Source organism: Tiliqua scincoides, chromosome 1 (genome assembly GCF_035046505.1).
Source record: "Tiliqua scincoides isolate rTilSci1 chromosome 1, rTilSci1.hap2, whole genome shotgun sequence".
NCBI classification, from domain to species: domain Eukaryota; kingdom Metazoa; phylum Chordata; class Lepidosauria; order Squamata; family Scincidae; genus Tiliqua; species Tiliqua scincoides.
The window spans coordinates 138,506,268-138,612,751 of record NC_089821.1 but is presented as its reverse complement, the minus strand read 5'-3'; the positions used below and the strand labels follow the sequence as shown (position 1 = coordinate 138,612,751).

The 106,484-nt window shown below is 45.0% G+C and overlaps 1 protein-coding gene and 1 pseudogene across 2 annotated transcripts; both read left to right on the top strand.

Moving 5' to 3' along the window:
• Positions 1-24,235: 24,235 nt before the first annotated feature.
• TFAP2B (transcription factor AP-2 beta) lies at positions 24,236-81,853 on the top strand. Of its 2 annotated transcripts, XM_066638013.1 has the most exons (8): positions 24,269-24,316; positions 27,641-27,667; positions 28,826-29,284; positions 37,626-37,686; positions 57,296-57,515; positions 59,354-59,472; positions 69,126-69,267; positions 81,553-81,853. In XM_066638013.1, the coding sequence occupies exons 1-8, from the start codon at positions 24,269-24,271 to the stop codon at positions 81,851-81,853; spliced, it is 1,377 nt and encodes a 458-aa protein (XP_066494110.1). The 2 variants fall into 2 exon arrangements, with proteins under 2 accessions (XP_066494109.1, XP_066494110.1); XM_066638012.1 differs by lacking the exon at positions 27,641-27,667 and having other exon boundaries at positions 24,236-24,316.
• Positions 66,499-66,618, top strand: LOC136637647 (5S ribosomal RNA; annotated as a pseudogene).
• Positions 81,854-106,484: the final 24,631 nt, after the last annotated feature.

The window sequence follows — 106,484 nt, the reverse complement described above, 5'->3', positions numbered from 1 at the left end:
TGATAAAGGTCAAAGTTCAGTTTCTTTAACTGATATTAATTTTTTTTAATCCTTTTTGTAAGATGGATTCTGTTCTGTACAGCAATTGTTGTGATTGTACTTAAATGTAAGTGAGCACTTGGTCACAAGCAAGGCAAACATGATCCTTTTTTCCCCTCTTCCTCTCCCTACCCATTTTAATGCGATAATTTATCCTTTGATCGTGAACCACATCTTTCTATTTCGGTTTCCTATATGACCTGTCCATTTGACATGAGTCAATGGCAGTGATGACCACATTTAATTGGACATTTCACGGCAATAAAAATCTATGTTGATTTATGCACTTGGAAATAATTTTTTGTGTCAGAAATTTCTCAATAACACTACTACTAAGTAAGTAGTATGCAGAGATAAGAGCACCACCATTCCCCAACACACCTTCACTATGATGAAACCATGGACTTTCTACAGCTGCAGCCAGAAAGTGAGGCAGTACAGCTTTTCCCATCACTGCATCCCTTTGTCATGGTAAACATCTGCTGGTCACATAGCATTAAAGGTGCATGCATGCATACACTTGCACACCAAGCAATCAGAAGCACAGAAACAACCCAGTCCTATGCTGTTCTGCCAAATTCTCAACTCCTGCCGACCACGGCAATTTGTCCCATCCAAATATCCCAACTCCCTTTTAATGCCCGCTTTTTGGCTAATTAACACCCTCCTTTTCCAAGAAGCACAGCTGTGGTGTGCAAAGGAATAAACACAGAACTTCTTATCTATAGCAGTTAACAAGAATTTATTGCTACAAACACAGACATTCCCTGTAAGTCCTCTTGTCCAGAGGCTTTCCCTCCCCAAAACTCCACTTAACTCCGGGGGTAACGTCTGAAGCCTCCAGTCCAAGTCCAATCCAGTCTCCAAAACACAGTCCAGTCTTCTGCAGTAGAGTTCCTCCTCTCCAGCAGTGTGTCTCCTCCAGCAGGGTCCTGGCAGTCCTCTCTTCCTGTAGGTCTGGGCCAGGTAGCCCTCTTGGTCAGCGTCCGGCTTCCAGCTGGGTCAGCATCCTGCTTGGCCAGCCCTTTGCTCCTTCTGAAGCTGCCTTTTATCCTGCAGCCCCTTGTTAAATCCAAATCCAGCTCAGCTGTGAGAAGTCCAAGTTAGGCTCAGCTGAGCCATCTCTTCAGTCCATTCAAAGTCTCATCAAGGTCAAATGAAGCTCAGGTGTCCATCAGAGTCTCCATTGGCCTTGATTGATTACAGCTGTGGAGCCAGCCCTGCCCTTCCCAGAGCTGTCAAACAGCTGTCAAAACATGGGATCACTGTCAACACCACATCATCCACCTGATGATCTTCTGATCTTCCATTACATATGCATGTTTATTCAAAAGTTTAGTTGGGTTCAGTGGAGCTTACTCCAAAGAAAGTGTGTGCAAGATACCTTAGGAACTCCCTGAGCTTTCTGTTAGCTTGAGTGCAAAACTAACTATGCAGACTCTTAAGGGTTTTTGAAGCTGCTGCCACTGAGGGAAACTTAATACCAAGTGCTTCTCCCATGATTCCCTAATAGGAAAAGTCACAAGAAGTAGTTAGAATGTAGTAGGAAAAGCAACAAACAACACTTGGGCTACAATCTTATACACACTGTTCTGGGAGTAAACCTCACTGAACACAATAGAACGACTGACTAGATATGCATAGGATTGTGCTGTTGATGAGTTTGGACTTGCCAGTTCTATGCAAACTGGTTGTGTTACGTGAAAATCCCCTTTTCCCTTCCAAGTTGTGTTTTTATATCTAGTTATGTATTTTGGACTATACAGACCAAGCAAGCAGGCCACTCCTCCCCCAGCACATGTTTCCAAGGGCCATGGCCAAGCTACAAACACATGAATTACACAAACCCCCAATTCCTTGCAGGTCAATGTATAACCTAATCACTGTGTCTCCTTATGCAGATTGCATCCCTCCCCCCAGAAGGTCAGCCTGGCTGGTAGGCTGACTTCCGGTTCATCACATACTCCACGTGTACCATTGTGTGTGAACTGAGCATGCCCACAGCTCTGGGATACTTCCGGTCAGTTTAGATCAACTTCCAGGTCAAAAGACAACTCTTAAGAGAGAACTCAGACCACATGCAGTCTCTCTCTCTGATTGCTCTCTTGCGAGAGTGGTCCTGCGGGACTCTTCCTCCAGCTCCCCCCCCCACAGATAAATATATTGTGCGTCTAAACTTCCCCCCTTCTTCCCTACCTATTCCTCCCTTCTCCCCCCATCTTTAGTCAGCAACTGGGTTTAGCAGATTAAGGAACCCCTAAAATACCTTCCTACACCCTAACCATTTCTGTTTCCTTTTCGGATGCACTCAAATACATAGCACATGCATCCACCATGAGTTAGGTACACCAGACAAGTATATACTTATCGATTCTCCATGTATATTATGTTATCTTTGTGTGTTTTTGCAATAAAAATATAATCCTTTGATTGAAAGTTACCTTCCTCCCAGTCTCCTCATTAAGCTAAACAAGGGATTTCTTTGCTCTACGCTGTCTTGTATCCAGCCTATGGTCCCAAAAGTTTCCAGAAGGCTAATATAAATAATTCCCCTAAACAAAACAGCCTTTTTGGTAACAGTTGCTGGTAGGCTCAATTGTCCAGAAGGGTTGACAAACTGAAAACCATCCAGAAAAAGATGTCCTGTTCTGCTCCTGTGTCTTTAATTGCAATTTGAACAGCATATTTCAACATGGGAAGCTTTTCATGGCATCAGGATAATATTACCCATTTCTCAAAACTCACACTTCTTTAGCTAAGGAGAAGCAGGTACAATGTGGGGGTGTTTACCCCTCTCTGCAATCAATATTAGGCTTGGGTGAATTTAGATCATGAAAACAACAGAATGGGGAAGGTTTACACCTTCTCTGGAAGTTCTGATCTAAATTCTCCCCCCCCCCCCCACTACTTTTTAACACTGTATTTTCATTAAAAAATAGAAAAGAAAGGCATTTTCATGAAATCTTTATAAGAAAATAGAGGAACATATAAAAATACAACATTAGTAAAGTAGGAAAAATAGAAATGCAATATAGTAATGTAATAGGATTTCATGTAAAATTCAATCACAGAACACTAACAATGTGTATTTTAATGGGCAGGAGGTCTCGTCTAGAGGGTAGAGCCTCAGTTAGCCCGAAGATAACATCAGAAGGTCACCAGTTCGAGGACACCGGCAGCTCCCTGAACGGCTGAAAATGGCAAGACCTTGAAACAGCTGACAAGCTGAGCCGAGTGATTCCACCTGCTCTTGGTGTGAGCAAGAAGCGTCTTGGCTGCCCTCCATGTGAGAGATGGGGCTGCTTGTCAGCCTGCATGGGAGAACTGGAGGCCAGAAGTGAGACCAAACCAGGAAGATCCATTCTGAAATGTTGTTGCTTCTTGCAAGAGAGAACCTCTAGGATTGTAAAAATCCCCTTGAGGGATTTAGAAACACCTGCCTATGTAAACCGCCTTGAATAAAGTCAGAGGAGTAATCCAATGGCCAGAAAGGCAGTATATAAATACCTATTATTATTATTATTATTATTATTATTATTATTTTATTAATAATAATCCATTCTGACTTAAATGACATTTGTCTTTCAATAAAGCATTTAACTAATGACTCATTATTTACAAATAAGATGAATGAATAAACAAGTGTGAATCATCTTGTTTATTATGGACATAAATTGGTTGTTATTTATTTTGTTTTTTTCAAGGGAGGGAATTAGCAAATGAAGTTCATTCCTATATAGAAGAAATGTATCTGTTGTTTTTTTTTAATAAGGGAGAGTCTTGTCTGTTCTATTTGCATACTATTTCTAACCTTAGAGCCTGAAAGATAAAGACAAGGTTTCTGAGCATAGCAGTCTGATCATGTAAAAAGGTACCCAACAAATACTAAAGAAACAAAGGGAGATCAAATCATGAATCAAGTTTGTCACATTTGATCTTGCCTTTATGACAGTTGTTACATAAGAGCTTGATGAAAAATGTAGTACTGAGAATTTGTCTTGGGGCAAACCAAGATAGATATGAAATCGCCTGGGATAAACCATACAAGCACTGAAGGTCAGTTGAGACTCCTGTTATTTGCATGACTTAATGCAAAGAAGAGCAGGATTTTTTAATAGTTTTATGGACAAAGGAATTTGGGCAGGTGGAGTTTTTGTCTCCCTTTATTATAAACTACATCTACTAAATGGAAACAAACTAGAGAACAAATATGGCATAAAAACATATTCCTTTGTACCTAGTCACCATAGCTCAGGCATGGCCAACCTTTCAACCTTAGGGCTCCTGGACCTTTAACAATTGTGCAGAAGAGGGAATTTTAGCAGGTGCAACTTGTCATATCACAGATGACAAACTGCACCTGCTGAAATTCCCTCCTCTGCACAAGTGTTAAAGGTCCAGGAGCCCTAAGGTTGAAAGGTGTTCACTCCTGCTGTAGCTGTCTCTTACTCTCAAGACAGAAGGATGAATCCTCAGATCTACTGTTGTGCAAAAGAATGGGAGCGGAAGGGCTGATTGCCCCTGTACCCCACCAGAAAATGCATGAAAAAAAGATGACTTGGAATGGAATTGGGCCAGGTTTATTGATTACAACAATCAATAACTCCAGCAGGTCCTATCTAAGACATTTCACCTCCCTAAATACTGGCACCTACCTTGGAGGAGACAGCTAAGGTGGCCTGTAATAGGGAGAGGTTGGACTAGATTACCTTGTGGGAACCTAGAAGATTTTATGATACTGTTTTACTAGAAGTTATTTGCACCAAAGTGTCATGAACTTTAATGGTGCTGCATAAATCTTCTTTCTTTCTTTCTTTCTTTCTTTCTTTCTTTCTTTCTTTATACCATAACTTGTCAATTTCTTCATTGCAGATTTTACAAATCAAAACATGAAACATGCTGGTTATAATTACCTATAGATGCAGTGCACAGAGCAACTGGATTCATTTTTGAAGCCCACTGACTGCATGTTTCCAAGTTTGCGCATTCCCAAAGCACCAAAAGAATCATTATCAACTTAATTTTCCAACACCTATTTATAAACCTTTCTGTAGCTATAGCCACCCACTTACATCATCTTGTTCATGTGCTTTTGCTCTATATAGGTAGCCCTTAAGGAGATCAGTGTGTATATTAGTGCCCTCTACTGGAAAAAATAAATCATGGCGGTTCTTCTACACTGCATTATCTGCAAGAGCAATTGCAATATGTAGAACTTTCCCATTTACCTCACTGATGAGCAAGAGTGTGCAAACTCTTTCACAGCAAATCATTTCAATAATCCTGCATATAAATGCTTAGATTTAATTATGTGTGGCCAGACAGACAGACAGACAGACAATATTTTTCAAGTTTACCCAGTCTGTAGGGCTCCAAGCAGAGGGCAGAGGGAGGACAAACTGCTTAGTCAAACTTTTTGTTGAAAAGCAACATTTGAGCCAGTGGCATAGCTAATGATCACGTAGCCCAGTGCCAAGCTCAAAATGATGCCCCAGAAGGGATGTCACAACCGGAAGTGATGTCACACCCAGGCTTTAAAAACGTGAAAACTGGAGAAAAACCAGTCACCTCCCCCCAGGAGCTTCCCACCCACTTGCTCTGCTGTGTTCCCCCAGCCAGTGGCATAGTTAAGTCATCTATCTGTACCTGGGGTCAAAGAAGATTTTGTAACCCCCCCACCCCACAACAAAATCAAAATTAATTTATTAAGTAAATAAATAAAAAGTATGCTCCTTATTGGTTAGAGACACTATGCTGGGGTGAAAAGGGCAGTTATTCTTTCCTGCTAAATATAAGAGGAGTGCCAACTGGAAGTACCTCTTTACCCAGCTAGCAGGGGCAACTGTATTATGATACATGGAAATGAGAGCTGACACATATTAATACCTTATTGGTTCCATGCTGTATTATAATAACATCTTGTTGGCTCTCAGAGCAAACAGTCTCATAGGTCAGTTTTGAGTGAAAGAAATCCACTTTTTGTTCCATAAAACAGTTGTGTTTTCTTTTTCTTGTTTATTGTCCATAACTTTTGATAGAATACAGATATTGCAATGAGGTTTGTTTTGATGCATTCTGCATTAAATTACCTTTCCAATGATATATAACATGATGGTATTATTTGTTCATACCAATTTTTCACAATTTTGGTCACTAGTCTCAAGATCAGCTTGTTGCCTCCCTAAAGCTTGTTGCCTCCCTAAAGCTTGTTGCCCCTCTAAAGCTTGTTGCCCAGTGCAGCTGCTACCCCCTGTACCCCCTGAGCTATGCCACTGATTTGAGCACTGGGAAAGTGGTATACATATCTTTTAAATAAATAATTATAAACATTGTTACAATAAACAATTTCACCACCAAAACCAACCCAAAATTGGGGTTCTGCATAACAATCTGCATTAAAAATTGCATACTGTAGGTTCAGATAAGAATTGTGATGCAATGAACAAATACACACCCAGATCTGTATAGACATGGGCTTTGTCCCCATGTGCCTGCTTCCATATACTGATCTCCTTTGCCAAATTGAAGCACTGAATTCTTATTCAATATATCTATCGCACTGTGTTTAGAAAGCAATCTCCACGCAAGAAGGTTGCCAGCATTTTTAGGATCCCACAGCTCTGCCTTTTACAGATGCCTGACACACTGAAACCAAATTAGATAAATCATATTAAGTTTTGTCAGGAAATAAGTGGTGAGTAAAGCTCAATCTATTGAATGTCTGTGTCCCAGGCTTTTTCAGCGAAAAAAAATGGAAACCTAACAAGTCCTGTATCAGATCACACAGGCCAAATTGCAATGCACAGGTATGGAGGCCTCCCCACCCCTGAACTGGATCTACGTGAAGTGCTCTTTAGTTTTACAGCTATTAGATATCTCAGCCCAGCAGATAGTGCTAGCAACTAACCAAGAAATGGCCTTCCCCTACTCCTGTTCCTTGAACACCTGCTTTAACTTCAGCAGTTGGCAGGCAAAGCATGAAAATAAATATTAGCACTATTCATATAGCAAAGAGGTGTACAGTAAACAAATACATGAGGGAGTGAGAAGTGATGGCAAGCCCTGCCACTGGTCTGTGTGCATTAACAGGACTGTCTGATGTTCCCCATACAAGAATATTACACTGTCAGACCCTATCCAGCTCAGCAGTGTAGATCCTGACTGGCAGCAGCTCTCCAGGATCTCCAGGAATCTCTCTACCTGGCCTGAAAACACTGCATCTGGAACTATGACCTTCTGCATACAAAGTCTATTCTCTACCAGTGTGCTATGGTTCTTATGTATGCAGGTATAGACTCCAAGCCCATAATAAGGGGCCCTGGTTTTTTTGCAGCTTCTAGCTTCGTAGAGCCAATACAAATAGTCTAGTGAGCACATGTAGGCGGTGGCATCACTAAGGAGGTACGGGGGATGCAGGCTGCACCAGGTGAGGCACTCAGAGGGGGACACCACTACTGGCCAAAATTGTGGAAATCTTGGTATTTTCAAGTAACACCATCATGCTGTATATCATTTGATGCGTAATTTCATGCAGAATGCAATAAAATAAATTGCATTGAAATATCTGTAAACTATCAAAAGTTATGGCAAAATAACCAGAAAAGGAAAACTTAACAACTTAACAAAAGCGGATAGTTCTGAGAGCCAATAAGGTGTTGTTATGACATAGCTGGGAACCAATAAGGTGTTACTGTGAGTCCATCTATCAGGGCTAATACTAGAACTCTTATTCAGATGTGTGAGTATTATTAAGTTGGCCACTGGTTTATTGTTGGTTACTGATTTGTCGGGTGACCTGTATTGTTATATACTAAAATATATAAAGCAATTGGGGATAATGCCAACCTGAGTGATGCCACTCCAGTGCGTATGATATTGCAATTTATTCTGTATGGTCTGGTATGGGAGGAGGTCCATCATGGGGGTAACACTATGAGCTCTTGCACTAGGTGATACAAACCCTAGTGATGCCTCTGCACATAGGTGAGGGTGGAGCTTTCTCTCCACTACATGAATACATTGCCTGCACAATTGTTTTATGAACAATATGATCCCCTGCTAAATTCCTGCACATCAATTTCCTTTCAAGTGGCAGTCCTATTACCAGAGTACCATAGAGTCAATCAAGATTGAGATTTGTCTCTACGGCAGGTTGGGTTACCATCTGACCGAAACAAAAACAGCTTTCTCTGCCCCTTGTCTCTGAGAGAAGTTCGGTGTGCAGAAACCAATCAGTTGATTTCAGCACTTACGTCTTCAAATTAAGTTGCTGAACAGACAAAGCTACAGATGTTACCTGAAAAGTTGGCAATACTAATAGCAAGGAGGAACTAATCATGGACATTGCAGCTTGTTATTTAAAAGAAAATAAAGATAGTGGAATGAATTAGTTTGAGGTATACAGACAAAATAGGCCACCCTGATTTCCTCTTTGTGTTCCTTTTTTATATTCATCACATTTCAGAAGTACAATGGTTTGCATTCAAAGGCAACTAGAGTGTAAAAAAAAAAAAATGTTTCCCCCTTTTATCTCCTTTAAAAACCAGTTCAAAAGGGAAGCAGGTTCACTTTTCTTTTTTGCTGCTTAGGGACAATGTAACCCAAAAGAAACACATTCCTTTTATTTTATCTTATGCTGTGTCATAAGCTTGTTTTAATCTTCCTGTTTTTCCTATAGGAATATCCTAAGACTGCCTCATCACTGCATTTTAAAAGTGTGTTTTACAAGACCTTAAAAGTTGCAAAAGTTCATTCTTTTAATTCCAGGGCATTTGGGAATGGAAGATAGTAGGCAGAAGGGTCTTCAATTATTATTCTGTACAACATTAGGATTAGAATCTTGTCCTAAATCAGACTATCTTGGTGATGGGCATCATTTTACCTGCTTTTGTAACAGTTGCTTGCTACTTTCTCACTGTTTCTTTGCTAAACAAATAGTACAAACAGTTTCTTCATTCTTTACCTTCCTGCATTTAAACTTAGCTAACCTTTTCTTTACTGCCTATGTTACGTGAAAAATCCCCTTTTTCCTTAGTTGTGATTTTATATCTGGTTATGTTACTAAAACATCATGCAGGCCACACCTCTCCCAGCACATGTTTCCAAAAACTCTGGTCAAGTCACAAGCTGATACAACCTCCACTTCTCTAGGAAGATACAACCTCCACCTCTCTAGGAAGAAGTCTGACATAGTAAATCATTGTTTGAGTTTCTCCTATTCATTGTATTGTTTTAACTCAATCACTGCTTAAGTACTCTATGCAAATTTGAACTGCTTTCCTGGGTTACTGTATTGTGTAAGTTCCCCCAGCTAGTAAGACAGTCATTTGACCCTATCAAATTTTGCTGATAATCCTTTCAATGTTTTACATATTCCAAGTACTCCACTGTGTGTAGTAAGCAAGTACATCCAGGTCAGCTCTAGGTCACATCTAGATCAGCTCCAGATCTGGAAAAAAAACCCTTTTAAGAGAGGGCTTCTGCCCACATGCTCTCTCTTTGGCTCTCCTTCCATGTCAGAGGGTCCCCCCCCCCATCCAACTGCTCTACAAGTCAGGTAACTATCTCGCTTCTGGGACTTTTTCCTTTCTTCCGCCCCCTTTTTTTCTCCCCTTCTCTCCCCATCTTTAGTTAGCAACTGGGTTTGGCAGACCAGGGACCCCTAAAATCCTTCCCTACAACCATTCTAATTTCCTTGGATGCACCAAATACTTTTCACATGCAACCACCATAAAGCTAGGTACACTAGATGCAAGTACAAGGACCAAGACTCATCATTTTTCATGTGCATTATGTTTACCTGTGTGTTTTTGTAATAAAAATATAATCGTTTATTAAAAGTTCTTGCTTTCAGTCTCCTCCTTAAGCTAAAAGGGAATTTCTCTGCATTACGCCTTCTTGTTATCCAGCCTATGGTCCTGAAGTTTCCAGTAAGGGCAGTGTAATTATTCCCCTATACAAATGTATTCCCCTATACAACAAAGCCTATACAAAACCCCTATACAAAACAGCCCTTTTTGGTAACACCTAGAACTCAGCCGATCTGGACGATGGCCGGATCCCAAAGGATCTCCTCTATGGAGAACTTGTGCAAGGAAAGCGCCCTACAGGTAGACCACAGCTGCGATACAAGGACATCTGCAAGAGGGATCTGAAGGCCTTAGGAGTGGACCTCAACAAGTGGGAAACCCTGGCCTCTGAGCGGCCCGCTTGGAGGCAGGCTGTGCAACATGGCCTTTCCCAGTTTGAAGAGACACTTGGCCAACAGACTAAGAGGCAAAGAAGGAAGGCCCATAGCCAGGGAGACAGACCAGGGACAGACTGCACTTGCTCCCGGTGTGGAAGGGATTGTCACTCCCGGATTGGCCTTTTCAGCCACACTAGACGCTGTTCCAGAACCACCATTCAGAGCGCGATACCATAGTCTTTCGAGACTGAAGGTTGCCAACACACACAGAACTCAGCCACCAAAATAAGTCATTACTCTCTTGATACAATCCATGCCACACTTTTCTTCAGATCTCTGAACTCCATAACACTTCCACATACATCATAAACTTCTTGTGCTTCATTTAAAGCTTTCCATGGCCTTGTCTCCATCTTTCTGCACAACATGATCTGGATGGTTTGGCAGGATAAGGTCCTCATGGAAGCTTACAATTTTACAACTTTATGCATCTACAATGTTAGCAAAAAAATTATAAAATATCTGTCTATATTAGTATCCACTCTAACTGCATTATCTAGTTATGTTGTGTTTTATATTCCACCAGTACAGGCAGTAAGAACTTTGGCAGTGAAAAGACTAACCATGTCACTCACTCTCCTTATATCCCTTCACTAGCTCCCTATCCTCTCCTGGATCCAGCACAAGCTCCATGCCCTTCTTTCAAAGCCCTACATAGCCCAAGAGGCATGCATTTCATTCAGGAAAATTGCAGTCAAAAGAACCTAATCACTTGGCTTCAGAGTCCTTTTTAGATACAGAACCCTAAATGTATGAGAGAAAGCATCCTCCAAAGCACTCTGACTTGAAACTGGTTAGTGGGCTTAGTTTCACACCTCTTTTATCTATCTCCAATTACCTGATACTTTTTTGAGGAAAGAAGCTTCCAAACCATTAATGAGACACATTGCAGCTAAATGAAAGTTGATAATTGGTACTTACAGGTATAACCTAATTAGCCATGGATTTTTCACCTGCAGTTATCTCAATGAGAAGGGCCTTTTAAATTAAAGGGGAAAAGTCATTTAACAATAGCCTAGTTAACGCGAGAGAGGGCAGCCGGCTGACAATCCATCAATCATTCTCTCTCCAGGTACTTAGAACAGCTTCACTCTAAGGCAAGCGACCCCTCCCTTCCCCAGGAGCATGTGAAAGAAAGATAATCACTTTGCATTCTTTTCTAGTGCTGCACTCTGGGTGAAGGGAGGGGTCGCTGGCTCAGAGTGAAGCCTTTCTAAGTGCCTGGAGAGAGACTGATTGATGGATTGTCAGCCTAATACCTCTGTCTTACATCACAAAGGTCAGCAAGGCTGTTTTTAAATCATCTAGCAAAGGGACATTGTTTTTTAAATAAATTTGCTTTAATGCGATTTTTGCCATCCATGTGCATTCTGAGAATGGAACCCTCGCAGAGACTAAACCTGTATTTTACTTCTAAATAGTGCGGCTCTTGGAAGGAAACTATGAAAATGCAAAAACAGAGATGTCTTTGATTCCCTATTATCTCTGCCCTGGGTGAGTTCCCTCTTGAAGAGAACTACTTCAGAAGCTTTGGGTGTGTTCTTTAAATCAATCCTTCCCATTTCATTGTTGTTCCATTATTCATTCTTCCTCCTCAACATTATTCATTTCTTGAAGGTGTCATTCATTTACATCTGACTTTCTTCCTTCTGTCCCAGGATTCAGGCCCATTCTTCCAAGATGTAGCTTAACCATTTACCCCAGACCATTCCCCATCTCTGTGCCTGAATTAGTTTTGTTTTGACTCAGAACTTACAGTGAAGTACTCTAACTCCTAGCAGTGTAAGGGCCCAATCCTATCCCATTTTCCAGTGCCAGTGCAGCCGTGCCAATGGGACATGCACTGCATCCTGTGGTGAGGAAGCAATCACAGAGGCCACCGTAAGGTATGGGAACATTTGTTCCCTTACATCGTGGCTGCATAGGTGCTGGAAAAACAGGATTAGGCACCAAGACTGCTGAACTCCAAGAGCGGATGAATAATTTCCATGACTCTAATCTGGGCACAGCTTTTAAACCCTCATGGCTATAACTAATTAAGCTAAGAAGCACTTTTTCTCCATCCTAATTAATCCTCCCTGCCCACCGCCCAGAGCATACAAGGGACCAAGCATTGAGAGTTGTGTACAGTGTTGGGGGCATAAGGCAAAGCCTTACAGTGGCCTTCCCATATCACCTTGTACCTCCTTCTGGTGCATTGGGCACTGCCACCAGCACTGAGGATTCACCTGGGCAGATGGGCCATCTGATGGCTGTGGGCTGCTTTACCCCAGATGTCACCCTGGATGCATACCTCATAGTCCCTGGCCCTAATCCCATCTTTCCAGATGCTTTAGTTTAAGCTGTGGGGGGCTTAGTCAGACCAATTGCAGGCACCCTATTTCCATTTCCTTCAGCTGATACCCTCAACAACAGGTGATTCCTGAAAGGCAACGAGCTTGCTTTGTGAGATGAAATAATTGTACAACTGTGGTTTCTGTGAAGGATTTTTCCTCCAATTCTGAGGTGCTTCAGGTTCTGGGGGAGCCAGCCAATTTGAGAGCCGGGGAGATGGGGCCAGGGAAAAGATCACCAGGCCTGAGGAGACTCTCAGCCTAATCCTCGCCACACTTTCCTGGGAGTAAGTCCCATTGACTCTAATGGGACTTACTTCTGAGCAGACGTGCATAGGATTGGGCTGTCTCTCACTCTCTCTTCTGGTGCTTCAGACTAGGAGAGCCATTCTCTGGTGATCAAGAGTGGAAGGCTGCTGGGGAGAGTCCAGGGGAAATAGAAAAAGAACCAGAAATAAGCCAGGAGTGTTATGTTTTGTTTAAGTTACTTTTGTCCCCTCCATCCTGAAGTTGGGAGCTCTTGGTTCCCTCTGCTCAGGCTGGGCCAAGTGGGATCCAGGCTCTCGGCCTAGTCTTGGCCTGCATATGGAGGCTTCCCTGCAGATCCAGCACCATTCAAGGGACGTCTATTTGTAAGAACCCAAGCCTGTTTGCATGGTTTTGTTCCTCACCTAATAATAAAACCTGTTTGTTTAAAACCCTCTACAGTGTTCTGAGATCAGGGGAATTGTCAGCCTCCCTACTCTGCAGGTATTACTGGCAGAGTGAGAGCATTGTAACAATCCAGAATAACATTCTTGGGGAGGGGTTTTGCCCAGGGAACCCTTTTGGGAACTGGATCTCTTGAGCTGGTGGCAGAGGATTAGATCCACCAAGTCTTTTCCCACCAAGCTGCATGTCCAAACTGATTGGAAGAGTGGTGGGTGGGAAGGGAGTGAGTGCTTGGCACTAGGCATCACTGGCCTGGATCAGTGGGTGGTCGATAGAAGTCCCCCTCCCCTTTCAGGACACCTTGTCAGGGCATTTTGTGGTTCCTTTCAGTTTATGAGCTGGTGGTTTTTAACCCCTGCATCCCTAAATATGCCCCCTACTGGTATGATGATGCAAGCTTGAATTCTTATGGATATCACGCCAGAGTCAGCAGCAAAAATGCAGTTCTTACATGCCTAAACAATCATGACTGTATAACTTAGGCGGTTTGTGATGAACTAGCTATGAAACTATAGCCCAGAACACAAACAGGTGTGCATCAATGTAATGAGTGTGCACAAGCATGCCATTTTTTACACCCTACTTTCATGAACAGTTGTGCCAGCAAAGAAGTTCTCATTTAAATGTGACTGTGCTGCATGAGAAGCCCTTACTCGTGTAGGCATTCCTTTTGTACACACTACATTGCAAAGGTCCTTCCTTCTGCCTACTTTGAAGGCATCCGCTGCAGTACTGACACATCAGCGGTACCTCTTCCCAGGCCACAGACTGCTGGGAACTAGGAACTTCCCAAGCCACAGACTGGTGTGCTAATGCTGTAGGTGACAACCTTCAGCACATGAAGGGACATACCTTTTAGAAGAGATAGTAGTCACATGGAATTGTAATGTTGAAACTGAGCATCAGTTTAGAGATGGAGTGCAGTTCTCTGTACCAAAAGTACCGACTTGTGGCTGGGAAATATTCTAGCCAGTTTATTTTAAAATGTGTGCCCTGTTGGAGTTGGTGCAACTCCATCTGCTGTCCAGAGAGGGCAGGATGCTGTCCAGAAGGGGTCAAGCTATGGCCCAGTGACTCTGACCTTTCTACCTGTTCTCTCTGTGATCCTTGTGGGATGTGGCCCTAACCCTTTATCCTTCCTTTCTCCTCTGAGCACTTTCTCTCTTGTCCTCTGACCACTGACCTGTTAAGATGGCGCACACCAGGGCTCTGATGCCCAGGCCATCTTGAGCACATGGCATGCAGGGCGAGGCAGCTCCAGGGCCTTGCTATCTCTAAGTAATAGCTGAACCTCTGATCCTAATCAGATGCTGTAAATATACACTCAATGGAACTGTAAGTAAATAACTTCTTTTTTGCAACTTTAACAAGCCATTGCCTCTTTTTTTTTTTTATTAAATAGCAGTCAGCCGGGTGAGGGAGGTTCCCTGGGGTAAAACCCAAAAGGGTGGGGTCTGCTGCTTAAGCTACTCTGCTTCCCCCCAAAGAGGAAACTACTTTTTTAATTTCCTCCAACATGCCCCCCCTCCCCAAGCCAGACTTTGGGATCAATTGGGCTAACAAACAGGAACAAATACCAGAGGAGTGATTGCAGCTGCATAAAAGCACCTTTTAATATGGTTTCCTAGGTCAAGCTTCATAATCCAGTCCCTGACCTGACCATAAGTCCTGTATGAATTTTGAGGTGGATAAGTTTTCTCTTCAGATCCTGTTAGGGTATGCCTAAAGGAAAGGTAAAAGATGTCTTGGGTAGACATCTGGCAATCTGGGAAGAAGGTGGTGTATTGGAATTGCAGAAGATCTGTCCAGGAGGTAGATGTGTTGTCAGCAGTGGCCCCTTTAAGGGTAAGGCCTGGGCATCCAGCAGAGTGTGCTGTACAGCTGCAGCCACTTGAAGGCAATAGGGCCCTCAGGGATATAAAGAGCACCTGAGGCAGGAAGAGGGGTGTGGGCTGGAGAAGGTGTGTAGGTTGGAGAGGAGGCTGACTTAGCTTATTGAATTTGGAATCTGACTGTGACTTGGCTTAATGACTTTGGACTTTGACTTGGATACTCTGACTGATTTGACTGACTACCTGGAATCTGACCTTGGACTGTGACTTGGCTTATTGGCTCTGGACTGTGATTTGGCAACTCTAACTGATTGGACTGACTGACTTGGAATCTGTGGACTGGGACCTGACTCTGACTTTTGCTTGCTGCACTTGTGAGTTTAACAAAGGAAACTAATCAGCCTTAAGCAGGCACAAGGCCCAGTGGGGAGGAGCTGTGGCAAGACAGGTGGAAATCCTACACCCACTGTCCTGGGACTTGTGTGTGAGTAGACATGCATAGGATTGTGGTCTAAGCTGTATAAGATGACAAATGTCTGCCTTCATGCTTGCATATAAATCCTATTTCTATATTATAATTCTGTTTTATATCACAACTATATACTATACAGTATTTCTACAATCCCCTACTACCTGGATAACAGTTATTTTTTGAAATGGTGTTCCTCTTATAATTAGCAGGGGGAGAATAACTGTCACTTTTCAGCCCAGCACAACATCTTTTCTACTGACTGTTTTCTGGTTTTCTTCTACATCTTTTTATATGGTGAGCCCTTTTGGGCTCAGGGATTGTGAGTCCCTTTTGGGACAGGGAGCCATTTAGTTTGATTTTTTCCTGTAAACCACTTTGTGAACTTTTTTGCTGAAAAGTAGAATATAAATATGTTAATAATAATATACTCCTATTATTTTCCATTTTCCTATTGTCTCTTATTGCAGTATCATTGAGGAGATCTTCTCTGGGCGAAATGCTACTGACCTCCACTGGAATTAGAATACTGGAAGTATTATTCGGGAGATCTCCAGTGACCCCTACTGGTAAAGTTGCCTACTGAATAGAATGCTATTTTAATTAGCTTTACCGAAAGTATGTAATACACCCAAGGAAGGAAGTAAAAAAATCATGGATGCTTTGGCCAGGTGTGTTTTCTATCAGTGTTTTCTGATTTGTAAACTTTTATTTTTTTCTCAGTCATGGAACCTTCAAGAACCAGTTGCTTGCTATGTATGAAAATGACTTGGAAGCTATAGCTAGCCCAGGACACAGGAAGGGCCTCTTTCAGAGTTGTGGGAGAGCAAGCATCTTTGGCTAGACTGACAGTTTCTTGTTGGCTTGTGAGTTCAAGTCAAGATGTTGCTTCTCACATCTAAAACTGTAGTCTGGGTCCAGCCTCCTGAAATCCCCCTTCCCTTCCCCATTGAGATCAGCAGGAGATACTTAACCTGCTGGTAGTTTCCTCCATTGAAAAGCAAGATTAGTGGGGCAGGGGGTGGGGGTGACATATAACAATGACCTCTATTTTATTAATGGAATTATTCAGGGAGCTGTCTTTCATGAAAGTGAGGGTACAGAAGAAAGGGCCATGTTACACCCTACCCTTCCACCAACTATTTCTCTCAAATAACAAGGTGTTCTCACTTGTTGCATTATTTTTGAAGGATGGAGGCTGAATGAGGATCAGCTTATGAAGGGAGCCCTATTTGCCTAGCAAAGGTCACCACCCAAATTGCAGTGTTTTATTTTTCAGAGGAAATGCCTACTAGGGAGTTTGGAACCTCTTGCTCTTGTCTGCAGCAGCTCTGAATTCAGCAAGCCTCTCTGGGCCCAATCCTATCTAAATTTCCAGCACCACTGTAGCTGAAATGCAGCCATGAGTTAAGGGAACAAATGTTCCCATACCTTGAGGAGGACTCTGTGACTGCCTCCCCACCGCAAGATGCAGTTCATGCCCCATTGGTGCAGCTGCACTGACACTGGAAAATTGGATAGGATTGGGTCCTCTGTCTACAGGCAAATGATTCCTGATAAGAAAACCCACTGAAAAGACATAAAACATGAGCTTGAGTTTGCACAAAATGTAGTTGAACTTGATTTTTGCATGAAAAAGGAACACCTGATGTATTGTTCAGGAACTGAAGAGCTAAACTGTACCCTGGATAAACCAGATACAAGCACTGTATCAGCATTTAAACCATCAAAAACCTGAAACTAACATTCTGGCTGGTCCTGTATGTGCTGCATTTCTAGCCACACTTACCTGGGAGTAAGCTTCATTGACTATAACGTGACTTACTTTTGAGTAGACATGCATAGGATTGGGCTCTTGGTATAGTAATTTCCATTGTCTGCAGTGCATGATAGGGTTGTGTACACTTTTGCTGGAAAGTAGTGCTGAATTTGAACCACAATTAGACCTTTCCTTAAGGTCAGATTTTAAGATATGGAACATATAATATGAAAATGAGATTGCTTCTGAACATGCATAGAATGCATTTCTATTCTCAGTGATTAGCTGCCACATTGGGATTAGGTTTAAGTAAGGTCTTCCAGGTCAAAGCCCCAAAGCCTCCTCCCATTTTAGAAACTAAGCTCTGCTTCAAAGTTAAAATAACAAAGGACCCAACTGTATCCAACTTTCCAGCCCCAATGCAGCTATGCCAACAGGGCATGTACTGCAAATGGGAGGAGAGCAATCACAGAAGCCTCCTCAAGGTAAGGGAAGGTTTGTTCTCTTACCTTGGAGTTGCATTGCAGCTGCATCAATGCTGAAGAGTAGGATAGGATTGGACCCTGAAGTCAGTAGAACTTACTTTCAAGTATACATATTTTAAGTGTCCAGCAGACCCACTAGTATTGCATCCTTCTATGAGTGTCACAAGGAATGCACACAGATTGCAAAAGAGAATATACAATGTATACATATGGGATAGAATGGTTCCCAAATTGTGGATTGGGACCCACTGGTGGGTCACTAAAGGATAATGGAAAGATTAGATAACTAACTGCCTCAAGCCCTGAGGCTATTCAAAAATCAGATACTGTAGCTGCTAATTATCCTGCAAAGAGCTCAGCATGCATAAATATAGGGAGATAAATGTTTGAGTGGACAGGCTGTGCAGCATGGCCTTTCCCAGTTTGAAGAGACACTTGCCCAACAGTCTAAGAGGCAAAGAAGGAAGGCCCATAGCCAGGGAGACAGACCAGGGACAGACTGCACTTGCTCCCAGTGTGGAAGGGATTGTCACTCCCAAATTGTCCTTTTCAGCCACACTAGACGCTGTTCCAGAACCACCTTTCAGAGCGTGATACCATAGTCTTTCGAGACTGAAGGTTGCCAACAAATGTTTGAGTCTTTTTCTGGTTATTATTACTTATAAATAAATAAAATATTATTTCTTTCTAGAAATCCTTTTTTTAAAGAAAAAAATTATAACCAACCTAGGTGGGTCCTGATAGAACAGTGATTTTCAACCTTTTTCATCACATGGCACACTGATAGGGTGCTAAAATTGTCAAGGCACACCTGTTACCAAAAAGGGCTGTTATGTTTTAAGGGGAATTATTTATTTACCCTTTTTGGAAACCTCAGGATCGCAGGCTGGATAACAAAACAGCGTAATGCAGAGAAAATCCCTTGTATAGCTTAAAGAGGAGACTGGGAGAAAGATAATGTTCAATCAAAGATTATATTTTTATTACAAAACACACAAAGGTAAACATAATACATTTCTTGGTTCTAGTACTTGAAAAATGTACCTAGCTTTTATGGTGGTTGCATGTGCTATGTATTTGGTGCATCCGAGAAGGAATCAGAAACAGATAGGTTGTAGGGAAGGATTTTAGGGGTCCCTTAATCTGCTAAACCCAGTTTGCTAACTAAAGATGGGGAAAGAAGGGAGGGATAGATGGGGAAGAAGGGAAGGAATTTCAGAAACGCAGGATAATTACCTGTCCTGGGGAGCAGTTGGGGAGGGAGAGTCCCATGGTGGACCTTTGCCTCGGAGGGGGCAGCCAGAGAGAGAGCCATCTGGCGGAGTTCTCTTTTAAAAGGGGCTTGGCTGACCTGGAAGCTGGATGTGAATGACCCGGATGTGACCTAGAGCTGTCCTATATGCGCATGCTCATTACACACAATAGGACACATGGAGCATGCAAGAACATGAAGACTGGGTATCAGCCATGACTGGGGGAGGGAGGCAGTTTGCATAAGGAGTTTAAGAGTGATAAAGCTACAACAATAGAACAATAGACTTCTTCCTCCAGAGGTGCATGCTTGTTTGGCATAACAGTGATTGAATCAGGAGACATTCCTTGACTGGAGGAGGGGATGTAATCACCATGAGCTTTGCTAAACTTGTTACTTTTACCAAGCTTTTGGAAAAGTGTACTGGGGGAGGGGTGTCCTGTATTTTGAGGTTTGACCTGCATGAGTTTTTGTCCATAATATATATATATATATTATATATATACAAAATCACAACTTGGAAGGGAAAAGGAGATTTTCATGTAACACACCATCATTGTTGTTTTTTTTTGACCAGGCACATCATGCTGCTGGTAGGGGGCTTACATTCCCCAATTGCCCTACTAATAAATGACCCTTCCCAAAGTTGCACAGCACACCTGCAGACCTTCCGTGGCACACTAGTGCCCCACGGCACAGTGGTTGAAAATCACTGTGATAGAGGGTCATTTTTAAAAGTGGGTCCTGGTGCTAAAAAGTTTGGGAACCACTGGAGTAGAATGTGATTATTCAAAACTTGCAGAGTTTGAAAATTAAATTCTTGTGTGTAATAATAAAGAGGAAATAAATCAAGAGGTATTCAGAATTTTAAACTGTGGTTCCTCAGTTTTTATGTAACTACCAGCAGAGGGCGCTGATATGAATTATACTAGAAAGATTTGTAGCCCAAAACATGCTAATTGTCCCTTATAGATACACGCTGGCTCTAACTGGATGGGAAACAGAGAGAACAAAATACTGTGCTGGAGACAATGTAGATATTTCTTCTGATCCAAAAGAAGGGAAAAGCAGACGTGGGAGGGGAGCAGATCTTTAGATGCACGTGGTTCAGCCAATCCAGGCAATCAGTACAGTGCTGTGTTTTGCCAAGACCAGTATGCTAGCTTTGTACATTCGGGGGAATAACAATTGACTAATATAGGACACAATCCTAACCAGGTCTACTCAGAAGTAAGTTCTATTTTGTTCAATGGGGCTTACTCTCAGGAAAGTGTAGTTAGGATTGCAGCCATATACAGTAATTCAAAATAAAACCAAAAATACCTTCCTAACATTGTTATGAAATCGTACAGACCTTTGCAGGTTACTTCATGTTATGGGGGCTTTGGAATGCCTTCTAAACGATACAGGGAATAGCTCGTTCTGCCGAAGTGCTTTTTTCCTAACAGATTTGTTTGTCTGAACGCTCGATTTTAATTGCATTTGTAGACTCTCTTAACACCCGTGTTGCGAGCTGCTTCGCCGCGGTTCTTGCAATATCGCTGCGCCCTACAGAGGGCGCTGTTACTCTGTAAAATGGCCCAGGTCAGCGGTTTCACTTTCAAGGCTCCCGGTTACAAGAGCGCTAGCAGCTCTCAAGTCTGTGGGCTGGGATGGTGGCAACTCCTTCGACCGTAGTTCTTTTAAAGTGCGGGGGTTTCTTGACATATTCCACCCACTTGGACAAATCACTTAAAACTACCTACTTTGACAGCCCAATCCTACGCGTGCCTGCTCAGAAGTCAGTCCCATTAAGTTCAATGGGGCTTACTCCCAGGAAAGCATGCATCGGATTGCAGCCTAACAGGCCAATCCTATCCACACTTTCCTGGGAGCAAGCCCCATTGACGTTAATGGGGCTGACTTCTGAGTAGACATGCTTAGGATTGGGCTGTCAGTTCCCAAGGTATGAAGCTCTCTTTCAGCCAGGTTGACCAGGCATCCTGTTTTTTCCAGGACAAGTCCTCTTTTTAAGCCTCGTGTCCTGGAAAAGAACTTAAATGTCCTCATTTTCCCTGTGAGTGCGCTCCTGCAGGCAGCGCATAGCTTTCTTGTAATTAATAAATTATCCAAAATAAATTATACAGAATATAGTTCTAAATTTAATAATAAGTAATATAGTGTTTAAATTAACCACATGAAATCGATTTGCAAGTGTTTTGAGCTTTTATTTTATCATGTCCTACATTTTTAGAGGATGCCTGATCCTCTTTGGGGATGCCTGATCCTCTTTTGCAGTTATAATATCTGTTCGCCCTGCTTTCACCCCAATCCTATCCGCAATACTCAGGAAGTAAGTGGCGTAGCTAGAGGGGTGCCAAGCATTAAGTTTTGCAGGGCCTCACCGCAGCGTGCAAGCGACCCCTCCCGTTCGGAGTCATTGGAGGGGGTGCAATGTAGCGCTTGCAGCTGCAGTAAGGCTCCCTGCGAAACTTAGTGCATTGCACCCCCTCTAGCTACGCCACTGGAAAGTATATGTGAGTTGGAGTTAGTTCCACCTTAGGCATGTGCTTAGGCTGGGGTCTGAAGTCATGTACTGGTATATTGGCGTTGATCTTCTCGAATCCGAACAAGGGGACAGTGAATGTTTTGGAAAAGCGCAAGGAAAGCCCGTCGTTCCCAAAAGGATCCGCGTCTTCGCATACGATGAGGGTGACCTCCTCATGCAGAATGATTCTGACCCATCCCGGACAGCCAGAACTGTGCGGTTGGGTCGCAGAGGCGTGGGTGGGAAACTCGTCACTCCTAATAGATATTTGCAGAATGATACACAATATACAGCCTGCAATATTTTGGTGGAGATTCCATCAATAGGAGACCAGTCAGTCCTATTTTTGGGTGGCGTTGCTGTGCGTGTGCTTTTGAAAAAACTCCATCTCTCGTCGTCGTCGTCCCCTACATTTAAAGGGCACGCAGACCATTTCCATCCCCTCGTGGCTCAAAGTGGCCACGCAAAGTGGGTCACCAGCGAGGGTCAAGCAGCCTTCGGAAGCCCAGGGAGCCGGGACCTGCCAAGAAGGGGAAGCGCCAGTCGCATCCGGTTGCAAATCCGGCACAGGGAATTGGCTGGCATCCAGAGCCCAAGGACGTGGGGGTCAGTGCCCCTGCGAGCCCACGGAACTCGCTTCCCAGGAAGGAGGCGGACACGCGCCCGCACGGTACCGGAGATTAAGCCCACTGGGCGCACTGGGGCTTACTTGCAAGGAAGCGTGCGTCGGATCGGGCGGGGAATCTGCAGAAGCTCTGAGAAGGGGTGTTCTCCATTCGTGTTTACCACCCCCCTCTCTGGCTTAGGGTGTGTAGGGGTGGTGGGTGATGTACAGTGGATGTGCACAGACCCCTGAACGCATTTCTTTCTACTCTGATTGCCCTTCCCAAGACTGAGCTGTGCAGGACATTCACGTCTGAATAGCTTGTGTTGGAAGACTCCTTCCGAATGCGCCAGAGATGCAGTTGCCCTTTCCTCCTCCTCCTCTCCTCCTCCTCCTCCTCACATGCCCCCCCCTCCCCAGCAAGCCATATAAGACCACCTTTGCCGGCGAGTCCCTCTCACCAGCTTTCCTAACTTCCAAGCCCAGGCAAACTTGCCTGGCTCAGCTCTTATTAGATCTACCTGCCGTTTGGGTCTTGCCCAGGAATGAGTGCGCTCCCTCCTTTGCGCCCGCTCCTGCTGGAAAGAAAGGTGGCCTCTGAGATTGTCACGGAAGGGCTGGGGTGGCAGGGGGGGGGGAAGAACTGAGGCAGAGGACCAGATTATTTTTTCCGTTTGATTCGGTGCAAAGGAAACGCAGGAACATTCCTGCCGGCCCAGTCCTCACCGCTGCCCTGGTCTAGAAGTAAAACGATGAATGTGTTGGCGAACCCGGGAAGAAGTCTCGGAAGGGAGAAAAGGGGGCGAGATAGAGATCAGGACCGGGGGGGGGGGTTGGCCAGCCGTCAGGCAGGGTCCGTGGAAACAGAGCCCCACCTTCGAATGGAGAGCTGGGGCCTCACCATCCGAAGCACTTCAGAAGTGTAGCCATTCTATTTTATCTTACTTAATTTTCCAAGGGAGGGGAGGAGGAATGAGGTCCGCTGACCACTTTGCCCCTAGGATCAAACTTGCTGCACCATTCACATGTTATCTAGAAGGGGAGAGAGGAGAAAGCTGTTGGAAAGGGCTCAAGGCGTGCAGGCAGGGGCTGAACTTAGCGCTTCTCTATCCCTGGTTGAACACATCGGGATGTCCCTTCCATTTGCCTTCGCAGATCCGAGGGGGTAGGGACCTGCTAAAAAGACTCGTGACAGTGTCCCTGCACTTCTCAGCAGATCAGGGCAGGGCGCCTGAATCCGCATCCTCCTCAGAAATAAGAAGGGGGGGAGAGAGAGAGCATCTTTTCTCCTTCCATTTAACGAATTGGTGGAGGGCTAACTTGCTGAATAGTTTGATCTTTTATCGTACTTCCATGTAAAGATCATATATGTGCAAAAGTATGTACTATGTATAGACAGGAGTTGTGTGTGTGTGTGCGCGCGCGCGTGAGGGCGTTGTGTGTCTATAACTGTCTGCAGACATGTAATAGGTGTGGGATATGTGTGAAACGCCGTATACATGTCTCCTTCGCAATACATGCGCAATGTGATCAAAAGGTCCAGATTCCCGTTTCCTCGACAAGCAGAGAGACAAGCAGACACGGTAGATTGTGTGTGGCACGTACGTGTGAACACGGGACGTGTGTATAAATGCGTGTAAGTGTTGCGATCGTGGGGGGGGGGTGAGTGCCAGCTTGTGCCTGTGTGTGTGTATGTGTGTGAGAGAGTGATAATGTCTACTTGTGCGTGCGTGTAATTATATGCCTAATCTATGTGTGTTCAATATCTGTGTGCGCAGTGCCTCAATTGCGTGGCGGGGCTCTGCTCTCGCTCCCCGGCAGAGGTTCACCTCTCCTCCCGCCTATTGTTTCAGAGGAGAGATATAAGTAGCGATGGGAGAGGAGCGTCGGGCGCGGCGCCTGTCCCCCACTTCCAATTATAGATGGATCATTACAGGCGGAGAAGTGCGGCGAATCCAGACATCTGCTCCTCACATGAATGCGCTCACCTCCTAGAGAACAGCCCGCCATCATGCTCTGGAAACTGGTCGAAAATGTCAAGTACGAAGACATCTACGAGGTGAGCGGGCAGGAGAGGGGCGTCCGGGGGGAGGAAGCCAGCCAGCCAGCCTCGCAGGACGGGGCGACAGCGCTGCGGGTTGCTCTCCAAGGCGGGCGCGCACAGCCTGGGCGCCCAGGCGGGGCACGGGCAGGGATGGATCGTGGCCAGGCAGAACTTGGGCAGGCTCGCCTCGCAGCCTGGAGGGAACTTTTCCCTGGACTGGGAGGCGAAGTTTAGACCTCAAAGCCCCCATGGGGAGGGGGTGCCAGGAAGCCCCTTCCCCACTGCGGTGCGCTGAGCTCTGGAAGTCCTTGGAATTCGATGGCATGGGTCCGAAGCCCGGACCAGGAGATCGTGCGATGGGTTTAAATCCAAAAAGGGAGTAACGTAATACGGAAGAGGCTTGGATGATCTCCGCCGCCGCCGCCTTCCTTCGGATTCTCAGTCAGAGACCACCCTGGGTCGCTCCCTTCCTCACCAGCGACCACAGATACATGAGAACAGACCGAGGGGTGCCTACCCACCAGCTCAGGCAGGCGCAGAGAGACGGACCCCGGCAGTGACTGGGCGACTCGCATTTGGAGCATCCTGGGGATGCCGTGTGGGGAAGGGACTCCCTGTCTCTCCGCTAGGAGAAAAAAAACACGGGGGTTGATATTTTGTGGTGCTTGAGAGCAGTGGCTGCTACGGAGTCCTCTTAAAATCGGTTTTCTCCTCGATTTCCTTTTCCCACCCAAGAGGGGTCTCTCCTCTAGCCCCAAAGCGGTTCTGGAGAGCGGTGGCCTCTTCTTTTCTCGGGCACTTCTTTTTTTCCTCCTGCCCGTGGAAGGGAAAGCCCTCCTTCCAGCGACCGGGCCAGTGGTTTCTGAGTGTGGGAGGAAGGCAGGGGCGACCTTTCCTGAGCGTGCCTTGAACAGCCCGGGCGAAGTCCCGGAGGGGGGGAGCCCGCGAGAGAGGGAGCCCCGTCCTTTGCTACGCTCTGCGGACTCTGAGAGTTCACTTCCGAGCGATGGCCAAGTCAGGAGGCGAGTTAATCTTTCCAGGCTGAGATCTGCGGGGGCGAGGGATGGGGAGCTCCCCTCTCCAAGGGAGGCGCGCTCCCTGCCCCGGGAAGCCTTCCCGCCCCGTTCAGCCAGGCGGACGCAGAGCTGGTCAGCGTAGGCGAGGCAGGGCAGGGCACCGGGGAGATCCCGGTGGGTAGCCGCTGTTCGGCGACAAGGAATGTCTCGAGCCTCTCAAAAGCTCCCGTCAGGGTAATTATCAACTGAGCACTCGCCTGGTGTGAGGATTTGTCGCGCCCTCCTCCTTCTGCCCCATTCCTCCCTCCAGCCCCCGAAGTTCAGTCCTCTCCCCCCGTCTCTCTCCCTCTCCAGTCCTCCCCAAACACGTTTTCACGACCGCCTTGAAACTCCTGCTGGTGCTTATGGCAGGAAGGGACAGAGAATCTGTGGCTGCAATCCTAGCCACACTTTTCTGGGAGTAAGCCCCATTGACTAGAATGGGAATTACTTCTGAGTAGGCAGGTAGAGGCTAGGTCTGTGAATCCCGCCACTCTAAAGATAAAATTGGGAGGGGAGAAAATCTAATTTTATTTGGCAAAGTCTGTATTTGTGCCCATGTTTTCGCCTCCCCAACTTCGAGTCCAATCCTCTGCATGTCTACTCAGAAGTAAGTCCCATTATAGTCAATGGGGCTTACTCCTCTGCAAGTGGGGGTAGGATTGCAGCCTTCGTTCGGCGTTTTGTCTAGAGCGGTGCTGCTAAACTCGGGTGGACAGAAATGGTTCTGGCAAATAAATGCTCCAAGGAAAGACCTGGAAGCCCTTAACAGTGGGATCCTTCGTAATCCTGCGGGTGCCTTTTGCAAAGGAGAACAGACTGGTAGGTCTAGAGATCTCCCCCCCCCCCAATTAATTTATAAGAGCCTCCTAATTTGCTCTCAGAAATATTCCCATGAGCAAGGCAGCATACACACACCCCATCAGTTCTCACACACAGCTTCCTACAAATAAAATTAAAAAAAAAAAAAAAAAAAAGAGGCTGGCGTTTCTCCTAAAACCCAAATGGGGGGGGGGAGGGAAGCTCAGGTCGGCCAAGCGACGGAGCGCCTCGGAGGGAGCGTTTAGTTGAACTTTAACTGAAATGGCAGCCTGGCCAGTCGGACGGGTTCTGGAAACATCACAAAGGTTTTCTAGTGCCCGGGGCTTGGCCTGGGTACTATACATTTGGTCTCCTTTCACAGTGATCGCAGGCACGTTACATCTAGGTGAAAATCGGGCGCTTTTTTTGGCACAACCAGGGAAAAGTGTGTGCGCCCGCGCGCCCGGTTATAATGGCAGGCTAAACAGTGCCTGCGCACCCTTTGTGTATTGCTTGGCAAAACGAGGGCAGTCTCGATTACTGGTAGGGGCTTTTTTCCTTTCTTTTTTTCCCCCTTCCCCTCCTAAGTGCTTAATTACTACTGTAAACAAACAAATCGCATTGGCTGCTTTCAGAAAAGATGGCAGGATTAGAGGAGCCCTCTTTATTATTTGCTTAAAAAATGAGAACAAAAGCACCGAGGGCAATCGATTTTCTTTCGTAGTGGGAACGTCTAATTAAATGTAAAAGAAGGAAATATGATTTTGCCCTCCCCCTCTTTCGCCCCTAGCGTGGCTCCAGCTCACTTCCTTGCTCCAAATCGGCAGCGCCTCGTTTACATGTCTTCCTCCGCTCGCTGGAGTTAATTGAAGTTCTGCCTCTTCCTCGCCCAACTTTTTTTTTTTTTTTTGTCCCTTCCCTCTCCCTCTCCCCCAACTCTGCCTCCGCCAGCCCCCTCGTCTGATTACATCTAGTAATTCTCCACTGAATGAACGTCATTTACAATACTAGGGGAGCTCTCGAGCTGCCTGCAAAGCCTTCACGCTCCATTTGGTCCTGCATTCTCCCTTTAAAGTAGTCGTGTAATATTAATAGTCATGAATATCAATTATTATGAGGCGGTGTAGGGAAGGCGAAGGAGAAAGGGGCACCAGAGCAGTCTGAACCTCGCCTTGGGTTGAAGAGGATTCCATTCGGGCGCTCAGAGGGGCAGGGAGGGGGCACCCCCCAGAGGAGGCGTTGGAAAGCAGACCTCGAGAGAGAGCCCTTTGCCACCCCGTTGGGGGGGGGGGGCACTGCCTTTTTTTTTTTTTTTTTTTGGTCTACATTTTGGTTTTGATGGATAGACTCGGAAATACCTCCAGCTGTTCTCCTGGGCACGCCACGTTCCTGTGCAGATCTCCTTGAGACATCCCCTCGCCTGATCGTTGCATCTCTGTTATTTTATTTTCAGCTGGTTTTGAGACTTTTTTTTTATTTCCAGATGTTAGTCCACACTTATTCCGCCATGGTGAGTTGGGTTCATGTCGAGATTTCAGATCCCCCTGTTCTCTCTCTCTCTCTCCCTTCTTGTTCTCGATCTCCACTCCCTCTCTCTCTTTCTTTGAACGCCTTTGGCTTGGTAATTTAGCACAATAATTGGAGAAAGCTTGCAGCTGCTTCTCCATTTTGCATTGTGTGTTCTCGGTTCGTGCAAGGGGGGGTGAGGAGGGGGAAGAGAGAGAGAGGGGGGGAAACTTTTTTTTTAAGGCATTGCTGTTAGGGATTTTGTCTACACGTTCTTAACTGGATTTTGTGTGTGATTTCAATCCCAAATTCCCTCGGAGGGAGCCCGTTATTCAGAAGCACATTTGTAGACATTTTAATTTTTTTTAATACTAAGCCATGTTTTAAAACCCTTCCATTTGATATCACCTTCCATTCAGACTTGTTATCATTTATTCTTTTCCTTTAACAGAGTAATTTTTTTTTTTTAAGAAGGTAAACTAGTTCAGAGCAGGCTCGGCTCTAGTGTTTTAATCCTGGCTTCAATTTTGCCTTTTAGATTTTCTTTTAAACTGGAAAAATATTGCTCCAGGGTCTTTGTTTTCTTTCTCCTTTACAACTTTTCCTAGCACCCAACAATTGCAGTTCTTCATTTCTGTTGGCTTGACAGTGAACAAGGAGTGGGTGGTTTGCATTTTTTGGTTCGGTGGGGCTTACTCCCAGGAAAGTGTGTATAGGATTTCAGCTGTAAGCAGTCGAGAAGTGGTTCCACGTTTTATTGTGAAGTTGTTCCGGTTAACGCAAAGAATGTGTGGAGACATTCACCCCTTAGCAGTGCAATTGAAACCAAATTCCTTTAAATCAAGCATTTTATTTTATTTTTGACCGTGGGATTCATGGGGAGACTGCACCTCAAGTAGGAATAATTCAGTTCTTCCCCCTCTTTATTTTCTACTTTTTAGGTTTGTTTTCAAACGTAACCCTCGTTTGATTTACGCACAGCCAAGATGAGAAATGAAACACGGGCTAGAATGTAAACAAACTAAGCAGAAATCGAGGGACTAATATTAGTGCGATTAACCAGAGCTCTTCGAGTAGTAGTTGTTTTAAACTTTTCGTGCACTGGGTTTTGAAACTTCCGTTCTCTCTCTCTCTCTCCCTCCCGCCCCTCTTTCCACACTAGGACCGGCACGATGGAGTTCCCAGCCACAGCTCCAGACTGTCCCAGCTGGGCTCCGTCTCCCAGGGACCTTATTCCAGCGCCCCTCCGCTGTCTCACACCCCTTCCTCGGATTTCCAGCCGCCCTACTTCCCACCACCCTACCAGCCTCTTCCTTACCACCAAAGCCAGGACCCTTACTCCCATGTCAATGACCCCTACTCCCTGAACCCCCTTCATCAGCCCCAGCAGCACCCTTGGGGGCAGAGACAGAGGCAAGAGGTGGGCTCCGAAGCCGGCTCCCTGCTACCCCAGCCTCGGGCTTCTCTGCCCCAGCTCTCGGGACTGGACCCCAGGCGGGACTACCACTCGGTCAGGCGGCCAGACGTCCTGCTCCACTCGGCTCATCATGGCCTGGACTCGGGCATGGGCGATGCGCTTTCTCTCCACGGCATCGGGCACCCAGGGATGGAGGACGTCCAGGTAAGTCACTGGGGAGGAGGCATCTCCATCTGTGTGTGTGTCTGCCTGTTCCAACACTTGAGTTTTTAGGCGTTACCAAACTTCTACCAGCCCAACCTTGGGGAATCCCTGCAAAGAATGTAATTCAGACCAACGGCCAGTTGTGCTGGTGAATATGATCGATAGCTACTCTAGATCATCTGCTCCCAGGGCTGAGATTCTTGATCCAGTCCAGCTGGTGGGTCCTTTGCATAGGGAGCTTGGGGCTTTTGAAACACACCCAGAAAAAAATGTCTTCCACTCCTTTTGGGTTGAGTAATATACAGTGCCAATTTTCGAGAGAGATCAAGGGATTTACCTACAATCCCACAGATGCTGATGAGACGATTTTGGAGTAAATTGGTGGTGGATTGCGCTCATACATTTCAACAGAACGCCCTGATCAGAGAGAATCTTCTGTTCCCAGCCTGGAGGCTGCAATCTATACCACTCTTAACTAAGATGTAAGTCCCTACTGAAATAAATGGGACTTACCTCCTCATAGATATAGTTAGGTAAGGCTGTTCTTTTGGAAAGAGGTTGCAGAGACTTTCTTGGAACTTTCAGTTTACCTGCATGGATCCACGGTTCTAACGGGTTTTGGAAAATGCCCCTCTTCCCCCCATACTCCTAATATTGAAGTCGTCCATTCCACCTTCTCCTTGCTGGAGCCGAAGACAGTTTAGATTTTGTTATAGAGGACGTTGGATATAAATCCACTCACCCAATGCATTACGATTTAGGCTGCAATTCTCTTCATACTTGCCTAGGCGTAAGCTCCATTGACTATAATGGGATTTACTTCTGAATAGACATGCATAGGGTTGGGCTCCCAATCTAGTTGGATGAAACAATTGGGTGATACACCAAATCACACTAACTAAAAAAAAGAGTATAACAGTTGAACTGGCACAGTTAATTTCCAGGTCCTTCTCTTTTCTCATTTCGAATTCAGCTGGTAGTGGTGCCATTATTTCGTTTAAGACAAAAGCCTCATGAAGACGAGTGGGGTGTAGGGTGCTCAGGGAACCTCTCTTTACCCCTCTATTGGAGATCTTGTCCTTTCGCCCTGTATTCCCTGGAGCTTGTTGACTGCATTGGAAACAGGGGGCCTCGGATAGAACGGGACCCCCTCTTTCTGTCTCCCCCATCTGTGATTTGAGTTTATTCCTAGTTGCCAGACATCTACAAGGAAAGCTTGAGCCCAACAGAAGAGAATTGAGTGGGTTGTGTGTTTTTGTTTTTTTTTAATTCCATCCCAAACAAAAAGGTGCTAAACATTCATTTAAATGGGGGAGGGGGCAGAGCTGATGGAAGCACCGGTTTCCAGAGAGGGGTCGTTGGAGGCTTCCCGATGACACACAAATATTTAGGAGCAAAGAGAGTGCAAATGTATCTCCCTCTTTATGCCGGAGTGTATTTTACTGGGCTTTATGAATTCATCGGCAATGGTGGCGTCAGATGCCAAGGAGTTCAATGTTTTGGTGTATGACGCAAGCGAGCAGCAGGACTTTGTAGGCCCGACCTTTCTGTAGAGGGACTGAGGTTACAATCCTATCCACACTTTCCTGGGAGTAAGCCTCATTGACTATAATGGGACTTACTTCTGAGTAGGCATGCATAGAATTGGGCTCTGAGGCTCCAAACCGACCCACACTTCCCTGGGAGTAAGCCCTATTGGGGCTTACTATTAAGTGGACATGCACAGGATTGCGCCGTCAGGACACTTCTAGTGAGAAACAATCGCTTGCAAAGAGTTCAGACCATGGGAGCTGGCTGAATGGAGCGGTGGTTCCCAGTTACAGAAAGACAAATGTTTAGTGTGGGGAAAAGTCTTTACTGGGTTTAAAGGCAAAGCATTTTGTAAGCAAACGTGGAACCCCTCTCCTGCAGGAATGGAGAGCTAGAACCAACCCTGTTAAAGGCGGGATCCTGTGCATGTTCACTCGGAAGTAAGAGCCCAATCCTATGCATGTCTACTCAGAAGTACATCCCATTATAGTCAAATGTACTTACTCCCAGGAAAGTGTGGATAGGATTGCAGCTTGAGGGCCAAATGCTATCCAACTTTCCAGTGCCAGTGGGGCTTGCGCTGCATCCTATGGTGGGGGGGACGGGACAGCCATGGAGGCCTCCTCCAAGGAAGGGAATGTTTGTTCCCTTTTCTCAGGGCTGCGTTGGGGCTGCAGCAGCGCTGGAAATTAGGATAGGATCGGGCCCTAAGCCTCCCTGCATTCAGTAGGGGTTTCCTTCCAGGTAAGTGTGTATAGCAGTGCAGCAGTCTCAGATTTCAGCGGCTTCACCGGGCCCCAGGGCGAGCTGGCGGAAGTCTGAGCGACAACAGTGACTCTGCCTGACAAAATCAACGATTGCTCTTTGCGAGGCAACGTTGAATCTTCGGAAGTCCGCAAAAGCCAAGTGGGAGAAACAGAGCGAGACTGGCGACCGTCCAGTGCCTTTGAGCCCAATCCTATGCATGTCTACTCAGCAGTAACTCCCACTATAGTCAAGGGGCTTACTCCCAAGTAAGTGTGGGTAGGATTGCAGCCTTTCCTATTTGCTTCCAAGGGCGTTCGCTTCACCAACGCATATACAGCCCTGCGTGTCTACTCAGACGTAAGTCCCATTATAGTCAATGGGGCTTACTCCCAGGAAAGTGTACATAGGATATTAGCCACAATCGTTTTCCATTCAAATATGTTTTTAATGGATTAGCTGACTAATCCAATATGCTGTACACCAAAAGGGGGTCTGATTTAGTTTCTTCCGAATTAGGGAGGGTGGGAGTTCAGAAAACAATGCTTCTGGGCTCGCCCCCCCCCTTCCTCCTTTTCTTTGTAATTGTTGGTCGAATAGGGGTATGTTTAACTGTGACAGAAAAAAGTCAGGTATGAAGAGGCGGAAATAAATTAAGGAGAAAATAGATAATTACAGAAATACAAATCGTCGCCATGTGGAATCCATTGTCCCTGAACAGAGTGAAGTGGTTGTAACTGGAGAGATTTGCTGTCGAGAGGAGTAGCATTTGGCACTGGGGTGCACGCGCAGCCCCATCCTGTGCGTGTTTCCTCTGAAGAAAGCCCCACAGGCTTTAGTGGGGCTCTCTTTCAATCAGGAGCAAGAGCTTAGGGTCGAAATGGGACCACACAATGGATGGAATCCCCAACCTTCTCCATTTAATCGTCCAAGTAATTAATTAAAGGTAGGGAGGAGGTGTGAGCTCAAAGTCTTTATGGGAGAATTTCCAACTTGTCCTCAAAAGTTCGCCCTGGTCATTTTATTTTTCTTGGAAGTTAAGTTTAAGCGAAGTCAGTGGGTCTTAAAAGCCCAAGGAAAGTGTTGAGCGTGAAGGTGCCACTACAGCTGCCTGCTGGGTTGCGTTCTGGCTTAGGTTGACATTTGATTCTCTCCAGGGCAGAAAAGTAAAATCGAGGCTGACCTCAGCTGAACAGATGTGAGCTCGTGCACCAGTGTCTCCGGCTGAAATCAATGGGTCTTAGAAGTGCACAGTTGTGCTTGGATCATGACTGAGGATTAAGTTGCAAAGGTTTTTAGGAGCAAGACTGTACAGTCAGCCCACTTACTTCTGAGTAATCCAATTACCATTAGCCATTCTCGAAGTACTTGATGTTCACTGTGTTGCTGAGGGTGTATTTTTGAAGAGGCTACAGTACCAGGTTGTATGCAGATTGACTTGAAATCGACACGTGCCCTGTTCGAATAAATAAGATATGGAAGACCCAGACACATGACAGCTATGCAATGTGGGTTCTGAGTTTCCTTGATAAACACCGTCATTGCAAAACGCGGGTTCTTTTTTCCCTTCTCAGAAGTGCTTTAAAAAAGAATAACAATCGTTATCTGTTGTTAGAACACATCATTAGATATGAAATTAAGCATAAATTAAGTGTATACGTGTAACATATCGCTCGGAGGGTAAGAAATCTGTTTCCTAATGTCCTTAACTTACGATTAAACAGAGAGATGGATGCAGAGGTAGTTTATGATGTATGCAAGTGTGTATATCATTAAAATGTCTGTGGTTCTGCGCTGTCTGTAATAAAGAACGAAACTCGGAGTATTCATGATAGCAAGTATGATACATTCTGGTGCTTAATTTTCTCGGTGACATATTAGGGGCTACTATCGATGTGAGGCTTCCTTGAAAGATTTCATTGTTGTGTTATTGGGGATGAGCCTTCAGTCCTTCACAACCAAGCCGAAGTATTTTGGTTTTGCGCGGCTTAACAAATAGATGATTGATTTGAGATGAGATGAGATGAATTCATTTCGAAATCAATCAATTCAGGCAAAGTCACGTGGTTCAGAACCGGGGCCTTCCCGGGAAACTGACTGTGTTGCAGTCTTTTTTTTAATTTTATGCTTCAGCTTAACCGGTTTGTGGAGCGGATTCAACGCCTTAGGATGGCGTGGAATGACAGAGAGCAGTGCTACAGGCGAGGACACCTAGACACGAGGCGTGTTTGCAAGTGCAGTCTTAAAAACCTTTACTAGGAAGCAAGCCCGAGCAACTTCCTTTGAAAGCCGTGCTCTAACTTCCGACCTGTGCCTTTAAAATCTCCATGCTGCGGGTCTGTAAGTCCCACTGAAATCCATGGGAACTCCTTCTGAGTAAATCTGTTCAGAATCGAAGTGTGACGTTCACTGTTATGCTTGCTTCTCCCCCCACCCCACGCCACCCCCCGTTTATTGCAATCTGTAAGTCAGGTGACGATTAGAAAGTGCTGGGCTCCTCTTCAGCCAAATTGGTGTGGTTGACTGTGGAGAACATCCCCAAGAACAGTCCTCCCTCCCCTTCTCCACCTCCGCACCGCCCAGCCACCAGGCGCTGGAGAGGCCAGGCTAAGCTGCAGCAAAGCAGGGCACCCCAGTCTCTTCTGCAGAAACCCCTGGTATCACTTTTAACTAAAGAAGTCTAGTAATTAAAAGTCTGGATTGTGAGTGTGAGAGAGAGGGAGAGCGTGTGCGTGTGTGTTTTTCTCTCCACGTTTCCGCACGCAGCCCTAATTAAATCTTTACGATCCTCTCTGTGACTATTAACTGCCAGCATGCTGCGCGAATATCCTGTACAAAAACCCAGCAGGCGGCCGTAATTAGATCGAAAATCAGACAAGACTCTTCTCATTAACTACAACAGCTCCGCCACGTTGTTGATGAGGAGGCGAAGGGTGCGAGGAGCGCGTCTGAACGAGTGCCACCGCACCTCCTCCTCCTCAGAGCACCAGGCAGGCGCCTCCGGAGCAGGATGGCACTCTTCTGGGGTAGTAAATTCGGATTAATTACTACCTCCCCGTCACCACCAGAGTTAAAGTGGATTAGAAGTCCCACCCCAAAAAGCCTACCTCGGAAAAAAAAAGCGTAGGTGCTTGGTCCACCTCATTCATAGCGACGTTAATCAACAGCAGCTAAATAGAGCCTCCATCTCCCGGGGCAGTCTATCTTTGGGTACAGGGGGGCAGCCAACAAGGAAGGGGGTTGTCTTCGTGCCCTGCGTATGAGGAGTATATTGCTGGCCACAATACTTGAGACGAGTTTATTCTGATTCAGAAGGGCTGGTCTTAACCCATTTTCGGCCCAGTCCATAGGTGTACACATTTGGTCCCTGTTGCGTATATGCAACGTTAGGTAGAAATGGCTTAAATTCTTAAGTCTATCCAAGAGGAAAAGTGGTTGAAGGAGGAGCGGGGAGGAAATATTTTTAAAGGAATCTCTGGCAGCTGCCTTCAGAGACAGCGTTCTTTATCCTTTTTTTTTTCCGAGGCTCAGATATATGGCAACAGACCTTGTTCAACGATTTCCCCTTTTATAGCCTGACCCTGCGAGCATTTATTCGGGGGCGAGTTTCGAGGAGTTCAATGGGGCTCACTCCCAAGGAAGCTTCTAAACGGGGGCGGTGGCAGCAAGTCCTCACCAGCAATAGCTGTTGACATGCCCTTTGGGGATTTCTGTGGTTGAGATCCTGTACACATTTGTTTGGATTCTCCATTCCCTTCCCTCCCCCCGTTTAAATCTATAGTGTTTACTTCCAAGTATAGGCAATTAGAATTGTGTGGCCAGAGTATAAGTGATGGGCATCGTCTAACCCAGTTAGGCAAAATCGCTCGAATTAAGTCAAGCGCCGCTGGATGCCATTGGAGGCAGACTGATTGGGAAACCGGTGCTCGTTTCGATCAATAATTCTCAGCACCAAGAAAATGCAGCAGCTGCCTGGCTTTAAACACGATCCCAAATCACTTCCCCAGAACAGCGATTTAAAATCGGGAACAACCCGATGAACTTTTTTTAAAAAGCAGCCTATATATATTTAAAATAATAAAATGGATTAAAATGGATTAATAAAATGGAATAAAACTGATTAAACTTCGGTTTAATCTGAGTCAGCAAGGTTGGAGGGGGGCGAGAGAAGTTAGGGGCTGCACCATATTCTGATTGCTATATTCCATACTGTATCATGGACATTTTCTTTTCTTTCCCTTTATCATGGGTCACCATGATCAATCTGTATGGTTGTTTGTTGTTGTTGTTTTTAAATGGAAGGCAGAAAATCTGGATAAGAGGTTTGTTCCAATAAACGGAAACAGAATCGGTTTGACACAGATAAAGTGAAAGAGGCAAGGAATGTATTCTACAGCAAAAGGACTGTTATAAAGAGGGAATTCCCCCACCCCCCACTTTCGTGAAAATATTTATGTTCTTTGTGATAAACCAAATTTGGATAGGCTCTAGAATCAGCTTTAAAGGGAGATGAGATGTGATGTCAATACTTAAAAGGGAGATTAATTAAGGCTTCTTACAATTTTCTTGTAATGCACTTGTACCGTGCATTTCAATAAATAAATAAATATGTGTGTGTATACACACACCACCATTATATGTATATAATGAGAGAGAGAGAGCTCGAGCATTAAAGCACTGCAGAAACTTCTCCCTGGGGAAAGGGAGCTAACCTAGCCTTCTTGCCTTGCTACTTTCCTGTGTTTAGTGAGATGGAGGAACATTCCCTTCTGCAAACCCACACCTGCAGCCCATGGTGGCAGGGTCCTAGCATGCGTTGCCCACACCATCTGCAGATTATGAAAATTAGGCCTTTGTGGGGCTTACACCAGAGTAACATTCATAAACTCGGACTGCACCAGGCCAACTGGGGTAAAGCTTCCCTCTAGAATAGTAATCTGATTGTGCTGCATCCGACCATACACGAAGGCTCCTGCGAAGGAGCCCCCTGGGTTCTGTGGGGCTGGCTACTAAGAGTCAAGTGTCATGGTTTTCCTGTTGAAAATAAACGAGCGCTCTCATAAGTGGCGTGGGGGTTCTTGCTCAGATGGGAACGTAGTTGGTGTGGGGTGACAGATGGCCTTGTGGCCTTGTCAGACCATCTCTTTAAATTGGCTATAATTGTGTCTTGCCCCATTCCACCTAAAAAGTTTCCCTTCCTCTCCCACCATGTAATCCTAAACCAGGGAAATAAATGGGAGAAGAATTATACTTCTCCTCTCTGCAGGCCAGGTGAGCGGTTCTACCCAAAGGAGAACTGGAAGCAAAGCCTTTGCCAGCCTGGGTTTGGGAAAGATGGGCCTGCCTCCTAGGCAGCGTTTGATTAAACTTACAACCAAGCACACTTCCTGTCATTGGGACCAAGCCCAGCTGGATGCAGTCGGGCTTCTATCTGATCAGGCTGCCTATAAGTCAGTATGCAAAACGTAACCTGCCAATGATGCTTAAATTGAAAAAGGTGTGACTGTGTTTGCTACCTAAAGGGGGGGAACAACCCGATGAATGCCCTCTGAATAAAACTTAGGAGGAGGCCCACGTTTTTCCAGGAAACAGGATTCTATGCATTTTTACTCGGAAGTAAATCTGGTAGTGGCCAATGAATGGCTCCTACTTTTGAGTAAACATACTCAAGCATAGTGTGAATTTATCTCCTAGATGTTCCTGTCTTCTTACCAGAATACCCAAGAACGGAATAAAAAGCGGGAAGGGAGGGGGGGAGGGGTCTCTGGGTTATCGATGGTTTGTTTGCATCTTTTAATAACAAAAGAAAAACGCCCAGATGTTTTGCACCTCTTTCTATTAGATCCTTTAATTTGGGATAGCTTCATTTCCATGTCGATTTAATAAGAATACCCTTCCTTTTCCCCCAGTGAATTAATATAAATGGAAATAACAGGGATTGTAGTTCCTGGGCAGACGTGATATATATGTGTACGTTTTTCTTCTCTAATATCCAGTCAATTTGAATAGTGATTATTTTTTTTCCCTTCTCCTCCCTGTCTTTTCTTTTCTTTTTTTTTATTTGTAGTCGGTAGAAGATGCCAATAACAGCGGCATGAACTTGTTGGACCAGTCTGTCATCAAAAAAGGTATGAAAACAATTCTATAGAGGGTGTATGAGAGAAAGAAAAAGAGGGAGTTTGGGGGAGGGCATTTAACAGCCTGATTTTATAAAGTGCCACTTGTTCCAAAGGGCTTCACTCCGAAGTGAATCTGAATGGGATTGGGCTTGAAATTGGTTCGGGAAGGGGACAAGAGATAGAGAAGAACGAAAAGAGGGAGAGAGAGAAATACAATTCTAAATGGTTAGTTCTGAAGCCAACTTCGTTTTCCACACTCCAGTATAGCTGCTCTACGTTTGTAACCCGTGGTATGTACAACTGCGTTCCTAAGGCCACGTGCTCAATGCTTTCTGAGGAGAAGGGTCACTTAGTGCAATGGGGTTTCATCCCAAGGATGTGTGGTTAGGATTTCGCCTTGGGCTGTAATCCGGTGCAGGTGAGGTTGGAAGTGGACCCCATTGTATTGGAGAGATTTGTTTCCCAGGCCTGCTGAATGGGAGTATCCTGACATGGATGGAACTAACAGCTCACTCCTAGGCATGTCTGCTCAGCAGTAAGGCCCACTGAGTTCAAAAGGACCCACTCCCAGGTAAGCACCTATAAGATCGCAGCCTTCGTTCCAGATAAATAGGACAGGAATACCCAGTGAAAAGAAGGTGCTTCCTTCTTGGAAGGTTCCTTGGAACCTGCTTCCTTGGAAGGTGGTTTTGGACACCGGACCGAAGGGGTCACCATCTTTGTTTCGTTTACCAAACTCTGCTGTGTCTTCCATTCAAAGAAGCAAGGTTGTGAACGTGGTGTCCATACTCTTCCATACACCAAAAGCTCTGCTCAAAAGAGAATTCCCCGCATTTCAGCCTGCTGGGACCCAGATCTGTTGCCCTTGGATCTGTGTCCTACATGCTGCCCTGGCCCGCGATCCTCGACTCTCAGGCCGAAATATTAGGCACACTGAACTCAGGAGTAAACTAAATGGCACTCAGTGGGACTGAATTTGCGAGGACAACATGTGAGACAGTGTAAGACTCCAGGCTGTGAGGTGTTTTCCTCGTCACTGGCGGGGAGGGCCCGCACGTCTAGGGAGAGGAGCACGGCGTGGGGAGGCTTGAGGATCACACATGCTCCATTAAAAAACAAATCTGTGCATGCACACATGATTTAGTGGAAGTGCAGCGTCGCCCCATACTGTTAAAGGGAATGTGATATTAACAAATGTTTGCAATCTCTTGTACAGCTGTAAGCAAAATAATTAACTAATTAAACTAATTAAATGTAATTACAATAACTCATTTTGGGCGGATTGCAGCTGCTTCACCCTTCTCCCACCCTCCCTTCGAATTTCTCTGACAGACTTTTGAAGACGTGGGATGATTGCTGCGTTGAGGCAATAGACATTAAAGAGACCCCACTCCACGCAGGGGGAGGGAGGGGAGGCGTCCCTTGAGCTAGCTCGAAGCAGCGGCTATATCTCGAGCCAGGTTAGGCTTGGTAGTGGTAGTGGGGGCCTTTCTCCTAACCAATTTCTATAGCTCCTATTATTTCCACGACTTGATTTACTCGGAGGAACGACCTAAAGATTTCCGGGGAGGACGTGACACCCTATTTTGGTAGAAGAAAAATGGTGTGGTGCCATCCTAATCATTGATCTGAAAATAAGTTCTACTTTAAAGGCACAGGTTTTCACGTTCTGTGTCCACGTTTCTGGTGGACTGGGTTAGGGTACTTTTCAGTTTACTGTATGGGGGGGGGGTCGTATGTTTTCAAAAGCAAGTCAAAGCAGGGGGGCTTGAGACCCGGGGAGTCTCTAGCAACATAACTTGGGTATTTCACTCCGATCCTGTCCATTCCTGACTCCACACTCAATGGGGGTAAATCAGAGTGTACCTAATTGAGGTGCACCCTGAAGCCTTAAATGCTCAGCTTTCTTGCGGGTCGTCTTCGTTGATTGCTGCCTCGAGACTGGGGAAACCGCGGGCCCTCCTTGGCACACGTCATTCACCTGGGAAACACATAGCCTCATTCCAGGCACGAGTCCCATTGAGAATAGGACTACTCCGGGCATGCCTTCGTCTAGTGGAAGTCGAAGTGAAAGGCAGAGTTTGGTGCGCATGCTTGAGAAGAGAGCCTTATGTGGAGATACCTCCTACCTTTATAGATCTATGTATACCACACAGGATCAAAGCATACGTGGGTGGAGGGTTAACCCACAGCTGCAGTCCTACAGTCCATGCTCCTCCTGGGAGGATGTGCTATTGGACATAAGGTGGGGACTTCGGAGTAAACATATTCCTTGCACTGGCAAGGAACTGAAACCCCTGGAACTTACTCCCACATTAGATGTGTTCTGACTGGTGGAGGGTGCAGAAAAATAAGGATGAATGCTGCTGTCCTGACCTCTTATAGCAGAGCCTCTGAGAGGAATTCTATCGGGGTACAAAGTTCCTTTTGGGCCCCTTTGCAAAGGGAGAAGGGTGAAACAGCGGCGAGGGGGAAGGGTGGTGACGGGCAAGCAGAATGGGGGCAGGATCAAGATAACTGGAAACGTGTTTGGTGCTCATGTCTACTCACCCATATGGCATCAGCCGCTAGATAATGGAAAACCAAAAACATTCCTAAGTCTCTCTAAAATCTTTTAAATATAGAAAATCATGTAGAAAATTAGCATGATTACATTTAGGCTCACACTAGAATGGAAAGTGTCTTGTGTGTACCACAACTTGCTTCTACAGCAGCTGTAGTCTTGCAGTTGTGTCCCTGTACTCCTATTCACTCCTACATGGTAAGCAGATCCACAAGCCAAAGAGCTATTGTAGCAGGCCAGTTTCCTCCCAGATGTGACACTGTGTTGAGGAGTGTCATATATGCATTCCTTGGCCCAGCATATAAGGCTTGCCGGTAGCTGCAACTGCACACTCATGGTAGCGTACCCAGCATCCCATGCAGGCAAGTCTGGTAGATAGGAAATTGCAAAATCCCAGGAAATTTTTGGACCCCCTCCTTTTTAACCCTGGGCCCGGGTACAAATTACCCCCTTTAGCCCCTCTCCTAGGCCCTGCCTTATAGTCCCTCCCGAAGAGGAGGCCCGCTAGACATCTTCTTGCTGTTGACGTCACACCGCGCGGTCCTCATCCTGTTCGCTTGGGTGTAAGTCTCTCTGAGTTCGGTAAGACTCGTTTCAGACGAGATACACGTAGGATTACAGCCTCACTGGAAAGAAGTTCCATTCAATTCAGTGGAATGGACTCAGAGAATATATGTCTAGGGGTCCCAGTCTTAATACACGTTTTCCTCGGAGCAAGCCCCATTGAACGTAATAGAACTTACTTCTGAGTAGACATGCATGAGCTAGTGCAGAGGGCTCCCTTCCTAGACGATCACCTCCCCTCCATATATACTACTACACATATACTACTATAGTGTATATGCTACTGCTGCATATATTTTGTATACATTTTGGTATGATACTAGCCTAAAAACGTATTAAAAAATACCCCACCTGCCCCCTTGAGGAGAGGAACTGTGGCTGCAATCCCATCCACACTTACCAGAGAGTAAACCCCATTGACTATAATGGGGCTTACATTTGAGTAGACAGACATCGGATTGGGCTCTACATCTCCCCCTGGGGGAATGTGCCTTTCCACGCCTTGGGAAGCCCCTGCAGCGGCCGCCCCGCTGGGCGTGTGGCTGGCTGGACAAAGCCAGGGGCTGCCTTCCTTCCGCGTCGGGAGGGCTGTTCGTTCTCCGGCAGGGCAGGGACCCACCGCGCCTGCCTCGCTCTGGCCCTGCAAGCGGAGGAGGCACGCGGGGTGGCTCTTCCTAGTGCAAGCGCGCTCCCCATTTCTCTGCTGCCAAAAAGACCCCAGTGACAAAGAGGCGACCGGGAGATGAATTCGTAGCACAAATAACTCATCCCTCGGCGCCAACATCTCACGATCCTGCAGGCCTGTGAAAGTAATGGCCACAATCTGTCATCTTTTATTGCCACTTTGGCCCCAGCGTGTGACACGCTCCCCACCCCCGCTGGCTTGCCTTTACTTAGCACGTCCTTTCTTTCTTTCTTTCTGCTCTCTCTCTCTCTCTCTGGCTTCTGGCCTCCATGAAGCCAAAAAAAAAATCTAATGCAAACCTGAAACAAAACCTCCCTTCCTTGGGATCTCAAGCGGCAGCAAGTGTCAATGGACTCGGGCTGAGAGCTGGTTCACACGTGCACGATGGACACGTGATAGTGACCGCATCGAAAATGCGGGCGTGTGAATGCTTCCTATCGCTCTTAGGCTGTAATCCTAGCCACACTTACAATGGAGTAAGCTCCATTGACTATAATGGGACGTACTTCCGAGTAGACGTGGGCTCTGAGGCTGCAATCCTATCCACACTTTCCTGAGAGTAAAGCCCATTGACTATAATGGAATTTATTTCTGAGTAGACAAGCATAGGGTTGGGCTCTCAGGCTGCAAGCTTAGCCACATTTTCCTGAGAGTAAGCCCCATTGACTATAATGGAATTTACTTCTGAGTAGACGTGTATAGGATTGGGCTGTTAGGCTGCAATCCTATCCACGCTTTCCTGAGAGTAAGCTCCATTGACTATAATGGGACTTGCTTCTGAGTGCACAAGCATAGGATTGGGCTCTTAAACCAAACTGGGTTTCAGGGGTGGCGGGTTACATGAACAGAGAGTAGCTACAGATTTACTAAGATTCCAGTGAATAATCACGAGTTGAACTTGCATGTCTTTTCCTGCCCAGTAAGATATTTCGGAACTGGGTGCTAAGTGCTGCTCCCTGCTTAAGAAAGAAATGTGGAAGTTTTCCACATGTATCAGTCAACGCAAGTTTGCTGGGGCAGTTCAAGGGGGCTGAAATGCCCATGAGGACTGCAGCCTTGCAACACTTAGGCTACATTTTACTGGGAGAAAGCACCGTTGACTATAATACGATTTACTTATGAGTAGAAATGTATACAGGATGATCAGATGTCCTCTTTTTTTAGCCATTAAGTTCAATGGGGCTTACTCCCAGGAAAGCATGCATAGGATTTCAGCCTAAATTCCCAAGGTATGAAGTTGTCTTTCACCCAGGGTGACCAGGCGTCCTCTTTTTTAACCTCGTGTCCTGGAAAAGAACTTATATGTCCTCCTTTTCCTTGTGAGTGGGCCCCTGTAGGTAGCGCATTGCCTTCTATATTATATGTAATATAGTTTTAAATTTAATAATAAAGAATATAATGTTTAAATTAACCACATGAAATCAACATACGAGTGTTTTTAAGCTTTTATTTTGTCATTTTTCTGGCATGTTCTAGGTTTTGGGGTGCCTGGTCCGCTTTTGCAGTTCTGGTCACCCTGCGTGTATCGGATTGGTCTCTTATTGGACAGTACCTGTCAATCCCATTAGGCTCAGCCGGGCTTACATCCTAGACCTAGTAAACCTGCTTTGGCTCAATCGAATCTGCCTCCCATCTCCAGCAGTATCGTCCATGTCTCATATTTGATCCTCCATCTCCTAATCTGTAACTGAAGTAAACAGATGGGTTGTCTATCTCTCCCCCCCTCCCCCGCAGCGGAGGCGCTTGACTCCATCGCACAAACACAATATGTTGTGAGCCTTCCTCTCTCTCTCTCTCTCCCCCTCTCTCGTTATGTTTGCGATCTGGGCTTCCTTGACATTTCTGAGGTAATTTAGTTAAGAGGAAATGAGTTGTTCCCAGTAGAGAGAGCAAACGAGTGTAGTGGAGGTAGCCAGCGTGATAAATGGCTCTTTCATTTGGAGATCTCCAGAGCTCGTTTAAGGCTAATTTTCTGTATTAGCCCCCTTTGAGCTATTAATGCAATAGGCAGGGACCGTGGCCCCTCGTCTCCGAGCTGCCCCATTAGAGCCAGCATTAAGCTTGCCAAACCGGATCTCCACTGCAACTGGGGTGGGGGCGGGGGGGGGAATAATGGAAGGTGCTTTTGGGCGGGGGGGGGGAGAAAGAGGCTCCTAATCTCAAGTGGCAGAGGGTGGTTAATACGATTTGAAGGGGGCTGGTCAATGAGCAATCAATAAAGTAATAATGAGAGGGGATGCGCTACATTAACAGGCTAAAAATCCAACGAGACATTAAAAAATCATTCGTAACTCTTATTTCCATTAAGGCAGGCGGAGGGAGGCAGGCAGGGTGTACGTGGGGACTGATGACAATCCTCGCAAAGGGGGCTGCGTGTGTCAAGGCCCCCCGAACGGAAGCCGCAGCCCTGCTGGCTACTTTCAAGCCCATTGACTTCAGGCGGCTTTCCAGTCCAAACCTCAGCAGGCTTGCTCGGAAGTAAATCCGACTGATCGCAGTGGGGCAGGCAGACTTCCCAGGAACGCCTGCCTTGGCTTCTGGGGCGCATCTTGACTGCGTCCACCGGAGCTGAGCCAGTGGGGACTCAGCTCCCTCCTAGACGGAATACACGCAGGTGGGGACCCCCCCCCCAACTCTTCTTTGCCCGTGGGAGGGCACTGAGAAGATGCCCATCCCTGACGCGGGAGCACAAGAGGGTAGCTGACATCCCTACCCTAAGCTGCTTTGCTTGATCAGAAAGCGAATCTTTTCCAAACGGAGCTTGCTCCCGAGTGGGCGAGCTGGCATTTGCAGGTGCTAAAGGGGAACTAATCCGGATTAGTGGATGGGAGCCTAGCCAAGATCCTTCCGCGTTTTACTTAACTATTCAACCACTTAGTTGGGTCATATATACACGCATACCCCACTAACCCCCAGACATCCTGCCCCTGCACGAATGTTATGCCAGTCCATACGAGCGAAGGTAAATGCAGATTAGAGGAATGTCGTGAAAGGGGCCAGCCCACCCCACCTCCTACAACTGTTCCACCACCCTCACCGTGAGTGGGCTCAGGGTGGCAAAAAGCTTCCGTCGAAGAGCCTTGGCCGCTTGAGTGGAAGGGGGTTTGCGCGCTCTCCCCCCCCCCTTTCAAGTGGTGTTTGGGTGCAGTTGGTCCGACTTCTGAGCCGGGGTTAGAGGCTGTGGGATGCTGGGTTTTGTCAAAGGTGGATGTCCTCACCCTATGTTCTCATTGCCAGCCCAATCTTATGCATGTCTACTCAGAAGTAAGCCCCATGAGAGTCATTAGGGCTTACTCCTAAGAAAGTGTGGCTAGGATTGGGCTGTGAGTCTTGCATTGTTGCGAAGATCGCCTCCGAGGCCGAAGTTATTCGCCTTTAATTATTCCTGCACAAAAGAGCTTGTTTGCCCGTCGTTATCTTGGATGGGATCGAGCTGCGAATCCTCAGCACATTTCACCACCTAGACACTGCCTGCCAGACCGCTTCGCTTGGCAACCTATAAGAAAACTCAGGGGGGATTGGGAGTTTGAAGCGAAGGCGAGGGGATTGTCAGCCCCCCCCCCCCAAATTTGGGGGAGATGGTCCATATGACAATCATATATATGCTGTTGGAACCGTTCCCATTCCCCTGGGGGCTGGGGATAAGAATAGGCCCTCAGTTTGGCTGTACTTGTCGTAAGAGGCGACTAAACAGCCACCGGGTAGATGGGACTCGTCAGCCTGGGAAGGCAGCTCATCTGAGAGAAGGAAAACTCTGATCCCAAACCTCCACTGTCTTGCGGCTACATCCAGTTATGGAAAAGGCTTCAGGAGTCAACCTCGAGGCAAAATCCGGAGCCGGAGTCCCTGAGGCAGTTCATGGCTGAACACAGTCACGTTTTGGCAACTCCTGCAACGTCGCTGGAACCAACCGTATTGGCTTCTGCCTTTCCATTGGACCATTTCAGCGACGTGGAGAGGGAGGATTTGCTGCATGGGAAACAGTCTATCCTCCATATCTACTTCACCCAGGCTTTACGCACTGGAGAGGACACTCTGTTCCAGAACCACCATTCAGAGCGCAATACCATAGTCTTCCAAGACTGAAGGAAGTTGGAACCGTGTAATGGAACGGGCACCCACATCCCCCTGAAGAAGAAACTCGAAATAATATCAGGAATTCGTGCAGGGGTGTGTGTGTTTGTGTGGGAGGGTGTCAAGCAGTAAACCCTTTTGCTTCTTCACCACATTCAAAGAGTGTCAATGATCCGTTTTTCACGAAAGAAGCCCCTGGAGGTGGCAAGAAATCCCTCGAGGGGGCAGGGAAGAAATAGCTCCCCCCCCCCGCTACTCCTCTCAGGAAAACCACTTTGTGCCTGTAGTTTTGCAGGAAGGGAGGTGTTCAGTGTTTCTCAATCTGTGCGTCGGGACCCACTTAGGTAGGTCGGGAGCCAATTTCAGATGGGTCTCCATTCATTTCAATATTTTATTTTTATTATGCTAGACTTGATGCTACTATGGTATGTGACTGCATTTGGGGAAATGTTACAGACTTTTAACAACCTACTATGTACTGTATATTCTTTTAACAATGATAGTAAATGGGACTTTCTCCTGCGTAAGTGTGAGTAGGATTACAGCCTAGGCTGTTAAAAGTTTTCCTGCTTGATGATGTCACTTCCTATCATGACATTACTTCCGGTGGGTACTGAAAGATTCTCATTCTAAAAAGTGGGTCCCATTGGTAAAAGTATGAGAACTACTTTGTTGAAAGCTGGGAGGTATTTAAGCTGGTAGGCATTATCTAAGTCCCAGCCTTTGGCGATCCGGTTGAACTCAACCCTCTCCACGTCATTTCAAGACTGACTTCGTCTTCCAGCGTGTGTGAAAGGGACAAAGAAAGAAGGTTGGCCAAGGCTGATGATGCCTCTCCTTTAAAAAGAGCTCCGTTAAAAAGAAGTGACAAGAAAACGCCCTGCCCCAGCAAGGGACAACTACCTCCAACCTGGGCCACAAACAATGATAGCGGCGCAAGGACTTGTTCAAGTCAATCCAGGAGGGTTTCCATCAGTCACTTCATCGCACAGGGACTGAAGGAATTGTGCCCGGTTCGAGTCGAGGGGCCCAGATTGGAGAGTCGAACTCTCTCTTTTTTTTTTACTCCCATCGAAGGACACTGCCGTGAGAGCCTACACGGAGTTCCCCTGCGATCAAAGACTGCAATCCTATGTACACTTACCTGGGAGTAAGCCCCACTGAATATAATGGGACTTACTTCTGAGTAGACATGCATATAATTGGGCTCCAAGGCTGCAATCCACACTTACCTGGGAGTAAGCCCCCCACTGACTAGAATATTTACTCCTGAGTAGACACAACTAGGCTTGGGATCTCAGCTTCCCGACAACTGTGTTTGGAAGGACGGACTTGGGGCCCAATCCTATCCAAATTTGCAGGATTGATGCAGCTGTGCCAGTGGGGTGTGTGCTGCAAACTGTGGTGATGGGGGCAGTCACAGAGGTAAGGGAACCTTTATTCCCTCTCCTTAGGGCTGCACTGCAGCTGCATCAGAGCTGGAAAGTGGGATAGGATCGGGCCCTAAGCCCGCTTAAATCGAAAGGAATAGCTTGAGGGTGTATAGAGTTAGTGGGGTCCCGTTATCTGAAACTGTTGCCGGACGGAGGCCTGGTCTTTTCCCCTTAACATGGCAGGCGCACACACCAGACTTTTACTCCTGGAAGATGCAAATAAGGAGAGGGGTTTTGTGGTGTTTGAGAGCCCAATTCTATGCTTGTCTATTCAGAAGTAAGTCCCATTATAGTCAATGGGGTTTACTCCCAGGAAAGCGTAGATAGGATTGTAGCCTCAGTGGATTGTGCACTGGATTGCGCTGCATATTGAACGATGCCGAGCCAACCCTCGCTTTTTCATCCAGAATCCTAGGGCCCAGGTACAAATTACCCCGTTTACCCCTTTGGATCTTGGCCAAAAGTGTTCTGAGCAGAAGAGGGTGTGCAGGATCGCACTGTGTGGAACCAGCTCGGGAGGCCACTCTGAACTCTTAACCGGGTGTAATCGAGTTCAGTTCCCATCAGTGGAGTTCCGAGCTCGAACCAAACCCTCAAAAATCCAAGAGGTGGTGTTGGGATAGCCCATCCAAAACGGTGTCCTGAGACGCCTGGCAACGGAGGGCCAAATCCTATCCAACTTCCCAGCACTGATGTAGGCATGCCAATGGGGCACTGTTGCATCTGAGTGTGGAGGGGCAGTCGTGGAGGCCTCTTCAAGGTAGGGGAATGTTTGTTCTCTTACATCGGGACTTCATTGTGCCTGCATCGGTGTTGGATAGGATTGGACCCTGAGTCCGGCTTTGAATGGAACTGCCAGCTAAACAGACTGATTTGCTCCAGAGCAGCCCAATGGATCTTGCTGGGATTCCTTTAGTGCAGTGGTTCCCAACCTTTTTTCACTTGCGTACCCTTGGGCAGCCTGTTTCCCATAAATTGTACTCCTCAGATTAGCAAAATGTTTGTAATTAATATTAATAATAGAAGTACTCCTCTCCAACCCCTACTTCATGTATTCCTCACTTCATGGATTTCACTGTGCTGGTTTTCAATCACTGATTCTTACATGAATTGATGAACAAAAACTACCTATTGGTGGGGCTTTCACAGCTAACTAGCTACCTCCCTTCCTGGCCCTGCAAGGCATTCTGGGACACTACCTGCCTTTTCCCACCATTATTCAATTCTTCTTCAAGTACCCTAAAGTTCTTGTTGAGTACCTCTGGGGGTACACGTACCCCAGGTTGGGAACCACTGCTCTAGAGTACAGAGGTCGGTGGATTGCTTCTTTGCTCCAGAAAACGTACTCATTTAAATTCATGATGAAGCTACTTCCCAATAGCGGTTCCCAAAGTACACATGTGTGCGTGTGTATATATACACGTGTGTATGTGTGTGTGTATATGTATATACACAACTAAATGCACATAGTTAGGCAATAGAGCCTCTTGGTCATACGTAAGCTCCTTGGGAGTCCCACTGATTTCAGTGTGCGTGTATATGTATATATACACACACACACAACTGAAATCAGTGGGACTCCCAAGAAGCTTACGTATGACCAAGAGGCTCTATTGCCTAACTATGTGCATCTAGTTGTGTGTATTATACAACTCGTAGGTATAAAATATATAATTGGGAGTCCCATTGATTTCAGTGGGATTTCTTTAACTTGGTGGGATGAGTGGGTGCTGATGTGTAATCACCTTTTTTGGTGGTGGTGGGGGGATTGCCTTTGCCGGATCAACCCAGTAGAAACAAGGCTTTCTTTCTTTCTTTCTTTCTTTCTTTCAAACCCAGGCTTAATGTATGCGCTGGTAAAAATGGTAAACATGTAAAGAAGCGAGAGCCTCACGCTGGGCTGCGCCATGCTCCATTTCCTTGCCGTTTCCTGCTGTCGTTCTCCAGCGATCTCGCTCCACTAAGAGCCCCCGTTCGCAGCAACAGTATTGCTCATAATTACTAACAAATCAAGCGGCTACTGTGACTCTCTCGCGCGTTTATGGATAAGCTCAAGAGAAATGGGAAGCAAGCGGGGGAGTCGGGAGTAAAGCGCGTCCCTCCGAACACGCACACTCTTCTGTGTGCAAGCCTGAAATGCGGGGCGAGGAGGAGAGGGAAGCGCTCCCAAAGAGAGGAGAGGAGAAAAGGGCTGTGATCCGAAGGAGCAACGTAAACAGAACCATTAGAAGGCAATGGGAACAAATGGGCTTGCTTTTAGAACAATGCGATACTTTCTCTAAAGAAAGAAAGGGCTGGTTGCCTCTTGGGTGGGGAGCGATGGCATTAAGTCACACCCAGCCCACTCTCCCTATTTTCGTGGGGAAGGTCCCATCGGTTTAACCCGTTTGTGCCCGGCCCACAGGTGTACACAATTGGTCCCTGTTGCTATGTAGATGCAACGTGGCTTTTAACATGAGGCTGCCTTTGGAATATAAACAAACACAGAGAAGATTAGTCGTTCAGCCTGATCTTCTACGTCTACTCGGACGTAAGACTGAGTTCATTAGAAGCTGGCCTGGAACTGTAGCTTTCGAGCAAGTTTACAGACCTTAGAAGGGGGTGGTAGTATTCTGGACTCTACCACTTCAGACTGCAGGCAGGGCCGCTTAATGTCCAGTATTTCTCGGAAGCCCTGAAAAGCTCCTTTGCTTTCATAAGCAAGCTCACCAGAGAGACAGGTTTAGCAGTGCCTTCTCCTTGATTTACTAGTTTACTGAAAGGGTGTTAAATGGGGACGAGGTCAAAAAAAAAATGCCCCCCCACCTGCAAGTTGCAGTGCTCCAGTCCAGAATTCTCACCTCATTTTGCATAATGTAGAGGACTCTTACACCAAGGAAGTAAGTCCTGATTATATCCATGGGTCCCATTCCCACATGCAAGAGAGACTGCAACCTTAGTGAGCCAGGAAGATTATTATTATTATTATTATACTCTGAGATACTTATGCACAAGTTCCGGGGTGTGAGTCCTAGCATTCAAAAATAGTTTGAACAGAACGCTAAAAATACATAATGGATACCCAGTGGAGATCAGTGATGAAATAAATGCCCCAGAATGTATGTTAAAATAATTTTTTAAACCCTGGAAAAGTGATCGCTTAAAATGCATAGTGAAGTACAGGATGCACTTTGTTTTCGATATAATATGTACGCCCCCACTCTTGTGTATACACCTAATGTGTGTGCATCCTGCGTAACTGGAATCTCCAAATTGCATTACCTCTGGCAAGAGCTTTAATATAAAAGTAATTATACAGATCTAGATAAGGCGATCTCTATCTTCCTTCCATGGGAGGCTCCCTTTTTTGTTTTGTTTTTTGAAGGGGCAATTAGGTAATTTACAGAAGATGGAATGGAGATTAGAGCACACATCTCTGAAGCTATGAAATGGCAATGGATGTGGTTGTGGAGGCTTTCAGGAGCCCCCTTGGTGTATCTGGAAGGATTTGCTGTTTCTGTTTCGAGGGGGCTGGGTAAAGAGCAGTAGGCAGGCAGTAGGAGTTGTTTAGAAAGCTGTGAAGAGAGTGTATTTGAAATAAAACTTTCTTGTACACCCAGGTCCCAAACACTCCTCTTAAGTGCCACACATTTCAATGAGGCTTCATTGAATATTTGAGAGGAATCAGAAGCGTAGTGGGTTCAGGCGCCCTTGTATCTATGTTGATTTGGAAGTAAATCCCAGTGTGTTCACTGGCACTTACTTCCAGGAAAGTGTGCACAAGAGGGTAACTTAATAGGAGGGTGGAGTTGATAAAACACTGACAGCCAGATCCATCACCCCATTGGTTGCAGTGTTCACACCCTACCTCCACAGGAAGGCTAAACCTAAGTATTGGTGTCTGTGCCAAGCTGATGCACAACCTGATTTAAGCCATACTCAGGAACCGGGGAGCTGTTGCCTTCATGCTCTGTTTGTCTCCATGTATGTGGTTGGTCACTGTGGGAAACAGTAACATTTGCAGGGCTGCTTTTATGTTCCCCAGCACATTGGGCCTCCAGCCTAAACTGCCGGGAAGTAAGTCTAACTGGGTTTGTTTCCAGGTAAGGCTGGAGTCCTGTCTATGCTGCTCTGATAGCAAACCCAAGTGAGCAAAATGAGATTGACATCCAAGTGAACTTATACAGGATTGGACTGCATGTCTGCCTAGCTTGGTTCCAAGGATGTCAGCTTTGCAGGGTAACCTTATTTCTGTGCTCTTGAGTAAACCCTATTGAATACAATGGGACTGAGTTAGAAATAATGACAGAACTGTCTTTGGCCTCTTCAAGTCCTTTGATGGAACTGGATGGCCTGGGAATCCATGGGGCTTGTTCCATGGGTGCTGAGTTTAATCTGAAAGAACTGAATTCTAAGTACATGGCTTTAATAGGGCTGAGATCCCAACTGCAAATATTTCTGCACACCCATTATAAATATCTTGGAGGAGGTGGGGCCCTGTTCCTTGGAGAACTTGAACTATTTTCAAAAACGTGCATGTGCGTGCGTGTGTGTTTCAAATATTTTAAAGAGGTTCCACTTTCTCTTTGATTGACTAACAACATGAATGTTAGTGAGACCCAGAGTGTTGGACTTCTTTTATACTTCCTGTTCAACCTGCCTACAGAGATTCAAGGGAAAGACTTTAGGAGGTTACCTCTTTTCTAGAGATTAGGATGAAGATTAGGATGCTTTGTAGAAGGAGATAGTAAAAATCTGTTCAGTTCTGAGACTAGCCAGATTGGATGGTTTTAGTATTAATGTTTCTCTAAACCACTATGTTTTTCTGTAGTCTCTTGTAAATTTCCTTATTTTATCATATAAAGGCCCAATCTTATCCAGCTTTCCAGTGCCAATGCAGCCATGCCAAAGGGGTGTGTGCTGCATCCTCGAATTGGGGGGGGGGGGGTAGTCACAGAAGCCTCCTCAAGGTAAGGGAGTGATTGTTCCCTTACTTTGGGGTTGCATTATGGCTGCATCAGCCCTGGAAAGTTGGATAGACTTGGGCCACCTCAGAAGTTCTGGTAGACAGAGTGGGGTAAAAACCAAAATCAATGAATTACTTTTAAACTGTGGAGTTTAAATGAATAATTAAAAAAAAACAAAAACATATACCCACAATTCATCCTAGTCTATGATGATTTTGTCACTTCAGTTATAAATTAACGGTCAGTTCTAATGAGATCTTAACATTCATGACCATGCCTTTCATGAGCCAAATTCAAGGCATAAATGAGCTTCTGAATTCTTCTGTAGTGGTAGGAGTAAAACCAGGCAAATATAGATTAATAGAGTCTTGAGCATGTGCAGAATACTTTCTTCTTGCCACTTGGAAGGAGTAATCTACAGTTTATCTCCACTCAAGTGAGATTAGGGGAAAGATTTCTAGCTCAGAATAAAAAAAAACTCCTGGACCAGTAAAACACTCAACAATGCCTCTTACTTGAGATAGTAAACACTGTTGCCATCTTCAGCATGCTTACTTTAGAGTAAGTGTGTGACTGGAATTGGTGAGATTCGCATTCAAGTATGGTGTTTAGGATGGAAAATAGTCTAAAACCTTACTCTCATACTTCTAGATCAGGGGTGCCCAAACCCCAGCCCTGGGGCCACATGCCCTTGAGGCTTCTCAATCTGTCCGTCAGGGAGCCCCCAGTCTCCAATGAGCCTCTGGCCCTCCGGAGATTTGTTGGAGCCCGTGCTGGCCCAACGCAACTGCTCTCAGCATGAGGGCGACTGTTTGCCCTCTCACGTGAGCTGTGGGATGAGGGCTCCCTCCACTGCTTGCTGTTTCATTTCTGTGATGCAAGAGAAGCAGCAAAGGAAAGGCCAGCCTTGCTTTGTGCAAGGCCTTTTATAGGCCTTGAGCTATTGCAAGACCTTCATTCATTCATACAAGTTCATCTTTAATATATTCATTTATGTAAACTTAAGCAAATTTATTCAAATTTTAAATGTAAATTAATTCTCCCCCCCCCCCCCGGCCCCCAACACAGTGTCAGAGAGATGATGTGGCCCTCCAGCCAAAAACTTTGGACACCCCTGTTCTAGGTCAAAACTCTCCAAATACGATGGAGAAGAGTAATAGTGAAGTGAGAAACTTTCCTCTCCCATAAGGGAAAACCACGTACATTTGTTTGTTTACATTGAAATTTCTGTCCAATCCAAGCCAGGCAGTACAAATCTATGAAATCTAATTCGGGTTTGGGGCTTCTGTTGTTGTTACAGAACTTTATTGTGGGATTCTGGTGTGGATGTAGGAAATAATTTGTAATAAAACCTGGGAAAAGCTTGTTTTGTCTATACCCAGCTTTGAGGTTACAGAATTGGCAATTTCCCAACAGTTAGTGCTTAGTAGCCTGTTGATCAAGCAGCCACTTGATCTGGTATATGGAAAGCCCAGGAGATTGTGTGTGTGCACACTCACGCTTGCTCTAATGTTTTGAGTCCCTCACTGCTAAGAAGCCTTTCATGATGCGTCTTAAAATCCTTACCCTAAGTATATTTACCTGGAAATAAAGTCCCATTGAAATAAGTAGGACTAACTTTTAAGTTCACAGCATCAGGCTGTAAATCTGGTTAGTAGAGGGTTGTAGTACTCATGTATTAGCAATCTAGCAATCAAATTTTAGTTGGAAAGTTTACCTCCTTCTCTCTTAACTATATTTATAAATGTGATCCAGCTATGAACCAGGAATCTGTTCTCTGTAACAGCAGATGAGGAGGCACTGGGATAACTAAGGCATCTGGCACCTGAGGCACAAAATTTTTTAACACCCAATAATACTCCCCGAATTTTTTAACACTCATGCCTTGAGGGGTACCATGCCTTGAGGGGGTGTCATGGAGACTTCCAAAAGGCACTTCCAATTTTTGGCGAAAAAAAACCAACTTCCAGTTTTGGCATGGAAATGCCTTTTGGAGGCCTCTAAGACATCTCCTCAAGGCATTGTACCCATGGCAATGTACCCCTCTGACCTCCCTTAGCTATGCCACTGCGAGGGGGTAAACCTCTGACTGTACTAGCCTTAGGGTGGATAATTCACATGATGGAATGCACTGCTCCTCATGGGCATTGTACAGAAAACTAGCAGAGAGTTCATTTCCTACCACAATCCTACATGTCTTGACTTGAAAGTATTTTTCGCTGTGTTCAGTGGAACCTATTCCAGTGTAAGAGCGCATAGGACTTCAGCCTCTATCATTCCAGACCATACCTACAGTCTGAAGTTGTACTGTCCAGGCACACATTTATCCCTTCACCTGCTGTTTGTAAGAACTACTATACTCTCAGAGAGTTTGGACTTACAGTTAGGGTAGCAAAGCAGCATTCAAATGTTTCCTGCTGCACACGTGTGTAAAATCCAAGTACCTCTTCTTCGGAAACATAATTAAAAATGTTGCTCGAGTTTTCAAGTCACAGATTAAAGCACATTGTAGGATCTAGTCCTACAAAGTCACATTCAACTGCTAAAAGCATCTTGAGGGGGGATACCTCTTCTCCCTTTTGGAAGTCGCAAATCCTTGGGAATTTACTTTGTCTAAAAAACTTGGGTATCTACTTTGTCTATTAAGGTAACACCAGGCTGCAGTGATCTCAAGAAAACAGCAAGGGTAGTAGCAACTGTCAGTTCTTATTAGCTCTTGCATAAAACATACCTTAAGTACGGTTTGTTATCAATTACTGGCAGCAAATGAAACGACTGGAGGGAAAAGCAGCAAGGCTCTGTATAAATTAAAGTGATTGGCTGATTGATCGGAGCACCTGCTGTAAATCATAAGTTACACACACACATAATTATGAAAGATCTATTTAAGTTCGTATGTAAACAAAATTCATGTCATGAGGAAATTGCTTCCATTTTTTTGCCCCACAGGATAACTTTTCTGTATGAGTCTACTTACCGTATGGCAAGTAAATGCTCTCATTCTCTTAAAGACAGCTATCCTTCATGGAAGATATTATTTTGAGAGGATCTTGGGGAGTAACAGAGTTTCATAAGGAGTACTATTTTACAATTTCAGATAGCGCAACTGAGGCAATCGGTTCTGCTTCATTTAGATTCTTTTTGTCTCCGTCCACATCAGCTAACAAAGAATACATCTATCAGTTCCAGGTTAGGATACTCTGTGTGTGTGTGTGTGTGTGTGTGTGTGTGTGTGTGTGTGTGTGTGTGTGTACAAATATACATTTAAAAAAAATGAAAAATGAGTCCAGTCAGACTTCAGTGCAAAAATTATCCAGCTATAAAAGGCAGAATGTCACATAAATTTAACTACACCATTTTTTTTTGCTCTTCTTTTTCTATTGGCGAAGTGCTGCTGAAGAGTCACAAATGATTATTTACTGGTAATGTGCATCATCTATTGCTACCTGTGTACATTGTGTGATGTAGCGTGTTCACAGACTGACAGCGCAGTCCTATGGACTCAGACATAAGCGCCACTGATTTCAGTGGGACTTGCTTTCAGGTCTCTGTGTGTATGCTTGCAACCTTATAAAAGCAAGCCAAAAGTCCCTGCTCATAGAAGCTTACAATCTAAATTACATTAGTAATTAAAAAGTAATAAAGACTCAGAGTATAACATTTTCCTCAGTGCCCTGATATTGTTTTTCCTTTGCACTAACTCCGTCCACTGAAATTTAAGTGTATTAAACAACGCATTGCATTCTTTACTGTGTTTTAGCATTTTTTTAAAAATGGATTTTGATTGTGGGTTTTAAAATTGCATTTTATCAATTGTTTGGTAAGGCATATTAAGCATCTTCATTCTTAGAGGATGAAGAAAGAGGAAAGGCAGGATATAATATGTTAAATGTAAACCAGAAAACTTACCTTTGTTGTGCTTAACTGCGATTTATGGATGCAATACAGAAATGTCATATAATATAGTCCTCTGCCCTTTCAGGGTCCAGCAGTTTGTGCTCTTGGTTGTATGTTTGTATCTGTTCTACTCTGCTCTGTTTTTACATGCTTATTCTTTTTGTACTGGTTTTGGTTTTATTGCAGTGTTTTAAGCTGCTTTGAGTGTTTTAGTAAAATGGAAAAGCAGGGCATGCCCATCCTTAATAAATACACTTCAATCCAAATTCTCTGGCTCAGTAGGCCACTGATGCTGATGCAAGAAGTGGGATGATACAGGGACTTTTCCAGCATTACTGAGTAGCCTGGAACAGTGATTCTCAAACTCTCATATAGAGTTTTCCATCCACTAAGTCTTCATGGGGGGAGGGCAGGGGGAGAAGTAGTAACTTGATCCCCAGGATCATGCAGCTGTGAGGGGAAGAGCCACTGTTTTTTATCTTACTTGCTGCCAAGTCTAGGGAGTGCAGGGAACCCTGTGGAGCACTCTGCAGGGCTCCCTGCAGTCTGTAGAATGTTAAAAAATTGTAACCCACTTCCCAGTTGCAGTTGCTAAACTGGAAGTGGGTTGTGATCATTTGTTAACATTCTACAAGCCACTGGGAGCCCTGTGTAGAGCGCTCCATGGGGCTCCATGCACCACCTGGACCCCAGCAGCAAATAATGTAAAAAAACAGCCCCTCTTCCCCTACAGCAGCACGATCCTGAGGATTGTGTCACTGCTTTCCCCCTGCCCAGCCCCTTAAGGGAAAAGGGCAGGGCTTCTCAGGCTGGTGGGTCGTGACCCACCAGTTTTGAGAACCACCAGCCTTGAAGAAGCCATGCTGCTCAAGATAATGTCAAATGTCACTCCATGATTATTGGGGGGGGGGACTCCTTCCTTGGCATATGCTGCCTCTTCTAAGAACTGGAAAAAAGTGGCATTGAAGGAGCTGTAGTATGATGACCTCCTTTCATGTGACCTAGATCTTCAGATATCATTGAGCATGCTGCAGCTGCTTCCGCCCTGTGAACAGTAAGGTTGGGAAGGCCCACAGGCATGAGAAGGAGCAGTGTCATGGATCTTTCTGAGTAACCTGGAGCAACCATTATAATGGAGTGGTTCAGAAAAAGGACTCAATACCAAAATTCCCCAAGCACAGAGGTGTCCGAAGGCACTTCTGTTTGGAATATGAACAAACCAACATGGGGCCTGCGCTTATGGAAGTGACAGCCATGCTGCAAAACCACTGTGACCATCAGCCCCAGTTAAGGGCTCCCTATGTGGTTCCAGCAATCTGAACCATGTCAGCAAATTGTCCAAAACAGGGCTTGTGTAGTCAATGGGACTTGCTTTGAAACAAAACTGATGAGGATTAAGCTCAGTGGGTCTCTAAAGGGTGATTTGTCTTGCACCACATTTTCTCTCTCTCCTCAGTTCCCGTCCCTCCCAAATCTGTTACTTCCTTGATGATGAACAAAGATGGCTTCCTTGGAGGTATGTCTGTGAATACAGGCGAAGTATTTTGCTCGGTCCCTGGGCGACTCTCCTTACTCAGTTCAACTTCCAAGTACAAAGTTACTGTTGGAGAAGTTCAAAGGCGCCTCTCGCCTCCAGAATGTCTGAACGCTTCACTCCTCGGAGGAGTACTTAGAAGGTAAGGCCTTGGCACAAGCATGTGTGCATGTTTGGGTAGGCTTGATATGCAGTTGCAGGGCTTATTTGAGAATGTATACTGTGACAGATTTGTAAATAAGTGTTGTGATTAATGCATGTGAGTGAACACAGGCATATGTGTATGTATACTGGTTAGCTTACCTAACAGAGTTGCAGTGAGGTTTACTAAATATGTCTGGAAAGGTTTGGAACACTTAAAAGCACTAGCTAAGTGTTTGTTGTGAATTATGAGAAAGTTGGCTGTGTATTTTTTCTATCCCCCTCACTTTCAGTTCCCACCTGTTATTGTAGGCTAACCTTCAGAAAGGATTTAGTTGACGCAGGTTCTTCGCTGAACTTCAGTTTCAGTGTCAAGGCCTAACTCAATCTGAGATGAAGTAATTGATGTCCTTGAGCATGCACAGAGTGTGTTTCTATGAACTACTAAGTAACTACATACAGCCTACTAGGTTTTCATATGTTAAGTCATTGCTTTCATGGGAATAAGATATTGGCCCCCAACTAGTTTTATTGATGGGTGATTCAAAAGTGGACATGAAAGATGGTGTAGGAATATCCCAGCTGTAAGGTCTTTAGAATTTTTTGGTACTTCCCTCCCTCCAGAAAACTAAGACAATGGGCCATTTCTAGGTGGGTTCATTGCCATGGAATGCATGCAGCAGCCTTCTACTGAGTCAGACCCTTGGTCCATCTAGGTCAGTATTGTCTGCACAGACTGGCAGCAGCTCTCCAGGGTTTCAGAAGGGGGTCTTTCCTAGCCCTACCTGGAGATGCCAGGGATTGAACTTGGGATCTTCTGCATGCAGAGCAGGTGCTCTGCCACTGAGCTACAACCCCTCTCCCTCCAATGGGGATACAAGGTAGGCTAAGGCCTAGCCAGCCAAGATGGTTGGACCTTTCACCTTCAGTGTGCTTCAATTCATGTATGCATATACCTGCATCCGGGTCAATTATTCATTACTGCTGTGACAAAGAAGCAGGGAAACCTAGTGAGGGATTCTCTGCTGTTATTGCAAAGCATCTGTTTCCACTGGGCAACTGATCAGTAGATTAATCAGCTGCAGCTTTCATTAACTGGGGGGAGATTGTGAACTGTAAGGATAGTTCTGGATTCTGGTATGTTAATGTCCAGGGGGGGGGATAGAGGTCACTCTAACAGGGAGTAATAACATACCTTAAAATGTGTCTCAAAAAGACACTCATAGGAGGTTTTGGTAAAAGGCATGCATATGTATGTATTGGTTTGATCCATTCATTGTTTCAGTGGCTGACAGAACTGATTAATAGTCAAGCACATAGACAGTACCAAACTACACATCTTGCTCCATAGAGATGCTTTCCCAGGCCATATACTTCTACCCTTTACTGGTGAAGGCTTGATCCCACCATCCCATTGTTCCACCTACTGGCCCAGGTTTACAGTCCTGTAAGTGTTTTCAAATCCTAGTCAATGTGTCTCTTCCCCAAATGTGTCTAGCTAAGCCTGCTATGTGCTTGACAATAAGCCCCTCCTTCAGAAATCAGTGAGACCTGCTGCTAAAGCAACCGCACATAGGATCAGGCAGAAACATATCTAACAAAATATTTCTCATTGGGCATAGTGTATAGGTGATAAATGAAGTCCTTCTGCCCCCAGCCCAGCCCTTTTCATTTTGTTTGGCAAAACTCCCTCAGTCAGCGTTATTTAGACACAGTCAAATGTGCTAAAGCCCCTTCAAGCTTCAGTTATCTTTAGTCTGTCTAAAACTCCCCCCCCCTCCTTTCCCAGGGCCATTCCTTGAGCTTTGAATCAGCATGTTCATTTCTTTGCCTTTCCAGAGCCAAATCGAAAAATGGGGGCAGGTCTTTGCGAGAGAGGCTAGAAAAAATCGGTTTGAATTTGCCAGCCGGCAGGCGTAAAGCAGCAAATGTCACTTTACTCACCTCCCTGGTAGAAGGTAAGCAGAATCTTTGTTTTGATTTTATTTTTCTCCCCTTCGCTCCTCATTCCCTGGCTGCTCTCAAGGCTGGGAAGAGTTTTGACATTTCACAGAGTTTCATGGATTGAGCAGAAATCATTGTCTTGGTGGTATTAAAGGTCTGTTTGTCATGCAGAAAACCTCAGGCAGGAAGGAGATGAATAAAGGTTCTAATTTTTTTTTTTAAACCCTACAGCCTGATCCATATCTTAATCTGTGGTGTGTTTAAATCCTGAGATCACAACACTTTGTTAAGGCTGAACTCTTGTGTATAGTATTTTTTGTTTTGAGCATCTTGCACTGAACCTGGTGGAACTGAGTAAAACGTGCATCTGATGAAGTGGGTCAGAATTGCTCATAGTGAGTCATTGGCTGTTTTGTGGATTTTAATGGGTATTTTGCAATTAACTGGAAGCACACTGGTCTGATTATAGAAATCCAAAAGGAACAGCAAAATGATACCTTTTGGGGGGGCAGGTATGGTTGTGAACTTCTGAGTTAGGCAGAACTGGAACTCAAAATTGTAATTGAAAAAAATGTTTTAAAAAAGTTTGAAATGGAGAAAAAGGTGATGTGAAAGAAGAAATTGCAGTAAGCCTTACCTGTGGTGTCTGTCAGCTTTAAGGTGGTAAGGAAAGCACCCTGTTGCAGATTTACTGCATGCTTACTCTCATATGGTAGTAGGGCTTGCTCCCACATGAGGCTGCACGCTTAAGTTAGACCTGTGCCTTACAGAAAACACAGGCCTACAAAATTGAGGGTCAGAAAAGTTTTTCCCAGAATTATGGTGGTTTGATATGAATTTGGGGTGCCAATTTCAAAAATGGCATCCGTTCTGCCCTATCACATCTAGTTTTGGAGACACGGTATAGCCTCATTAGTGAATGGTTCAAGCAGCTTCCTCATGAGTCACTGACTACTTTTAGAAAATACATTTTAGCAAATACATACAATTAGAAATACATTCATATGGGACTTATTGATGCCGCAGAAACCCACACATCATAGGGGAGCCAGTGCTAGGGCTGCAGTATCAGAACAGAGTTGGGGAGAGCTTGGTTCAAATGCTTATCAAGGCATGAAGCTCACTGGTGATCCTTTGCTAATCAGAATATCTCCATCTTGCAAGGTAGCTATGAGGATAAAATTAGGCAGGTAGAATGTTATGAGTTACCCCAGGGGTCGGCAACCTTGAACACTCAAAGAGCCATTTGGACCCGTTTTCCAGAGGAAAAAAACCTCGGGAGCCACAAAACCCTTTTGACATCCAAAATGAAGATAACACTGCATATATAGTTTTTTTTACCTTTATGCTCTTATCGGTCCCATTTTTATAATGTAGCCCCCTCTTGTAGCTTTTAGTTAGTTTTGTCATACATTCTTGTCCTGTGTTTTCAGACTCCTGGTCCTCTATGGTGTTTTACCTGATTCCAAGGCCATTCTCTGCCTGGAGAATTATGCCCACTTTAAGCAAATTAGCTCCCCTTCTTTCCCCCAACAAATGACCCTGGTTCTGCCCTGCAGTCCTGCTGGACCCCACCTCCAGGGTAGCTCACCTGTTCAACCTGCAGAGGTCCTCTCTCCTGCCAGCAGCCTCCTGCCACTACAGCAGACCCTTGGTCCTCAGCAGGTCTTGGGCATAGCAGCCACACTTCAAACTCCAGTGTCTCCAGCAGCCCATTAGTCACGAAGTCAGTCAGAGTATCCAGGGCAGAGTCCAAAGTCAATAAGCCAAGTCACAGTTCAAGGTCAGATTCCAAAGTCAGTCAGAGTGTCAAAGTCAATAAGCCCAGTCAGTCTCCTCTCCAACCTGCACTCCTTCTCCAACCCACACCCCTCTTCCTGCCTCAGGTGCTCCTTTTATCCCTGAGGGCCCTATTGCCTTCAAGTGGCTGCAGCTGGGCAGCACACTTTGCTGGATGCCCAGGCCTTACCCTTAAAGGGGCCACTGCTGACACCACATCTACCTCCTCACCAGATCTTCCAGGATTCCAATACATTTGGCAGTTATGACATCTGCTTATCTTACATGGATACTAAAGAACTCCCCCCACCTTCCAGAGGCACCCTGCTGGAAGGAAGGAAGGACACAGACTCCAGAGCTGGGGAAGAGAAGAAGGGGGGGGGGCAGCCACAGGCCAGCTTCTGCCCTGCCTGCCCTCCCTCACTCAGGTTGCAACTCTCTCCACACAATCCTGGGAGTAAGCCCCATTGACTACAATGGGACTTCTGAGCAGACAAGTTGGTTGGAGCTCTCAGGTTGCAGTCCTCTCCACACCTTCCTGGGAGGAAGCCCCACTGACTACAGCTTACTTGTGAGTAGACCTGCACAGGAGGAGGCTGCGGCTACAGCCCTCCACACCTTCCTGGGTGTAGCCCAGGGACTACATCGGGGCTTACTCTCAAACAGACCTGCGTGGGCTCCCACGGGCTCCAAGGCTGCCATCCCAGGCACCCTTTCCTGGAAGTAAGCTTCATCCGATGTAATGGGGCTTGCAACTGAGTAGACACACAGGATGTCTCCTCAGCTGTGGAGGAAAAGCCTCTCCTTGCACTGAGTGGGGACCTGCTCAGGGAAAGGCGGGCTGCAATGGCTGAGGAGGAGGGTGGCTCAGGATTGGCTGGTCTGTCTGCCAGTGAAGGACCCTGAGCCATTCCAACAGAAAAAGCCAGGAGCCTGCTGGATGCTGATTGGCTGAGCCTGCTGGAGAGTTGGGGAAGGGAAAAACAGGGACCTTAAGCCTGCAGAGTGGGCAAAACTGAAAAGGAAAACCAATGTGGGGCAGGTGGGGGTGAAGGGAGAGGAGGGCAGTGAGCTCAGAGGGTGGAGGGAAGCAGCCTGCCCTCCCAAACACAGGTGCCTCCTGTTACCCCCTTTGTCACTTTCACCGGGAGGAGCTGCAGCAGACGGCTGAAAGAGCCACATGCGGCTCTAGAGCCGCAGCTTGCTGACCCCTGAGTTACCCTAAGCAAGTTGGAAGTAGCATGAAATTAAAATAAAATACGTAAGAATACTATGTACTAATTAAAGTAGAATACAATTGGGTGTAGACAGATGAACTACAAAGGGATGCTTTCTCATGAAGTAATAGTCAGATGTCCACAGTACTTGAGGAAAAGCATAGTGCCAGATGGCCTTTGCTCATGGCTTGGCAAGGTTCTGACTTTAGTAATTTGCCGGGATCTGTAGGACCTCACATAATGTCCTGGTTCTGAAGTGTGGGTTTTTTGTGGGTCTTTTGTTGTTTGCTTTGAATGAGGACAGTGCTGTTGGTTTCATGTTTAATGAAAACTGGTGATATTTTGGAATGTGGTTTCAAAAAGAAAGGAAATGAAAGGAAGACTGCCATTGCAAATTATCTGTGGCTGTCCTTGTTGGCGGAGGTTTTAAAAAATAGCAGTCTTGCCTTGGCAGCTGCTAAGTGGCAGATTGAAAGGATGGGTTTGTGGTCAGGCAATGAGGAGCATGTCAAGTCGGCTGTTTGGGCCAAAAGGAAACAGAAAGACTTGTCAACCTGCCCCCCCCCCCAACTCAGCTTGAATTCCTCATGGCACCAACTCATCCTTCCTGGAAGGCAGTGACAAGTAGGAAAGTTTCCCCACTAAACTCACATTGGCTTTGAGGCAGTAGCTTTCCCTTCCCCCACCAAGGAGTTGGTCTGCACTGTTGGTCAAGGAGCAGTATAAATAACCAGCGGTGCTCTTGAATAGGTCCCCTTACCCATTTTAGTGACAACTGGCAGAGACAGTGCAGGCAATGACATCAGTAAAGGAGGTTTGGTAAGCATCCTAGAATCAAATAAAAGGTGGAGGGGCATTCCTCAGACTAGTTTCAGAGGGTGCTCAGTACACCCTTAGGGGCCCCTTTGACACATCTACTCAGAGCTTGCTGGTTTGGGGGTTGGAACTCAGGTTTGGCTTCCCTCCTCACAGGATTTAGGTGTAAGGCAAGGGAGAAATAGGAGCAGTGGTTAATTGCTTCTGGCTTGGAGCCAGGGTGAATCTTGTTCAGAAAGGGTAAGGGGAGAACATGCTCCATGATCCTTTACCCCAGAGCACCTGCACTGTAAGTTATGTTTGGCAGGAGGATGTAAACTGTTGGAGATCCACTTAAATAGTTAATAGAATGGTGACCCAGTTTCATTCCAATGTTGCTGTCTCATCTCTTTATTCAGTCCTACATCCATAAAGATGAGTTGGTTGTGGAGGAAGATGGAGACCGAAAGCCCTTTATGATGAAGATGAATATAATTGTTTTTCAGTTATTGATATTGTGTTGAGGGTTAACATTACAAGTGCATTAGAGAAGTATGTCAGTTGAAACACTGAGATTTATTTCCAGCAACAGATGGTTGTTGGCATCCTTCAGTCTCGGAAGACTATGGTGTCACGCTCTGAATGGTAGTTCTGGAACAGAGTGTCCTCTCCAGTGCACAAAGCCTGGGTAAAGTAGATATGGAGGATAGACCCATCCTCCATATCTGGAGGTTACCCATGCAGCAAATCCCCCCTCTCCACATCGCTGAAATGGCCCAATGGAAAGGCAGAAGCCAATATGGTTGGTTCCAGCGGCATCGCAGGAGTTGCCAGAACGTGACTGTGTTCAGCCATGAACTGCCTCAGGGACTCCGGCTCCGGATTTTGCCTCGAGGTTGACTCCTGAAGCCTTTTCCCTAACTGGATGTAGCCACAAGGCAGTGGAGGTTTGGGGTCAGAGTTTTCCTTCTCTCAGATGAGCTGCCTTCCCAGGCTGACGAGTCCCATCTACCCGGTGGCTGTTTAGTCGCCTCTCACGACAAGTACAGCCAAACTGAGGGCCTATTCTTATCCCTAGCCCCCAAGGGTAACAGCAACAGATGGAGATGTAAGAATGCAACTCTAAGCCTTTAAAATCATTGAAATTTTGCTGCTGACTTTAGCTGTGGGCTGTTATCTAAATCTACAGAACTTCAGAGGTTACAGGGAAACACAATTGTCTTACTGACATTAATGGAAATGTATATATTGTAGTACATGTTAAAATCCTATCTGTGCAAATCTCCATTTAGCTTTTAAATAACTAAATTTGAACTTATCTGATAGGAATTGCATCCTGCTTCAGCTCCATCTAGAATACCATGCAGTACAATAGACAAGATCCCTCCCCCATTACCTGCCAATGGCAAAACATGTTTCATTCATAATTGTCTAAGATTCTCAAAGGTTAGGTAGGCTGGTATCTCTTCTTATAAGTAACTTAAGGGAAACGAAACCTCCATGGTGTAGGTGTCATTCTGTCCCATTTCTCTTCCCTTTCAAAATGAGACATTAGAATCATGAGCCGTGTTTGTTTTGGGAGGTTAAAAAAGTTCCACCCACCCTCTTCAAAGTTCCTCCAGTGTGGCTTATAAGGGTTTAGTGCTACATTGTGGATGACTGAGACAGACGGAATCTCTAGAGCACTGGGTTGACTTTGTTTCTCCTCCTCTGGGTTTAAACACCAGTGTGTTATCAGTAGATTGACACTGAAGGGAAGAAACCTGAAAAGGGGCAGGCATTTGAAAGTTAGGATAGCTGTCTTCCCTTAAATCCCATAACTCTCAAGGAAGGCCTCTGAGGCACAGCATGACTTGCTCTTCTCAAGTAAGGGTGTACAAGATTGAAGCCTTCATGTCACATTTTTTTGAAGTAGTTATACAAATGTCAGGCATCTTATTTTCAGTGACATAGGGTGCCTAATGGGATTGACTTCAGTGCAATTTATTTGTGGTTAGATATGGTACTATTGAGGTATGTGATAATTTTCCAGTGTAACACAAGCAAAGAAAGATGGGTCTGATTCAGATTACAATGTAAATGTTGACAGTGGAGGAAGGCAACAGAAACAGGGAAGAGAGCGGTAAGGTAACACGTAGCAGAAAGGGAAGGAATGGAAAAACTGAGGACGATAAGGGAGAAATGTAAGCAAATGTAGGAACTACCCATGCTAAAATGAAGTCTAGTTGTGTGCAGGGTTACAGCCTGAATCTCTGTGTTGAATTCACTACAGTCAATGGAGTGGGAAAAAATCCCTTCTCTGTCATGCAAAAATATTCAACTTGCATAACCAATAAAATGGCACTCCCTCCTGGTTCTTAAGGATTGTACATATTATAATCAAATATGCCCATGTGTGATATTCGAACATTGCCTTTATCTGGTCAATTGTTGCAGAACATTGAGCTGTTAGGGACTCAAGCCTGCTTGGGAAGCTCAGCCTGTCACTTGGAAACTTGCCCTCTTAAAACCTGAAGTGTAGAACTGGGCAGTGATAACACAAGGTGGTTTTAGACTTCTGCTGCAAAGAAATGGAAACTTTGCATTACTACGTTGCAACAGAAATTGAGCCATTGCTTCTCCTCCGGTTAGGACATGCACAAGCTCCTGATATAAAGACATTTGCAGAGCAGGAGAGTGGCAAATGTTGAAAAGACAACTGCAGAGGGACTGGAAGTGTGGAAAATGCATTCATTTCTGCATAGTAGCAAGATGTCCAAAACCACTTCTAATGCAAAAAGGGACATGTATATGCTTTTTCTGTGTATGTTTAGAGATGCTCTCTTGTTTGTGCTTCGTATTGTTCAACACTGAGGGTTCAAATGTGTTATGAGGCTCACAATGAAGCCTTGTCTTGCTATATGCTGCTGAACTTTGGCTATGTGAAGATTCCAGGATCCTAATTCTCACTACCTGCATCTCATCATGTAACTTGATGCAATGGGATCCTGCTCCAGTTGCTGAGAAGCAGGGGAGAGCACCAGGATGCAGGTCTCTTGTTGTCTTGTATGCTCCCTGGGGCATTTGGTGGGCCGCTGTGAAATACAGGAAGCTGGACTAGATGGGCCTGATCCAGCGGGGCTGTTCTTATGTTCTTAACTGGTCATGGTGGGTCCCAACAGATTCTCATTCTGAAAAGTGGGTCCGGTGCTAAAAAGTTTGAGAACCACCGCTATAGTATGTTTAAGATAGCAATTAATACAACCCTAGAATTGCAGCAACTGTTACCCTGCACATGCCCGATCTCATCTGATCTTGGAAGCTAAGCAGGGTCAGGCCTGGTTAGTACTTGGATGGGAGACCGCTTGGGAATACCAGGTGCTGTAGGCTTATACCGTAGTCTTTTGAGACTGAAGGTTGCCAACCAACCAAATGTGAATTAAAAACTTCTGCTCTTTGATTAAATTTTGCACTGGTAGCTGACATTCATAACATTTTCATCCAGATAGCCAGGCTTCACACTTTTGGATCCTGCCAGGAGCCATGTTATGCCTGACACTTACAGGGCCATGTTGAATGTGTCTGGAACAAAATGGCACCCATTTCTTTTCCACAGGAGACAGAATTGGAGAATGTTAACGGTGTGAAGACCGGAATGAAAGGAAGAGGTGGGAATTGGCTGAGTCACTCACCCTTCTTTTCACCCTCCCCAAGACTGGCTCCATTAAAGTTCAATTCAAAATGGGATCAGAGTTATTTTGGCACATTGCATAGGACCTGGGGCTTTTGCCCCATTTGCCCCATAGCCAGGCCCGCCAGTGATGGGCAGGGCCCATGAGTGGCGGTGCAGGGGGTAATTTGTACCTGGGCCCAGGGTCAAAAAGTGGGCCCAGGAGCCAAAGGAGGAGGCCCAGAAATTTCCTGGGATCTTATATTTCCCAATCTCACTTGGACTTGCTGCCTGTACAGGATGCTGGGGTCACAACCGTGGGCATGTGTGGCTTGCTGCTGCAAGCCGTATACGCTGGGCTGAGTAATGCATGATACTCCTTAACACAGTGTTAAATCTGGGAGGAAACAGCCCTGCTACAGTAGCCTTTTGGCTTGTGTTTCTACTTGATCATGGAGGAGTGAACAGGAGCTCAGGGACCCTGCTGCGGGACTACAGCTGCTGCAGAAGTACATTTTGATGTGCACAGGGCACTTTCTATTCTAGAATGAGCCTAAATATGACGATGTTAATTTTTTGCAACAATTTTCTATATTTAAAAGATTTTAGAGAGGCTTCGGAGTGTGTTTGGTTTTTCATATTACTATCTAGCTGCTGATGCTGCATGGGTGGGTAGATCTGGGTTCTACATTGGGAAGCCCAGTAGACCTGGGTTCCAAAAACTTTTCCAGCTGTTGCCACCTTCTCCCTGCCTCCACTCTGACCCGTTTTGCCCATCCCATCACCACCCTCTGATAATTATTGTTCCCTTTATGTCACAATTGGAAGAGATCACAACAGTGTAGGTAAAGCAAGAACTTTGAGGCATTTACCAAAAACTAAAGAGGTGTGCGTGTTTCTCAGACCAACCTTTTGGGTTGTTTAGGTTTGAGAAATGGGACAAGATTTCTCTTGGGGCATTCCAGGTTTGCCCATTCAGAGTTAGCTGACTAGTGCAAAGGATGGATGAAATTAGCCATGGTCTTCCTCATTACACTGTGAGGTGTGGGGCAATTGATGATGAAGTGAGAGCAGTAGGTTAACTGCTTTCAGTTTGGAATGAGAATTGACCATGCCCAAATATGAGGAAAAAGGGATTTCACCATATTTTCATTGTGAAATTTAGGGTAGGTAGACAGTGTTGTTTTATCATAGCTGCAGTGTAATAAAATGGTGGTCCATTTAATTCCAATGCTTGCATCTCATCTTTTTATTCCCTAGTCTGTTTCCAATAACACTCAAATTCCTTTATGTTTCTGATGAACGGGATGTTTTGCATTTCTTCAAAGTTGTTTATGTTAAACCTGCTGAGGACCAGTGATAAAAAAAAAAGAATGTGGTTTTTGTGAAATCTTTCTCATGGGACCTCAACTCAGATTTATGCCTCCAGAAATGAAAAGAAAAAAAAACTTGCAGGTATTTCCATATACCTGAAATAAGATGTTGCTTTTAGTATACTTTGGGACTTACAAGGGTCAGAAATCCCATTGACTTGCTTTATAGCTGTTACAGAATGTTACTGTGACTTACTTTGGAACATTTGCACAAAAGAGGATTTTGCACACTCCTATGCATGGCTACCCAGAAGGAGGTCCCGTTGGTCAACAGGGCTTACTCCCAGAAAAGTCTATAGGATTGCAGCCTCCTTGGCTACAACAAGAATGAATAGGCCAAAATAATCACACACAAGACAGATCCAACAGCAACCAGTTGCCCATCTCTCTTCTCAATCTCTCCTCCTCAGTCCCATCCTCGAAGGGGCAAGAGATTCTTCATCCACACCACAGCCAGCCAGAAAGATGCATACCTTCCACCTTCCCATATTCCCTTCCCTTGGGGATGTGGTTCATGAGCTTTAAGGCAACATTCATGACTCTCATAGAGAGCCTAATACAACATTTAAGAGGAAGCCACTTTGGGCATTTCCCTTTCGATAGACAAGGTGGGGTATACATCTTTTAAATAAATAAGATGTAGGACATCTGCAAATGACAGAACACCCCTGAATTAATGAGACATTGTTCAAGTACATCTGGAGATGGTGAATGGGAGCTCCCATACAGAAGAGTTAGTTATTGACATGAAAAATCTGTCCATAAGTCAATCTCAATTAATGCCTGTACTAACTTTGACTGAGATGGATTGTGCTAACCTACAATGCTGATAAAAGTTGTTCATTTTTCCCCAGGAGAAGCTGTTCATTTAGCTCGAGATTTTGGATACATCTGTGAAACTGAGTTCCCAGCAAAAGCTGTTTCTGAGTACCTGAACAGACAGCACACAGACCCCACTGATCTCCACTCAAGGAAGAATATGCTGCTTGCCACAAAGTGAGTAGTAAAAATCTTAAATTAAGGGAGCAATCCTAACCCCTTATGTCAGTGCTTTCCAGCACTGACATAAGGGCAATGAAGCTCCGAGGTAAGGAAACAAAGATTCCCTTACTTTGAGGAGGCCTCCGTGAGTGACACCCAACTGCAGGATGCAGCACACGGCCCATTGGCACCGCTATGCCAGAGCTGGAAAGCACTGTTAGGGTTAGGATTGCGCCCTAAATTGTGCTTATAGTATGCTGGCCCTGAAGTGTGGTGATGTTGCAGAACGTTGACATATTAGCAGGTTTCGTTTTGCAGGCACAGAAGAGTAGCCTATGTTGTCACAACTTATTTTTCTTTTTACTGTGGATTCCATCCTCTTGGCATAGTTTTAAGATTAACAGATTCACATCTTTAGTCTTCAAATGGCTGGGGCAGATTGAACTAGTGCTGGATTATTTCTTTAGACATAGCTTCTCTTCAAAGAGCTCAAAATTTACATACCGTAGATACTCAGGTATAGTACATGAAATTTTTGCCAAGTAATCAAGCTCCAATTCTCACTTCACCTTATCTCCAGGTCAATCAGTGGGGCTTTCAATTTGGTGGGGCTTTCAATTTGGTGGGGCTTTCAAAGCCAACTAGCTACCTCCCTTCGTGCCTTGCTGGTCCTTGCAAGGCATTCTGGAGCATGACCTGCCTTTTTCTACCATTATTCCATTCTTTTTCAAGTACCCCTAAAGGTCCTGTTGAGTGTCCTTGGGAGTACATGAATACCAGGTTGGGAACCACTGATTTACTGATATGTTGTTTACAGTGCACTTACTCTGATAGTGTTTACAAAAAGGTGGTGAAGACCAGAATTTAAAAAGAATAAAAATGTATCTTATGATCTTTTACTATGTTTTTAAAAAATTAGAGGCTACAGTTCTTAGTTAACAATTAGTGGTAGGTTATTTTTCAGGATCTGGCCTGGGGTAAAATCAGACAAAACTATAGTCAGACAACCCTCTAAGTTTAACCCCCGACTTATCCGAGGGTCATAGAAAATTCCATGATTGTTGGCTCAAAACCTGCCCTCGACTTATCTGTGGGGTCGACTTATAGGTGAATATCTGCGGTAGCTTGTGTATGGTTCTCTAGAGATTTTCTGTCCAGAAGTTTACAAGCCAGATCTACTTAGCCTCAGAACTAGAACTTTGTCATGTGCTTTCAAATGGTGCTTTGGGAATATCCACAATGCACTCCTTATACTGGGGGAAAAAAGTGATTGCTATCCTATATTGACTTTGCAATGAGCTGAAGGAGTTTGAAGAATAAAGCATTTCAGAACTGTAGTACCTGGGAGGCTAGGAGTCATTCTTCAACTGTTGTGGCTGAGTCTCTGTGCACTAAAGGACTGGTGAAATGTAGGGGCCTAAACATGTTAATTCCAGAACTAAACTTGTACCAGCATGAGGGCAAATCTAGGCTTTGTTCAGGGCTCTACATTGTTAGGTCCAGAAGAAGTTAATGCGTATATGTTATGTAGTGAGTTTCAAGGTTTTCTGTAACAATGTAGATACACTTTGGTATTCTGATTCCTTATAGACCAGAGGCCCCCAAACTATGGTCTGCGGCCGCATCTAGCCCACCAATTCATTTGGACCAACCTGCTGAGTCCCGTAGTAGTATAATTTCATGTCAGCTCTTTTGCTCCTTTCTTTCTCCCATCCATCCATCTCTGCCTGCCACCACACACCTTGTTCCCCCCTGTTGGATAAATTGAGCAAAGTCAGCATTTGCAGAGAGAGGCAGAGAGAGAAAGAGAGAACAAGCAGTCCTTCAGCTGCAAATATTGTGACTGCTTTGCAGATATTTTTCTCCTATTCTGAGCATTCTAGCTGAAATACAAAATGTTTGCAGTGGCTCCTCTTTATCCACAGGCTCCGCATCCTTAGATTTGAATATCTGTGGATGCTGAGCCTATTGCTAGAGGGCCTCAGAGACCTCCTGGACGCAACCAGAAGTGCTTCCCAGAGGCTTCTGAAAAGCACCCTTTGTTTTTTGGGCAAACCAGAAGTGCCTTTCAGAAACAGCCAGGAGGCCTTCTGAGATGCAGGGAGGCTGCGCGTGGGTTTGTCGATGCAATCCCTCCCTCCTGCAGATTTCATTATCTGCAGAATTCAGTATGTGGAGGGTTCCTGAGTGGATACCGCTGTGCCCACTGTATATTCTTTTCCAAAACAGATCCACTCCAGTCAACCATAAGAGCAAGCCTGGGCAGTATGGGCCTGGCACCTGAGAGTTTTCAATTTTTTTTTTTTTGCTTTTCTTTGTGGATTTTCAGAAAACCAGAAGTACCTTTCAGAAGTGTCTGGAAGGCCTTCTGAGAGGTGGGGAGGTTGCATGTGGAGCCATGGTGTAGGCTTCCTCATGAGGAAGCTGCTTGAACCATTCACTAAAGAGGCTATACTGTATCTCCAAAACTAGACGTGATAGGGCAAAACGGATGCCGTTTTTGGAATTGGCACCCCAAATATACACAGGAATTGGTGTAACGTTTAAGGAAGCAAAATGTGTGTTGGCCTGTGTTATTAAAGCCAGAAACTGTTTTATACAAAGTCAGACTTTTGATCCATCTAATTGGGTATCAAGAACAGCAATTGGTACCAGCTCTCCACAGTGATGGCATTACTATTATTATTATTAAATCATCATCGTAGTAGTAGTAGTAGTAATAGTAGTAGTAGTATACCACTTTTCAAGAGGAGTAGTTCACACAGTGGTTTACATAGTAAAATAAATCGAATGGTTCCCTGTCTCCAAAGGGCTCACAAGCTAAAAGAAATAATAATACAGAAGAGACATCAGCAACAGTCACTGGATAAGATGCCAGTGTTTCTTAGATGTCATCCTGACATTAGCTAATGGAATTACTTTGGCCTGTGTGCAGGTTTCTGTTTCCCTCATTGTCTTTGCATTGTGTGGCATCTCTGGCCAAAGAATACAGTAATTCTTTGTGATGTTGTGTATTCCTGCTTTTCCCCCCTTTCTATTTGATGGTGTAAGTTCACCCACAGTTTAAGCTGGTGGGTGGTTTGCTACATGCACGAATCCATTTGTACAACCAAAGTGGAATTGTGAAAATGTGAATAAAGTAGATCTGGACTGTTGAGTGTCACAGCCACAGTCAAGGGATTATAAGTAAGTTTGCCTTGGCCTTTTCAACACTGGAGGCAAAAAGACAATTGCCTGATGGAGTTTCCACAATAGTTTGCAGCTAGATGCTTCACCATGGCTGTTGTTCTTACTTACATCTGTGGGGAAGGCCAATGACAGCTGAATGTGACTGATCTATCTGGCTGATGTGCTTGAAAGAAACTCACAATTAGCCCTGCCCACATACTTCCTGCATCAAAACTTTGCCAGAGCTATGAATAGATGAAGTGTATACAGCACAAAATGGTGCCAAATGTCAGCATTAAGCATAAGTTTCCTAGTTTATGTAGTATGGCATTTTGATAACATGGCACATCTACAGCAACTGCTTTAGAAAGCCCACAGGCAATAAGCACCCCTGGTGCTGTCGGGGGCATTTCTTGACACTGCAAGAGGCTAAGCCTGGATGCTAAGTTTTGGTGCAGTATGCTTGGGACAAAATGTGTCCCAAACTTGTGGTTGTGATGGATTAATTGCAAAATTGTCATACCATGCTATAACTTGGATGTGCTCTGTCACATTAATGTTATGCCAAACTGGTTGTATCACTTGGTGTAACATGACTGCCCGCTCTGACTGCGTGCCCGCCTTTGTGAAGGGTGACCTTGGCTCCAGCTCCCTGTCACTGGGAAAGGCGGAGTGGATAGCAGGATTCTTGGCTATCCATCCAAGATGACAAAAAATAAATTTCATCCCATGCCTTCCAATGTTTACTGTTAATCATCCATAGATCTGACACTTTTACAGCAGCAGCTGGGGGGCAGCAGGCGGGAATATTAAATCTGCTGCTATATTTAGATGTCTCTCTAGCTCATTGAAACTTTTTACAATAGCTTTTCTATTTGTTTGATTTATGCCTCCCTTTGGCTCCTGTGCCATACTGTTTGGTGTTTTATGGCAGGCTTAGGCCTTTGGTAGTGTAGGCTGCCTGTTTTCCCACACGTTCTATCTCACAGGCAAGCCCCAAACAGATCTCATTTATTTCGTGCCCTAGGATGTGGCTGGCTCCGTTGACAGCGTAATTTAAAGAAATATATGGATGGCTGAAAAATCATTTGCTCAAATTTGTCCAGATGTTTTTTAGACGTGATTGGAATTTGATTGCCCTTTTCCGCAGGGTCAAAAGATATTAATGTACCAGAACATTAATTGCTCACAGACCCCCTCCTTTGCTTTTCGAAGATGAAAACATTTAACTCATCATTAGGCCTTCAAATTCAAAGTTTCCATTTCTTCAGACTTTCTAATGGTTAATACACACGGACAAGACTTTAAACTTCATCATCTAAAACATTTAACCTGTCTTCAGTTTCAGGACATTGTCACTGGACAACCATATTGTAATATGACTATGTACCTAACATCATTTTTGGGCTGATCTTGCTACAATTTATATTGATTTCCTTGTTGTGAACTCTGGACAAAAATGCCTTTCTCTCTAGTCTGTGGAGTGCCTCTATTAGTCTGCTATAATCAATGGTCTTTAGGAAGCATATTTTGGTAGAATGTACTGTATTTAAAAAATTAGAATAATTTCTCCTACTTGTTTTCAACTTTGCCCCACTGCAGCTATTAAACAGTGGTCCTTATCATATGCAAGTGACTAAGGCTGAAATCCTATGCACACTTTCCTAGGAGTAAACCTTATTGACTAAAGCGGGACTTACTTCTGAGTAGACATGAATAGGATTGTGCTGTGAATCTTTGCTTGCTGACTAGCAAGAATGTTTAGTGTTCCTTTTTCATTCCCCCAAGGTGGCCAAATAGTGGTGTCTATGAAGGGTAGGATTAAAACACACCAGTACCACCACCATGTGCCTCTCTAGCCTCTGGAGCCTAAAAGGCTAGGCTTGGCAGCTAAGTTTGCTTCAGAAAGCGGGAAACAGACTTGTCCTTCTCATGATGCCAAAATTTTGCAAAACAATTTGCACCCCTGTATAATGGGTGTATAATGGTTTGGGAGATTATAATCCTGAATTCAGTCTTTGTTGAATGCTGACTCTCCTAGTTTTGCAAAAACAGACTGACATTTGAAAGGTTTCTTGCCATGGCAAAAGCTCAAAAGCTTACAGGCTGATTAGATCAGGAAGCCTTTAGGCTACGTGGTACTCACTTTTGCTCCTGCCATATCTTGATAGGGCCACTCCCTATCATTACATTCTAGAGGTCAGACCTTGCTGCTTGATTCTAAAAGTTTATTATCACTCAGGCTTAATTGTTTTCCCAGATTTGTGTGACTCAGAGATGGTGAAAATATCCCTATGGCTTGAAACCATAGGAGGAGGTTGCCTTGCTTCAATCCAGTGTATTTTCTCCCCTTCTTATAGCATTGGTCTTCATTGTTAACATCTGGAGCCATAACTGGGTGATATACTTGCCTGAGGGCCCAATCCTATCCCATTTACCAGCGCCAGTCCATCTGTGCCAATGGGGCGTGCACTGCATCCTGTGGTGGGGAGGCAGTCACAGAGGCCTCCTCTGTGCATAGGAACATTTACCTCCTCTAAGGTATAGGAACATTTGTTCCCTTACCTTGGGGCTGCATTGCGGCAGCACTAGGGCTGGCAAATTGGATAGGATTGGGTCCTGAGATGGCTATGGTTGGCACCAGTATTGGCAAAACCATTCAATTTTCTGTTTAGTTTTCTGAGAAAATAGAGAAAAGGGGGGGAGGGAGGGAGAAAAAGAGAGGAAGGAAAGACAGATCTATATACACCTATGCAGAAATGGCTCCTTTGTTGTGCATTATGCCTGGAGGTGAACCCAAGAACCTAAAGGCTGTTTACATAGACAATGTCCTTGCAACTATCTTTTGGGAGAAAATGATCTGCCCAAGGCCACGCCAAAGGCTTTATGGCTAAGGATTTGGGATTTCCACATGCAAAACCAATACCTTCTACTACACCACATTATCATGTGCAATGTTGCAGTGTTGCATGTGCAATGTTGCAGTGCACCCTAGAGTACAACTCTAGCATCCTAGAGTACAACTCTGGCATCATAATTGTGCAGAATAATTACTGCCCCAAGCCAGTGCGTGGGGTGCCTGTGTGGCAGGGTCAGACTTGGTTTTATGCCTTCTAAATGAGAGGTTTGAGCATAGATTATTCCTTCATTTGATAGTGTCCTGAAGGAAGTGATTATTCCTTCATTTGATTCCTTCATTTGATAGTATTCCTTCATTTGATAGGGCACATGCATTTTGAGGTGTGCCCAAAGTTTGGCAGTGACTCTGAACATCTCACTTTCTGTATGTAGATTGTCTGGGCCACAGGTTGCAAAAATTATAATAAAAAATAAATGCAACAATAAAAACTTCAGATTTTTTTTTTTTAGCATATATATCTGGTGTATCAGATTGCATGAGCCAGAATTGTATGTGTTCTTCCTTCATTCAAAAAGAAAAAAAAAGCGCTAAATTATTAAAGTTAAGGATTTGGGCAGCCCAATCATAAGCCGCCCCAGCACCACACTGAACATCAACACCAAAATGGCCGCCACTGTATCCTGCGGGATCAGGGCACTCACCGAAGGGTGAGGGGAAAAATGTTAGCCCATGTTGAGCTCTGTTAGTGTCAGTGGGTCTCCTCGGATCTGCACCTGCTGTTTAGAGGAGGCAGAACTGAGGAGGCCCATGTTGGGCTTTCAGTTGTGGGAGGAGACAGAATTCACAGGATGAGGTCTCTTGTGATCTGGTGTGCTCCCTGGGGCATTTGGTGGGCCGCTGTGAGATACAGGAAGCTGGACTAGATGGGCCTATGGCCTGATCCAGTGGGGCTGTTCTTATGTTCACAGCAGACTCTGCCACCATTCCTCCCTGCCCAATCCTCCCCTAGGTCCACCCTCCCTCCACTCAGCTCCGCCTTCTCCCGCTCTCCCCCTGCCCCCCAAAGCCTCACTGTTGGTCAGCAGGAGCCCTTACCGATGGCTGCTTCTGCAAAACACCTTCCTGGTGCTGAGGCCCAGCACAGCGGGCTCCCCGCCAGTGCCAGAGCGTGTTACGGCAATTTTATGATGCCTGGAGCCAGTGGAGAAGCTGCAGTGCTGGTGGTACACCTGATAGGATCAGTGTCTACAAGTTCTCAATTTTCGGTGGCATGGAAAACTTGAGAGAACTCTGTGTGTGCATCAGTGCGCCACCTGCCCTTTTTTTCACTGTCATGACAGCACACGTAATGGGGAAACTACTGAGCTAGGCCGCATCTAAAGGATTTGTAAGACAACATGAATGCCCTGGGTTAGTCTTTCTACTGTTCTGAAGGCTGCTTCCTCTTGTGTTTCTTTGATCCCAGGTCTGGAATGCTGCACTTAGAGGCATGTCTGTTACAACTTCCTGCCTCCATTGTAATTTTTTTTAGAAATCTCATGGTACTGCTGAATAATATTTAGTGTAAAGAACCCCATACTGCCTTGCTTATGCAATTATTTCTGGATAGAGAATACTACCTTTCATCCTCTATAACTGCCACCAGTGAGAGAGAACAACATGTGGACAAACCTGAGGCTTAAGTTCAGTTCTCACAGACAATAATTCTGTCTGGACTGTCCCACACGACACAGCTTGCAAAACGTTCCTATTAGCATGTCAGAGGAGGCTGTGTTGAACACCTTCTTCCTGATATCCAAATTTGTACATGAAGAATTTGGGAGAGGGAAGTATGGAGGAACATTAAACTGTCCTGGAGCCACACCTGCAGCTGTAGGTGGTACAATCCAGATACATGCTTTCTGCCTCACTTGTTGTTTGTGCTAGGTCTAGGAGCTACTCTGCAGAAATGCATCTATTGACCCAATCCTATCTAACAGTAATGCTAGTACCAGCGTTCTGCTACCACAGACTGCTGCAAAACAACTGTACAAAGCTTTGTGGCAACACAAGCAGCCGACAGGAAGGTCAGAGCCTTCCCTGCACATGTTGGGAGTCTTGTTGGAGAATGTAAGCCTGGTGCAGGGGGTGAAACACGGCAGGGAGGGATGGAACATAATGGGGAGGAGATGGGACAGGGGATGGGTGAATCTCTGTCCCCTAGGAGGGGGGCGGGATCAGCAGTGACATGCAATCCAAATCCCCTTCCTGGACCTGATCCGCCTGCATGAAGCAATACACACTTGTGCCAGTGATTGAACTAGCCCCAAGTCTGACTTGCTCCATAGTGGTTGCTGGGGCTTACCCTGAGGAAAGGGGACTGATGTCCAGCAGCCGAAAATGTCCCACAGGGTGCAGAGGAAGCTGCACTGGTGCCACTGCATTGCATGCAAGAATTTAGGTAAGACTGGGTGGTTAGTAGAATTCTTCAGACTGCAGGTGGGAGATTTAGGGCGCAATCCTAACCCCTTATATCAGTGCTTTCCAGCACTGACATAAGAACAACATAACCCTGAGGTAAGGGAACAAACATTCCCTTACTTTGAGGAGGCCTCCATGAGTGACACCCAACTGCAGGACGCAGCACATGTTCCTTTTGCGATGCTATGCCAGTGCTGGGAAGCACTGACATAAGGGGTTAGGATTGCGCCCTTAGTTATTTAAATACTCTTCACTAGGGAAAAATATAATAGTTCCTTTAATTGGGTAGTTGAGTACCTATCATTTTGGAAGTGAAACAAAGCAACTTTCACTTTCACAGGGTTGTAGTTTCTGGTTACTTGACAGATTCCTTTGGCAAAAGTATTTGTCTCTAAATTAAAAAGTAACAAATTTACACCCTCCTAGGTGCCCTGATGTGAACCTGTGAGCTTACAGGACCTACAGAACTTTGAGAGCAACTGAGCCACAGAATGTTGAGGGTACAAACGGAGCAGGGATGTGTTAGACAAAAAACCCCACCACCCTTCCAACCAGACCTGTGTAGGCACATATCCTTTCTGTAAGAACAGAACATTAGAGCATGAAAGCAAGAAGGAACAGGTAACTTTCTGCTCTGTAGGGCCAAGATCTCCCCTCCCTTTCCACAAGAGAAGAAAAGAAGTTTATTTGATGGTGCAGGAAGGAGAAGTAAACTGGTTGGCTGAGGAATGTGCCACCTTGAACACCCATTTCCCCCCCCCCCGACCCACAGTGCTTAAGTTCTGTGTTGGAACCCAGCTATACCTTCCCAGTAGCAAGTTGGCCTACAACAGCCTGGTAGTAACCCTATCCAATTTGAAGTAACTGTTGAGTATGTTGGCTCCAGAGCTGGCCCAAGATCTCCCAACACCTGAAGTGGCCTGTGACATGTTGCCCCCCACCTTTCCTGGCTAAGTGCCAGCATGGATTGGAAAAGGAAGACAGGGACGGAGTGGCAGAGGAAGTGTGAAACGGAGAAGAGCTGGTTCACAGCTCTCCCCTCCTTCCCACTTCCACTCCGTTTGCCCTCTTTCTTTTCCAGCTCAGAAAGTTGAGACAATAGGGGCAAAGTGGGGAAAAGGAGGTGAGTGGCCCCTTGCCAGTGTGCTGCCTGAAGCAACAGTTTCAGCAAGCCTCATGGATGAGCCAGGCCTGTTTGCCTCTCCCTTTCTCTCCATGTCTTGACACTTGAATGAGAGCCCTCAGTCACGTCTTTGCTGCTTGAGTTCGTTACATTTAAATGAATGGCTTGCCGAAGACTATTGCAAAGAGACATATTTTTGGGTATTTGGAAGTGTTTCTTAGCTTTATATGTATAGTCAGTGGCGTAGCTAATGATCGTGTAGCCCAGTGCCAAGCTCAAAATGTTGCCCCAGAAGTGCTGTCGCAACAGAAAGTGACATCACACCAGGGTTTTTTAAAAAGTGAAAATTGGGAGGAACCCACCACCTCCCTTCAGCAGCTCGCCACCCACTTGTTTTGCTGCCTCCCCTCAGTCAGTGCCATAGCTAAGGCATCTATCTGCTACCTGCAGTCAAAAAAGATTTGTAGCCCCCCTCCCCCAGACAAAATCAAATTTAATTAAGTGAATAAATAAAAAGTATGCCCCTTATCAGTCAGAGTCGCTATGCTGGGGTGAAAAGGGATGGTTATTCTCTCCTTGCTAAATATAAGAGAGGCATCACTTGAAAAAGTGCCTTTTTATCCAGTTAGCAGGGGTAAATGTATTATGATATATGGAAATGAGAGCTGACTGATATTAACACCTTAGTGGTTTCATGCTGTATCATGATAACATGTCATTGCAACATGTCAATAACATAATAACATTTCATTGCCTCTCAGAACAATCAGTTTCATAGGTCAGTTTTGAGAAGAAATCCACTTTTTGTTCCATAAGGCAGTTGTGTTTTCAATTTATGGTTAACTGGCCATAACTTCAGATAGAATAAAGATATTCCAATGCAGTTTGTTTCATTGCATTCAGCATAAAATTACCTTTCCATTGATATATAACATGATGGTATTACTCATACATGCCAAGATTTTCACAGTTTTGGTCACTAGTGTCAAACTCAACTTGTTGCCCCCCTAAAGCTTGATGCTCAGTGCAACTGCTACCCCCTGCGCCCCCTTAGCTATGCCACTGTGTATAATATATGTGTGGTTTATGGAGTACGGTTTATATACTATAGCAGGCTAGAATAATATAGATTGCTGGGAATTTTTGTAGTTTCATATATCACGTATATATACTTTACTTCCTTCTCTCTTTTGTTGCTGTTTTGTTTGTGCATGTGTTACCTTGTTTCAATGTATTTTCTCTCCTTTGTCACTTGAAAAAAAAAATCAACATTATATTTGCTTGATTTGGTTGCGCTTGAGGAATTCTAAGCCATGCTTTTCTTGAATGAGGGAAGTTCACTATGGTAGAATTTGAGAAAACTTGACCCAGGTAAGGCAGTGGCCTACAGCTAGAATCAAAATGCCTTCCTGGGTTATGGATGTCTTAGGTAACTTTGGGTAATTTTATGTCTTAGAATTTGAAAATGAAAACTATAGTGGCATGGTCCCCTGATGGCATGTAGCAGATTTTGATCAACTGCCCCAAAAAACTTTTTTCTTTTGGTGAAACAATTACATGAGACTATATTAACTCCACTGTAGTTCAGTAACCATCGCTGGCAATGTAATAGACTCCCAAACATACTTCCTCCCCCCCCCCCCCAATTTTTTTTTCTTGGTTAGACTCTTCAGTAAGTTAGAATCCTACAAATATCTTATATAGTTCAACTCAGTATGCATAAGAAACATAGTGATTTCAAAATATAGCTAGGTTTTTCTTGAGTTATCTTTAGAAGCATTTACTGCACTGTCCTTCTACTTGTGGCACACTGCAGTGCAGATTGAACAGGTTGATGAAGGAGGAGGTGGAGGAGAGGACTGTTGTGTGGGTGATTGGTGATATTTGAAGAAAACTATTTGACTATATGTATTTACTTCTTTTTTTCTGGATGTTCGGTTCCTTCTAATTGTAGCAAGGCTTCTGTGTATAGTACACACATGGTTCCCAAGGGTCATGCACCTAAATATGCTTCCTTCATAGATGTGAATGTGGAACCTCACTCAGGCATAAGCTGTGTTGGGTCCATTGGAGTTCACAGGAAGCTCTGGAAAATGCTCAAATGTAAAAGTTTAAGTTCATGAGGAAAATGGCAGTAACATATACAATAACAATGTGATCACATCAAAAACCAAAAAAAATGTTATACAAACATGTAAATCCTTCTGGGTTTATCAAAGGGGTATATCGTAATACATAGGTGTCTTCATAGCTTCTGCATCTGGGAAGTTCAGTTCACCAATAGCCCTTGGTGGGGCTGTTCTAGTGGAGAAGAGGTAATCTATTGTAGTAGACAATGTGTTGGACTGGAGATATCTTAGTTCACATCCCTGCTCTGCCATGAAGCTCATTTGGGCAAGTTTCGGAGAGTGTGACTAATCCATCTCACAGGATTATTGTGGGGATCAACTAGAATAATCTCAATACCCTGAGCTCTTTAGACTGGTAAGGAAGGAAGCAAATGAGGTAAGTAATATAATTCTAAGGACAAATCTCATAAGTGCTGGAAGTATTACTACCAGTAGTAATGTTTAAAACATGATACATACTTGTATAGTTAATAATGTTAATAGTTTTGATCACGCTTGATCTGTTTGATCCTGACCAACCTCTGCTCTTGTCATCTGCTTTGTGTCATCCTTTTCTATAGGCAACTTTGTAAAGAATTTACAGATCTGTTGGCCCAGGACAGGACACCCATTGGCAATAGCAGGCCCAGCCCCATTTTGGAACCAGGGATTCAGAGCTGCTTGACTCACTTCAGTCTCATCACCCACGGCTTTGGGTCTCCAGCCATATGCGCTGCCCTGACTGCTCTCCAGAACTACCTGACAGAAGCTCTCAAAGGCATGGACAAGATGTTCTTGAACAACAACTCTGCCAACAGGCACACTTCTGGGGAAGGACCAGGTAGTAAAACTGGAGACAAAGAAGAGAAGCACAGAAAATGAAAAAAAAAAGGAAGCTAATGAAATTAGGAAGAAAAGAAAGCAGAGAGAGAAAGAGAGAGAGAGAAATCTTTTAAAAAAACATTTTAAGTTTAGCTTTAAAAATATTGGATTGGGCTTTGGAAGAATTATACTAGGTAGGTCACAAAGATGTTGTTTAAAAAAGAAAATAAGGTCAGAGGCGCACAATGGAACAGGAACAGTGGCTCAATGGCTTTGACAATGGAACTTTTGAAGACAACTTCCAGGAGTTGCCACTTCTGTCCTCCCACAGTCTCTTTTTTTGATTTGGGGGGAGGGGATTGAAAAGCTACTTTAATAATAGGTGAAAGCAATCAATAACGTATTGGAGGAGAATCATTTTGATAACGTTGACATGTTGGTCGAGATACGTAGTCTGCTTTTGTTTGTTTTTCTGTTTTTTTTATGTCTCGAAAGTAAAAATAAGCAAAAGCCTTGTAAGGGGTTTATTTGATATCAGACTGTCCAGTTCAGAGCACTGTTTTCTGCTTTTGACTCCGATCAACTGTAGATCCTTAATTTGTATGACATCATCTTGCCACTGCCGCTCCTGTTATGGGAAAAGCCAGGTCCAAACTCTGCCCATAGTCTCTGGCCTGTAGATTTCTTCTTATCAGTGGTGGGAAACAGGAGAAACCAAGCTTACTCTCTGGGTCTTTCCAGACTAGGAGCCCGTAAAGAGAAACACAAACCACCATTATATACAGCGCATGGTCTCAGGCTGTGAAGGAGTTAACCTATATACCTACAAGCAAGTGTGTTTCACATAATGTTGGCTAACTAGACTGTTATTGAGTGTTCCTAGTCAATATGGATTATTTGCTTACATTTCCTGAAAATTAGAAACTTAGCCTATTTGGTCCTTAAATTCTGAGGCTGTCATGTGCAACTTCCACTAACTGTAAGAGAATGCAGAGTGTGCTTATAAGGTCCAATGAGATGTTAAAAAATACTATCTTAAGACTGTGATCGAACTTAGAATCTACCTTTACTGTTCAGTATATTGTCTGGAATATGACCCTGCAATCTCTTCCATGGAGAAATACATGTGAAAAATGTTACACAGGTATGAAAACTGTAAACAGGAAAGGGGAAGGGTCTATCTTGTCCGGCTTTTGGATTTATCTAAAACAAACAAACAAAAAATCTGCATCTATTTGGCATTCAGGTGTAACTCTTTCATGTGCATTTCTTCCCTGGAGGCCAAATGTGGCAGCAAAACTGGTCCTATGTTTGAAATTGGTTTGCTCTATTTCCAAGTCTTTAGCCCAGTCTTAGAATTCCTTGTGGGTGCAGGGCTTCCCACAAAGGATGTACAGATGGAGCTCTGCTACTTGCCTGAGCTCACAATGAGCTCACAAGAGCTCACAATGCACCAAGACAGATGCATGTGGAAGTGTTTCACTGAAGTGAAATAGTGTATAGAAGCTTTGTATGTGCATTGGAGTGCATATGGGTCTCCAGGACTGCTGCCACTCTGCTTATTCTTACTCTGAATCAGTGTTATCTAAACTTTCAACAATGCTGGTCTTTCTTTTTAATATATTCCAGATCCTTCACACTCACATTCACATGTGCACACATACCCTTTTTCTTTTTTAAAGTGTTAGTAACAAGAATGTCTTGATGAGTATGTAATTTCCTTCTCAGGAATACGCACCCTTTTTATTTTCTTCTGTTTCCCAAAGCTTTGCCCGCTTGGCTTATGAGCTTCTTCAAAGAGGACTAGAACTCCCTACACATTTCATCAGGTACAGAGATGAAAATCCACAATTCTGACACTTTTGCTTTTCAAATCAAAGCCAGTTGTTTTGGAATTCTGCAAGTGTACTTCTTTAAAGAAGCTCAAAGGGAATAGATTAAACAAGGCAAAGGTTTGACTGGGGGGTGTAATATTGAGAGGCAAATGCTGTTTTCTCCAATATATAGCAATGCTTTGGGGAGGGAGGGGTAATATTATTTAATACACAGAGTAAAGCAGATTCGCTAAGCATTTAGCGGGGAAGGGCAGGAAAGAGAATCATTGTGCATTTCTAAGTTAGGGTCTCATTTTAAGGAAATTGTGTTTTCCGGGTTATTTATGGAGTTTTACAATTCTTGACTTAGGAGACAAACAGCAAGTTGCAGGTGGGGAAATCAACCAACATCCAGGCATTTGCAGAAAATAAGTGCATTACAGTATATTTTATAGATGAAGTTTTAAAATGTCTTATCTCCTTATTTGGAATCATGCTTAAGAGCAAGAAGATGAATTTCACCATGCATGTTATCAGCTTGGAAAGAGTTTGTTAATATTGTCAATGGGTATACAGTAGAGTTTCATGCATTTAAAAAAAAATCATTTCCCTTTTGTCACAACAGCTTATGTCTATGCATCATTTAGTACTAACATACTGAGCTCATTCTGGAAGATGAGAATAGGATAAAGATGTCTTAAGCCTGCCACCTTGATCCTAAGCACATACGCAGTTGTAAGTTCCATTGATTTTTGGTGGAACTTAGTTCCACTTAAGGGCACCTGATGACTGAAGTTTGATGCTAACTGTCCATTCATTTCACTGGGGTAAACTTTGTAGCAGGAATTTAGTTTTCAAAGGCCATTTGAGTTCTTGCAGCTTTCGATAAGAACTTAGTATTGCTTCATACAGCCAGACAAAGAACAAATACAATGCATGCTGTCATGGGTAAAGCAGCTGTACATAACTATTTCAGCACATGGCAGAAAGTTGTAACCAACTACAGTTTCTCAATGCATATACAGTACAAAGAGTGAAATATACATGTTCTGATACATTCTTAAGTAGCAGCCAGTTTATCATTACTGTGTTCCATGTAGTACACTACTGTAGGTTTCCCTAAGGTTGAAATCCTATACACAATTACATCAGAATAAGCTTCACTGGACATGGTGGAACTTAATTCTGAGTAAACATAGGATTGTGCTGTAAGATTTCTCACTGCCAAAACAACCAATTCAAAAGCTAAAGACATGCTTCAAATTAAGTCAGTTTTCACATAAAACATTTTCGCCTGTACTGTGAATTGAGCTGTGATGATGATGATTTTTAACAAGACCTATTCATAAGCTGATTAACCTGGAGCATACACAATTCTGAGGCTCTTGTCAAAAGTAAGTTTCATAGGAATTGGTGGAACTTGTCCCAAATTTGGTAGCTGGGAATTCCTGTTTTACTCACCTTAGTGGAACTTGATTGAAATTCAATTATCTCAGTTCAGTTGGGTGTGGGGATGTGACTAAGATCCTAAATGAACACGTATGTGTGCCTATTCTACTGTGAAGCTATGGTGCCAGTTTGCAAGCCACTAATTCTAGAATGTCACTGCAGCAGATCATGAAGGAGAGACAGAGCACAGCTCTCTACAGCAAGGTTGGCGCTATTCCCAAGCACCACCACTTTATTAGTGAAGGCCCTAGGTTAGTACATAGCTTCAAAACAATAGGTACATCCTTTCCAATTTAGTCCCATTTATTTTGCTCTAGGGAATTTAAAACGTGCCATGTGAAAACTGACTTAAAACAGACTTGAATGTGTTTAGCCTGGGCATGTTTATAGCCCACATTTTTTGTTCTGTCACTTTTCAAACCTGTATTCTGTTTATGGCTCTTGTTCAGTCTAAAATCCATAAAGAGAAAAATTGCTCCTTTTTTTTCTATACAGCTTCCAAAAAGCACTTCTTGGGGTTGAAAAGAGCTGGAATGTTTTATTAATCCCTTTCTCCCTTCCTATAATTGTTGAGGTCAGAATCTAGACTTTTATCAACATAGCAAGATCACCCCACTATTCCAACCACTTTCAAACCACTGATCAGGGGATGCACAGCTCAATAAAACAAGACTGGCTAGCCTTAACATTAAAAAGTCCTTCAGAAAAAAATATATATATTCTAGCATCTAAATCAAAATGTTTAGACCTAAAATGAATAGTACTGAATGAAGGAAAACATGGAGGCTCAAATGAAAAGCTACTAGGACCAAACTAATCTGGATATAGCTGCAGATTAACGCTTTCCAAAAGCAACTTTGCTTAACTGCTATAGAAAATGACCCAAGGGACTGCACTGCAAGAGAAGGCTAACAGGTCTTGACTCTCCCAAAATTATAATGGACAATTTTGGGAGGGGGGAGGATATGATGGTTTAACTTGCTTTAAAAAAAATTAGAATGTTAGTGTGCATTATCCCTGGACAGATAAGAAACAAGTGCCACTTTCAACCCATTAACCCCAGAATGGTTCTTGCTGCCATCTTACCATTGTGCTGCTATGATCCAAATGCAAATGGTCAGGTATCCTTGAAAGGATGAAGAGTCTTGCCCCTGGACCCACTTTTTAGAATGAGAATCTTGTCAGGACCCACAAGAAGTGATGTCATGACTGGAAGTGACATCATCAAGCAGGAAAATTTTTCACAATCCTATCCACACTTCCCCAGGAGTAAATCCCATTGACTATCATTGTTCAAAGCATATACGTAATAGCCTTTTAAAAGTACAGAGCTGTTACATTTCCCCAAATGCAGTCACATACCATGGTAGCATCAAGTCTAATATATTAAAAATAGATATTGAAATGAATGGGGACCCACTTGAAATTGGCTCGCTACCCACCTAGTGGGTCCCAACCCACAGTTTGAGAAACACTGGTATAGGGTATTTCTAGTAGGTTAATTCCCTATCTCAGTTAATCAAAGTTGTGTTGCTGAAGCTACACGCTTCACCTGTTGACATACTACCTGCCATTCTTGTCATGCATTTGTTAATGGCCCAGGAGTCCAGCTAGAAGATAAATTGACCGCAGGATATCTCTAAAATGCCTTATTTAGAGTGTCTCCAAGGTAACTTTGTAAGATTAACATCTAAGATTTAAATATACACCTTTAAACAATAACATCGGCATGTGACAAAACAGGAGTTTAAAAACATGTGATGTGTACACTCAAGCTGGCAGCAACCTTTCCAAAGGCCCTTATAGTGCAATCCTATGCATGTCTATTCAGGAGTAAGTCTTGTGCTGAGTGGGACTCACAAGAAATTGTTATTTGATGTTAGCCTTCGTATCCAGTCTTGAATGGGTTGAAGTATAACCAAATTGCAAAGCACTGTAGACAGTCTTCTTGCATTCTCTTCTTCCCCTCCTCTACCCATGTTGTTAGAGAGGTGCTTGGGATACTGTTTGAACCCATTTTTGTTCAACCCACAGGTGTACACATTTGGTCCCTGTTGCATATATGCAACAAAGGTCAGAAAAATTAAAAGATTAAGTTGCCTCTTGATAAATAAAACATGCAGAAGGATTAGCAGAGGACTAATCTCAGTCCAAAGATAATATTAATGAACAATGCCAATTCTTTCAGATCAAGGAAGTATATTTTCCTTCATTCTTTGAGTAATTTACAAAACAATATCCCTGTAGATCTCTTCTTAAATGGCCCAGTTCCTAGGCAACCCATAAATATTCTTCCTTATAGAACCATAGTTGCTTATTACTTGCTGCAGAATAGAGACCAATATTTCCAAGGGTTGGCATGTGGGCAACTACTCTTTTTACAACCACTGGCTCCCTGCCTTTTCAGCTTCCTGCTGGACAATTCTTTTTATGATGCTTTTTATTCCACTGCTTGGAAAAAGTTATGTGTTCTGTGGGACTCTGTTCATCAAATGGTACTAGCAAGTAACTCTAGCAATGAACCTTCCATAGTTCCATACAATGTGGAATCCAATTTGTTGAAAATGGAGGCTGGGAGCAAAAGAACTTAGTTTAAAAAGATGGGTTAATTCCATCTTGTAGAATAATTGAGGCATTGCTAGACAAAGAAAGTTAAAGCATTTACATGTCATGAACTTACTCCTAAGACATGTTTGTTTGGATGGGAATCCCATCGATTTCATTGAAACTTCCTTTCAAAGCTGAGTATTAGGGATCATGGGAGCAATGGTAGACCAGTGTGCCAAGACTCTTGATCTCACCAACCAAACTATATCTTGCACTCATGTAACTTTCCTTTGACTTTTTTTGTTTTGTTTAAGGGAAAGCAGCAATCTTAATAGGGAGAATGAGAAGAGACTATTTAATCCTCACTTCTCTGGTCATTTTTCCTTTCAAAATCCCTGCCTTCATTTATTTTCCTTTCTCTCCACTTCAGCAGGAGGAGAAGTATCATGTGGTAAATCCCTTTGTTAATTGGGGAAGTCTGAGAAGTAATGTCTTCCCCTACGGCCAGCTACCAGATCCCAATCTAAGCCTAGATTTGGACCAAATTCCTCACCTTTCAACTTGGCCCTTTCCTCTAAGTCACCTGCGCAAGTTCACTTCTGGTTCTGCAATAGCTTTGGTTGGTGAATGAAAGATCCCTCTAGTGAGGAGGTGCTTTTAAAAACAATTGTTGGAGAAAGCAAATGACTATTAATTTCATAACCAGTTACTTGAACTGTGCCATTGATGAATGGAAACCACGACCAGACAAAGTTATTCTGTGGTTGTTATCCTCTCCCAGCTTAGTCTTTTTGCTGAGTTATCGGTTATATTTAAAAGGCTAAACATCTGCTTCACTGCTGTGTGACTTGATCCTGTACACATTTACTTGGAAGAAAATTCCACTGTGTTCAGTGAGGCTTATACTCAAGTGCTTCTAGAGTTGCAGTCTAACAGCACAATCATCTGCTTGGGAGTAAGCCACAATAAATACAGTGGGCTTTATTTCTGTGTAGATGTGCACAGGTTTGGGCTTTTAGACTATTACCTGCCTTGCTTTTCTCAGTTACTCAATTATTTTACCCATGCGCACTCTCCACAATATAACTATTCCAAGGCACCTGTATATATAATTAGGGATAATGAAGGTTTCTCTCTGCTGAGTCATGAAATAATTTCTATAGCCCAGGGTGGTAGGGGGAGGGGAATTCTAAAACCACATTAAGTCAATAGATGTACATAGCTTTTTTAAAAAAATAATGCCATCAGCACCAAATGCCCTTTTCTGAGGGATAGCTCAAATTAAAATTCACCTACACCCCCCTAACATTTCAATAGCTGCAATTAATTAATACTTTAATTGCACTGATGTGAATGCTCTTGGCCTCGTTATTTTTTTTCTTCTAATTATGTGGGTAGTTGGCATTTGTTTTATACAAATGAAGAATGCAAACATTACATCATCCTAATATAAAAAAAAATTTTTAAGTGAACAATCACATGCGTTGTGATAAACATGTATGGACCATACAGTATGGCTAAAACCGATCTCCATGGTATGTAACCCTTTATGTGTCAGTACATCTAGCACCACTCTTCTAAACACCATCTGTGAAAATAAATTCCATTGCATTCAATGGAATGTATGTTCCAGTAATGAGTTTAAAAATCAAGGTGTCAAGATTGGAGCTAAAAGAACATGGCAAATAGATACTCCAGAACCAGGAGTGTGAAATCCATAGCATCTCCTTTCTGTGCCAAAATCAAGTCCTTATTTAAAGCAACCTACTCTTCTTGAATAGTCTTTCCATAACAATGATAATATATCATCCGTTTTAGTGTCTCTTCCAGAAAAGAAAGGGGGGGAAAATGTGGAGAGGCATTCAATGATGAGTTTGTATATATTTATTTATGCTTAATTTAATGGGATTGTGTAAATATGGCGAGCAAGTAGTTTTGGGGTTATTTATCTGTGACTATACCTCTGTGAATGGGTGGGGGAATTTAAACCAAGGAAAAAAAAAAAAGATCAAAAAGACAAAAAAAAATTACAGACGCTTGACTCTAGATAGTACCCAATCTGATTTTTTTTTTCTGTTCTTTATAGACAAGCTGTTATGGTAATGGGTAGAAATTGGTTTCTTGTCCAGTGATGACCTGATTTACATAAATAATAAGAATTAAAAAAAAAAAGATTGTTGTGTTTTGTTGTATTTTCCTCTTCAGATTTTTCTTTTTTTAAAAAAAAAAAAAAATAAATTTGTTGGTGCTGCTTCAGTTCTGAAGACGGATTTACTTCCGCAGCCAAGAGAAGTCTTTTCTTTCCCATTCTGGGCTTTGGGAAATTCAGGACCTGGTGCGACACGGTGGAAAGAAAATAAACGTTGGCCACTTGACTTGTCTGATGGACTCTCCGCAGTTGTTTACAGTTTTGTCCCCCGGCTCCCTCTAATAAATCTCATGTCCTGCTAACCACAGCCTTGGTTTCGTTTTGCCTTCACGCCCTGCTTTCGCTTCGCTTCGAGGCTCGGTTACCCCGGGCTCGCATCCCCCACCAACCCCAGGAACGCTGCCTCGGGGCTCAGCGCTTCGGTGGAGCTTCCAAGGGCAACTCGAAGGGAATGGGGAGTTCGCCTGAACCAAGCAGAAGCTCCTCTCTCCGCACCAACCAGGGTGAGAATTCCCACTCGCCTCCCATCGCTAGTTTGATCTGAGTTCCAGGCGCGCTGCCTAGATCCAGACTGGCCAACAAAGGGAGAGGCGGAGCCAAAAGTTCAGGAAAGTCTTCTAGATTCTAGAACCTTTAGCACTAGAACCCACTTTTTGGAATGAGACCCCCCCAGAAGTGATGTCATGACCGGAAGTGACATCATAAAGCAGGCAGTTTTGAACAATCCTTGACTATAATCCTACCCACACTTACCCAGGAGTAAGCCCCATTGACTATCGTTGTTCAAAGCAACTTCATCGTAGTCTGTTAAAATACAGATCTGTGACAGTTCCCCAAATGGAGTCACTTACCAGGGTAGCATTAAATCTAATATATGAAAAATAAAGTATTGAAATGAATGGGGTCCCACCTGAAATTGGCTCGCGACTCACCTAGTGGGCCCAACCCATTTGGAGAAACACTTGTTCTAGAAGCAAGAGACCACGTCTGCGTATGCACAGATTTACTTAGAGGTGGGACCCACTGAGTTATGTCAGCCCAATCCTATACATATATACTCAGAAGTCTTACTGTGTTTCATGGGACTTACTCCTAGGAGAGCGTGTATTGGATGCTTATGATTGCAGTCATTCTGGGGAGTAAAAGCCGAATCCTATGCATGTCTACTCAGAAGTAAGTCCCATTATAGTCAGTGGGGCTTACTCCCAGATAAGTGTGGATAGGATTGCAGCCGAAGGCTGTAACCTGAAGCACGCTAATTTGGGAATAGTGTACTCCAAAGGGGCTACTTCTGAGTAAACATGTTTCTGATGTACTTTTCCCGTGATACCCCGCCTTTCTTTCCAAGGAGCTGAGTTGCATTTGATCGCATTTAATCTTCACAACAGCCTTGCAAGGAAGGCTAAGCAGAGGGAGAGCGAGACTTGTCCAAGGCCGCCTGCTGAGAAGGATCTGAGGACCGATATCTCAGGTCTATGTCCCCTTCGGTGACATGTCCTTGCTGCATAAAAGATCACCAAAAGTTAATGGGTTCAGAGCAACATTGCAGCTCACGTCAGTACAAACTAAGTCCATGTTTCCAGTGATAAGACGATATCGCTGTCAGTCCCCAAACTCTGGTCACCCCCCCTTCAAAGGCAGCCAGTAGTGGAAGTGCCTTCGCCGAGGGGCTTCGTAAGGATGGGCAGGTGGTGTTCCTCGCTCTGGTTCTCATGGTGCAGTCACAGCTGCACTGGAGTCGCAACGAAGCCTTTGAGCTTTCGAGTCCGCGCCTGAACCCAATCCCAGTGCAGTCTCACTAATTGAACCCATTTGTGCCCGGCCCACATGTGTACACATTTGGTCCCTGTTGCGTATATGCAACGTTGGGCAGAAATGGCTTAAAAAGGAACGTACAGTGTTGATTGCTAAGTGTACTAGGACACGGAGACACCCACGCAGTTTCCTTTACACCGGAACAGGGAGTCTACTCCGGGGTAAGTGAAATGTGGATGCCATCCAGTGTGCTCAGGTTTGCATTCTCCTCTTCCCACTGAACCTGGCCCTGAATTTAAGCAAGTCGATTTTGTTCGCCATGCTATTATCTAATTACTTAGCTTACTAACCTACCCCATGCTTAGGGCCCGGGAGGTTAGCAGTGCGTATAAGAATATGATCCATCAAAAAACCAACTCCTGTTTCCCAACCAATCCGAAGCACTTCTACAGTCTACTGATTTCGATGGGGGGAAAAAGCATGCCTGAATCCTCTCAGAAATCAAGGGGCTCGAAATGGGCTTCACTTTGGCTAACAGCCCAAACCTAAGCATGTCTGCCCAGAAGTAAATCCTATTATAGTTTAGTGGGGCTCACCCCCAGGTAAGCGTGCATAGGATTGTAGCCTAAAAGTCTTTAAAAGTACCCTGTTAGTTCGTCAATTCACTTCAACAGAACTGTTTCGCTTAGAGCCCAAGCCTATGCATGTCTACCCAGAAGTAAAACCCATTATAGTTACTCCCAGGAAGGTGTGTATAGGATTGCAGCCTTAAGAGTTAACTTCTCCAGCCGGGTCTCAGGAAAACTGCAGTGAGGATAATAGCCAATTCAGGGTCCAATCCTATCCAACTTTCCAGCACTGGTGCAGTCACAATACAGCCTTGAGGTAAAGGAACAAATGTTCCCATATTGAGGAGGCCTCTGTGACCGTCTCCTCACCGCAGGATGCAGTGCACGCCCCATTGGCACAGATACACCGGCCCTAGAAAACTGGGTAGGATTGGGCTCTCAGTCCCTTTGAGTTTTAGGACGACTGTCAAGTAAAGGGATCCGTTACCGCACAAAAAGAAGCCTTTAAGGCTGCAATCCTAACTTCACTTTCCTGGGAGTAAGTCCCATTGAACACAATAGGACTTACTTCTGAGTAGACTTGGTTAGGGGAGGTCTACTCCGTTTGGAGAGCAAGAATCCAGGGCGCTGTTGTCTCCCAACCAACCCACCGAGGTCTGGAGACACTCCTTGACCAGCTTTGGTGTTTCTGGAAAGGGCCAAGCTTGTGCGATACACTGCCATTTAAAAAGACCTTTACGAGAGACGTCTGGTGGAATCCTGAGGAAGGAGGCTGGTTAGCGGAACGCTCGGATTCCAAACCCAGTAAAGCCAAACAGTTGAACTGAAAACGATCTGCACTCACTCGACTCTTTGAGGGGAAGCGAACGCTCTTGGTTTTCCATGTGGACACTTTTCAGTAATCCCCGGATCTTAAATGCTTCCTACGTCGGGGAGGAATGTCCACTGATTTCCGAGCAGAACATACCCAGGGTGACCAGGCGTCCTCTTTTTCCAGGACATATCCTCTTTTTAAGCCTAATGTCCTGGAAAATGTCCTCCTTTTCCCTGGGAGCAGGCAACGTAGAGCCTTATAGTTATTAAATTACATATAATATAGTTTTAAATTTAATAACAAGTAATCTAGCGTTTAAATTAACCACATGAAATCAACATACATTGTTTTTAGCTTTTATTTTATCGTGTCCTACATTTTTCATGGATGCCCTACATTTTGGGGTGCCTGGTCCACTTTTGTGGCTATGGCATCTAGTCACCCTGAACATGCCACCCAACCTGCTGTTTGGCACGGGGGTGTCAAAGCCGTGATTTCGCACGTTCACACGTATTACTACCACTCAGATTGTTTCAACCCCAAAACTTGAGAGCTGTAGGGGCCGAGGAGGAGAACACAGGTAGCTTGAATAAAAATACTTGGCATTTGTGTCGCGTTTACAACAACCCTGTAAGGTAAGCCTTATTAGCCCCCCATTTACAGCCGGGACCACCTCGCAAGTTGTCTAATCAAGACTCGGACAGAGGAAGCTCACTGAGAATCAGAGGAAGCTGATTCGTAGCTCACCTGAGACTGCAATCCTTACACACTTTCCCGAGAACAAGACCCACTGAAGACAAGGGAAGAGACCTATGATCCAGCTCGGAAATCACCACTGTTGTGGCGATTGTCTTTCCGTTTTGTTGCCCACCCAACGCGAGCACTTCTGAATGGAACGTTGGGAGTGAAACGTTCGAAGCTTCCTTCGCGAAACGTTCCAAAAAGGCGGAGCTCTCACCAAGCTTGAGTGCGAAAAGGGTTCCGAAGTGGCTTCCCTTCGCCAACCAATGGGCAAGCACTTCTACTCTTGTCTCCGGATTCGGAAATCAAAGAGTTGAGTTGCTTAGGCTGGAGTCCTGCACACCCTTACCTGAGAGTAGCTCTCATTGAACTTGGCGGGACTTACAATGTGGCTAGCATTGCACAGTCACTGTTGCGGTTAAATAAACAAAAATTCAGGAATTTCAGCTTCTCGCCTCCTTCCCAACAGATCGACGTGGCACTAAATCCCATTGACTGCAATGGAACTTACATCCTAGTAAATGAGGACGGGTTTCCCAGGAAAAGACTCACAGCCCAATCCTATCCACACTTTCCTGGGAGTAAGCCCCATTGAATCTAATGGGGCTTACTTCTGAGTAGACAGGCATAGGATGGGGCTGTAAGGCTGCAATCCTATCCACACTTACCCGGGAGTAAGCCCCAGTGACTATAATGGGACTTACTTCTGAGTAGGCAGGCATAGGATTGGGCTGTAAGACCACAATTAGTCTTTTTTTTTTGGGGGGGGGGGGAGAGATTGAATATTTGAAAGCACGAGGAAAACAACATCCCTGGAGAAACTCAAAAGCAAACTCTGGTTACCAGTAGAAGCTACAGTATGGAGCTGCACTGACCGTTTCTCCAAGTCCAGCGCAGCCCTGGAAAAAAACACGCCCACTGTGGATTTGACCAAGAGGTATTCTCTAGACCGCCACCGCCATAAGCACGCTTACTCCATCGGATGCATCGATTCAGGAGACAAAAGGCTTTGACGCCCAGTGGTGCTTTAAGCTGCAATCCTGTCCTCCCTTTCTTGAGCGTAAGCTCCATTGACTATAATGGAACTTACTTCTGAGTAGACAGGCAGAGGATTGGACTTTTAGACGCTTGAAAAAAATAAAATAAAGAATAGCACGAGCAAGTTGTCAAGGATTTGGGTCCATCCACGGCAGGCTTGAGGGAAGCTCACGGTATAGTCCTATGTGCGCCTCTACAACAGTAACTCCGATTGAAGTCATTGGGGGCTTACTCCCAGGTAAATGTATGAAGGCCTTCGTTTTCATGTGGACTTGCTTCCTAAATAGAGACCAAGGAGAGGCTAATGCGTGAGACATTATTCAGATTTTGTACTTGGGGGTATTTTTTATTGGGAAATACTGTACCTCCCACTGAAATGAAAAGGGCCACTGATTCAGCCAACACCAGTCGTGACTCCAGCCTCTTAGAAACCAATGGAACAAACAGAAACCTGCGGTGCAATCCTAATAGGAAGCAGCCCAAGCCTATGTATGTCTACTCAGAAGTAAGTTCCATTCGAGTCAATGGGGCTTACTCCCAGGAAAGTGTGGATAGGATTGGGCTATAAGTCTACTAAGAAATAAGCACCATTGATTTAAAAGGGAATTACTCCTAGGTACGTGTGTATGGGATTGAAACCTACATTGTCTGGCTGATTTCATAGGAAGCTGCCTTAAACCACCCACCATTTAAGGCTGCAATCCTCTCCACACTTCCTAGGGAGTAAGCCCCACTGACTATAATGGAATTTACTTCTGAGTAGACATGCCTAGGATTGGGCTGTAAGTCTGCACGGACTGGTAGCGTCTCTAGGGCTCAGACGGAAGTCTTTTCTCATCTCCCTGCCCGAAACCTCCTGGGGTTAAGCCTGGGGCCTTCCCTCTGCTTACACAGCACCTCCCATTTCAGTGGGACGCTACCACGACCAGCTAAAGCAGGACGAGGAGAAAGTGTGTGGGACCACGATGTATGATCGGAATAGGATGTGCTACGCTCTTTTTCATTTAGATCTGTCCTTCTAGTGATCTCTCGTGTTCCTTTCCCTACTGAATATTAAGAGCCCTGACAAGAAACCCGTTTATTCAGCCCCGTTTTCGGAACTGTCCTACATTCATTCCTCCTCTGCTCTGAACCAGATACTTGGTCATTGCTCTGCTCCAAAACGTCGTCTTGATTTACACAGCTATAAAAAAAAACAAAACAAACCATCCGCTTGTGTGTCTTTCTTTACCTTGGGGGGGGGGGGAACCTGGCTCGTCCTAACTTGTGCCCAAGTTTATTGGCTTTCTCGTAAAGATCATAATCAGTCCCTGGACTGAAATAGTCCGGGCTTGTCCATCTCTGGATCTCTGTCTTCATTTAAAAGGTTGATTAACCGATGCTGCACGCTTTCATAAGAGTAAGTCCCATTGAAGACAACGGGACTTACTCTTATGAAAGTATGCAGCATCAACCTTTTAAATTGAAGGTAACGGGACTTACTGCTGAGTAGACAACCATAGGATCGTTTGTGGTCACACAGCCCAAGCCTATGCCTGCCTACTTTGAAGTAAGTCCCATTATAGTCAATGGGGCTCACTCCCAGGTAAGTGTGGATAGGATTACAGCCTTTGCCTGGGAACCATACCCTAATTTACTAGAATGTAAGTTCCATTGCAATCAATGGGTTTTAGTGCCACGTGAATCTTTTGGGAACGAGGCGAGAGACTGAAATACCTGAGTTTTTGTTTATTTAACAACTAATCTCGGTGAGCTTGGACCGCCTAATGTCCATTTTTCTCCCACGCTATTATATATGCACAAGCGAGATACAATGTATTCCAGTCTCTCTCTCTCTCTCTCTCTCACGCACACGCACACACACAGAGGGAGGTTCATTTCAGCTCCGATTCAGTAAGATTTCTAAAGAGTCCACCGTCCAAACAAAATAAAACGCTTTCAAATTCCACTGGTTTCATTTCATTAGGAAAGAAAAACGTGCTTAACTTTCCCACTAAAATCAACAGAATTTAAAAGTGCTGAGCCTATAATGCCCATTATTTTGGCAATCATTTGATTAAATTTTCTTAATTGATTTCAATTGGTCATCCATCCGCCTTGAACATTGATCAGTATCTCTCAGCCTCACCTCACCCTCACGCCATCCTCGTGGCGAGACAAAAGAAGGGGGAGGAGCCATATACACCATTCCGAGCTCATTGGAGGAAGGACCATATATATCAGTACGAAACTGAATGCATCCCATTGACCTTACTGCAACTGGCTTCCGGTTAAACATGAATGGAAATGAGGCTGTACAGCTACCACTTGTCTCCGAAGAACAGACATCCTGAAGTAGGTTTTCATTACCTATTGTAGTAACATCCCAGCACCCAAAAAAGAGTAGTACCATAAAAATAAAAAAAATCAATGGTGCCTGTAACTGTCAGCTTCGTGTTGTAAAATTCGCCTTCAACGATTAAAACTGAACCCTTCTGAATAATAATCTATTAGCACTTTAGTGGGTCACTATCAATTCAACCAATTACAACTTGCAACTTGAAAAAAAACAAAAAACTTTAGCGCATCATTTCTACAATTTAGCTGTATAGTAGCCACTCACAAGTCTAGACCCCTAGCAACGAACACCTACATAGAGGTGTTTGTTTCCGGTGAACCAGACTTAGGTTTACAGCCTAAGTCTTACTAAACACGATGGGTTTACTTCTGAGTAAGGGAAATAACACCGTTTTCGAAGACCTCGACTAACACCACATTCCTTTCTGGAATGTTCCATTCCTTTCTAGAACACAGAGGCTGCTTTACCAGTGCGATCCTTCCACGGATCGTGGGGTCACTCAGCATGAGATAGGTGTGACAAGGGGACGGCAGGACCCATGTGCCCGAGCCGAAGAGTGGGGAGGGAATTCCTTCTACCCGCACTGGGGAAGACTGATGGGAAGGTGTCTCTTCAATCACACGCCCTGCTGCTGTAATGCTCCCACACTCATGTTCTGGATGCGAATCCTGATCCCGTGTGAACAGGCAGCTTCCTGGTTTCTCATGAGTCACTATTCAGACATCCACAGTCCGGATTCTCGAGACCTTTTTTTTTTTTTTTTTTTGGATCGCACGTTCATCAGGAGTGAAACAAGTTTCCCTGAACTCAAGGGAGGCTTTCGTTGAGCAGCTATGCTGGGGAAGGGGGAGTGAATAGTAGGGGCCCACAGAGCTAGTAGCACTGTTCCCAGTCGCTGATCCTCTTGCAATTTAGATGAGCCAGTGGTCCCCTCATTAAAGGTGACCGCATACCACGTTGCACTAGACGGTGGGTCCCTTGTCCTCAACCCTTCTGCCACCATACTATACTGTTAATCTTTAAGGTTCTTTGCTGTTCCCACAAAGCTCTTGTATCCCCCTAGAGACGCATCACCATGTAAGTAAGAAGTACTGAAACCCACGGGGTTGATTTCGTATAAAATTGTTCAGGATTGGAGTCGAAGGGTGCTTGGATTATTAGACCGACTGTGGTCCACGCCGGCCTTTCTTAAGCCGTCATCCCTACACAGGACACCTTCCAAGTCATGGCTGCAGGACTGTGGAGCCCGTCACAGCAGCTTCCAGGTCCCTGTCTGGAAACCACTTTTGGACTTCCACTCAGGGGATGGTGTGTTGCTCTCTAGATCTCAATAAATGTCGACCCAAGTCAAATCCTCACGTGCTTCCGACATGCGATTCACGATCCAAGAGAACGACGTGGCGTGACCATAGCGAGGTTTCTGGCACAGGGTGATTTATGGCATTATTCGACTTGATGTGCCCGGGATGGCCCCTCTTTCCCATTTGGACAAGCGAGAATGTGCCTGTCTTCCTGCCTCTTTCCCACCCGTATCTAAATTGCTTTAACCCATTTTTGCCCGGCCCGCAGGTTTGGCCCCTGTTGCGTATATGCAACGTTGGGTAGAAATGGTGAAACCCAAGTATTTCGGTTTACTGGGGTGGATCTCCGACTTGACTCTTGTTTCTTCGAAAATTAATAAGCCAAGTGAGATAGGAATGTATCGATAAGACGATCTACCGGACAGGGAAGCCGCAGTTCTCTGGATTCTTCAACCAGTTCAAGTCCAACTCCCTTTGAATTCCCGGGAAGCAGTAAAACAGCTGGGTTTATTTCCATGTCCACTTCCACTTCTGTTTAGGATCAAGTTAAAATAACTTTTATCCTAAACGGGTGACTTGGAAGTTTAATCCCACTGAATTGGTTTCCTTCAACTAACGAGTTAAGGCTCCAATCCTAGCCACATTTTCCTGGGAGTAAGTTCCATTGACTATAATGGGACATACTTCTGAGTAGACAGGCATAGAATTGGACTCTAAGAAGTAAGTTCCATTATAGCCAATGGGGCTTACTCCCAGGTAAGTGAGGCTAGGATTGCAGCCATAATAATTAAACCTGCATTTCAGGCCCATCAGCAATAGGAATACAAGGGAATCCTGCTCATAGTGAATACTCAGGATTACTGGCACAAGATATATTCTAAACCCACGATGTGGGCATCCCACAGAATTCAGCATTTCGGGGTGCCCGCAAATCTGTCATCTCTACCTGGCAAGAATGGCAGAAAATGCATCTACAGCTCAAGCCTATGCATGTCTACTCAGAAGTAAGTCCCATTCAGGTCAATAGGGCTTACTCCCAGATAGGTACGGATAGGATTGCAGCCTAATGCTACTCCCGGGAAATGCCATACAAGTACCGATCCTGCTAACAAAAAGGGTATTGGGGGAACCCAGACACCAGATGTCCCCTTGCGTGAGCACTGAAACCACCGGGGGGAAAAAGGATGGCCTTCTGTCTACTTCCTCCAGGCAAAGCAGGAATCATCGATTGTGTTGGTCTCGCCTCTGGTGGAATGACAGCTGGCCAGGTGGCGGTCCAGAGCTGGAGATCCCAAGCCCCGAGTTCGACTCCCGCGAGAGGGACCTGAGGCACAGCATCGCCTGCCTGGGCACCCACCTGGTTGACTCTACCTGCGCAGGCTCACTTGGAAGGCCAACTCCACTAGGACCTGAGGGCGAGGTGTTTTACATCGGGGGGGGGGGTCTTATGTTCCTCCCCAGAAATGCCGCTTCCCCAACCCAGCCTCAGTGGGAGAAGCCCAAGGAATGATTAGCCCACACCAAGCAGGCCTTCCTAGCCCAGTGGGTGCTTTCCTTCGGTCAGACTCCAGCCCCCAGGCCAGGCTTTCCACGGCCCCTGGGCAGCCTCTTCCCACGCACTCCACACCCCCGTTTCTATTGGATATGCCGCCCAAGCTGGAAATACTGGAAACCACTGGTGCGGTAGAGTCCTGAGTGAGGGGGAAGCCGCCGCCTGGGAGCCCGATCCGAGGCATGTCTACTCAGAAGTAAGTTCCCACTATAGTCAGTGGGGCTTACTTCCAAGTATGTCCTAAGGCAGCAGTCCGAACCACACTGGCATGGGAGTAAGTCCTATTGACTATAATAGGACTTACTTCTGAGTAGACATGCCTAGGATCGGGCGGTCCCCCTTCTCGCTTCTGCTCCTCCCAGCCTGGGGTTGACTTGGAGGCGCGATCCAGCCCGCCCCCAGCCCAGTACACGTTTCCAGCCCTCCCCTTAGACTCCGGTGGGCTTCCCTTGGGCTGGATCGAGCTCTTTTGGCTTGAAACCAACTCATCCTGAAGGCTCCTTGGAACCTCCACACGTGGACGTTTCCACAGAGACTTTTCTACCTGCTCCTCTCCGTGTCCTTTAACGTGAACTCGAAGAAAGCAAGAGCACCAAAGCGAAGCGGGCTTGGGCAAGAAATGGAGCCCAGCTGGCTGTCCGCGGACTCTCGCCTGGTCCTCTGCCTGCCAACCCTCAGCGATGCGCCTTTCCCAGGACCAGGCGAGCCTTCTGTCCCCTGCATCCTCTCCTGGGCAACCGCGAGGTGATAACTAGCTTGTCCTGCGCTTCCCCTCCCCCTCCCCTGAGCCCCCAGCAGCCCGCTTCCCCCCCCCCCCGCTCTGTCAGGCAATAGGCTGTAAAATAGTTATCCAGCCCAGCAGACAGGCGAGCGAGCGCTGCTTGGGAGTCCTTCTTGCCCGCGGCCTTCCGCCCGGGGCCAGGCAAGCGTGCTCTCGAACTGATCAGCCTGGATATTTCATTATTCATTAATTTACTCTTTAACCAAATCCCGCTCATTATCAGAGGCAACGCTTGGCAGAGCCCGGAGAACAGGAGCAGTTGGTGTCAGGCGTGGAGAATTGGCCCATTTGATCCTGGGCTGTTTTCTTATTCAGCACCACCGAGGGAGAAAAAGGCCCATGAATAATAACCAGCCCAGGAGTGTCTGAACTGAGAGCAGCACTGGGGAAATGAAAGGCCAGGTGGCCCAGCCCAGGCCACTTCCTGGCATTGGGTTGGCCACTCTCCGGCCTCCAGGACACAGGCAGAGTCAAAGCAGCAGAAAAGGAACCCTGATGGTCACCCCAATATCACCCATTTTATTACCAGTGCAATGAAATGGCATCAGCCCATCCACTCTTTCCTACTACTAGCCAATTATACCCAATCTCACTATTACAACAGCTACCTGTGTTGCCCTTGTCCTCCAGTTACCACTATAATGAACCCTGCTACTATATTAAAGAGATCTAATGCAAGTACAGCCACATACAAGTAGAGAAACCCAATTTTACCACAGCCAATAATACAGCCACCTCTCCTACTACTACTGACTACTTTTTACTACCAATATAATGACTCTCTAATGCTTCCTTGCAGAATCTACTTCTACTACTACTACTACTACTACTACTACTACAAAATCAAACAACTATATAACCTACTACTATAGTGAACTATCTTCTTGTTGTTACTGCTACATAGCCTACATCTTAGACAATAGTTTACTATTATAGTTATTATAGTAGGCAACCTTCAGTCTCGAAAGACTATGGTATCGCGCTCTGAAAGGTGGTTCTGGAACAGCGTCTAGTGTGGCTGAAAAGGCCAATTCGGGAGTGACAATCCCTTCCACACTGGGAGCAAGTGCAGTCTGTCCCTGGTCTGTCCCCCTGACTATGGGCCTTTCTTCTTTGCCTTTTTGCCTCAGACTATATTATGTACCAGTGTTTCTCAAACTGTAGGTTGGGACCCACTCTGTGGGTCCCAAGCCAATTTCAGGTGGGTCCTCATTCAAGTCAATATTTTATTTTTAATATATTAGACTTGCTGCTACCATGGTATGGGACTGCATTTGGGGAAGTGTTACAGACCTGTACTTTTCACAAGCTGCTATGTATATTCTTTTAACAATTATAGTAAATGGAACTTACTCCTGGGTAAGTATGGATAGGATTGTGGCCTAGGATTGTAAAAATTTTTTCCTGCTTGATGATGTCACTTCCTGCCATGATATCACTTCTGGGGGGACCTGACAGATTCTCATTCTAAAATGTGGATCCCGGTGCTAAATGTGTGAGAACCACTGCTATATACTATTACTATAGTTATAACTTCTATATGCTACTACAACTACTATAAATGAATCCCCATCACTAACCTAGTATTATTACTTAACATTCATTTATGAGTGTGTTCTGTGCAATTCATAACAAAAAGACACATTCCCTACCCAGAGGGTTTACACTGTGAGACAAAGTACTAATACGTCCAATTTATATTTCATTCTCCTTTCCTTGCCTAGCATGTATCAGTAATCCTTGCAACAAGCCTTTAAAGCAGACCAATGAGATTTTTAAAAAACACAAAGGTAGTGGCTGCTGTAAATAGAGAACACTGTAGTTTACTTAAAACTCAGGGACTTTTAACTTGACAGGTCATTTTGAACTACTACCTTACACCAGAAGTAGAGCTGAAAGTGTGTGTGTGTGTGTGTGTGTGTGTGTGTGTGTGTGTGATGGTGGTTCAGGGATTGCCTAAAGATGGGAGGGGGGCAAGATAAAGAATACTCAAGTGTCAGTGAAAGAGGAAGTAAGATGAAATGGGAAATGTTTTCCTTAAAAAAAGAGAGTGAAAAATGGCCTTGAAAAAGGCAAGGGAAGGAGTCTGACAACTGTGGTGTGATTTGTTTGCATGGAGAGACCAAGGAAGCTAGCTTATCTTTGATAATGAAATTAAAAAGCTGTACATTACAACCTGCCCTGACTCCTGAACCTGCCCCTCCAAGAAGGTGAACATACATATATACATACATACATACATACATACCACTACTATTCTTACTTTTAATATCACTACTACTAAGTAGTAACCTGAGACTAATCTGAAAAGTTCAGGAATTTGTCTGGAAAATTCCTAGGTCCAAAGCAAGTAGCACTGAACCAGTCGCTCCTCCAACCACAGACTGCAGCACTTAAACTTGTTGGCAACCATCAGTCTCGAGAGACTATGGTATCGCGCTCTGAAAGGTGGTTCTGGCACAGCGTCTAGTGTGACTGAAAAGGCCAATTGGGGAGTGACAATCCTTTCCACAACAGGAGCAAGTGCAGTCTGTCCCTGGTCTGTCTCCCTGGCTATGGGCCTTCCTTCTTTGCCTCAGACTGTTGGCCAAGTGTCTCTTCAAACTGGGAAAGGCCATGTTGCACAGCCTGCCTCCAAGTGGGCCGCTCAGAGGCCAGGGTTTCCCACTTGTTGAGGTCCACTCCTAAGGCCTTCAGATCCCTCTTGCAGATGTCCTTGTATCGCAGCTGTGGTCTACCTGTAGGGTGCTTTCCTTGCACGAGTTCTCCATAGAGGAGATCCTTTGGGATCCGGCCATCATCCATTCTCATGACATGACTGAGCCAACGCAGTCGTCTCTGTTTCAGCAGTGCATACATGCTAGGGATTCCAGCACGTTCCAGGACTGTGTTGTTTGGAACTTTGTCCTGCCAGGTGATGCTGAGAATGCGTCGGAGGCAGCGCATGTGGAAAGCATTCAGTTTCCTCTCCTGTTGTGAGTGAAGAGTCCATGACTCGCTGCAGTACAGAAGTGTACTCAGGACACAAGCTCTGTAGACCTGGATCTTGGTATGTTCCGTCAGCTTCTTGTTGGACCAGACTCTCTCTGTGAATCTGGAAAATGTGGTAGCTGCTTTACCGATGTGTTTGTTTAGTTCGGTATCGAGAGAAAGAGTGTCAGAGATTGTTGAGCCAAGGTACACAAAGTCATGGACAACCTCCAGTTCATGTGCAGAGATTGTAATGCAGGGAGGTGAGTCCATATCCTGAACCATGACCTGTGTTTTCTTCAGGCTGATCGTCAGTCCAAAATCTTGGCAGGCCTTGCTAAAATGATCCATGAGCTGCTGGAGATCTTTGGCAGAGTGGGTAGTGACAGCTGCATCGTCGGCAAAGAGGAAGTCACGCAGACATTTCAGCTGGACTTTGGACTTTGCTCTCAGTCTGGAGAGGTTGAAGAGCTTTCCGTCTGATCTGGTCCGGAGATAGATGCCTTCTGCTGCAGTTCCAAAGGCATGCTTCAGCAGGACAGCGAAGAAAATCCCAAACAAGGTTGGTGCAAGAACACAGCTCTGCTTCATGCTGCTTCGGATGTCAAAGGGGTCTGATGTGGAGCCATCGAAGACAACAGTGCCCTTCATGTCCTTGTGGAAGGATCTGATGATGCTGAGGAGCCTGGGTGGACATCCAATCTTGGAGAGAATCTTGAAGAGGCCATCCCTGCTGACCAGGTCGAAGGCCTTCGTGAGATCTATGAAGGCTATAAAGAGTGGCTGTCGCTGTTCCCTGCATTTCTCCTGCAGTTGTCTAAGGGAGAATACCATATCAGTGGTGGACCTGTTGGCTCGGAATCCGCACTGATTCTGGATAAACGCTCTCTGCAAGTACCTGGAGCCTCTTTAGTGCAACTCGGGCAAACAACTTTCCTACAACGCTAAGGAGAGAGATGCCACGGTAGTTATTGCAGTCACCCCTGTCGCCTTTGTTCTTGTACAGCATGATGATGTTTGCATCCCTCATGTCTTGAGGTACTCCACCTTCTCTCCAGCAGAGACAGAGGATTTCATGCAGCTCAGTGACGATGATCTCTTTGCAGCACTTTAGGACTTCAGCAGGGATGCTGTCTTTTCCAGGTGCCTTGCCAAAGGCAAGGGAGTCCAGGGCCACGTGAAGTTCTTCTAGGGATGGTTCACTGTCAAACTCCTCCAGCACAGGCAGGCACTCAATGTTGTTCAGCGCTTCTTCGGTGACTACATTTTCTCTGGAATATAGCTCAGAGTAGTGCTGCACCCAGCGTTCCATCTGCTGCGCCCGATCCTGGATGACCTCGCCTGCGGCAGACTTCAGAGGGGCAATTTTCTTCTGTGTTGGACCTAGGGCCTGCTTGATACCATCATACATCCCCTTGATGTTGCCCGTGTCAGCTGCTATCTGTATCTTGGAACAGAGCTGGAGCCAGTAGTCGTTAGCACATCTCCTGGCAGTCTGCTGGACTTTGCTATGAGCAGCTCGGAGGACCTGCAGGTTGCGCTCACTGGGACAGGCCTTGTATGCTGCTTGAGCTCTCCTCTTTTCCTCAATGACTGGTGTCAACTCCTCAGAGTGGGCTTCAAACCAGTCTGCCGTCTTGTTGGTCTTCTTGCCAAATATGGACAAGGCATTGTTGTAAACGGCATTCTTGAAATGTTTCCATCTGTTGGATGCGTTTGCATCGACCGGGCCTGGAAGAGATTCCTCAAGCGCTTGTGCAAATTCCTCCACTTTTCTCTGATCCCGGGTCTTGCTGGTATCAATGCGAGGTCTTCCTTCCTTTTTTGTGTGGTACAGTCGCTTTGTTTGCAGTTTCACTCTGCTGCACACCAGGGAATGGTCGGTGTCGCAAGCAGCACCCTGATAGCTGCACGTGATCTTGATGCTGGGAAGGCTGGAGCGTCTGGTGAGAATCGGGTCGAGCTGGTGCCAGTGCTTTGATCTTGGGTGTCTCTAGGAGACTCTATGTTGGGGCTTCGTGTTGAAGAACGTGTTGCTGACACAGAGACCGTGAAGACAGCAAAACTCTAGCAGGCGCTGGCCATTTTCGTTCATCTTCCCAGTGCTGAACTGACCTAAGCAAGTGGACCACGAACTGTTATCAGCACCAACTCTAGCATTGAAATTGCCGAGGATGAACAATGGCTCTTTTACAGGGATCTTCTTGATAGTGGTGGCCAGGTCATCATAGAATTTGTCTTTGGCTTCTGCTGGAGACGATAGAGTCGGTGCATAAGCACTGATGAAAGTGACAGGTCCTGCTGATGACTGGAGCTGCAGGGACAAAATTCTTTCACTTCCCACAGTAGGTGGGATGATGGATTTCAGCAGGGTATTTCTGACCGCAAAGCCAACACCATGTTCCCTGGTTTCGTTTGGTGGTTTTCCCTGCCAGAAAAATGAGAAATTTCTCTCCTTGACAGATCCGGAATCTGGCAATCTTGGCACACTGACAGCTGTACAGGCTCAAAATGCTGTGATACCACAGTAAGGTGTGCATGCCCAAGATATCATCAGCCAGAATGCACCATGACAACAGAACAAGTAAGCACAGTTAAAAATCTAGAATGTCTACCATCATGGACTGATCAAGATTGGGGGGGGGGGGGGAGAAAGATTCTGGAATCATGGACAACAAGTAGGTGTTTCTCCCCCATTCCTGCTCCAATCCAACATCTAACTGGGTCAGAACCAATGAGGTTTTGGTTTTCCCACTCGGTTATTTATTTGTATGGAAAGAAATAAACACATGGAGACTAGGGTCTGAACTTTTTGGTTCAAGTTAAAAACTGGTAACTATGTTTCCTTTTGCCGTATTTTATGCTTTTTTCTT

Bases quoted from the DNA above. Each gene is read 5' to 3' on its own strand.
- TFAP2B (XM_066638012.1), top strand. From the start codon at position 24,236: ATGCGCTCACCTCCTAGAGAACAGCCCGCCATCATGCTCTGGAAACTG. The intron at 59,473-69,125 runs GTAAGCAGAATC...ATTTTTCCCCAG, and splicing joins ACTCACCTCCCTGGTAGAAG to GAGAAGCTGTTCATTTAGCT. The intron at 69,268-81,552 runs GTGAGTAGTAAA...CCTTTTCTATAG, and splicing joins AATATGCTGCTTGCCACAAA to GCAACTTTGTAAAGAATTTA.